The sequence below is a fragment of the Triplophysa dalaica genome, chromosome 18 (genome assembly GCF_015846415.1).
Source record: "Triplophysa dalaica isolate WHDGS20190420 chromosome 18, ASM1584641v1, whole genome shotgun sequence".
Lineage (NCBI taxonomy): Eukaryota > Metazoa > Chordata > Actinopteri > Cypriniformes > Nemacheilidae > Triplophysa > Triplophysa dalaica.
Window position 1 is genome coordinate 11,679,267 of NC_079559.1, and position 112,275 is coordinate 11,791,541.

The 112,275-nt window shown below is 37.8% G+C and overlaps 7 protein-coding genes across 7 annotated transcripts; 4 read left to right on the plus strand and 3 right to left on the minus strand.

The window, feature by feature from the left end:
• Positions 1-879: 879 nt before the first annotated feature.
• On the minus strand, positions 880-4,126 carry fbxo4 (F-box protein 4). Its single transcript, XM_056773198.1, has 7 exons — positions 3,793-4,126; positions 3,311-3,546; positions 2,907-3,130; positions 2,743-2,818; positions 2,444-2,610; positions 1,824-2,011; positions 880-1,696 (listed from the first exon to the last, which is right to left on the minus strand). The coding sequence occupies exons 1-7, from the start codon at positions 3,922-3,924 to the stop codon at positions 1,613-1,615; spliced, it is 1,107 nt and encodes a 368-aa protein (XP_056629176.1). The 5' UTR covers positions 3,925-4,126; the 3' UTR covers positions 880-1,612.
• Positions 4,127-4,924: 798 nt separating this feature from the next.
• Positions 4,925-8,524, minus strand: rimoc1 (rab7a interacting mon1-ccz1 complex subunit 1). Its single transcript, XM_056773477.1, has 6 exons — positions 8,281-8,524; positions 7,326-7,435; positions 6,891-7,037; positions 6,510-6,641; positions 6,311-6,425; positions 4,925-5,776 (listed from the first exon to the last, which is right to left on the minus strand). Exons 1-6 carry the CDS (start codon positions 8,369-8,371, stop codon positions 5,541-5,543), a joined length of 831 nt encoding a protein of 276 aa, XP_056629455.1. The 5' UTR covers positions 8,372-8,524; the 3' UTR covers positions 4,925-5,540.
• Positions 8,525-8,608: 84 nt separating this feature from the next.
• On the plus strand, positions 8,609-47,066 carry oxct1a (3-oxoacid CoA transferase 1a). Its single transcript, XM_056773476.1, has 17 exons — positions 8,609-8,804; positions 10,426-10,534; positions 10,672-10,762; positions 14,623-14,758; positions 15,525-15,674; positions 16,043-16,149; positions 16,836-16,896; positions 25,660-25,767; positions 25,861-25,975; positions 26,115-26,209; positions 28,156-28,204; positions 28,340-28,412; positions 31,846-31,921; positions 39,753-39,842; positions 42,215-42,295; positions 46,253-46,354; positions 46,537-47,066. Exons 1-17 carry the CDS (start codon positions 8,715-8,717, stop codon positions 46,570-46,572), a joined length of 1,569 nt encoding a protein of 522 aa, XP_056629454.1. The 5' UTR covers positions 8,609-8,714; the 3' UTR covers positions 46,573-47,066.
• A 597-nt stretch (positions 47,067-47,663) lies between these two features.
• Positions 47,664-58,366, plus strand: plcxd3 (phosphatidylinositol-specific phospholipase C, X domain containing 3). The gene is made up of 3 exons (XM_056772602.1): positions 47,664-47,835; positions 53,957-54,665; positions 56,689-58,366. The coding sequence occupies exons 1-3, from the start codon at positions 47,733-47,735 to the stop codon at positions 56,843-56,845; spliced, it is 969 nt and encodes a 322-aa protein (XP_056628580.1). The 5' UTR covers positions 47,664-47,732; the 3' UTR covers positions 56,846-58,366.
• Positions 58,367-61,618: 3,252 nt separating this feature from the next.
• On the plus strand, positions 61,619-71,918 carry c7a (complement component 7a). Its single transcript, XM_056772601.1, has 18 exons — positions 61,619-61,755; positions 62,097-62,158; positions 62,961-63,063; positions 63,164-63,305; positions 63,398-63,539; positions 63,735-63,873; positions 64,499-64,642; positions 65,330-65,573; positions 65,686-65,802; positions 65,882-66,048; positions 66,233-66,461; positions 67,137-67,308; positions 67,435-67,522; positions 67,608-67,740; positions 67,854-68,042; positions 68,149-68,242; positions 71,199-71,383; positions 71,478-71,918. Exons 1-18 carry the CDS (start codon positions 61,753-61,755, stop codon positions 71,660-71,662), a joined length of 2,538 nt encoding a protein of 845 aa, XP_056628579.1. The 5' UTR covers positions 61,619-61,752; the 3' UTR covers positions 71,663-71,918.
• An 890-nt stretch (positions 71,919-72,808) lies between these two features.
• On the minus strand, positions 72,809-80,162 carry rgs7bpa (regulator of G protein signaling 7 binding protein a). Its single transcript, XM_056772603.1, has 6 exons — positions 79,561-80,162; positions 78,733-78,899; positions 76,758-76,888; positions 76,407-76,551; positions 76,245-76,315; positions 72,809-73,549 (listed from the first exon to the last, which is right to left on the minus strand). Exons 1-6 carry the CDS (start codon positions 79,690-79,692, stop codon positions 73,458-73,460), a joined length of 738 nt encoding a protein of 245 aa, XP_056628581.1. The 5' UTR covers positions 79,693-80,162; the 3' UTR covers positions 72,809-73,457.
• A 10,164-nt stretch (positions 80,163-90,326) lies between these two features.
• Positions 90,327-91,863, plus strand: htr1aa (5-hydroxytryptamine (serotonin) receptor 1A a). Its single transcript, XM_056729551.1, has one exon. It carries the CDS (start codon positions 90,442-90,444, stop codon positions 91,642-91,644), a length of 1,203 nt encoding a protein of 400 aa, XP_056585529.1. The 5' UTR covers positions 90,327-90,441; the 3' UTR covers positions 91,645-91,863.
• The last annotated feature ends 20,412 nt before the right edge of the window (positions 91,864-112,275 follow it).

Sequence of the window (112,275 nt, forward strand, 5' to 3'; positions counted from 1 at the left end):
TCTATTACGTTCTTTCCACTGTTTCAAGTGTTAGACATAGCACATGCTCAGTCAAATTGTGGCCTTTAGTGCATCTGAATTGTAGGATTAGTTTTATTTGCTTTAGTTTATCGTATTACCTCTGTGAAATGCCACAAGCATAGACTGGTTTTCACTTTAATTAAACAGAGGAAGAGAACATGGCCAAGGGGAGTCGGAAAAAAAGAGAAGACAGAGACAAAACAACACCTATTTCTCTGGAACACTGGCCAGTGAATGACCTCCACCCTGAATAAAACGGGGCAGCAGGATGATGAGGTTATGCTGGGTCATTGTTCTCATTGTTGTCAAAAAAGCTCTTAATAAAGCTGAGGGTGCTGCCTCTCTGTGGACAAAAGAGGTAATACACCCTTCATGGGTCGTTTTTAAAAATGCTGACATGAATGTATTATTAAGACTAGCTTAAATATTAGCATTTTATCAGCATTATGCAATTTTATTTGATGTTATTACATACCAAAAATATTCATGTTGCAAAGCTCTATAATTATAACGCACCTGGTCATAACATAATTTTAAGTAACATACAATTATAAGACACAAAATATGTGGAGTAGGTTATATTACACAAGGTATTAAAAAAAATCAAGTATAAATAAAGCTGCAAGCAGCAAGTATCTGGGTCCAAGCATGTTTGGGGAACAGGGTCTCAACAGGATAATTTTAAAGAAAAGATCCTGTGGATTCAGTTGATAACATACAAATAAAAACTATTTGTGAGATTTTATGTTCAAACGGTTTTGGACGACCTGAATGTAAGACTAAAGCCAATGACTGAATCATAGATCACTTCATCTGGTTCAGCAAGTAATATAACAAATGAAGCTCCATGGTCTCATGTTAACAGTTTAAATGACAATCATTTAATAGCAACATATTTTAGACACCAAACATGTACCATACTGTCTACATACTGCATTGAAATAAATGTAAGACACTATATTTATTAACAGGAGTGTAACGATTCACTCAGCTCATGATGCGATGCGATACTGCCCTTGTATTATTTCTCAAATTCTGCACATTTCCTTGTCAAATAAAATTGATTTGGTAAACAAAACAAATTCATAATCAAATAAAAAAGTCTCTAAAATGCAAAGAGCCAAGACTTGGATCTTTTTTACATTCTAAAAATAACAGCATTTCCACTTTTAACACAGCACCACCTGCTGTTCAAAAAATATAGTGCGATTCAGATAACATCTCAACTGGATCTTCACATATTATAATATATTTTCAACCAGCCCATGGTGAATTGTTACAACCCTATAAGCTTTCCTGTAGCTCAGTGGTAAGAGCATTGCGTTAACAATGCAAGGTCGTGTGTTGGATCCCATGAGATTGCAGATACCTATGTATAAAAATATATAGGATAATGCAATGTAAGTCTCTTTGGATAAAAGTAAATGTATTTCATAACTCAAAATCAGATCCACTGTATTACAGTGGTCCCCACCAATGGTACAAACACCTGTAATGGTGTAAACTGTGTCTTATGTCTTAATATTTGTCTGAAAGCATCAATGATATGCTTTTAATAATAAAGTGCATCCAGCAGGTACAGTCTTATAAATTACAGTTGAACCCCGGAGTTTCTCAGTAGCCAATCAATTCCATCCAGTAGTCCTGTAAGCGTTTCTGCAGCTGTGTTCTGTACCTACAGTGTGACAAAACACATTGTAAGGCACACATTTCTTTGCAATTTACGGTCTTATTGTACAGAGTTTGAAGGAGAACACTGGAAATTTTGAAAGTGTCACTTTCTGCAAAAATGCTATTCTTACCATCCAAGGGTTAGACAGTAAGCTGAGCTGAAGATGATTGGCCACAGTCACGCATGGAATCCTGTGTCTGTCTGCAGCTTCTCTAGATACACAAGAGAGCACTAGGATGGGCCGGGAGACAGAACCCACCACAGGGGCCAACATGATCCTTATCTGAGCGCTCTGCTCCTCCCATGTTCTGTCAGATCCTGATATATGAAAAAAAAAAAAATCCACCATGATGATCTGCTGATATAATAATCAATCTTTTTTTGTACATGCTTATTGAATCTAGAGTACATATCAATGATACATGAGCTCCTAAACAAATCCATTCAAGACATCTCATTCCACTTTCAATGATTCTTAAATGCATAGTTCACCCCAAATAAAATGTGGTCATAATTTATTCACCCTTTATTTGACTCTTTCTTTTGTTTAACACAAAAGAAGATATTGAGAAAATGTCTCTGTCATTTTATGTCCATACTTTGGAAGTCAATTGGGGCAAATGTTGTTTGTTTATCAAAGTGCTCCATAAACATCTCCAACTTTGGGGTGAACTATTCCTTTAAGGTTATGCTAATGTACTGTATATAATATGTTGTGGCTCGTATTTTTGTTCGTAATGTCGATCATACCTTCCGTCTCAACGTTTGCCACAAAGATGAATCCGTTCACAGTCTGACACATTTGATTAAACCCAGGGTTAAGATCTACTGGCATATTGGACTCACTATCCTGCTGATAGACAAAAAGTTTACTGCGCAGACCTCGGTTCTCCAGACGGGCCCTCTCTCTGTCTGTCCTAAATCAAGTCACACAGAAATCCAGACTCTTTAATGACTCATTTTAGAATTGACTCCCATTAAAAACTTTTTAAAGCGACATCTGCATCCAACACAGCTTATGTTTCTGAATGAGTAAAATCAAACCTCACTTGTTAGTTGAATACAGAGTTATAATATTGAATCTGTGTTGATCTTTGTACTTAAAACTGATTCCAGATCCAATGCCTGAGGAAGAACAAACAAATCTACATGAGATCAAGCGCAGAAAGGTTAAATTTACCTGCATTTCTGAAATATAAGTAATAACTGGCACCGTCAATCTGACGTTGAGGTATTCCTGCTATAGGCAGTACATCAGGGGACTGGATCATCTTAGTCAACAGAGAAAACTGTAACTGTTCAAGTCCTGGTCCAAACATGGCGAACTGTGGCTCTGTAACCGGTACAAAGGAGTTGAAGAAACAAGTGACGGATTCAAACGTGGCCTTAGGTAACTGTCTCCATTGGTTGCGACAGGCTGGGCAGACCCGTAGATACCTGTGGGTGCAAAGCAGAATACAAAAGCAGATTTGTTTGTGCTAGGCCTGCAGTAGCAAGACAACGTACACACAGGACTTTCATACGCTTAGGAGACTTTTATCATTCCCTTATCCCAAACCAATTTCCCGCAGTCCTTTATGAGCTCACTGGCATCACTGCCACTGTTAAAACACTTACTCAGCCATATAATCAAACTGCTTCATCTCAGTGTCCCCCAACAATGACACGCCAGTGAGCTTGACCTCAGGCATCGACAAATGGTCAACTGACTGCCACTGTGGCAAATCACGCAGCAGAAAGTACTTCCACAGCACAGGGTCTCTGACCATTGACCGCCAGTATGTACTCGTGCCTCCCAGTCTGCAGAGGTCTTGTGGAGTGAGGAATGTCATTATATGAAACTGCATGTCAACCTGGGTGGATGTAGACAAGGAAGACAAAAAAAGCATATAGGTTAAACACAAGGAAGTTGTCAATTTGCTAAAAAAAACAAAAACATGATAAGAACCAGGCTTTAGCACTTTTAGTATACAGCTGAAGTCTGTATACAGTTTATTGTGTTATGTTAAAGGATTAAGTATGTGGAATGAACACTTGACATATGATACATTTATACCAAAACGAAAGAATTATTAAATGAACAAAAATAAATGTCTTACCGACAAATTGTCGAGAGTGGGGCCGGTGACGTCATGGTCTGGCTCAGACCAACCATCACTTTGTTGTCTTGTATCAAAAAACCTATCTCGTATACTCCTGAGGCTTTGCAAAACTAAATTTCGGCCGAGCATGCTGACAACTGTTTAAAACGATTTATTAACGTGTTATTCCTGTTTCCGACACGTGCACGTTTGACAGCCTAGAAATACAACACGTCGCATTTTTTCATTAGAAGACATAAATCATGTAAATCAGATCCTTTTGTTAAATCTCAGTCTCAAGATAATTCCCGTGTCTTTTCCCGGAACTGTCAAAGTAACACGTCTCTCGTGTTTTCATAGGAGTGTGTGCAACGTCATGTGCGGCTTTGCATTGTGGGGATTGTAGTGGTTTCTGAGAGCGCCGCTGACAAAATAATAAACGAAGGGTTTGTCTAGTATTTGTGGAGGGACATACTGCGAAACGGTCAAGTAATCGTAATATTGTTGCTGTTAGTTCCAGTCACAAACAGTTAATGGCAATTAGCTTTAAATTATTCATTGATTTAACACATTTTTGATCCGTTCGTTTACAGCTGAGACGTTGAAAAAGCCATTGCAAGAGAGAGACGTGTCAACTCCGTTGACTCCAATGGAACAGTTTTTCACAGCAATGGCGGTTCATGGAGGCTCTCAATAGATCCAGGAAGTTACTAGTTACGCATGGAGCTGCGACTAAACAGACCAACTGAGGCAAACTACTAACCAATTTAAAGACGAAAGCCGTTTAGTGAATAACATTTATACGAAATAAAGTATATAAAGAGAAAACATAACTTCCTGGAACTATCTGAAAGCTCCATGAATCACGTGACGCTCCAGCGTTTTGGACTTCCGATGGCCAAACTCTCCAATGGCTTGTTGTTGACGGATATGGATTTAGGCTTTGGCTCAAATAATGTCAACCAGCAATATTGATCAGTTTTTGCATTAATCAAATATTCATATCATTGTATACATTAAATTTTGTTTCTTAATTTAAAGATGAACTACTGTTGCTTACAATTATTGACACGTGTCTGTTTATTAAAAACTTTTCTTTGGTGTACTTCAAACATAACACCTATACACAAACTAAATTATCACAAACACATTTACATTTCTTAACCCAAAATTTATTTTCAATGAAGACATAAAAAACAAAAACTGAACTTCTTTTTTTAAAAGAATATGACCAAAAAGTTTAGCTTTTTAAAAGTACACTATCAAAATATCCAGGTTCCCATCTGTGAACATTACATCTTATCACCAAATGAAATGAAGATGCAACTTTAATAATTGAGCAAAAGGTGTCATACAAACGTGTTATTAAAAGAAAAGTTCCATACTTAAAAATGGTTATGAATACTTAAATATGCAACATATATATGTACTCTCCTTCTCCTTTGTACCATTTCTTTAAACATATAAATGACATATATAAATGTAATTAGAAATAAATAAATACAAATTAAAATAAATAAAAAGTAGCGAGACGTTTCTCAACTGGAATATTGTTTTTCTTAAACAAATAGTTATTCGTGTTTATTTTACATTAGACGTATTATTCCACATTCTTTGCGAAAACAACATCCAGGAAAACAATCTGGATCGGAAGATAAGTGCCCTTTTTTGTTTTCAGCATTTACCTTTTAATTTTTTCCTTGTTTGTTTTGTTTGCTGATTTTGCTTTAAAACAATAACATTATGTGACTCTCCTCTCTCTTGGTTTACTGTAAAATACTAAGGATTTCCTTTGCGTTTTCTGTGTTCCAGCCCTGACCCTGAAGCGGCCCTTCACATGCCAGCACATACTTATGCAGGATTTGTGTGCCGATATCCCGGAAATGAAGCCTGTCCTCTTTTCGCTCTGTGCTATCCATGCTGCAGTCCTCATATTTCACTGCCCAGAAGCACATCTCGCCAATGTACATCATTGTAAGCAAGTGTGTATCAGAAAAGATACCTAAAGGAAATAAAAGGAAAACTGTCATTTTTTACAATTAAAATAAATACACTTATCACTAACATTTCTTGGTTAATAGAACAGTTGTTTTAATAACCAAGAATTAAAATATTTAATTGCATGATGATCTTCAAATATTTCATAACATTTTGGCAGTAAACCTCAAAACCCACAATGATGAAGGTCTAGTGATTTTCATTTCCTCATCCCCATTTCATTTTATTAAAAAAGTATTCACACTTATACATCTCTAAATACAATGCATTTGAAAAAAAGCTTGCTAGCCATTAAGCTGCAAATTTCTCTAGCTTCATTTTCCTCTACATAAAGCAATACTTGTAAAGATGGTATAAATCCTATTTTAAATAAAAATCAGTGTGTGACAAAAGCAGAGATGCAATGAATGATGTGTCACACACATTTTTATTTGGGTGCTGACTTGGATAACATGCACGCAAACTTTGGAATTGAGAAATCAAAGAAATCAATCATTTGACTTCTACTTTTAAAACAGAATGTACACTTGCAATGTACCTTCTGCCAGAAAATTGGCGGTCGCAGAGTCATGAAAAACCACACCATCGTTGAGCTTCACAGAATTCCTCACTTGCAACATTCTCATAAGGTAACGCACACCTTCTTGAAGACACTGTAAGACATGGAGTGTTGTAATACTTACTCATAACATGGCCACTTAAACAGGCACTGTGGAGTGAGAGATTGGAGAAAGAACCTTAAGGAATGTGGCTTTGTTCTTCTTAATCCACTGCTTGCGCTGGTGCAGTGTGTGGCAGTACATATATAATAATGCCCCACGCCTCCAGTATAGGCACTCTAAGAGCTCCAGGCCTAGCACAGACTGCACCTGATCCAAAACAGAGTTTCATACAAAAAGTTGCTTCCAGCAGAGTGTTTAACAAGTCCTTTCAAGGGCTTTAAAAGGGATAAAGGCATTTTTGTCTTATTAACAACAAGTCAGGTCGTAATGCATACAAATTTCCAATAACATGCATGCTTTTTTGCATTCCATTCAAGTACATTACTAAATAAAAAATTTAACAAAGTGGCTCATTTCCAGACGGCACAGAAAAGATTGTTTACAGGCAAATACTACCTCTTGAGCAGGTACCAGTCGTCCTGCTAAAACCTCTGGCTCCGTCAAGTCCTGTAGTAACTGCTGAATTTTAAAAGGAGAAGTGTCTTCTGGAAATTCCTGGTCTACAAGCTTGTTTTCCTCATAAAATGTAATGTCCAAGACAACCTGTGAACACACAGCGGAAAAGAATGCACAATATGATCCACAGTGTCAGAAATGTGTCCAAAAGAACTTTTAGCTTTGTAATGTACAATTGTTTGCTTTGTAATGTACAATTGTTTGCTTTGTAATGTACAATTGTTTGCTTTGTAATGTACAATTGTTTGCTTTGTATAGTAATTGTATTCCTCATTATTCATTCCACATATGCCCGGTCTTAAAAAAAATCATAAGCCTAATAATGCATAGATATATTAGTCAAAATAAGAGTGTGATATGCGTTACGTGCAGTACCTGTGTAAAATCTTGCAGCAGTTTAGGGAGGCTGCTGCTCTCTCCACCGTGTCTGTAAAAAGTTTTCAACTTGTCTAGTATGGAAGCTGCATTCTGTAAATAATCATCATCTAGGAGAAAAACAGATTTCACATTTTAACACCGAGGTCACACTACAGTACCGTTTTATTAGGAAACTGCAAAGCATACAGTGAATATGACCTACACAAATTGTGGCTTGTAGCATTGGGCTTCAAATAATTATCAAATTGTACACTACTACTTAATAATACACAACATATCAACATGCATATTTGTTTCAAATAAAAGCATGTAAAGACAAAAGGCTGGGCCTGAAACATGAAAGTATCCATGCATAATACTATGAAACAAATATCACTTTTGCAGACATAGTAACAAGACTGGAAAATCATGTAATTGGACCTAGTGTTTTTTTGCCTTGGCAATAAACATAACTACTTCTTACATAAAGAGACAGTGGCAGTCTACTGTCTACACCTTCAACGTCACGTTTAAGGCAAGTAACGTGAGTGACTACAATGCAATCGTTAATATTTTGAGCGCATTGTGTTCTCCTGTAGTTCACGCCTGGTCGCTGCATGACTACATGCGACTTCAATTACTTCAAAGTAAACTGCATTTCACAACTGGCTAATCAACAAATAACAAAATACAGCTTATAATAAACGATGTTTACCACGTACTGCAACACAAGGTTTAGTACAAGTAGTAGTTAACCGTTTTAACCTTGGTAATGTAAGATTTTTTTGAATAAATGGGGAAAGAAAGCAGCAGGGAAATGTTTGTTTTGGTTCGCAGTGATGCTAACGCACACCGGCTAAGCTAACTGACTAGCTAGCAATGACAACACAGCGCTGATGCGGTCGCTAAACATGCACTTTCTTTAATAAATATACACAGCATTTATGCCCTCGGCGACACGGTCTCCAGTTACCTGGTTTTTCCGTCCTAAGAGTGGCACACTTGTTATCTAACTCAAAAATCCTCCTCTCCAGCTCGACGCTTCGTCTGTAGTCGTCCGCCATGACTGCAAACGACAGTCACGTGACGACCTCGCGCTTTCACGTGCGGAGGATTACTAAGGTCGCTTTTATGTTTTATTTCGGCCAATATATTTTGTTTATAAACGTAAGGTGTCACAGCTGCGTGAAAAAGCCAGATAACTCCATCACAACTAAACCTACACCCACAAATGCTATGTGTTAATAGCAGCGGATTCAAACGTATGCTGGTGGCGAAAGGGTTAAATGCAAATGAGCAAACCGAGCCCCCTTCACTCCTCTGCTTCCCTACTCCGCCTCTTAGATCATCGTGCTTACTGTCACCCACCATCACTCAAAGACAAAATTGGACCTGTATTTTAGAAACATGGCGACACTTAAATTGCTTTCTAGAGCGGATAATGTGATCTTAAGGGCGACGATCAGATCGAGCATCTCGCGCCACTCTCTCGGCAAGGTCAGTGTTTACAAACAAAAGACGATGCGTCTCAAATATTGTATGATGGGTGAACGTGTCGGTATTCATGTTTTGTCTTTTTGGTTGTGCAAAGTGGACTTTAAAATGAATCATAAAATTCCATGAGTAAAAAGATCAATCACGTGCTTCCACTTTTTTAATATTTTCCACTAACACGTTGATTGGTTATTATTTCCTGTTCAAAAGTTGTATCGCAATGTAGCACAGCGACAGTTATTATTTTGTATCCATGAGTTTGGGCTAGTGTGAGTCATCTAGTGTAAATTGAACCTTGATTAAAATCTTATTAGATTTAGGAACATTATGTTGAATAAAAATATGGAGTCAAGTCTATAGTTGTTTGTCTGTATTATATTTTGACTGATTTGTTCTTTGTTATCTATCTCAGGGCCTTATAGGTCACACAACTAGCAACTAGACTCACAACCTACAGTACTAAATGTATTTCTGTGTTAAAATGTTATTGTTTTATTGTTGCCCTTAGTACCACGTAGTCACAGTATTATTGCTCGAGTCACAGATGCAAGAATGTTACTTTCTTGGGTATGCTTTTAGTTTTTAATCTTTGATAACTATCCCAATTGTAACACAAAACTATTTAATTTCTAACTCTCTTCAGTTAATAAAAACTCTCACTTTTACAGGTTCCAAAACACCAGTGTATTTTCAGTCTCCTTATGTCTGGTTGTACATGTCATTCATAACCTACTAACCCTGAAAAATAACCTTGCATCTACAGCTATAGGTTGTCAAAGCTTGGGCCATTTATATATAAAGATTACTACTGGCACAGTTTCATGTGAGTGTCATGTGGTTGAGATTCATAAAGTCGTCAGTATGCAGACAGAGCAAACCTTTGAATGACTGTTTCAAGGTATAACAACGTGCTAGGTAATGATCTGTTTGTTAAATAAACAATGAAGTTGTTTCCTTGACTAGAGAGATGATTTCAAAGCAGTCAAACCAGGACATTGTTTGTTTTTGTAGGATTAGACTGTAAACTATAAATGTCTTATAGCAGTGACACCCAAGGTTAATGGAAACAGACTTAACTATTGACCCCTGTAGTACAGTGTTTTTCAACTACACCAAAGATATTAATATTAACTAGATGCGTCACCCCCATTGAAGTGAATGTGGAGGAACGCAACGCTCCATATGGCCGCCCTAGCGAAGCTTTGCGCATGCGTAGTATCTTAACCAACATGAAAAATAATGTTTTTTTGTCTATTTGGTCATATGAAACAAACGTTAGGTACAGTTTGTCATTTTTAAATCATGTTTTTTAATATGTTGTTTAATTGGGATTTTAGAATGAGAAATATCAGTATTCCCAATTCACGTCTTGTTTGACTTGCGTAATAACTGCCTAATAAGTGGCACGACTTCCCTGAACAGACTTTGACTACACCCTTTGTCTAAAGCCATATCTTTTATGTTTGGCTACTTCAAAATAGTGTAAACAGTAGACTTCATTCAATGGTAAATTAGCAGGTCAATCAAGCGAACAATTCTGTTTAGTCAAGACTTTAAGAATCTTGCTTGAGTGTCTGATTTTGTTTAACCCAATTCATTCATTCCTAATATCTGATGTTGGCAGACTTGTGGGTGCTACTTTTCCACTTCAAGTCAACGATCTGCACAGTTTTGCTCTGACCCCTTAGATGCTGTCAAAGATATTCCTAATGGTGCTACTATTCTTGTTGGAGGTAAGGATTATTTTATTTTATTATAATATAGTAATTATATTACACAATTCTTGATACGTATAATACTCTACTTGTCAGTGGCCCGAGGGTAATGTCACCAAACACTTAAAAAGTATTTTTTAATCGTGTATTCACAGGCTTTGGTTTGTGTGGCATTCCAGAAAATCTGATCAACAGTTTATTAAAGACAGGAGTGAATTGTCTGACTGCAGTAAGCAATAATGCAGGGTAAGTAGTATATGTAGAATTAAAAATTGTATGCTTGGACCGAAATATACTATAGAACTGAAAATAAAAAAACCAAGCAGTAATGTCTTGCTCAAGTGAGTTTATGAGTGGTACTATAACTGTTTGATTTCCATCTATTGTCATGTTACATACTGTTTGTAATGAAAATAGCAAAAATAAAAGTAATAGATCAACAAACAGGAATAATAACTCCATTTAAACATCTGAGGTACAAATCAACATTATTTGTTTTCCTCGGATGTACCTTCTAGGCTTTATATATATAGGTGGGATCAGATCTGATGGGATAGATTAAGAGATTACCTGTATGAAGCATCACACCCCCCTTTACAAGATACACATGACACAAGTCTAGCCCTACTAGTAAATACAGAAGGGGGTACTCTGTGAAATGAATGATTAGGATTCCTTCTTAGAAAGTGTAAATGTTTTTTCTATGACTGTGGTTGTACAGTCTGTTTAGTGTTTTAAATCATGTAGGACATTGGTGTAGTTCGTTGCTGATGTGTTTCAACTGCTCTGGCTGAGCGTGTAACTTGAGGCTGGTCTATGAATAGGTCTCTCTCTGTTGGCATTGTCCCAGGGTTAGATGTAGGCTGGTTTTCGAGAATGGGGCCATTTTGCACCAGTAAGTAAAACCTGTTTGTGTACCTTCTGAAGACTGTGCGAAAAATTCAGTTCTAATAATCCAGTCAGGCCTAGGCATTTTTGGAGAGTTAATGTTATATTGTACAGTATATAAATATACAAGTTCAGATGTAAATTAAGGCTAAACACAATTAAAAAAGGGATAATGTACAGTCAGCCGGTTGTTATCGCAGAAATAAGGGAAAAAATTGAAGGGGCTGCTTGTTCATTATCCTGCTTATTACACAGCTACATGCCACATGAGAAAAAAAACTGGACATAAAATGTGAATTTGAAATATTTTATTAGCTCATTTTTACTGAATGCAGACCTTCCGCGTGGAAAACCGTTTAGTTTCGGATTTAAAGTAAGAAACGACGTTCAAACGTCACGAATAGGCAAATTGTTTTAATCATTTGTAAATATAATGTCAACTATGTTATTAAAATATATATTTATAATACATTTTTGTGTAATATTAAACTGTCCCTCTCAAAATGATTTTCAGCATCCGGGTAAAGGTGTTATTAGTTTTTAGCAGTTGTTATTTGAAAATAACAACCCTTAGAATGTTGCGACTGGCCAATCAGAATCAAGTATTCAAATGAGCCGTGTAATAATGTGTTTTAACGTTCTGTAGCTTGTTACTAAATGCTAGAGGATGGGCATAATAATAAACTACCTGGAATGGTTTCATCGGACTTAAGTTAACTTCCGGTCCATGTTTGTCGTTCTGGCTTATGGCTAATAATATTGGTATTTATATTTTATTTCAATAATATTCATTTATGTCAATATTTTATTGTATGATTGTTATGGTAAATAAACCGTTTGTTGAATTTTATTGTATATAAATTGTATAAAAAAATAATTTGCTGAATGGGTCGTGTAACTTTCTTGCATTTAAGTTTAGCCAAGTAACGTCTCTTCTACTGGAAACCCCCCAAAATACTGGCTAGATGTACTTTTAACTTGGTAGCTAATGTAATTTTCTTGTTCTTTCTTTTGCTTGTTATCAGAAATAATCTACAGGAAATCACTTCTTTGCAGATGTGTACCAGGCCACAACAGCGCGCATACGCAGTAACGTTTGTTTATGTTGTTGATTTGAAACCGTCTATATTTACATTTAGCAGACACTTTTATCCAAAGCGCTTTTATATGTAAGATCTCAAAATAAAATGAAACATAGTATTTCTATAGAAAGAGGAATTACATATCAATATTTCTCGAATATGAGACTCTCTGTCTGAGACTTGGACTGTTGATTTTCTAGTGGTTTGTTTAAACATTTTCCACGAATAAAAGTCTTCTTAAGCATTTTGAGTTAGTTTTTGGAAAACCTCAAGAGACTATACAACTATAAAATACTCCACATGCAACAATCCCGTACTTGAAGTTTGTCTCTTCCCATCTGACATTTTGAAGCCTATCGTTTGTTGTCAGAAAACCCGCTCTGTGGGTCTTCAGTCTCTGGTGAAGAAATGCCTCTGTCCTACCAAAGAGAAAGAGAGAGAGACTGCTCAGCTGGGAATGTAATGTGAAACCGGCATCACACAGCACTTGGCATTAACATGCATTGCTCGCACAGAAGGACACTGTTTCCTATGCAACATTTTTCCATCAACAGTCCCTGCTGATACTTTTGACGCGCAGCTTGTGACTTCGATAGTGTGACTTTTAGTGTACTTTTATACTTTATGCTTAAAAGGCCTACACGCTTTTGCCAGAGTATTATGTGCATGTAGATTAATATACAAAACATAAAAATACATACTTCTAATAAAAGAATATGCACATTTGAGTAATTGCTTTACAAATTACATTATACTTTAATGAAATTTTAAGTCAGATCTTTTTTGCCTCATTGAATTCTCACCGCATTTGACCTGAATAGGGTCTTCAACAGCATCTTCTATCTTGTCATTTAAAATTAAACTCTAAGCACAAAACGCTATTGTGTTTTATCTGGCAGCAGATACGTAAAGTGAGCAGGACACATTAGGAGAGAGTTAATGAGAACAAAGAATGACACAGCAGGCATCTAATTGCAACCTTTCTCGGTCTGCTGAAGAAATCGTGACAAGAGTTTGTGCTCCCTGTTGAGTGAATGAACCTATTGAAAATGTAACTGTTTGCATTAAGTGCCATCAAACTTTCCCCCTTATGTTTCATCAGAATGCTTTTGGCTTTAAAACATAAACCCCTTATCTAAACAAGTATATAGTTATGATTGACAGAATTAGATAAATCTGTCATAAACCTTTCAGTAGGTCCTGTATGTCTGTCAGAGGAATTAGGGTGCTGACATAAATTGTAATGCTAAATATAGCATTTATTTTAGCATTCATCAGATACTAGATCGCTTTAGCTGCATTTCCTTTATCTAAAAATGTATTTATGTATTAGTTGTTCTATTTTTTATTTTTGTAAGTAGCAATATGTTATTGAAATATAGTCTTTGAGATATACTTTCAATACATGGAGCCGTTACCAAAATGGCAACTATGGTGAACTCACTTTAATGTCAGTTTGTAGTAGATTGTATAGTAAAGTGCTTGCTGTGTGTTTCAAACTAGCCGGCTAAGCTGTAAAACTGTCCAAATCTGTTCTACTGCAGATGTATTGAATAAAATGTAAAAATGGCTACACAGCTGGGTTCAGTTTCACACCTCAATGCATTTCCAGTCTCAGTAAGTCATGCCATTTGTTAATGGATGACAAAATCAGTTTTGAGTCACTGCTTCAATAACCGTATCGAGCCACCGTTCACACTGAACCGGAGAGAACACAGAAAGCTGTAAAATGTTTCCATGTTTCAGGCTGTAAAAATGAGTTGTGTGGCCTTTGGCTCAGTATTTTCTACGTGTTTGGAATTTTAATGACTTGAAACACAGTTGCTTATTTGATACTGAGTTCAGATCCGTTTAAAAAACACATTTCTTTTCCGACAATAGTGAAAATGAGTTTTCTAAACAATGTATACTAGTTTTTCAAGTGATGTGGTATCTGAACAGGTAAATGAATGTTGGTGAGTTTAAACCCTACAAGTGAGAAATGATTGCTCTTTCATAGCTCAGGAGACTTTATAGAGTTGTCCTTTGTTTCATTTAAGGATCGCCTTGTTTCAGATGATCCCTGTATTCTAGATGACATTAATAGACAACACAAACTATTATTTTTGATGTTTTAGTTGTGCTTGTTTTCTGCAGAGTGGATGACTTTGGCCTCGGCCTGCTTCTGAAGACCAAACAGATCAAGCGTATGATCTCGTCGTATGTGGGGGAAAATGTGGAGTTTGAGAGGCAGTATCTGGCCGGTGAGCTTGAGGTGGAGCTGACTCCACAGGTGAGAGGGCACTCCATTCTTTAGGATAAACATCAGATCCATTTATCATAGAAGCACATCTGAGATATCTCAGTTTATTTGCTTTTGTTATGTAGATGGTTTCATCTGACGCACCAGCCTGGCCTGAAGTTAACTTCCGGTCTGTGTTTTGGTTCTGACAATTTATTTGATATTTTATTTATATTATATACAGTTATTGTTTCTTTGCAGAGGACCACCGGAAGTTACCTTTTGGCCACATAAGTTTGTTTATTTTGTTCCCGCTGACACCGTCTAGTTTTATTCTACAAGATACAGGAAGGTCCCAATGTCTGAGAATATATTGACATTCTGTGATTTAAATCTATTTGAAGCCACTAATCTATGTGTGCTTTAAGAACATACTGTCAACATGAATCATTGAGTTTTGCACAAACTTGTAAACTCCATGAGTTAAGGCTAAAATAAAACTACAAGACTTTTTCTCAGATTGTGGCCAGATTTTCAGTCTGGACTTGTTGCAGAAAGTCTGTGTGAGTCTTCAGATTTGATCAATTAGTGTGTTTTTATCTGAAAATTTTTATGATGTCTAGTTAAAAAAAAATCTGTTCTGATTTAAAAGTCTTGTGGTGTATTCCAGCCACTAAATCCTTTTTTGAACTTGAATGAAACAATAGTGGTCTCCGACTTTTGGACCCCACTGTATATGCTATATCATATTTTTTATTTTATTAAAAATGTCATATCAGGTGGGTGTTAATTTTTCATCTGACCCTTCTGATGACAGGGAACATTAGCGGAGAGGATCAGGGCAGGTGGAGCAGGTGTCCCAGCTTTTTTCACGGCCACAGGCTACGGCACGCTGATCCAGGAGGGCGGTTCTCCTATTAAATACAATAAAGACGGCACAATCGCCATCGCCAGTGAACCCAGAGAGGTCAGAGCTGCTACTTATCTCCCATTCCTACTGTGTGCTAGAATAAAACAGCCTGCTGATGATGATGATGTGAAGCTGAAGTGTAATGGGTAAAAAGGCCTTCTGTTAATTTATGGAAGTGTGTTGCACTAGCAATGTTAAGTTCATGGATGTGCCATATATGAAAATTGACATAATGATAAAATCTAAATTTTTTAGCATCTTCTAATGTTCTGTGTGCATTGGAAGATTAAAAGTAATCATAAGATAACAATAATGATGAGCTTTGAATAAATTTGTCTGCCAAATGCATTCATATGTAGAAATTCATACAGGATTCTCTGAGATTTTCAAGTCAATCCATTCTTCCTGAATGTGTTCCATTACAGGTGTGTGAATTTAACGGCAGGTATTTCATCATGGAGAAAGCCATCACGGGTGACTTCGCCCTGATCAAAGCTTGGAAAGCAGACAAAGCAGGAAATGTTATCTTCAGGTACCCAAATAATGTTCTTCACTTTAATCCCCTTCTTAGGTTATTGCACTCCACTTCAGGGAGAAGGAAATTATTTTCTCCAACTGCAAAGTTTTCAATCACATGTTCATTGGGGTGGATGGTGCTTTGCCCATGCCTGAAAATAACTCTGAATTTCTCACCTTGCCGTTTCCATTTAACACATGCCCACAGGCAATACTGAAAGGCAACAGGCGACAGGGAACATAAACCACACTTTTTTTAGACTATATTTATAACACAGTCAAAGAAGCACACAGTAAAAATAACTTGAATTTCTAACATAGGCATTAAACAACCTACATAGAATAATATTTGTTATAAAAGAATGTTGTGTTGGCAGACAATGGTCATGTCTTTTTATATTGGATTGGAAAATAGTGGATGTAAAGATAAGTTAAAAACACCTTAAACCTTTTCAATATAATGACATGATTTTATAAATTCAATTTATCTGCAGGACACGAAGTTATATGCAGTATTTAAGTTTACCACAAGGTTGCACTGTTTCAATAAAAATGAATTACGCATGGAGCTGCTTAAATATGGTTTTAATATTATTAAAAGATTATTTAAGATTTTCATTATTTTACATCAATTTAATTCAGTGCATAAACGTATTTGATGTTAATTAACGCTTTTAACCTTATAATCTTTTTTTAAATCAGAAAAACAGCACGAAACTTCAACCAGCCTATGTGCAAGGCAGCCAAGGTCACAATAGTAGAGGTCAGTAAATATTACATTACAGTACAATTTCTTTATACAATCTACAGGCTTTATACATGTAGTATTACAGCTATATACAATCTGCAGGTTTTAAGTGACATTAGCTTCACATCTCTTGTGGTTTCTTGTGTCTAAACTTTAGATTTTTATTAAACACACATATTTCATTAAAAAGCATAAATGGAAAAAGTTAAATGGAAACATAGAAAGTCATTGTCTACCAACAAATACTGTATTAACTATACATTTAAATGTATACATTTTACAACACATGTAATTGCTTTAATCAACATCTGAAGGATTCCCCTGAATATATGTATACTCTTGTCCCCTTAATGTAAATATGTGACCCTGAACAACAAAACCAGTGTTAAGTAGCACAGGAACATTTTTAGCAATTGCCAAAAATACTAGTTATGGGTAAAAATGACCACATATTTGGTGGTGTTAAAATGTTATATAGGAGAATCAAAATTTAAAACCACGACTCAAAACTTCGTAATTTCCCTTGTGACAACCCTCCCATGTGACAACTAGCTTTAGCTCTGATCATCCCTATATCATGTTATCGTGTCTCTGAATTTAATTCTCCAATATATGTCGTCCTGTGCTTCATTTGATTATTTGTACAAATTGTCGGTTTCATCTGGATCTTTGAGGTTTTTGTTTCACATTCGCTCCTGTTTCATTTCCTTTCTAGCGAGAGCCCTTTTCAAACACTTGTCTGCATATCAAATATGCTTTTATCTAAGCCTTTGTTCAAAATGCGCACGTACGAACAAAAGACTTATCACAAGGCATTTTCAGTTGCCTTGAACGAACTACAGTAATTAATGTGGTCTTTCAGTAGCCTCCTGAATCCTGCAAGCTTGGATCCAAGCGGTTTACAGTAAAATCACTGCTGAATACAGGCAGATATTTCTGGCACTAGTCCCACTCACTTTTTTACTTTATCATACGGAAGAAAGATTTTCGCTTTTCTTTTTTTCAAATCATGTCATATTCTATCAGCATATCATAACTTTTATTTGCCTGGTTTCCAATCTTTATTATAGCTATACAGTAATACAATCATTTTTACAGCCCAACATCATCTCACAATACGGTTATCGCAGACCCACTAAAGATACTGTTAGCTTATCTGTTCATTGAACACACAGTAATTGTTATAGGCCTCATCCCATGTTTGTGCACCCGGTGGTGAAAGTCGCCTTGCTTGGAGAATGCATGAGTTGGTGGAGTGCTGAGCAGTAATGTGTGTCTCGAGTTCTGACTCTGTTTGACTGGTGAAGATGATGTTTGTGGCGGGTATCCTTCAGCATTCACAGCAGGGATTCAGAATGAAAATGAGGTATTTTGTCAAAGGATAAGTTATAGAAAACAGTTGACTGGTTCAATACATGTGATATATTCATCTCATTTGATTTCTGGCACATCTGTTTTTTCCTGACAGTTTTAAAGCAACCACATAAACAAACGCTACCTCTCATGTGTGTTTTAGTGGCCCTCACTTAACTTCTGGTACACATATGCAAAGAATGTCCCTGTATATTATTTCTGATAACAATCAGAACAAATAACAAGTACATTTCAATAGCTAGCAAGTTAAAAGTATGTCTAGCCAGTATTATTTTGGCTTACCAGTAGAAGAACAGTTACTTGGCTAAACCTAAATACGACAAAGTTAAATGACCCATTCAACAAATTGGTTATTTAATACAATTAATATGCAATAAAATTCAACAAATTGTTTATTTTGTTCAATTATTATACTGTAAAATATTTTTATAAATTAATATTAATATATAAAAAATATATAAATAGTTTTATTATTACCCACTAGCCAGACCAACCAACAAACACAGACCGTCTGATGAAACCATCTGTAGGGGGAGTCTATTTCTGGTTTATGTACCAGTTATGTAGTTGTTGGAACAACTAAGTCTCAACTAAAGGTTGAGTCACAATATACTTCAGGTAAAGACAATAATTGTAAAATTAAAAACTATGGTTAATATCCATAGTTATTCCACGTTAATAATTTTGCACTGATTTAAAGTTTTGCCCTTATAGGATCCACATTTTTTTCACAAACTCTATCTCCGTCTCCCTTCAGTCATATTTTGGTTGTGATTCACTGGCCAAAACAAGACTAAATAACCTAAAGATGAATTTATTCTTATACTATTTAATTTTTAAAAACATTTCAGAAAATATTGCGATGATATAATCATTTTAAATCGTTTGGCCACAATAATTTCATGGCTAAAATTGTGACAGCCCTAGTAAAGACTTCAACTTCAAAAAACTTGATTCAAAATTGAGTTTAAACCCCAGAAATTGTAACCGTATGTCTACCCCGCCATGGCGCGATGCGACGCGACACATGTCCTGTTCTAATGTGATTGTCGCGCTACATCATGCCAGGTCCGGTGTGGACAATTTTTTTAATTATAGTCGATTCTTATGCGTTCTATTGTCTCTAAAACAAAGAAACATTATGATCCAAAAATAAACATTATAAACTTAATATAAACTTAATGTCATTTGTTAATGACAATCATTGAGGCACCCAAGATGCTTACACATGCTGCAAGTACATGCTGCCTGCCTAAGCAGACACTTTTTGCTTTTTTTTTAAAGATTTAGTTAGCTGTTTTTTGCCTTTTTACAGTACAGTAACAATGAGAGCACAGGAAACGAAATGGGTGAGAGGGGTTGGGATCGGGAAAGGTCCACGAGCCAGGACTCGAACTCAGGTCCCCCAGAGCGCAACAGCGCCATATGTCGGAGCACTAAACACAAGGCTACCGGCTCCGACACTTTTTACAACATTTTTGTATTGGAATATTTTGAATATGAAGTAAATGCAAAATCGACGTTTGGACCCTTTTGTATTTTCTGTTGGAAGTTCTTTATTTCATAGCTTCATGTAGCATTTCCTTTGCATTCTGGTCAGATTTTCAATCCAAAATAGCTAAAGGCCATATTTAGCATAATAATAAGATCTTATCTGCCAACACCAGCATCCATGTTGAATTATTTCCTCTCAATTAGCTAGCTTATGAGGCTTGCCAGTGGAGAGAAACGTCCCCATTGCCTGTCAGAGTCAGGCGCTGAAAACACTGATGGCTAAAACATGTCACAGCGGGATACAGCACCTTAATCTCATTCTATATAAAAAACACGAGCGCTATGATGTGAACAAGATATTTGACTCGTCTTTAGATAGTTGATGCTTAATGTGTATTCAATTGTAAAAGACAATTATCATTAAGCGAATGAAATTCACATGCACTAACAGAAGTAATATTAATAGAGCAGTTGAAAAATAATCGATTTGGCCCAGCGGTTGCCAGGCAACGAAAGCTTTCACGGCAGATCTGTGGCATATTCCAGTTATCCTGTTATGGCAGGTACACTGAGGGGCCCAAAGCATTGTGGGACAGTGTGAGATCAACAAGGCTATATTTGCTGGTCACATCATATGTATTGAACCAATCTATTTTTCACATTTTGTTGAAGCTACAGGTTGCACAAAATGGGTTTTCCAGGATGAGGCTAATTGGTTATTGATGAAATACGTCTTCAAGGGTATTATCTCTCCTTCCACCACTGTCCAATTTCAAAACGCTGATCATCCTTTAGTTTGTTGCACATAAATTACAAGCGTAACAGCTGTGGCCTTGCGAGGTAGAGCTGGAAAATTATTAAAGGAAAGTAACTAACAGTATTGTAAAATTAGGGATCATTGCAGTCAAATACACCTTGCAAAATATTTGTGTCTATGTAGGGATATTCGTTTGGTTCAGTCATCTCTATATCTTTGTCCTAATGAAAGCTGAATATCATAATGTATAAAATAATGATTTATGTGCCAATATCATCAGCCACTGTCAATAATGTAGTTTGACATTTATTTACCTTAAAGGTCCAGTTTGTCATGTTATGGAGGATCTGTTTACAGAAATGCTATATAATATACAATATATACAACTATGTCTTCAGAGTTTCCTGTATTTTTAGACATCCCCTTTTTCAGATTTCCCCCTCAAGGTCCACTTGAGTGAAGTGGTAATTGTATTAAGCCTCAGGTTGACAGCCCTTCAAGGTGCTCACCGCCGATTGGCAGAGTTTCCTCTCGGTTTAACATGCACACACTGAGCTGAAACCTGCCTCTGAAGAAAACCATCTTGAGAGGAGAAAGTAGAGAAAAGTACAATTTTAGAATGTAGAAATAGACAAGACTGCAACTTATTTCCAGACATACCTTCTGTTATTTTAGAAACTCAATCGTGCGTGCCTTTATTAGATTTGTTTGTTATATCAAGCTTCATATTAATGTTTCCTTGCACGGCATCTGTTGCTCTGTAAATGACACATCTTGTGTCATAACAGAAAATGAATGCATGATCATTTTAGCTACCTGCCTGATTCAGAGCGATATACACTGATTGAAATGCTTCATATCGAGACGGATCTGTTTCGTAACATGCGCCCATCAGCTTCTACAGATTTAACAGGTTTTGACAAGGTCCAAAAAAAGAACAAACCATTGAAAAAATGGTTAATCTTTATCCCTAAGGGATTTTATATCCTTGGTTTCTTTCATTTTTAGACAGCAAGCCTATTTACATTCCCATTTAAGTGCAAATGCTACTGTAGGCAAATTGAAGGGGCTAATATCCAACCTTAACCCTGCTCTGTACATAGTGAATATATGAAATACAGATAATACATTTATGGTGATACATTTGTAACAGTCAATGTCAATGATTTAAAGAGATGGAGAACAGTTTATAAAGCCTTTTTATATGCCATAGAGATCTACTTCTATATCTCTGTCATTTCTCTCTTATAATAACACACTGTAAATATAGCCCAGCAATATCTAATGCATTCATAGTCCAAAAGGTACAACAGTTGAGTTACATTAACCTAGAAATTTGAAAAAATATTATACATATTTGACACAACATTTGGGTTGAAACATGCCAGAATTGGTTCATTTATAACCCAATGGCTGGTTTTGTCCCTTTTTGACCCAAGCTTGAAAATATCCAACCATTTTGTACTGTACATTAGTGGTCAAAATTGATGTCCTACTTACTAGGATATATATATTTTGAGTATATTTTATTGGATTTATTTCAGATAAACTTGTGAATGCTTGGAAACAGAAAACCTTTCCATAAAACATACATTAACTACAATCTGTATATTTGTAGTCACACTTCTGAGCCTTAGCTTAATAAAATTTGCGCATGTGTTATGTGTAATTTAAATTAGCTTAATCTTCTTTGACACAACAAATACATTAATAAAGCAATTTTTAGGTAGTCTAGGGTTTCCAAGAACTGTTTGATTACAAGCATTCTTCAAAATATCTTTCTCTGTAGTTATCAGAACAACAAAATTGATACAGATGCGGAACAACTTGAGGGTTAGGAAATGATGACAGAATTTGGATGAACTGTTCCTTTAAATTCTTAAAGCTGAGATTTAGTTTACACTCTAAGACACCAGTGTTTCCGAAAGTTGGACATCATTTATGGCCGTGACCGTGTCTCTATGTAAAGATACCACTTATGTTTAAAATAATATAATTTAAAAGTAGCAATGTTAAGCAATATTTTTAGCTAAGTATACATCCACCCTGTCACTTTAAAGAAATGTTTTTTCCCCAAAGATGAAAATTGTTATTATTTACTAATTCTACAAATGTACAGATTTACATTATTACATTTCAATGCAACTACAGTATACACCAAATAGGGAACTATTCCTTTAAGAAATGTGGTGTCTGTTTGTATCCTACTGTAAATGGTAGCTGTACACATACAGGGTTAATGGGGTATGGAACTCCCCAGAGAGATTATTGCTAACTCCTGCAGATTTCATCCTGCTTTCTGCTATAGACCCTCAGGCTGTCTAGAAGCTTGAGCGTCTCAATCATTCTTTGCCCTGTGCAGCTCAGCTAATGATAAAAAGCCAAACCCCACCAGCAGTAACCATGACAACAGCTACACTGCTCAATCCAGGGTCATCTTTTTGCCCTCTTTAACAATGCTGCGTGCAAAGGACAACTCAATACACACTCATTTCATGAAACGTCCCTTCATGTATGATATGCAAGCCTATCGAAGCTGACAGTCAAAGTCATGCTGGTGTGCTGCTAGGGTTTGTTGGATGGCATGGCATTCTGCCTTTTGTTCTCTGTTTGTGCACGCCTGAAAGCTTAAAGGCGCTTCGGGTGCATAGATTTGGTTTTCAGCAAACTGCGTTTTCTCCCCGGAGTCTTTATCAGAGCCTCAGATTTTTGTTCAGTATTTTAAGAGCTTATTTTGGTCCTTAAAAGAGCTCTAAGCCGCTCTCTGCGCTCTCCACAGCACAGTCATACACAAGTATGTGGGGATTTGTGCGAGGTACAACATCAAAACTCAATATAGGAGGATATAGATGTAAACAAAGATCGGCAAGAAATATGTGAAGAACATAATCATATACTACATTTACATTTATGCATTTGGCAGTCGCTTTTATCCAGAGCGATTTACATTGCATTATACTATATTTTTTGATACAGAGTGTTGTGCAATCCCTGGGATAGAACCCAATGAACCACTGAGCTACAGGAAAACTATACTGCATGAATTACAGGGTTGAGCGCCGTTCAGAATTGAGTATCAAATTCTTGAATTTGAATAGAATTTAAATTGAGATACCAATCAGGATGAAACATTTGAATATACAAGATTGTAATTGCAATAAGGGAAGTAAAATTTAAAGGGAATAGACTTTTTCTAGAAAACTATTTTTGCGATATTGCAAATACACTTTCAATCGGGCATGACCAGTTTAGTTTAGACAAACTCATACATCGAAAGTGAGCCAGTTCTTCAAATTCAGAGTTTGTCTTTAAAGTGATAGTTCACCAAAAAATTGTCATAATTTACTCACCCTCTTGTCATTTCAAACCTTTATGACTTCTGCAGAACACAAAAGAAAATATTTTGAAGAAAGTTTTGAAACTGAACAAGACTGTTTTCGGGTGAACTATCACTTTAAGTCACCTAAAGTAATGTTGACATAAGGCCGAAATTGCAATGGTGTTTTCTTCTGTACTGTGATATATATCTTTAGTGTTATTACTTCTGGAATAAGACTTTTGTCTTTTGGGAATTTATTGGATTAATAAAAGTTGGAAGCTTGGTCGTTGGACAGTCAATGTAGTCATTCAGGCCAGGACGTACATCATGCAAAGAAGTTTAGATTGGGACCGTCTGATTTTGATTAAAGAGGGCACGTGAATGAAAAAAAAAACATGGACAGATACATTATTTTGAATATTCTAAAAAAGCGATTTGTCATTTTTGATTTCTGACTTTACTCCTCCAAAAGTCAAATGATGAATAGATAAGTTTTGTGTATGTATTTAACTTGACATTTGCGGTTTATAGAAAGTCCATTTATTTGACTTGATGTGCTGTCAGCACTTTATTTCAAATTTTTGCCTTTCTGGTCTCCAAAGAGAGCTGGGTAAACATTTTCCCATTTTCTCGATGAGGCTGCTTATGTGAGATTTTCATTTCATTTCCGTAGGAGCTCCAAAGCCACCCATATGAATGAAGTGTAACAACTCTGAAGGCCAACTCTTTGAATTCTGAAAGCATTTTGAAAGCATTTTCTACAGAGTCTATGTACTTTCGCAGGCCTTTTGACCTCAAATGTAGAATATTTTTTCAACTGTGATTGATAGCAGCCAGACAGAAGCAGAAGAGGGTGGATAATGATACGGGACAGTGAAGAAGCGTTTGACATTGAAATGGCCATTGACCATGAGTCATGGTGACCATCTGTTACTACTGCACTCTCATCAGTTTACTTTGAACATTATTAAAGTTGATTTTACCATTGCTTGCATAGAAACCAAAAAATGAATGTTTTAAATGACTCTTATAGTTTCAAAGCTGACCTTCGTGGAACACATGTAGAGAAATCCAGACTCTTTTTATTGCCATAGCTTGTAAAAAAGCAACATCTTTACAATTTCTCTATTTGTGTTTCATGGAACAAATAAGTCAGACTTGACTTTTTTTTACAAGAAAAAGTTGACAACGGCGCCTTTTTAGTAAAACAAAACGCTTGCAGCGTTTGGTTACAAATTACAGCCAAACGCCATGACTTCGGAGGCAGCCCAGAGAAACAGATAGGCAGCATAACAGAAGTCTATTTGAAGTATAAACAAAGAGTGTCTTTGCAATAACTTATCACACATTTAAAAACTATAATACTAATTTCTCACTAGATATGCTATCAGAAGGTGAAAATTAAACTTACATTTATACAAAACTATGCTCCAATGGACGTTTTGGCCGCCATTTAAATTATCAAGCTTGAGCCTTCTCAACCAATCACGTTCCTCGCATGTTGTTATGGAAACGACAGGTCTCTGTATTGGTTAGCTATTTCTTAACCTCAAAAGACGATCTTAGCTGCAGAAAAAGACACCTATTCAGACTACGCATCTTTTCCACGCCTATATTCGTTATTTTAAATGTAGACGTGCGGGTATATAGGGGGCAACACGGTCAGGGTCATTTGATGTGAGAAGACACTGCTCGCGTTTTCTGCGCAGTTTGTTCAATCCATAGGCTTATGATGTAAAACAGACGTTAGCAGGTGAACATGGCCTAAGGATTTGTAACAAAGTCCTCATCTCATGCCATCCTATATCACATCTAAAGATTTTTGTCTTATCAGGTGGAGGAGATTGTAGACGTGGGTACATTCGCAGCGGAAGACATCCACATACCCAGCGTCTACGTCCACAGAATTGTCAAGGGAGATCATTATGAGAAGCGAATCGAGGTTTGTTTCGGCTTATTTCTATCGGTTTCTCTTTATCCATTTATCCTCCGTCATCTCTCTCTTATTGGTGCCCCTCTATCTGATCTTTTGCAGAGGCGCACGGTAAGGAAAGGCCAGACAGAAAAGCCCAAACCCAAGAAAGATTCTGATATCGTGAGGGAGAGGATTATTCGCAGGGCCGCGCTGGAGTTTGAAGATGGAATGTACGGTAAGTTTATGAATCATTACAAATGTGATATAAGCTTAGACATATTACGTTCTTGCATCATAAATGAAGACTAATTTAAATAATAAAGTGGGATGTTCTCTGATAGTAATTCATTAATGCAGTTTGATAATCTTTTTAGCAAACCTGGGCATTGGAATCCCCATGCTGGCCAGTAATTTCATTAAACCAGATATTAAAGTCCACCTGCAGAGTGAAAATGGCATTCTGGGACTGGTAAGATTTCCTTTTCTAATTGCTTAATACACTTACCAAAGCAATATAATTCCTGTTATGAAATTTGTTTCCTTATTTGGTTCATTTTAATGAGAGATGCAAATGCTTCTTTTGAAATTCATATTATGTTGTAAATATACAGTATCTCACAGAAGTGAGTTCAGCCCTCACATTTTTGTTAATATTTTATTATATCTTTTCATGTGACAACACTGAAGAAATGACACTTTGCAACAATATATATATGCTTGTATAACAGTGTCAATTTGCTATCCCCTTTAAAATAACTCAACACACAGCTTATAATGTCTAAACCGCTGGCAACAAAAGTGAGTACGCCCCTAAATGAAAATGTCGAAATTAGCCCCAAAGTGTCAATATATTGTGTGGCCATCATTATTTTCCAGCACTGCCTTAACCATTAAGTTCACCAGAGCTTCACAGGTTGCCATTGGAGTCCTCTTCCACTCCTCCATGAAGACATCACAGAGCTAGTGGAGGTTAGAGACCTTGCACTCCTTCAGCTTCCGTTTGAGGATGCAAAATAGATGCTCAATAGGATTTAGTTCTGAAGACATGCTTGGCCAGTCCATCACCTTTACCCTCAGCTTCTTTTAGGGTCATTATCATGTTGGAATACTGCCCTATTGCCCAGTCTCTGAAGGGAAGGGATCATGCTCTGCTTCAGTATGTCACAGTACATGTTGGCATTCAATGTTCCCTCAATGAACTGAAGCACCCCAGTGCCGGTAGCACTCATGCAGCCCCAGACCATGACACTCCCACCACCATGTTTGACTGTAGGCAAGACACACTTGTCTTTGTACTCCTCGCCCAGTTGCTGCCACACACGCTTGACACCATCTGAACCAAATAAGTTTTATCTTGGTCTCATCAGACCACAGGACAGGGTTCCAGTAATCCATGTCCTTAGTCTGCTTGTTACCAACAAAGGGCTGGTCTAGTGCATCATCTTTAGAAGAGGCTTCCTTCTGGGACGACAGCCATGCCGACCAATTTGATGTACTATGGTCTGAGCACCGACAAGCTGACTCCCACTTCAACCGCTACAGCAATGCTGACAGCACCCATACGTCTATTTCCCAAAGACAACCACTGGATATGACGCTGAGCATGTGCACTCAACTTCTTTGGTCGACCATGGCGAGGCCTGTTCTGAGTGGAAACTGTCCTGTTAAACGCTGTATGGTCTTGGCCACCGTGCTGGAACTCAGGTTCAAGGTCTTGGCAATCTTATTATAGCCTAGGCCATCTTTATGTAGAGCAACAATTCTTTTTTTCAGATCCTCAGAGAGTTCGTGGCCGTGAGGTGCCATGCTGAACTTCCACTGACCAGTATGAGAGCGTAAGAGTGATAACACCAAATTGAACACACCTGCTCCCAATTCACACCCGAGACCTTGTGACACTAACGAATCACATGACACCGGGGAGGGAAAATGACCCACTTTGGACATTTTCAGTTAGGGATGTACTCACTTTTGTTGCCAGCAGTTAAGACATTAATGGCTGTGTGTGGAGTTATTTTGAGGAGACAGCAAATTTATACTGTTATACAAGCTGTATACTCACAATTTCAATTCTACATTGTTGTCACATGTAAAGATATGATAAAATATTGTTATATCTCACACTTCTGTGAGATACTGTATCTGTGTCTTCTATGTGATGAATATTAATAGCGGCACATATATTTCCAGTATCTAAAATGGCAATCGTTCATGAAAGAAGTAATTGGTACATTGAAAGCATTCTGTATTTGATTTGTATATAATCTACATGAAAGAACAGTCAAACGTTCTGCTCCATTTAACTTTAAACGCTGTTGTTGTTTGTCTTCATTATTTCTCTATTAATATGAGCTGATTGATTTTGCACTCATCATAAAAGCATAAATTCATGAGCGCTGTTTTTGAATAATTCAGGGCCCGTACCCGACTGAGGAAGAGGTTGATGCCGATCTCATCAACGCTGGTAATAATTATCCCTCACTTTCGTACTAAGACCTTTATACAGCATTTGCATTACATAAATTGCTTTTTAATATCCTAATTTGTCCATTCAGAGCACTTAATAAAAGCTCTTCACATTTCAACCTCATTCTCTCAGGTAAAGAAACTGTCACAATTCTTCCTGGAGCCTCGTATTTCTCTAGCGACGATTCCTTTGCCATGATCAGAGGGTAAGAATCACAGTTTAATGTTACACAAACATGTATTCTGGCGGAAAAGGGTTTTGTTTTGTTGAAGGCAAATCAAGAGCTTAAAGAGATCGTTTTACCAAAATTAAAAATCTGTCAATGTTTACTCAGCTTCTGTAGAACACAGAATGAGTATCAGTTTGATTGACAGGCGATTTGACCAATCATAACGCCGATATTATGTGCACCATGACTGACCGCCATTTTGTTTAAACCAGGCGTAGCAGAGCTTTGGTGATTGATATGATAAAATAGCTTTATAATTATTGTAATAGTAAACAGAGTGAGATTAAGACACTGATGGACTGTTAAGTTTTCTGTACTTAACTAATATTTAAAAGTTTACTTTCATTTTCCAAAAAGAAGGATCACAGCCGACCAAAACTCTGTCCGAAGTTATTCTCTCTTTCTCTCTCTAAAATTGTCATTACTACAAAATTCGGAGTAAATAGCACTTGATACACCACTTTTAGGTAAGCTATACATCTATTTGTGTGTACAGCATCGCATGAGTTTATACTTAATGCAATTTTATCGTCTGCTGGTGTGGACGCAAATATAGGTAAAATAGGCAAAAAAGATTGAACTTTTTTATCTTTATTTTATGACATTTTTGGTTTATTTTTATAAAAAAAAACTTTTTTCATTTTTTTTCATTTTTCACGATGCCATAGAAAAACCTTTTTTGTATAAGTGGTTCCAAAAACAATCTTTTAACATCCAGATTATAAAAAGGAAAGAAAGATTTTAGGCTTTAAAAACCATTAACTGAATGGTTCTTTGTGGAACTAAAAATGGTTCTTCAATGCAATCGCTGAGAAGAACCTTTTAATCACTTATATTTTTAAGATTGAAGTAAAGGATGAGATCATTTTTATTTTTGGATGAACCAACAATCCTTTAAGCTGTCCATAAAATACATAAAAAAGACAACATTTTGCCCTCAGTACGCTCAGTGCTTTGACCCAGACACTTTTTAAAAGAAATCAGCTGTGGATGGAAGAACCACTTAAACATTCCTGCAGCAAACAACATGCGCGTAAGAGGCGAACACAGCTCTTGAGGCTGTTTCAGGGCTGAGGTATCGATGGGAAGTGGATGAAGGGTTGTTCACCGAGTGTTAACGGAGGAAGCAAAGAATGGACAGAGGCAGAATATGTAATGAGTCGGCCGTGACGCTGGCTGCCCCTCAGGCCATGTTGGCTGACATTTTCAGCTCTGTCAAAACAGGTGGCTGCTTTAATTGGACACGTCTTGTACTGCTTGGTAGGGTGAGGCGGGCCAGAAGCGGGTTCTTTTTCTTTGCTAGGGCCTTCAGAGGAGAGGCCGTGTGGAGCTGTCGATAAAGCAATTGACTCTTGCTGGTCCTAAGTGCGGGAGTGTGTGATTGTGCATCCGATCAGCGTGTGAGAATATCAATTTTGTGATTTAAACAATTTTGAATGCTGTTTTGCTCAGCATTCTGTATTAATGTTTTTATCAGCTGTAAGGTGTGTGATCGTTCCAGGTGCCATTTACGCTCATCTTTAATAATTCTGCTCATGTGAGAGTAAGCTATTTGCTTTCTGTATGTTAAACATCAGTCCCATGTTGTTCAGAGTCCTTGCTGTCGATATTTTATGGGCCTTATCGATTTTCCACGGATGGCTGACGGCGTCTTCCCACAAGCCGCTGCATTATTTCTGTGTTCACCGTCTGAAAATCCAGCAGCGGTCGTATATTTAAGTCTTAATTGTCTGGTGCTGTAGGGAGCGGGGAGAGTGGTCAAGGGGTCTCTGCTGTATTCAGCACAAGGGGAGTCACGTCAGCACATACATTAACAATAGAGCCCTTCCACCCACTTACTGTCTGTCTTTAGATTCATGAATCAGACTTTATCTGACAAGGCAGTGGTTTACCGGTGCACTATTTCAGTACGTGTTGGCACACAGGTCCTTGCCCACTTAAATCATTTGGGCTGGTTCGTTTCAACTAAGTAAATGTCGACCTTATTTGGACTGTCATTGCTCCTCCACAGCTCATGTTCCATTCGCACTTCAGGACATTTCGATATTGCATGGAAGCAAATTGGATTAGTCAGATGTAGAGATTTGGCTCAAACACTGACTTATATTTCTGCCTAATTCCTCACATAAAACTGTCAAATGATTTGAAAAAGTCAAGTTTTGAAAATAAGAAAACAAGTTGTATTGAATACTTCGCCCTTCTGGAGCCTGGTTGACTCTATCGTACGCTTTTACAACACAGACAAGAGCAGCTTAATTCAGGAAAATAAAATATAATAAATGAAATATAATACATTTTATTATAAAGAAATGTGTATTGTAATCATATTGTATCGTAATTTGGAAGTTATAATAACAATGGTGCTATGTAGCACTAAAAGGGGGTCTTTGCTCGTAATCATAGGGGAACCACTTATGTTGGTTCTTCATTGGGCGATGGGGCAAACAGAATGAGTATATATAGTCCACTGGTTGTGAGAGGATTGCTGACAGGTGTGGGGATTGCAGACGAGACACAGGTGCGGGAGCATGAAGGATCGTGGGAAGTGAAGTCCTCAGGGAAAATATGGGGAGAAACAGAAGACAACAGTGACAGATACAAGTTTTATTTTAGTTATAGTTTATTTTCGATTTAGTTTTAGCTCATCATTTTAGTGACTTTAGTGACATTTCGGTTTATTAATGAAGCAACATTTCTTATTTTTTAAAATAATATTTAGGTAGATATTTTATTTCAATTTAATTAGCAGATTTTTAAATAGTTTGAGTTTCTATTTAAAGGCAACTGTAAAACGATTGCTCCATTGACAGACTAAAACCTGGTCTAAAGTCACAGTATTTAAATACCACGTTAGTAAAATGTGCCAACAGGCGGATGCACAAGTCGCCTTCGCTGCTTATTGCACACAGAGAAAAGCACAGCAGGACACAAACATGGCAAATATAAAAAAATGAAATGATACATAAAGATAAAGAATCTGTCTTGTCCTGTAGATGGTTTGCTCTTGTGCTTCAACCTTGTGCACGAGAAGATTTTTTTCCTTTCTGGAGAAGCGTTCATTCTTTGCTGTTGCAAATTACGCCATGTAAATAGCGAGTTCGCCATGGTGCAAGTGCAACTTGCTTTTAAAGGGAATGGTAGAGGAGACTCATTTAGAGATTAGGTACAAACCTGACCATGGGCCTGGCGGGCCGACCTTTTTATGCGTTGTTAAACTATCAAAAGTGGATTTGGACACACCCTAATGGTGTCATGGGCTTCAGACCATGTGATAGATGGTTAAAATAGGGTCCAGAATCTTCATTTTGTAGCTGAGGTATTCCTTTATATTGTTGGTTAGTATTAACCTCTTGTTCTTATAATTTATTTTAAAACCCGCTGAATTTGTTTCTGTTATATTTCCCTCTAGGGGCCACATCAATCTGACCATGTTAGGAGCCATGCAGGTATCCAAGCACGGAGATCTAGCCAACTGGATGATTCCTGTAAGTTCACAATTTCATTTGGTTGTACATTATAGTATGTGAGACTGACTTGGAGGAGGCAGAGGCGAAGCTAAAGGATTTTACATAACAGAGTTTAAAGAATTATTTAGCCTCCCTTCATCTTCATTTATTTATTAAATTATTAAATGCACCGTTGTTGCCCAGAATGGTTCACAAATTTAAAATCCAATAAAATACACAAACAAACAACATACACGCACGACAGCATTTCTTAGAGTGTTACAAATGCTGTGCTACCACACACATGCAGTTCTTCTAACGCTGCAGCAGGTAGATTCTCAAGCACAGTGTGTATGTTATTGCTTATTGTTGTGTGCTGGTCTTAAGTAAGTAAAAATAAAGACATGCGAAAAAGTTTTGATTCAGCATAGAGACGTTGAAGCGACCTTTAAGAACGCTGTGCTTTTTTCTTTCAGCGTTTATTTTCCTCCTCCTCCTGCTGAAATTAACTTGAGCTTTTCTTTTGTTTTATGGAAATTGCTGAGCAGCTAATGACAGAATGCACAGCGTGAAATCAGAAATGATTTATGTAGATGTTCTCCGAGGAGCTCAAATACCGGTGTGTGGCCGTATTTTACGGCTGTTACGATCTCCTTTCGAGCAGGACTAAGATGATCGCTCAGGTAGCACTTGTACAAGCCCATGAAGTATGCGATTCATAATGCGACGTTGTAGCGCATGAGTGCATAAAATTTTATGTTTTATGAAATCATGCACTACAGATTTTACACTGAATATTAAGTGATCAAACACCAAAATGATTTGCACCAAAAACTGTACAACTTTACAACCAAATTCATACATAATAATAAGTAGTAATAGTAGAGAGTTGGTTCGCACTATAGTAATACATAATAATTTAATTTGTAATATAGTAAGTATATTAAATTATTATGTATATGTAAGTATATGATAGTTGTTCAAATAATTATATAAAAAATAATAGCAGATATGACACAAAACTTCTCAAGGGTACCAGTAGCTCATATTGTCTTGTACCTTGCATAGTTTTGTTCATAGTTTTCAAAGATGTCACGCTGCACACAATCTGTCCATATTGGCATCCGCAGTAGCTAATTTGGCTTCCTTCTGCCACATGACAGAGGAAATGGTGCCAAAATAAGTGGAGTCTTGATTGGACGCATAGCCTTTGACATTATTTTCCTATGATAAATATACACGATTATGTGGTTAGTTGCATTCATCATTGCTGTCTGTAATTCTGTCAAATCAGTTAAACTGCCATTTTGTAAACATAAAAACACAACTGTAGAATAAATAAAACGCTCATTAATTGAGATGTACAAGCAATGAGCAACAACTAAATGCGACACATAGTCAATCAGACCTTCCGCAGGTCAGTACACAACAGTTTTCTCTCTGTCTTATTATTTTTATTTCCGTTCGCATTATTCTGTTTTATTTTTCCCAGCAGTCACTTGGTAGCCAGCCTGCTTATTTCCCTAAACCCAAAGTCATTTCCTCCCGCTAGTTTCAGGTAAAAGTTCCAAGCCCTAATGAGAGTCACTGCCGGCTGTGATTTTGGGAGCCATGCTTCTGTTGGCTGTCGCCTCTGGCGTCTGGTCTTGCTGTCAGTTAAGGGGGCTGTCGATACTCAGCTGCCCTTCATGCAGACACCTCTGTAGGGTTATTTATAGTCCTTCAGGATCCCAGCATGTCACTGACAGATGCTTTCCAGCCTCCTGGCCCTCTACGCGTCTCGCTTATCAAGTTTGGTTGAAGGTTATTTCTTGCAAACTGGCGCATGTGGACCTTAGCTGCACTCTGCTTTCTTTGTCGTATTGCTTCTTTTTTTAAATCCTCTCACTTACACTTTGGGAAACGGTGAAATGTGAATGCTTACGTGAAGGCGATTAGGAAAGCATTCGAAGAACATTCTTTTTGATGAGTAATGTTTGGAAACAGTTTACAATAAGGTTGTATTTGTTAACGTTAGTTAAAGGAACAGTTCACCCTAAAATGAAAATTGTGTCTTCATGTACTCTGTATACATTTCTTTGTTCGGATTAACACAGAGAAAGATATTTGGAAGAATGTCTGTAACCAAACAGTTTGTGGCCACAATTGACTACCATAGTAAAATTGCTTTATACAATTCTTAGAAATTTTGAAGAATGTTTTAAATATTTTAAAGAATGTAGGAGAGCAAACAGGTCTGGGGCACTTTTGAATACCATTGTCATTTTTCCTTTTATGAAGAAGAATAAGTTTTTTTTATATAGCCCCTTTCCACAAGCTCAAGGTCGCTTTACAATGAGCACTTTCGAGCAAATTACATTTTCAAACAAACATACAAATAACTCAACTCAACTTTATTTATATAAGCGCTTTTTACAATTTTCATTGTTACAAAGAGCTGTACATGAGACAGTTTGACAACTAAAGGCATATACCTATAAAAACAAGAAAAAGGTGAAAACAGACGTACAAAAGACAGACATACAAATGCTCCACACACAATATGCATACATACTTACACACATTGACATAGACGCACACACGCAAACACACTCGCACACACGCACATTGAAAGCACACATTTGGAGAGAGGACCACAGGTCAAATATTAAACGGACTATAAATTCTTATATGTAATATTAATTATGTTTAACTTCTAAATTCTAAAGCAGCCCCCCTGCCAGGCAAATAGTGCAAAACAATATGCAAACGGTGGCGAGGAACCCAAAACTCCAATCGAGAAAAAAACCCTCAGGAAAACCCAGGCCCAACCAAGGGATTCCAGTTCCCCTCTGGCAAAAGCTGCTACCTCTGTTCAAGCTCAACAGTGCTTGCACAACAAGGAAATAAACAGGAAAAGAGACAAGATTATCGATAAAACATTTCAAACAGGTATGTTTTCACTTGTGTTTTGAAGATGGATAGAGAAGACTTGTTAAGGAGCGATATGGGTAAAGAATACAAAAACTTGCTAATGTTAAGAAGCCCCAAATCAAATGATCTCAGAGACAGAGTTGGTATATATATAAGTGAATTAGGTCTTTGATATAGCCAGGTGCAAGACTGTGGCAGTTATATAAAACCAAATACATCAGCCTTGTTCCAAAGAAAACTTAAATGCGGGGTGGTTGATTTGGAAACGTGTTAACTTTAGCATGCTAGCACTGAATTTATAGTCCCAACCTCTATGCGAAATCGCCGTCCAAAGCCATACCTCCTCCAAACACAAGTGTATTTTGAAAATTCACGTAACAAATTACAAACGAAATCCATTTAATTCTTCTTGAATCATGTACATACCTGTATAAAAAAAGATAGCAACCATGGTGTCCTCTTTCAGCCCCTAAGCACATATGATGTCTGCGTGAATAGGGTTTGCAGTGGTATGCAAAATACGTTGGCTGAAAATGTACACATGACATGTCACGGCGCTTCTTGGTCCTACGCCTTTCACAGACGTTATATAATTATAAAATAGCTTGATTGCTATCAGAATGTAAAGAGATTTCCAACCAACATGACAAAAAAAAATTTGGGACATGAACACACACCCTGGTTTTAATTCCCCATGTAAGCATACGTTTAAGGCCAGTAGCCATCCGTAGGGACATCAGCCTATATTATCAGATATAAACCGGTTTGTATGTAGCGCTAGAGATTGTTCCAAAATGTCTTTAGCCTTTAAACTCCTAATGAATCAGACGAGCCTGGCAGACTAATTACAATAATCCCTCCAATTACTCTGGGCTCCCCAGTCACCTCTCAACACTGCAGGGGCAACAAACAGCAGGGCCCGGAGCTGCAAGATGTGTCAAGAGATGAACTGGGGCATTACAAGACTCCCTCCCTGCTTGTCCACTGATAGCAGTTCTCTCTCATCAGTATCCCAGATGTTGATGAAGCCACGCTACATCAAACAGATCGTAGCATTATCATTGGGGAGCCAGAAACCGTTAAAGAGGAAAAGTTGCTTCAGGTTGTGCCAGTTTGGAACGAGTTCTGATATTCATTGGAAAATTGAGCAGAAAGAGGGTGCACATTTCATTCTGCGTGTTCCACAGTTGGTAGAAGCATCAGTAATGGGGATTTGTGAATTAGCATTCAGAATGTTCCAGGATGGCTTAATCTAAAAGGAAAAAAAAGCTGAAGGTGCTCATCAGAGCTTTTAGAAGAGCTGGTTGTGGCTGTTTTAACAGGAAAGCTCTGTTATCTTTTTTGGATAGAAGAGGGAAAATAGACCCATTACTCGGTTTACAGTCATGTGGCGTCTTTAATTATAATGTACAAGCCTGATGGAAAAATGGGGTCGAACATACAATGAACTACATGAAATAGTCCCGCTTCCATACAGATCCCAACACCCACACATTCTCTTGTTAAAAATATGTGATTCGTGCATGCAAGCCTGAGTTCGCTCACTAACTCTTGACCTGCGTTCAGAAATTGTGCTTGTAGAGCTTTTCAGGAAGCCCAGACGTGAAATTATAGTCCACTTCAAATTGCACAGAGAAAACTTGTGGCCACTGCCGTTGCTTTACGTCTGCAACGCTTCTGCAGGAATCTTGTTCTCTGTTGTTCCCTTTTTTTGTTATGATTTTGATTATTAAAAACAAAGTAGACACACATAATAGAAACACAAATTCACACAGTCTCTCAGACAGATTTTGGTGCATACGTTCAGGGTTTTTCCTGGGGTATTGGCATCCTGATCTTGTACACACACATGTTTTCTCTGTGTAATTTAAGTGGATTAACAAAACCATTTAACAACATGTTAAATGTTCTAAAACTAGATAAAAAGGACAATCATGACAGACCTGGTCAGCTTCGGAAGGGAGGGACTTTATATAGACCGGAAGAAATCTAGTCGTTTTGTTAGAAGAGGGACAGCGGTGAACGATAGACTTGAAATATAAAGCTTTTTTTTATTAGAAACATGAACATCCATTGACAAACACCCAAAAAACATAATTAAAGCCTCAAAAACAGCAGAAGAATGGCTCCTTTGATTCAACATAACAGAATTTTTCTTTTTTTAATCAAATAAAGCTTTTTATCCTTTTCAACTAACTTTTCAGCCCACAACAAACAAAAGGTCATTCACACCCTGCATTCTATTTCGGTTCACTGATCTCTAATATTTGCTAGTGACTGAACAGTTTCAACAGTTTATGAATCTGTTCAAAAGTGTCGTTCTGATCGCAATGTTACCGGGGAATTCGCTGCGTAAAGTTATCACTGATTCAACAAACCAACTGCACAGCTTAAAACATTACAATGTGGCATTTACAATTTAAGAAACATTTTCAAGAAACTGAACGTACTTGAATGCAAAGGAAACAATATTCACCTTAACATGAAATTTGTCAATTTTTATATGCAAGAACAAACTTGTACTTTGCGTACCGCCATTGTTCGGTTGTTTGGTTACCAACATTCTTCAAAATATCTTCTTTTGTGTTCTGCAGAAGACAGAAAGTCACACAGGTTTGACATGAGAGTGATTGACTGATCACAGAATCTTCAATTTTGGGTGAACTATACCTTTAATGTGTTGAGAAACTAATCTTTTGATATTAATTAGGCAGAGGATAACACGCGTTAATGAAACCCGGCTTGCCAAAGGTTATACTGCCATTTAATTGTTCATTAACAAAGAAAATGAAATGTTATCCCCTAAAGTTCACAGACTCAATTGTTCCGCACTGTTAAAATACACACAGCCTTTTGTCACACTGTTGCCGCCTCAATAGTTGTCTAGGAAACGACATTAATGCTAGTCGCCGTTGAATGCCGTGCATTTAAATGTCCAGCCAGTTTGTGTAGGAGAGAATGAGTTTAAGGGAATGGATAAGGTTGCAACCAGACGAAAGCAAATTGCCAGAAGTGAAGGACATTCTCATCTTCATCAGTAGGAATGAAATGCGTGTATACTGTGGTCTACAGGAAAAATATTTGACATGTTGTCATGGAAACTCTCAGTCTGCTGTCCACTAAAGTTGTGCTTTTTCCATGAGAAATATCCCCTCAACACACACACACCCACACACCACTTCCATGTGCCACTTCCCCGACGCGTAAAGCGTTCTCCTTCCAGAATGTGTGCCGCCTTCAAAGCCTGCACAGTTGAAGGAGTAAAAGGCCCAGATGCTTGCACTTGGACCTTCCACTTTCCTGTTATTTATTTGCACGCTGGTCAACCTTTCTGTGTTAAGAGCACTTTGGAGTGATGATGAGAGCTTGCGGTTGACAGATTGATTTGTTCTGTGGTTTTTCATATAGGCTCTTGGACCGTTCTCAACTGGTTGACGCATTATTATTTATCATCTGGCAGATGACGGTTCAAGTTTCATTACATATGCGTTGTACGCCAGCATGTGAGTGTACATGAGTGTCATTCCTGATAACTTATAACAAGAACGAAAGCTGAAATTAAAGCTGATTGTTTTGTTACATTACTCTTTCTTACCCAAAATTTATTGTTGACCCCCAACAAATGTATGGACACAATTATTTGATATACACTCATCTTCAGAGGTAATGTACCTTAGAACAAGCTATTTCTGTCTACACACACCGCGGGTCCCCTTGAACTACATTGTTTCTACAATAGCCCTAAGCGGACAAACTGCTCTACAGAGTTTGTTTTGTAAATACGTTATCACCTTGGACATATAAGCAAAGACGTGACAACATCTTAGTTCTGTGTCAGCCTTCATAGTCCGTCGAAAAGGGGGGTGCAGCGAGCCGTTGGTTGCAATTCACAACCTCACCTCTAGATGCCGCTAAAATTCACTAACAGAACCTTTACAAATATTTTAATCTCAAGGTGTATGCTTATATGTCTAAAATTACTTTTGTAGACACAAAAATACAATTATGCCAACATATCAGATTCTTTCATTAGAAAACAAAAAATATATTTAAAATATATTTTTGAAATGTTGTTTTCAGCCATGTGTTTAAAACAGCCCAGTATTTTTATAGTTCTGTATTATTTTAACATGCTTCTGGACTGCTTACTTTTATAATCATAGACCTTGATAAATATTTATTTTAGGATTGTGCATATTATTCCTTCTTGACCTTTTACAAAACCTCTATTGCTCTGGGAAGAAAAGCCCCTTGAGAGTTTGGTTATTCCATTCATATACACTCTTTTATTTAAGTAACTACTCGAGCATTCAACTATAAGGATAAGTACTTTCCGCCTCTGTGGAGACATGCTGGTTGAGCTGCAGCCAGCTACTACAAGAAACACTAGAGTGAGACGTTTCCTGAATTAATTTCAAAAATAAGCGTTGAACGTTTTTAAACTACAGGGAATCATCCAGCATGAACGGTCAGGGATATCATATTTTATTTTTACAAAAGAGGTAAATCATGCATTGGTATAACCAGGAACATTATGGCACAAAGTGAAATGTAATTCTCAAAAATTGTGTTAGCGTGTACACTCCACATCGATTTTTCCAGCATTTGTGTTTGTGCATGTGCACACGTGCATGCATGTTAGCGAAAAGACAATAAAATCAGCGTCACTCAGAAAGCCATTTTGTTAAGTGACTCCAGCCACAGGTAATCAGGTTTACCGTTTCCTAGCAACAATGCCTTTTCTGATTCCCTTCCAAAACAAACCTGACCGATCTCTCCTGTCCTTGAATTGCACAATGCAGCCACTGTAGAATCGAGTTTTAATTACTTGATTCTTGTCTCTTTGTTTGGCATTTGCTGAAATATTACGTGTTTACAATGCTCAAAATGTGTGTTTGAATAGAATGTGTGTGTTGCTCATTTCTTGCACCATCTTTATTTGTGTGTTTTCCCTCAGGGTAAGATGGTGAAGGGCATGGGAGGGGCTATGGATCTAGTGGCCAGCGCTGGGACGAAAGTGGTTGTTACAATGGAGCACTCTGCTAAGGTAATCACATGTATATGAGACGACATCATATTGACTTTTAAATTTAAAGGGATAGTTTGCCCCAAGAATAAAATTCTGTTATCATTTACTCCGCTTCGAGTTGTTCCAAATCTGTATACAGCATTTGTTCTGTTGAACACAAAAGAAGATATTTTGAAGAATGTTGGAAAGCAAACAGTTCTGGGGCACTTTTGACCACCATTGTAATTTTTCTTAGTATGGTAGTCTGTGGTGGACCAGAACTGTTTGGTTAGACGAGTTCATCCAAATATCTTTGTCTGTGTTCAACCAAACCAAAAATATAAACTGTTTTGAAACAAAAGAGAGAAATTCATGACATAATTTCATTTTTGGGTGAACTTGTGCAAGGTCACAACTGTGCTGATTTTCAGTAGAACCGTTTCTGTTCCACAGTTATGTGGTATTGATTTTAATACAACATATAGACTACGTTAACCTGTATTTTCATCATATTTATTTATTTATTTATTTATCATGGCACTGCATAAAGAACTATAATGTACGTCTGTAGAAAAGTTTACTTAGTGGCTAGTAACACACCTACTGTATCCAAATTTATGATTTCTGCTGTGCAGTATAGCAAATAATCAGAGTTAACAAAATTGCATGTAAATGGGAGTGAAGAGGTCATGTGAACTGCGGTTAAAGGTGCTATGTGTGATATTTAGGAGGATGCAATATAATATACATAACCATGTCTTCAGATGTGTAAAAAAACCTTACATAATGAAGCATTATGTTTTTATTACCTTAATAAGGAGCTATTTCTATCTACATACAGGGGTGGAGTGAGCCGTTGGTTGCAATTTGCAACCTCACCACTAGATGCCGCAAAAGTTTATACACTTGACCTAAAGTTCCTACTCTGGTTATTGCGAATAATCTCATTACTCGTGCTCATGTAAACGTAATCATAGACACAGCCAGAAGGTGTGCAATGGATTCAAACTAAATCCAGATGTCTGGCTGACTAGTGCTGTAATTGTACTTAATATAGAATTAGTAAGTTACCAAATCATAGTATGCTTAAGATAGTATTCTCAAAGTATCCATACGTGATTTTTTTCTGGTGAAAATTTGAAGTATATATCCAGATGGATTTTAGTGATGCCACACCACATTAAAACTATTAAATGAGTGATGCTTCATGTAATAAAATACATAATGAAGTGTTGAATGCAGCTTCGCTATTGAACCAATTCTTTTTGAGTCACATCGTATGGCTTTGTAGTCACAGCAAGGAAAGCATAATTATTTCTTGTGAGTGACAGAATCTCTCTGCCTTAAGCAGACAGTTGGAGAGATGTCAGAATTTGACGAAGCTTTCAGCTGCGCACACACTGTCTGCAACCTTAAAGAAACGGTTCGCCCAAAAATGACAGTCCTCTTTATTTACTCATCCCTACGTTGTTCCAAACCTGTGCTGTCGCTGTTGTCTTTTCTCCTAAGAAGAAAACACTTGCTCATAACTTAAAACATCACTTTGGCATACAGTTCATGCTGACCAATCAATAGCATTTGCGGGTGAAGTACAGTTTAACTAGTATATATGGGTAAATGTATACAACAGTATATGCAGTCTGACTAATGCTGTCGATTTGTGATTTGTGTCAACATGCTTTCCCCATATACTGTAAAACAGATGACCCAAATCAAATCTCCAGTCTGTTCCAGTAAGGCTTGTTACAAGGAGCAATAAAAATATTCACCTGCTAAAATTTCCACCCTTGAGACATAGATTTAGATATTTTTTGTGTCCATCATTAAAACCCTCTATTAACATAACTGACACCGATCCGTGTCAAAGCTAGTGAAATATGGTATAATTCTCTTGAATCCCTACCCAGCGCTCTGAACTCATTGGTGCATCCAGTGATAGAGTAAAAAGAGAGAGAGTAGGGCATCAAAAGGTTTGCTGCCCTAAAGACTATCATTTTTTGCCCATGGTGTCATCGTGCTGGCATTGGGTACCCTGGGGGAAGGGGCTTGGCGGGGTTCAGTGTTGCACGGCCAGCTGCCTGCCCCTGGTGTGATGAACTCTCTGGACATGGGTAAAAATTATACATTATCAGTTCTCTAATTATCATGCCCTGATCTAGCAGCACATGACATCAGAGGGGCCTTCTCTCCATCACGGCTGGCGATGAATGTAGCTTAGGGTGTTTGTCTTCTGTGACCATGGGCTGAGTGGTTGACTGTGCAACAGAAGGATTCATCAATAAGGAACAGACGGGGGAAATTAATTTGTGTAATATAGTACTTGCAGATGAAACTTATGTGCCTTTCAATCCTTTTTTATTTTTGTTTTGTATCCGCTAAATGACTAAATCTGAATGTGTTGTCTTTCTTAGGGTGGCAAACATAAGATTCTGGACAAATGCGACCTGCCTCTTACCGGAAAACAGTGTGTGGACCGTATAATTACAGAAAAGGTGGGTTTCGGTTTATAAGAATCATTGATTTTACTCTTTTGATGTTAATCAACAGCCCACACAATGTCTTACCTGCCTGCTTGAATATCAATCGTACCTAATTTATTCACCAGCTTATTGCTTCATCAATATTCTGGATCGCAGGATAAAATTGTATTTCTTTTTTTTCTATGGTGCAGTTGCATAAGGGAGCTGATAAATTGTTGCGAGACTGCACATGGGTAGTGGAAATCCAATAATTGGGCTAACCCTAATCAAATCTGCTGATCAGAGAAACATATGGACTATGCCGTCCCTTTTTTCAAACACAGAGCTTCCTAATGTGAATGTTTCTTAATATCATCTCGGCCACATGGCCTGGGTGTAGAGGGCATGAAATCCCAGCTGCCTCTCGGAGACTTTGAAACTGTCACATCGTATTAAAACTACATCACACCCATTATGATCAACAGCGCTGTCTACAATGGAATTGTCATTTCAACACACATTTACTTGCATTGGTTTGTGTCCATACAATAAAAGTAAATGTGTGCCGGCGCTGTTCGGTCATACAGGTTTGAAATGACAAGAGGATGTGTAAACACTGACATACTTTTCATTTTGTGTGAACTATCACTTGAAGTGCAATTGCGTATTTTTTTCCTGAAGATCCGGATGTTTCAGATTTTTCGGGCACTAATTTAGATCACCCTTTGTTTCTACGCTCACAAAAATATGTTTATTCAGCGGTGTGTACTTCATTTTTAGAGATATAAATAAGTATAAATATATATAAGATATAAATAAGTATGCTTTTGTCTATTTTTTATGTAGTTTTAAGAATATATACTTTACAAACTTAAATTAGAAAATGTACACTTAAGTATACTTGACACAATAATATTTGACCTTATACTTTAAGTACTTTAAGCAAAAAGAAGTAGCTTCTAGTTGTGTTTAAACTTTTGTTGCAGTAAAAACAAAAAATGAATTGTAAACTAGTTGTGTACTCAAAGTTTACCACTATTACACGCAAAGAATTCTTAAAAAGTATACTTTTAAAGGACCAGTGTGTTGTTTTTTGGTGGATAGAAATGCATTATAATTTACATAACCATGTGTTCAGAGGTGTATAACGACTTTGCAAAAAGAACCATAATGTTTTTATTACTTTAGAATTTCTATCTACATACAGGGCAGGTTCACTTGCATGGAATGTTGTTGACATGTCACCATGTTGTTTCTACAGTAGCCCGAAACAGAAAGCATTTCGTAAATACATTTCCTTTCGGGATAGAAGTAAAAACGTGACAACATCTTAATCCTCTCTCAGCCTCCCTAGTGCTTCGATAAGGATGGGTGGAGTGAGCGGTTGGTTGCAATTCACAACCTCACCACTAAATGTCGCCAAAAAGATACACACAGCACCTTAAAGTAAAAATTGGGTCAATTTGGTACCAAATAGTATGTAAATGGTACACCTACAGTACACTATTAATTTATATTAATATACATGCTACATTAAGTATACCTAAAAATATACTTGAACTTAGTATTCTTGATAAAATGAACTATGCTACTTTTGTTATTCTAAAAAATATATATTTAAATTGTTTTTGAGTCTGAAGCCTGTGGGTCTGTTGCAAGTGAACATTCTGAGCTGATATGAAACGTTGACACTTCCATTGCAAACAGCCTCAAGCCGTTGCAGTTTCTTCCACTGCAGACGCAGAACAAGGATTTGTTATTCTCTCATCAAAAGCACCACGGTGTGTATACTTGCGCGAGGGCCGCCTTACGACACCGTTCAAGGGCACTTGACTGATACAGGCATTCATGGGCAATCTCAGCACCTCAAAACTGCTGGTTTTGTGGACTGCTGCTGGCACTTGTTGATCCAGCCTCTTGTCTAGTCAGCGGTGCCAATGTCGGACTATATAACAGCACTCTGTTACTCTTTCTTGCCTGCCTTTCTCAATGCTTCCCTCTCAATCTTCTCTTTTCCTGATTCATGCCCCCTCTCTCCCCCCCTTTGCGTGCTTGCCAGCGTTTGCTTTGTAACGGTTACACAACGTGGTTTCCAGTGAAAGGATTCTGTCAACATTTAGAAAGGTTAGATCTCTCCAGCAGCACGGCCACCACCTTCTATTCAACCTGTGTTTGTCATCCCACCCTGCTGTTCAACACAGACCCTGCCTGTCAGCCTTACATGCTGACGTTTAGAAAAAACAGGTCAGTTATTTGACCTCTTATGAACCTCCTATTATTAAATGTTAACAGGAAAGAGGTGCTGTGAGAGCTTAAAGGGATAGTTTACCCGAAAATTCTGTCATTCCAAACCTGTATGACTTCCTTCTGCAGAACACAAAAGAAGATATTTTGAAGAAGGTTGGACTTTCCCATTGACTTCCATAGGATGGACACAAAACCACTGAGATATTTCTCAAAATATCTTATTTTTTGTGCTCCACAGAAGAAAGCATCATATACATGTTTTGAATGACATAAGATGAAGAAATTATGACAGAATTTAAATTTTTGGGTGAATTGTCCATTTAATATTTGTGATTTGTAGAAGGTGTTCAAGTATCCACTGGTAGGATGTCGTCTTAGATTATGGGTTCAATTTCCAGGGTTAGTCCAAGAGAAATGAATTAAAATTATACTCCAAATGCACAGTGAGTTGTTTTGGATAAAAGTGTGTGTGCACCCGTGTAGATTGAACTAATACATTGCAAATAATCCCATTTCATAGAATGCCAGTGAGACTAAAGCTGGTTTACTGATGCCAATTTGCTACTTGTCATCTCAGGACCACAAACGTTTTTATAAAAATATCGCTGGCAAGCTGTTATGTGATTGCGCCATCCATCTTTGCCATATTTGACTGCTCAATTCCTCATTCCTCCTCCACTACCGTGATTTTTGAAAACATAGACAAGCGTGCACAACAATACGGCTGAGGAGGAGGAACATTTTTTGGACTGTCAGAGCTCACGACAAGAACTCTGGCAGGTAGATTAATCCCATCGACTGCATTGTTATGCACATGAGCGACTCTTCCGCCAATTAAGAAACTCGCATTCAGGTGGAGACGAGGAACAGAGGCAGCAGGGTAGAGGCAGACTAACAGTGAGCGTGCTGCCTGTGGCAGGTTGTGCTCCACGGGTCATTCGTGAAATTAGACTACAGGAGGGTTTGATACGTGTCGCGTTGCGTCAGAACATGCAAAACTAGACTGCGGGTTTAATGCAAACATGCATGATTCGGTTAGGTGAAAGCATGTGCTTTGCAAAGCGCTCAGACGCTTGACCTCAGCAAGTCATTGTGACCGGTATTACTGCATGTGCCTCGACATACAAAATACCTCTAGAAGTTTCCTGATTCTCAAATCTGGCTATACTGAATTTTATGTAAGTATTATTGTTTGTGCTGTGCAACACTCCTCATATGGATTGCAAAATGATCCATAAGATATGCAATAACAGAGGGACCCGAATCATAGGTACCATAGTATCATAGGGACTTCAGGATTGGAAATTTTTGATTGTTGCTCAATCCTGAACACCCTTGCAACACTTAACAACCTAGCAACTGCTTACTAGAACAATTTGATTGAAAAAAAATATTGAAAGGGAAATTTCAGCTCTGTGCAAAATTACAATGGATGTATTTTCACATTTTATGAACAATTTTATAGTTTGTTTACTCTCTCTAAACACTGAGATTAGTGTTATTAGACTTAGTTGATGAACCTGTTTAAATGTTCTCTCTGAAAGAAATAGTTTTAATAAGAGTTCTGGGGGAAAACTTTGCACTACTTGGGTGGATTTTGGTTTTAGCGGTCATAATTGTTAAGCCTCAACCGGCTCAATCTCTGTTTTCTTTATTTTCCATTACACTTCATTTCTCCTCAAGGTCCATATGGTTGTATTTTATGGCACTTCTATCATGTTTACATTGCTCTTGTTTTTCCAGGCGGTGTTTGATGTGGACAAGGATAAAGGTCTAACCCTGATTGAGGTTTGGGAGGGTCTGTCACCTGACGACATTAGGAACTGCACAGGGACAAACTTTGAGGTAAAGTTGAATGAATTACTGGAACACTCAATGATTTCGAACACTTTGCACTAAATGTAGTTTCCATGACACAAGATGACATTTAACGACGCTTAAATCCCTTTCATGCTTACTTGAATCAAAGCTAACCGCATCAGAACGTATATTTTTGAGTCTTGCCTGATTTTTATTTCCTCATGCAGGTCTCTCCGAACTTGAAACCGATGCAGCAGATTTAATTAACGAAGAGTTTCGAGGAAAAACTTGCTTGGACTCTTGTTAAATCCTCCACACAAATTCTACAGAGGCTTGCACAAAAGATTTGTGAGGAAATGTGACTGAAATACGCTCAAAACACTGACTATTCAATGAGGTCCTCAAGACACGTTAGTGTCTTAATCTGTAAAAATAACTTCCATGAATGTGTTATTTAAATGACTAATAAAAGCCTTCGGGTTTCTTTAGCGTTGCAATAGTTTGAATGTGAAGGAATTTCAGATTTTTTTGAGATATTATCAATAGATATTGAATGGAGAATATTGTCAACAAAACAGCTTTGTTTAATCAGATAGTGTGTACATTTCACTTTTAATTTAATTCTAATTTTAGTTTAAATGCAAATTGATTGTTCCTGTTTGGTCATGTTTCTAAAGCCTTATTGTTATGCTCACATATGCTTATGTACATATGCTTTGTAGAAAACAATAAACATCTATTTGTCACCCCAGTAAAAGCCTCTTGTTTTTGTGTTCGTTTCAATACTCATGAACTGCAGTGGAGCTAACCACGTGTTAAACAAGTAATATTTGCAGACTTTTGAAAAGAACTGTCAAATATGTTACATTACTTGACAGCTCCATTCAGACGCCTTTTGAATTGTTTTTTGTAAACACTTGGATGCTGTCTAAGAGTTAAATTATACACACAAAAACAACAGTAGATAAAGCAAGAGCACTGAAATGTTGCTGTAAAAGATATCTCTCTTGAGAGATTTGTTTTATTTGTGAGATGTGTTGTACACTTGTTGAGGCCGCCTTTGAAATTCAGCACCACAGTGGTGGACAGCGACCATGTCAATATCCAGAAAAGCTTGAGTTTCTTCTATAAAATCAAATAAAATCATTAAATCCGCGTGCGCCAAAAGCGCGCAACACTGTCTTATTGCGCCCACATCCACATACGACAGTTCTGAAGAATATAGGCTTGTTTCAAGTAACGAGCTTGTTCATACTACTTGTAAAGACGTTGTTTGAATCTAGAGGGTTGGTTGAATTGTGATGTATGCGTTGCGCGCGCCGTCTCGGGGGTGTGGTGACGCTCGCGCTGCGAACTCACGCGCGCGCTGGAGCCGAATAGTAGAGACAGTCAGAGAGACATCGAGCATCGGAGAACCGACGGCATGGCTTCGTCTCATGGGAAGAGCGAACTCCGTAATGCGGACTGGATGTCAAGTTTACCGGAAAGCATGCACAGCATTCCTCTGACTAATCTCGCCATACCGGGTAAGTGCGCTTTTACATGCACATATGAAAGGAAAGTGGTTGTGGGTTTTGAAAACGCATTGATGTTGATTTTATTTTACAGTCCTTTTAAAAAGTTGTTTGAGTGATTTTGCTGGTAATGTATGCATTAGCTATAAACTCTTTATTATAACTCGCATTGCAATAAGAGGTCACACAAGCTTGGATGAAATGGATTCTGCTTATGACATAATATCTACTGCGTGGCTAAAACGTAGTCATATGATGGCAATTGGAAAACGACGGTATAATAAGGTTAAGATGTGTGTCAGAAATTAAATAGGACACCTGTTGCTCGGGGCTCGAAATCTTTTTCAGCGATTCATTAAGCGACAACACGTTACACATTTGTTACAACCATGACCAGTTAAATATAAAAATAACACTCATACAGTTGCATGGTAGAAACAAGCTAAATATTTTATTTTAGCGTTATTCAACAACAAGTTACACAAGACAGTACTCTTCTTTATTATACTTTATATTTGTGCTCATAGTATCCAGATTGTATGTATTCTCTATTGGAACTATGATGAAACTGTAAGTAAATGTATGTTGAAATAGAGTTTCGCACAAACTCTAGGTTAAAGCCATTTCACACATCATTTCACGCACTTTAAGCGGTTCACTCTTTTTTGTTTTGTAGATGTTTTGTACTGTTTTTGTTTACTCCAAATAATAGTAATAATAGACACTTGGCCAGGGTGAAGTGTGAACTGTGTAGACATGGATCAAGATAACCCGGTGTAACAGCGGCCAGCTAATCTCAACGGACCAAGGGTGGAACATCCCTACTAGAGCACCAACTCCCATTCTTGACCGATCACCAGTACGAGTCCCACTTGGGAATGGGTTTGGGTAGGACAGGTTTCACCAGGATAATGAAAACCTATAGCACTTATAGTACCTATTTGTACTTTTACACCTGAATGGTCTAGTTGTAGGTTTTAGCAATGGTTGATTGGATGTTAAGGTACTCTGCCAAAAATGACAAGTTGAACAGCGGCAAAGCTCGGGTAATCAGCCAGTGCAGGCTTTAAGAGTCTCGCCCTATGATTAAACCCCCTGATTAACATCAGTGTCACTGATTTCAACCTATTGCCACAGGGATTAATTAACAGGCCAGCCATCTCCAAATCATCCAGTTAACCATCAATTACAGAATCTGATTTCGTGATCCTACAACAAATGCTTTGAGTGCAACACATGAATGCAAATTAAATCTTACTGATATAGGTCAAGGTCCATGGTTCTGTAGCTGTTCTTCTGGGTTACTTGGCACAGTATCATCCTCTCTCTTTTGTGTAAGTTTTCTAAAACGTGATGTCAACTAGGCTGTGGGTGGGTGATGGAAAGTTGTAGCAGCTATTTATCAAAACGCTCTAAACAAATTAAGTCTCGCAAAGATTTCTGGGACACATCACTCCCACACAGAAATCTTAAACTGAAGCGAGCTGATGAATAGGTCTCATAATGCGAGGTTAAGATCTCGCTCTTCATAGAGAATGAAATGAGATCCATGGAAATGTATGCAGCATGTCCAGGAGCTGGTGTCCTGGTGTGTAGAACAGCGTTTTTAGGTTAGACACAGACGAAAAAAAGGTCATTTCAGCAACTTAAATTGTGAAGTATAGCCAAGGATCAAATCCTAAAACAGCCTAATCGATGATCTCTCGCCTTTGTCTCATGCATATTTTAGTTAGTGCTTTATTTAAGCTTCAGGCTATTCTCATTCTGTCATACATACAGGCTACTGGAGATATTTTTTTAATTCTTTGGATCTAGCATTATACACGTCTATATTAATAGTATTTATGCCAACACAAACTCATATTTGACCCATTTTATTTATTAATGTGTGGATTTCTATTATAATGTTGTCAAATTCCGCAGTTCAAAATATGATTCTGTCATCTCCAGCAGCTTTAAGCTCAGCGATCGAGAATCTAGTGTGCTTTTGATTTTTCTCCTTTTTATCATCATAAAGGCTTAGGTAATTGTCAAACTCAAACCTTTTTATGAGTCCGACTCTCTTACCCATAGGTCACTGACATTGAGGCAAGAGAATTGTGTCCATGCTGAAGGCGGCTGTTCTAAGGTGACACTCACAGAATAAGCAGGGCACCAATGCTTTATATGTCACAGAAGTCTTGGAAATTAGGTAGATGGTTGAAGCTCTTGAGACGTGAATTTAGCCTCATTCGGTTTTATGGAGAACCATTATTGATATTTAAGCAATGGCTGCCCTTTATCCCAAGGGGGTGTTGCTTTTAAGTCATGTAATCTTCTTTTGAGCGCAAGCCAGTGACATACATCCAGAAAAATCGATCTATTCTTTCTTTGAGAGCAAAACATAGGTATTTTGTCCTTGAAATATTTTCATGTAGTAGTGTTTGTAATCCTACCTATTTGCTAATGGCAGAATCAGAGCTTTTGGTTGATGGATTAACAGAAGCTGGCAGAATCTAGCACTCCTGTCAGGTCTAGACATTTGACCTTGAGACAAACAGCCTTGCCAGGAGAAACTCATCGTCTATGCAAAGTGTTTTTTGGCACATTTGTATCTACTCGTATGATTCGCCATGCTCAATTGAAGGCCTTAAAAGAAACTCAGAGCACGTCTTTGTTGCATGGATAATTGCTCTTACTCAGATTTTTTCTTTCTTCCACCTCTGTGTCTTTATTTCATCAAATTGAATTTTCATATCAAAAGGGCCTCTCCAAAATGTTTTTAGAAAGATGTCGAAATTATTTATTTACCTGACAGATACGTACATGCTGCATAGATAATGGTATGGTACATAAATAACTTTAAATTGCACCATTGGCATGAAAAATTGTAATGGCTTCAATCCTGGAGGGCGTGATTGCTCCTGTCTGATTGCTCTTTAAATCTGTCCATCTGTCCAATTGTTCATCCATTAATCCAGCACTTTAGACCCCAAAGAGAGGATTTCCAGCCCACCTTGTCTCAATAAACAAGATAAATGGAAAAGATTAGGTGACCAGACATGAAATTGCACAGTCACCAGTGGGAAAAGGATCTCATTCCTGGAACGATTCATTTTTGCCTGCTAAACTGTAAGGTTGTCCCCTGTGGTTGACAATGACATGTCAATCTATTGAAGTTGGCACTTTCAGTCAGCCCAGGAGTTTATAGTCAACCCTTGAATAAAACTTAAAATACATGTTGCCTGTTGCGGATGATGGATAGCTTTTCATTTGTATATTCTTGTTAAGCAATACTACACAAGAGGCAATGAGAATATAAACAGCCAAAGAGTAGCTAGACACTCTTTAAATATTAAAGGCATAGAACTATTAAAGTCTTAATATTAAATCAAATTTATGTAGTGCTATCTGTTCACAATATGATATCCTGTATGGAAATACTGTCACAATCTGCTATACATTTATGCATTCGTAAGATGCTTTTAAACAAAACGACTTACAGTGCATTCAAGATATACATTTTATGAATGCAAGCATTTCTTGGAGATCAAATTCTTGACCTTGACGTTGCTAGTGCCATGTTCTACCAGTAAAGCTACATGACACAGAGTAGAACTGCTATACACACAGAAATATGGTATTTAGGTCTTCTGTTGTGTATTTATCCACCTCTGGTGCAATTCATCACTTTACAGTAAGATTCCATTCACTGCCCATCATTGAGCAATATATTTTTACAGCATTTATTTGTTGAGGATAGTTAAAAGTCCTGTAATTTTTTTAAATGATCTATTTACAGAAATGCAATAAAATATACGGACAACTGCTCTACAGTGCGCGTTATGTAAACATGTCATCTCATTCGGCAAAGAAACGAAAGAGTGATGACATCTTAGTTCAATGTCAGCCACCCGAGTGCTTCAAATGGGGGGGGCGAGCGGTGAAATGAGCCGTTGGTTGCAGTTCGCAACCTCACCGCTAGATGACACTAAATTTCACACAATGGACCTTTAATGTAAATACAGGTGTTTGCCAATGTTCATTTAATTTGGAATGAATAATGTTAACCTTTGATTATTGATGTATTAGTAAATTAAGATTAATTTATTATCCTTAATAATAAGGTACTGTATATAAATGCTGTAAAAGTATTTGTATATTGCTAGTTCTTGCAAATTTATAGCTAACTATAATAGTTAATTTATATAGTTAACTACTGTACCTTATTGTAAAGTGTTACCGTAATCTTACCACAATTCTTATACTCTTCACTTCTTATCTACTTATACTACTAGATATTCAACACCTTTGATATTAAGTTAAAGACAGAGATGTGTCTAATTGTGACATAATTGTGACAATTGTAGACGTGTGTGACTCTGGTTCACGTGTTTCAAAAACAGAAATGGGCTAAATTGTTAATGTCTTTAATCCGCTCTAATGTTCCTCCTCGCCGAGGTTTAGAGGTGAAACATGAGCCCAATTACTTCCTATCATTTTGTTAAATGGTCCATTTTCCCAAAAATAATTTCCCTCAAATCTACCTCATATCAGTTCAGTGTATCTCAAGGCAGGGATCCCATAACCCTCCTCTGCATTTAGCAGATGAGCTAATAGAACGCATAATAAATGCACTGGGACCTCTCAGAACAGAAATGACTGGGCATCCATATTGTGTTTTAAGTATTTACGTCTTTAATCATCTTCAATCTATTCCTATTTGGGGATGTGAATTGTAGCTATAATAATATGTTTTACAACGCCCTGAAGGCAAGGCTGCTTACTATCAATGAACTACATTTATTGAAAGAGAATGTTTTATAACACTTCGCAGGTTTGTAGATGTTTCCTTATATGAGAGCCAACTAGAATGAGGAAACATGTTGAAATATGAATGTATTCGGCTGTATGATTGATTAAAACACGTAGATCAAGTGTTTGTCAGTTTTAGCAGTTAGCACAGTACCAAGCCTGTGTTTAGACATCTTTAATAAGCAGTCATTCATTCTTTCATTCATTCTTTCATTCATTCATTCATTCATTCATTCATTCATTCATTCATTCCTTTTTCCTTCATTGCTGACCAGTATCTCTATAAGCTGGAGCTCTTTTGCTTGTGAAAAGCACCCTCTAATGTTCCCATGATTTTGACTTGTTTCATTGTGGTGCCGATTGTCGAGATGCATCTGCCGAGCAGACAGCTGTTTGCCTAATGGCCCTTTCCCATGGTGAATGTTGATAGCTGCAGTTCTCCCTTCGGGTGGAGGGACGCATCGTTTATTCATCAAAAATATCATTCGGCGAGTCTCTCTGATACGCACTGTTTATAGGCTGCTTACTGCTTTCATTTCACGAGATTAGCAATGCATAAATAGGTTGTACTTGTTTGTGATTTGTGAGATCAAACACAGCACCTGGCTTTGCTCTGTATTTACATTGAAAGCGTGCTTGTGAACTCGTGCTATTGTGCCGCAGGCCATGGCAACCGTTTTCTCCCTCAGGTTATGTTATGGTGTGGTTTGAATTCAATGGATTGCGGTTGCATTAAACTGCTTTAGCCTTGAAGGAATAGTTCACCCAAAGATGAACATTTTCATTGTCATTTCAGACTTGTATGACTTTGAAAAGAAGATTTTCTGAAGACAATTAGTAACCGAACAGCGGCGTCAATGGGTACCGCCGTTGTTCAGTTACCAACATTCTTCAAAATATCTTCTTTTGTGTTCTTCAGTATAAAGAAAGTCAAACAGGTTTGAAATGATGATAGGGTGAGTTTTTTTCATTTTTGTGTGAACTATCCCTTTAACTGTGAAGGCAGCCATTATATTACATAGTGTATTTAGGTTCCTATATAAGTCAGCCTAAGATCACGATATCATAATTTTATGAGCAGAGGACTGTACTAGTTGTAAAGGAGACACAATAGTTATTGAGAAAACAACCAACTGTGTCCACAAGACAACCTAATTGTCGCCTTTTCTCTATAGTTTAGTGAATGTCATCAATATTATTTCACAGACCACTAACTGTAATTCGTCTAGTTGCATTTATATCTGAGATACAATTATGTTTCCTTTCTTGGGACGATGAAACATTGTCATTGTTGGGTTGTGTTACAAAAACATACTAACTCAGAAACCTTCTCATTCAGGTTCCCACGACTCCTTCAGTTTCTACATCGATGAGGCCTCACCCGTAGGGCCGGAGCAGCCTGAGACGGTGCAGAACTTTGTGTCTGTGTTTGGCACTGTCGCCAAGAAGCTGATGAGAAAATGGTTGGCTACGCAGACCATGAACTTCACCAGCCAGTTGGAAGCAGGCATCCGCTTCTTTGACCTCCGTATATCCACCAAACCCAGAGACCCCGACAACGAGCTCTTCTTTGCACACGGCCTGTTCAGCGCCACCGTGCGCGAAGGCCTCGAGCAGATCACCACCTTCCTGGCCTCGCATGCTCGCGAAGTTGTATTCCTGGACTTCAACCACTTCTACGGAGTACAGAACCTCCACCACGAGAAGCTGGTCCAGATGTTGCGCACCGTCTTCGGGGACCGGCTCTGCCCGGTGGTCTTTGCTCAAGAGGTGAGCCTGAAGTACCTTTGGGAGAAGGAGTATCAGGTGCTGGTCTTCTATCACAATCCCATGGCTCTGGAGGTTCCTTTCCTATGGCCGGGTCAGATGATGCCGGCTCCTTGGGCCAATACCACGGATCCTGAAAAGCTCATTCAGTTCCTCCAAGCCTCAGTGAAGGATCGGAGACGTAAGGGGACCTTTTTTGTGTCCCAGGTGGTTCTCACACCTAAAGCGAGCACTGTCATGAAGGGAGTGACCAGCGGCCTGAGGGAGATCATCACAGAGAGGTGAGCACCAGGGTTGTTATAGGGGTGTCACAATATGCCAGTATCTTCAATAAACCTTGATGCTTAAAACCATGATAATCAATATCGTGCTAATTTGCACATAATATCAAAGTTTTGCTCACAAATACATAATGGTTACAAACTCTGCCTCAATGGCCAGAAAAAGAACAAAAGTAAAGATGAATTTGGCTGATAATTTATTTATTGAATATTTTTTCAGTCACAATAATCGTATAGTGAAAACCTCATGTTGTGACATCCTTAGTCTTTTTGGTTGAAAAATGAGTTTGATGTATTTTTAGAATAAACATTTATAATAAACACAACCATTTAGTTTTAGTTAGTTTTTCTTGCTTTTGAATAGTTTATATTTAATTTGTATCTTTTAAAAATTGTTTGAGTTCATTTATGTATTACTAAGATTTTCAGTTTGCCCTTTGACATCTAATTTTTATTGGAAAGTGCAACAAGCAAATTTGACAGTTTTACATTTTAATCAGATTATTACTTCTTTTGTAAATGGTATTTTCAATACTTATCTTTTTGTAATTGGGTTGTTTTCAATAATAAAATTAGTAATAACATTAAAACACCCATCTGAAAACAATTACAAAAACAGTTCAGCAATGTTCTTCTTTGCAAAAACAGCACCAGGAAGATATCTCACGGTCGCAATATAATCTCATCACAGTTATTAGCCATTGCTCAGAGTCTCTAGGGCTTAACTGATCAGGATTTGTCAGGCTTGGTTAGAAACATGAAACTTTTGGCAGAATGCACATTTTAAAACCGCACTGGATGACAGAAGCAGATATTCGTTCTAAAGTGAAGCAATATTCTGCTCATTCAAAAGACTGAGAGGGTTTCTTTTCTCTTCCCTTTTGGAAATATTGCCATCTGCATCTAAGTTTTTTATGCCAGCATACACAATATAGTATGCCATTGAGCCTGCAATGTAGCCCAGCCGCAATGCATCGTAGCTTGTGGTACCACCTGCATGTGGTTCACGTGGATATCCAAACCAAACCACATAGACGATATGAAGCAGTGTATTATTTCTGCTCATTGTAACTAGAACATTAGCTAAAGGGCAGAGATGACACCAGCGTTAGTCATCCTGGTTACTAGAAGACACATTCTGAAGTCTCAGTCTGTCACAGCATTTGCGGATGTACTTGAAGTTAAACAGGAATATTTTGGGGAATAAGGATATTGAGTACCCGTCAGAGCACAGGCTAAAGTGTATTAGGAAATCCATTATTTCTGTTCACTCAAAATCCAAAATGGGAACAAGCTCAGAAGATAAATTCGTCGGAGTCCTTTCGAAACCTTGTCGGTCTAAATTCGCTGTTTTTCAGGAAATGGAAAAACAATGTATTTTTTCAATGATCACATACTGAGTTGCCAAAGTTGACAAGCACTTTTTAATACTTTTTATTTGTTAGATATTTGCAAAACCCAGTGACAAACATAAAGGGCGATAATAATGATTTATGGCAAAACAAAATATGGAGAGACAAGGATTCAAATGGGGCGATTTGCAAGTCCAATGCAGTTAGCAGCTTTCTTTTACTATAAACATAAAGAATGACAATATTATCATATTGTGACCCAGGTATTGATATGATATCAGAATGGCAGGTCCCTGTTGATTCCCTCCCACACACCGCATTTAATGCACCATCCCAAGCCACAACTCTCTTTGTAGATCTGTTTGATTGTTATTGTTTGTGCAAAGAGAATGTGCATTTTAAGTAAACAATTGTATTAAGAACAAAGCAAATGACATAGTTTGGTGGAGAGTTTCAGATATTTTTGCATTGATTGTGCTGATGGCAGATTATTTATAGAGCATAGGGACACAAAAAGAAATGAAAGGACCTCTGCTACCTCACTACAATCTGAATGATGCGTTGCAGAACAGCTGATTCAGACTGCTAGCCGTAGCCTCATCTCAAATTGAGCTTCAGAGACATAACCCTCACAAATGTCCCCTTTAAATTGAAACTATATGTGTTCTCAGGGCTCTTCCTGGCATGATGCAGTGGATCCGCTCACAGCGACCTGGAGAAAACGGAGTTAACATCATCACGGCCGACTTTGTGGAGCTGGGAGAATTTATCAGCGCCGTCATCACCCTCAACTACTACCTGGATGATGAAGAAGAGAACGCCACCTGAATCTCGAATTTCCCTACTCGCTTGTGGTATCAATTACACTTGCTCTTTTACTATTTGCCTTGTTATGATTTCATTTCATACTTCGAAACAAGCTCTGTTCGTCTCTGACAGTTTAGGGCTGTTAAACCTGCGAGGATGAGAGTAGAGCGCAGACGGGTGGTCGGGCGGAATAATTTCAGGTTTTGTTTGAGGATAAATCGAACAGTGATTTCACTTCTTTCTGGACCAAAAGATGGCTGGCTTTTCCCCATATTTCTCTATTTCACTAATTCACACGCTTAAAACCTAAATTTCTGACTTCTGCTTCTGATCGAGTAACAGTAACTCACTTCATGGGAAATAAATATCGTTTGTACAGTGAATGTGACTCTATAGTAGCTTTATTTCTAGTGGTAGTAGTAACTAGTATGATTGTCACGTTGTAAATACTTATAAACCTGAATTGTTTCTCGGCTTACTATTTGTCATACATTACGAGTTGAGGTTCCCTTGAGGGCCTCAGTCTGGTCTTACGATGTTGAAGAAGTGAACTATTAGATGTTTGTATTCACAACCAAAAATCGCAGATGTATGTTAATAAGAGTTTTGCCATCATTAATACTAACAGGTTAGGCTTTGTATCAACATTTTTGTAGTATAGTCCAGAATACTGCAACAAATCTTTTTGTATCCGTGAAGAATACTATATATATTTGTTTGCGTGTGACTGAGGACTGTTAAAAAGCAGACATTGACGTTTACTGACCAGTTAGATCCAAATGCAGTACAGAAAAAAACAATAGTTGTCTTTTAGTGCGATGAAATATCCCATTGAAATTCATTACATAAAGGGGTAGTTTCATATTAAATTCATCATCCTGTTTGACTTTCTTTCTCCTGCAGAACACAAAAGAAGATATTGTGAAGAATGTTGGTAACCCAACAACGGTGGTACCCATTGACTTGAAGTAAAATGGGACCGCTATTGTTCGGTTACCAACATTCTTCAAAATATTTTCTTTTGTGTTCTGCAGAAGAAAGAAAGTCATACAGGTTAATGTCAATGGTAATGTAAAAATACAAATAATTTGTACAATAGTGTACAGTTGGCATTTTAATATAATTTACTGTTATTTAATAGTAAGGTTATTTATTTTCAGATTAAGCTAACTAATTGGCTAAATCGCCATCCAAATGAATTAATTATTAGATTATAAAAGATACAAAATAATTTAATTACCCAGATGCCAATTCATTCAATTTGTTCGGTATGACATCATTAAACAAAGTGACTAGTTCACCTACGAACATAAGAGTGGCTCAATGATTTGCGGGATCATTTATTTATTAAAGCGTTTGACTCATGTTGATTAAAATGACAATCCCACACAATCCCACAGGCAATCTCCAGCATGGACCGGAGTGTAAATGCATTAATCATGCATCTTTGTACAGTATGAAACTGCATGTAGTTGTCAAGGTCGATGAGCTGTATGTTTAGCATTCCATGACAAATCTGGTGTACAATAAATGTAAATACTGCATAAATACTGCGTAGTGTCTTTCTTTCACTAAATACCTTGAATCGTGTACCTTCAGTATTTCAATTGTATGATTTTATTGTGTATATGACTCATGACTGTTCTGTTGCAATCCAGATGAGAAACTAATCTGAATTAAAAACAATAGAAGATGTAACATTTGCGGTTTGCCAATTCTGTCTCATTCTGAAGCATAGAGTAGAGTCCATGGCCTCATTACATGCTTTCTCAATTACAGCTATTCATTGCTGGCAGAGGTCCCCTCAGCTTGTTTTGACAATGGCACTACGCAGCTGTGAAAAACTCTCCTTCATTTATTTCCAGCACTTCACGCTCACGTATCATTGTGAATTTATTAGTAGATTTTCAGCGGTGTATTTTTTAAGCTGCAGTGATGTGTGTTGTTTTTCTCAAAGTGCGACACCTCTAGCTCTATGCTCTATGCAGTTAAGCGGTGTCATGGCCAATAAGTGACGCTTTGAAAAGCACGTGGACTTGAGTGAAGGTGACTCAAAATGCATTATTTAAATGTCATGCTAAGTCATATTGTATAGAAGAGAGAGGAACATACATCTGTTGTGGGTGGTAATCATGATTGAATCATTCTGCAGTTTCAATTTATGCCTGTTTTGGAGTGGACATTGTCTGGCATGGCTCTCTCTTCTGCCAACACAATCTCTTCTATGCTGTACATGACAGTTGCCAGCAGTGTTATTACAAACGCTAATCAGAAATTGACCAAATAAGGCTGGGCATAAACCTCATATTTTCTGTCGGGGGTGTAATTACAAGCAGCGTGCAAGCATTTTGAAAGCATTACTAATGCAAGATAAGAGATTCCCTAATGCGAACACGCTTTCAGACAGACAGCTGAACAATGTTAGTCAGTTAGAGCATCTCGGTTTGACAGCATCCTTATACAAATTATAATGAGTCGGCAGCTGGATAAATGATTGAGTATCGAAAATGTCAATGTGGTTAACATTTTCAAAAATAATAATTATTGCTTTTTGCACCACAATGCAGGGCAGTTTAAGATTTCAAGGCATAAAGACTTGCTCATGTATATCTGTTCAAATATCATGTTTATGTTGAACATATACATACTGAACAATTAAGAGACCATTTCAAATATCCATTTTATCAGAATTTGTTGATGTATTGTGAGTCATGTGTTTGTTCAATTTCAACAAAATCAAACCTCAGGAGTGACCAACAGAAATGTGAAAGAATAACAACATGACAAGACACATGCAAAATCGAGGTTATCACATAAAAAATAGTTTTTAACTTTGCCTATACATGTACAAATATTACTGTTGTATTGCTTAAAAGTGAATATGAACTTGTTTTCTTTGCAGTATTTGGAGGATCTTTTCTGTTATTTTGATCAAATAATATTTTTGCAGATAAGTGCAAATAGAAACAAAATTGAAATTGAATTGAAATTTGGTGAAACATTGTTAAAAATGAACAGGATAAAAAACATACCGATCAATAGTAAATTCAGAAAATAATTTTGAAATGGCCTTAAATTTGTTTCCACAGCTGTATATCATTGATGTGCTTCCGAAACCTAATATAAATATTATTAAAAAAATAAAACATAAATAAATATGATATGTGACCCTGGATCACAAAACCAGCCTTAAGTAGCACGGGAACATTTTTAGTAAAAGACAAAAATACATTGTATGGGTCAAAATTATTTATTTTATTTTTATACCAAAAGTCATTAGGATATTAAGTAAATATCATGTTCCATGAAGATGAAGATGAAAACTGGATGGCCAGCCACATCACCTCTGATTAACAACTTCAAAGGCAATTTTCTCAATATTTTTTTTTGCTGCCTCAGATTCCAGAGTTTTAAACTATTGTATCTCAGCCAGATATTGTCCTATTCTAAAATCTAATACATCAATAGAAAGCTTATTTATGCATCTTTCAGATTATGTACTCATCTCATAAAACTGGTTTTGTTGTCCAGGGTCACATATGTTCAAAATAGTCAAAGCTGACAAGCACTTTTAAAATATTTTTTATTTTTTAAATATTTGCAAAACCCAGAGACAAACATAAGGGCTGACAATAAATAATGATTCATGAGAAAATCACGACATATGGAGGTGACCTCTGGGTGAGTTTATTGATTCATGCAAAAATGTACCCCAACAGCTTTAATTGCATTTGAAATATTACATTTTTAAGTTCTAGTTTTCTTAAACTCCCTTTCGTTTGCCCTTTTTATATTATTAGGGGATTTACATTACATAAAAAAATTTGCAACAATTAATGTGTTCTCAATACACATGAACAATTACACTTACAGTACAAACTCTCTGATATGAGAGGCCATGTGAATCTGACTGGATTTATGATGTATTAACTGTAAGCTGAATACATTACTCATAAAAGCATGCCAATGAGCGGCTCACTGAGAAACTCAATTACCTTTTAATTATGCAAATGAGATCCTGTGAGCAACTCTCTGAGTTCTGAGGTCTAGGAAGCCGAAAAAGCGATCAGATTAACCCCCATGACCCAGAGACAATATCCAGTGATGAGGGTAGATGGGGAAGTGATCCTTCGAGTAAATAAACATCTCAATAAGTTGAACTGACTGTATATAGTGCATTAAATTACACATTTGCAGATGGCAATAGTTTAGCAATGTGTGCATCTGTGATTGTTAACTCCCTCTTTTGTGTCCCTTTTATATGCGGAGAACAAAGGGAATTATTTTGATTTGCGAACAACTCAAACAATGAAAAGTGAATATTGACCAAATTAAAGTTAAGTGAGATTTTCCTGAATTGTCTGTCTTTTCCCGAGTCTGAAGCAAGATCTACCTTGTTGCTTCAGATGACTTTTACACAAGTCATGTGGATGCTTTTCGTGTTTGTTCATTCTAATGAAATTCAACCAAAAAAAATAAGGTTTGAACGTGATTTGGAAAGACTTGTGGCTGAGTAAATATCAACGGAATTTCTCTTTAAACTCAGTGACTGAAGAGAAAATTGGAGCTTTGTCTCCATCAAGTGTTTATGCATATCTCTACAGGGTGGATGTCTTGCTCTCTATAGATGCCAAACTGGTCGAATCTGTCTATTTACGCAAATTTACATGCACATCTAACCGTGTAATTCTCAGCAATGTTCCACAAATGTACTCCATTAGAAAGATTGATGTCCTCCAGGCCTCTCCCACATTCCCTTGACATGAGGAATGCGTTGTTGCACACATTCTTTGGCAGAGAAAGGAACATTTCCCGCTCATGTTGTTTTACTCAGAAAAGAAATGGACTAAGGGTGTATCCATAACGTTTTGTTACAGTTGCACACAGTAAAGAAAAGCTGTTTTGGATTGAATGCATGCTTCTTCACAATGGTAAGCAAACATTTCAAAATCTAAACAAACGCACTGCAAACACATTGGAAAATAAAACGGGCCATTAAAAAGGTTTTAGTTCTTTTGCAAGCCTGATTTTTCTGCAGAAACTGATGTTTCTTAACATGCAAATTCAACTTTGTTATTATAACTGTAAACCTGCAATTTCCCAAATTGAAATTATGTTTAATGGAAATGTGCAGAATCTTGTCTTTCGAAAACCAAACTTTTTGGTCAGCTCAGGCATTCTACATTTCGTATTTAATATTCTACTTCTAGGTAGGCTAAATAAATACGGGGTTTCCTATTTTGGTTAACTGTGTCTTTAACTGTGTTCTCAGCGTGTGCTCGTGCATGGAGTTGCATTTCTCTTCTGTCTGTTGTCTTCAGCAGCTCTTAAACAGTAAGCAATTGAAAACATATGTGTCATTATCAGAAACTTCGGTTACACTTACCAATTATGTTCATATTAACGATAATATGTGACCCTGGATCACAAAACCAGTCTTAAGTAGCACGGTAACATTTTAGGTAAAAACCGAAAATGCATTGAATGGGTCAAAAAATTTTTTTTTCTTTTATGCCAAAAATCATTAAGATATTAAGCAAAGATCATGTTACATGAAGATATTTTGTTAATTTCCTACTCTAAATATATAAAAACTTTATTTTTGTGAGTGGATGGCCTGCTACAGTGCCTCTGACTAACAACTTCAAAGGCCATTTTCTCATATTTTGATTTTTTCACATTCTCAGATTCCAGAGTTTTAAACACTTGTATCTCAGCCATTTATTGTCGTATCGTAACAACCCATACATAGTAGAAAGCTAATTTTTTCAGCTTTCAGATTATGTAACAATCTCAATTTCGGGAAATTGACCCATAAAACTGGTTTTGTTGTCCAGGGTCACATATAGCTTTCCACCATTTATTGATCTTTGTTAGTAACGTTTAATTTGAAAAATAGATTAGTGAATGCCGACAATAATATGAACTAAGATTAATAACTAATGCAAAATATGCTAAATATTGATCATGCAAATTCAATTTGAACAAACAACCTTATTGTAACGTGTTCCCGACAGTCCTGTTTTAAGCACATTTGCTGTATTGTATTTACTTTATCAATGTTTTAATATATCATCAACATCGATACATCAAAGTGGCTTGTTTTTATAAATCATATTGCTCACTCCTGAATCAGCGGTGCGTTGGTGAGGAACTCTCGATCTGTTCTTGAACCCGTGCACTGCCAGTGGGGAACTTATGGAAGCTGGTCAGCCTGTGATGGCTGCTCCAAGACACAAGTGAGACTATTTTTTTCCCAGAATGATATAAACCGGTTCCACAATTGCTTAACGTTCATTTGCATGTTGTTCCTTATTTAACTGCATTTTTGTCTTACAGACGCAGATTCGATCCATTGCAGTCTATCCTCAGTTTGGTGGTAACCCCTGTGCTGGAAGCCCGGTCCGCACACAGCCGTGTTCCTCGGCTCAGGTCTGCCCCCTAGAAGAGGGCTGTGGAGGAAGATTTCGTTGTCAATCTGGTTTGTGCTAAGATGGTTTTTTCAAAATGCTGGACTAAATAGTTATTTTTTCAGTTGTTCCTGTCTATCAAGTTCCCTGATTTTGTTTGAAGGAAAATGCATCAGCCAGTCGCTAGTATGTAATGGAGATCAGGACTGTGAAGAAGATGGTTTGGATGAGCAACAGAAATGTAACAGTATAAACGTTTGTGACCTGGAGCAGCCTCCACCGAATGTAGAGCTAACTGGTCAAGGGTAATTATTTTAAACTTATTATATATACTCCTTTCCCAATTTTTTTTACATGTACTGTAAACACACACATTTAATAGGAACTTTTTCACATAAGCAATCTATACAGTACAAACTGTTCTAGCCTCACCCTAACACACACGCATGCCAGGTTCATTAAAGCATGCAGCACTTCAATTAAGTGTGTTTGCACCGAAGGTTTGATGCAGTGAGCAGACAGCCGAGAGGAACCGTTATCAACACTAAAAGCTTTGGTGGTTTGTGTAGAAAGACCTTCAGCGGAGACCACTCGGAAATGTTCAGAATTCCTCAAAATGTGGTCAGATACACCTTCCAGGCAGGTGGACTTTACTGTAACAGTGTAGGAAATAAAAATAAAAGATGATTGATTAGACATAACTGCATATAATAAATGTAAATGCAAATGTAGAATTTGGAAAAATGTAAGTGCAGAAGACTTAACAAAAACAGGGCTGATGACAAATTTAATTTATTGATCATGTTTATATTTAAATATGTGTTTGAATATATTTATGCTAGCTACCTATAATATATATTAAATATGTGTCTAAAGTATACCATCAAGTTGGCTTTCACAAGTCATTTCAAGTGGTTTAGTTGAAGCGGAAATTCCTTAACTTATTTTGATGAGATGAAATAATGTAAAGCCATTTAAAAAGATGTCAAGTTGAAATGACTTGTAAAGTCAAGTTGACTGCACTTACAAACGTAAAGGGATATTTCACCCAAAATGTATGTTCTGCCCAAAATCTATCCTATCAAGGCAGCCAAAAAAATGTACAGTTGCTTGAAATGTGTTTAAGCAGCTTCATCAGCTGTCTAGCAGGACCAAACCATCATCTGACCAGCACTTAAACATTCTATTGGTCTAAATTAATCTCTACAGAAGTCTACAAACTGTCCTTTTTAATGTTTAATTTGTTGTTGTCTATTTTTGCCAGGTAACAGCAAAAAGTGACTTTTCAGAGGAATCTTTTCAAAGCTCTTGGCACTACCTTCATCACATTGAACGACATAGTAAAACAACAGGAACAGATTATGGGCACGAAGATTACACCTTCCATGAGGAACTGCGACAAACAAAGGTATGATCTTGTCTTAGAACTAGATATATGTGATGTTGAATGTACACTCACCTAAAGGATTATTAGGAACACCTGTTCAATTTCTCCTTAATGCAATTATGGTGGTGGTGTAATGGTGTGGGGGATGTTTTCTTGGCACACTTTAGGCCCCTTAGTGCCAATTGGGCATCGTATAAATGCCACGGCCTACCTGAGCATTGTTTCTGACCATGTCCATCCCTTTATGACCACCATGTACCCATCCTCTGATGGCTTCTTCCAGCAGGATAATGCACCATGTCACAAAGCTCCAATCATTTCAAATTGGTTTCCTGAACATGACAATGAGTTCACTGTACTAAAATGGCCCCCACAGTCACCAGATCTCAACCCAATAGAGCATCTTTGGGATGTGGTGGAACGGGAGCTTCGTGCATCCCACAAATCTCCATCAATTGCAAGAAGCTGTCCTATCAATATGGCCAACATTTCTAAAGAATGCTTTCAGCACCTTGTTGAATCAATGCCACGTAGAATTAAGGCAGTTCTGAAGGTGAAAGGGGGTCAAACACAGTATTAGTATGGTGCTCCTAATATACCTTAGTTGAGTGTATATTGAATTATATTGTTCAGTTCGATTTTCTAGAACCCAATTCCTGAACGTACACTTTTTTCTAAGAAACAAACTTTGTTTGTTTAACCCTTCAGTCTGAACAACTGATCATCATTAAGAGTGATCTGGAGGTTGGCCAGTTCCAGAATCAAGCTCCAGAATACCTTTCACTTTCAGAGGAATTCTGGAAGGCTTTGCTTTCTCTGCCGGTCGCGTACAATTACGCCGCCTACCGTAATGTGCTGGAGAGATTTGGGACACATTACATTTCAGAGGGCACGCTTGGAGCGCATATGACAGTATTTCTGGCAATGAATGAAGAAATTACCAAAAGACTGAGTATGTGACTTCTGTGGAATGTGTTTATTTCAATGCCTTACTGTATAATGCATATCACTGATGAGTTTTTATTCAAAGTCATTGAACTGATCTCTTCTGTCTGTTTATGTAGAATCGGAGAAGAGAGACTATGAACATTGCGTTGTAACAACGCATTCAATATTGTTTTTCATCTCGTGGTCTACTACAAGATGTCAGACAGACAAATATGAAAAAAATGATCATTTTTGTAAGTCAGCAAAAGCAATATCATATTTATTTATGTTTTATTTTTTCTGACCTTAACGTCTCAAATGTCTATCAAACAGACAGAAAGATACAAGGAAGTGTGAAAAAAACAGATATCATTGGTGGTCATCCTGGACAAATCGCAAAACTGTTAATGTTAAATACAAACACACCAGAGGAGAATGGGAATGCTTTCTCTCAGTGGTCTGGATCGGTGAAGCAACATCCAGTGGTCATCAAACAGAAGGTTTGATTAAATACCTCTGTACTCATGTAAGATTCATGTGTGCAAATGAAAACCTTGGAAATCATAATCATAACGTAGTATAAGCTGTGTTAACTATAGTGTTCTTGAACTGAATTCAACTAAGACACTGTATTGCATAAACTAATCTACACATGAATTGTTTTTCTTTTTGTCTTATGAGCAGCTTAGGCCTCTGAATGAGCTGGTGAAAGAGGTGCCATGCGCAGGAGTGAAAAAGTATTACTTAAAGCGTGCCATTGAGACATATCTCAATGAGAAAAACCCGTGTCAATGCAGAGAATGCCAGAACAACGGGCTTCGGTTGATTCTGGATAACGTCTGTCAGTGTGTGTGCAAACCGGGCACTGAAGGGAAAGCATGCGAGCTTGGGACACCACTAGGTGAACAGCCAGGTAACACAAACTATTACTTTTTTATGGCTATATCAAACGATTAATTGCAAAGTTTGTTTATTGAATATGTGTGTGTACTTAATATAAAATATAAACATTTATATATTATTTAAATTATTGCTAAATATAAATAAATACATGTAAATATTTCCTAAATATGTACATGCATACATGTATAAATATAAAATTAATATGCACAGTAGATATATTATATAAACACAAACTTTTATTCTAAATGCGATTAATAAATTATCACTAAATATGACTGTAAAATATTATGACCTCTGAATGTGACCTCTATATAATGCTTGTGTAATTGTAATTGACAGAGCACTGTGTTAGCAACACATATTGATCCCAGGAAACACAAACTGATAAAAAATATACAGTATAGATCGAATGCAGTGTAAGTCATTTACAAATGCATAAACGTAATTTTTTTAATCTGCAATATTTATAGATTACTGGGTAGTTTAGATATTGGACATTGTCCAGAAATTATTTGGACACTGTGTTTACATCTTATTTTATCTTCTGACAAAAAAGTTTATTTATAAATATATATTTCAAGGTACAGTATATCTGTCATTTTCATTTTAAACCCATCATGTGTGATTTCGTAACATGCTTGTGCATGAAACTTGTGCTTAAAAGAAAGTTAAATTTGCATGGTAGGAGTGATCAATGGAGACTGGGCTTGTTGGTCATCATGGAGCTCCTGCAGGGAAGGTCAGAAAAGCCGGACACGCTCATGCAGTCGACCCGCCCCTCGAGGGGGTAAGGACTGTATCGGCAAAGCTCAAGAGACCACGGCTTGTGAGGATGAGCAGTACCTGGATTACTTACGGTGAGAAGGACACCTCCAGGTTAAACAGCATAAACTCCACTGGCCCAGAGAATGTGTTTGTGCCACACAACTGCCGCTGTGTGGGAAATGTGGGTGACTTATTGGTGTCAACCTGTTGATTTCCAGCACAATGGAGCCTCACTGCTTTGATGAATCATTGACACCCAAGGAAAGTTGTAAAACGCCCCCCGCCCTTGCCAATGGGTTTGTGCTGGTAAATTCTGCTTGCATACAATATTCTCCATTCAAGTGTGATGTTTGTTATGTGTTATAATGCTACTGTCATCTTACAATTCCAGTACCCCAAAGATGAATATCTAGTGGGCAGTAAGATCGAATACACTTGCATTGCGGGTTATCACTTAATTGGGTCCGCCATTGCAGAATGTCAAGAAAATCTAAAATGGCTGCAACTTTCAAAAGAGTGCAAGAGTAAGAACTTTTTTGCTGGTGTTTTTGATGAGATCAGAAGTGAGAAGTTGTACTTTAAGTTGTAGTTAAGCGTTTCATAATAATAAATATCAGTTTTGGTTTTATGCTGACAGGAACATTATGTGATCCACCTAAGCTTCCTCAAGATGTCACAGGAAGACCATGGAAGGTAGACTATAACATCGGTGAGGCCATCACACTCTCATGCCCAGATGGGAAGGAAATGGAAGGTCCACCTGAGATTCAGTGCAACGCTGGCCTTGCCTGGTCGCCTCAACCCAAAAACACCAGGTGCCTCACAGGTACCAAACTAAACTACAAGCTATTGTGAATTCAACTATACTATTAAGGGACCACTCTTACTGGGTGGTTTTACAGAATATAATTATGTGACCTGTTCTTTACTAGTGTCCGTGAAGCCGACCCCTGAAACGACGAAATGCAAGCCATGGGAGAACTTATCCAAGGACAAATGTGTTTGCAAAATACCTCATGAGTGCAAGTATGATCCATAACCAGACTCCACATAACAAAAAATCCAATAAACCATTTTAAAACTGTACTTTACATTACTGTACCATGTTAGAATTATATATACATTTATACGCAAATACACAGTGAATTTTAGAATATACACTGCCAATACTAAATTATGTTTTAGCTTTTTTTGCATTGTCATCAGAAGCAAAATGACTTAAAGGAATAGTTCACCTTTGAAATGAAAATTCTGTCATATATTAATTCTCGTAATTTCAAACCTATATGACTTTCTTCCTTCTGCAGAACACAAAATAAGATATTTTGAAGAAGGTGGATAACAAGAAACTGTGGCTCCCAATGAATTGCATTGCTTTTTCGTCCATTCAATGCAGGTCAAAGGCAACCAATGTTTTTTGGTTACCATCAATTTTCAAAACAAATTATTTTGTGGTAGAAATACAGCCATCATTTCGAGGCAGTTGATGTGCCAATCGAGAAGATGACCTCTCCAGATCCCTTGGGCTGGACAGTCATTTAAGACCTCATCCCAACCCATAAGGGATGCGTCTGTCGTTAGCAATTTGCGACGACAACACGGACCGAGAGTGGGACCTAACGTCAGAAACCGAGGTCTGTACCACATAATAAGGGTGAGAAGCCCCTTGCGCGTCACCCTTGTCTGCCTCTGGGGGTTGGCCCTTGAATTGAATGAAACCCCTGGCTTTGAGCCACAACTGGAAGCCGCCGCCATGAGACCTAGAACTCTTTGAAAGTGATGAGTAGCTTTTTAGCCTAGCCTGATGCTTCTCAGTGTGCTCAGGATGGATTCGACACATGCAGGAGATAGTTGTGCCTGCATCGTGGTCGAGGCCCATATTATCCCTAAATACATTGTATTTTACGTAGGGGAGAGAACGGTCTTTGTGGCGTTGGGTCTTAACCCAAGAGCTATGAGATGAGATAGCACGACATCCCGATGTCGAAGCGCTATCATGCAAGACTGATCTAAAATTCACCCAGTTGTCTATGTAATTCAAATGCGGATTCCCTGGAGTCGCAGGGTGCATTTTGTGTATGTGCGGGGTGACAAGGCAAGGCCGAATGGAAGAACCCGATACTGGTAAGCTTCGCCCCCGAAAGCGAACCTCAGGAATTTCCTGTGTTGTGGCAGGATCTCTATATGAAAGTATGCATCTTTCAGATCGTTCGTCACCAACCAGTCGCGGGACTGAATGTAAGACATAATCATCTTGATTGTCAACATTTTGAACATGTGCGTCTCCGGACACAATCCCCCATCCCTTTTGGGAACTAAAATATACCGGCTTTAGTAGCCTTATTCTCTGTCTGGTAGGGGAACACATTCTGTGGCCCCTTTAACCAGCAGAGCTTTTAATTCTTGTGCCAACAGATTTGCTCGCTCCGGTTGCATGGACGTGAAGACCACGCTGTTCGCGGAGGGCGATATGCAAATGTTATCCTGTAGCCCTGGTCTACGGTTCTTTAAACCCATGGAGAGATACCTGGCAGTAGTTTTTTTAACGCTGCCAGCATTTCTCCAAAAGGAGAATCAATTTTGGCACTTCTCGTTGGGGGGATGCCAGATGTCTGGCGGTCTGAGATATGGCAGGAGACAACCAAACATGTAGCATTCTTTTTGAGCCACTAATCCCCGAAACGCCCGGTGGCGGCAGAGATTGCAAAGTGAGCCTTTGACGGTGCCGAAGGGGAGCCTCCAATTTCTCTTGGAATTTTAAGAACCCCTCCTCGGGGGGCACACCCCTACAGTCCCAGGCACACATATCTTAGGATCTCTTCTTAGAAGAGATGAGGCGCCTCAGGTCCGGCCCTCCTGTCTCCCATGCCTCAGCAAAAACAAACCGCGAACCACAGGGTGAGGAAGAGGTGGCTCGGTCTCTTTTAAAAAAGGCGAGCCGAGCACGCAGAACTCTGAATTAAAAAACATCACAGAGTTCACACTCTCCCTCAAGTCCCAGGTCAGCCCCCAAGCATTCAAAGCAAAACTCATGCTTATCGAAATTGGAGAGGATCCTCTCACAGGGAGGAGCACATCTCCGATCCGAGTCAGTCATGGTTTTATTTTCCTTAGTGCTTGGTCACTAGTGTAAGAATCTTGGTAATAACTTTTTTTAAATTAAAGATTTTGAAAACAACAAAGAGGGAGATTTCTCACTCACAACACACGCACACTCAAAGCGGTCCTTGAAGACAAAAGAACCTAAAGACGTGTAATGGAGGCAAGCTAGTGAAGTGCTGTGCAGTAAGTAAACCTCACTCCCCGGCGTCAAGAACTCTCTAGCGACAGGCTCTAGAGTCTGCGGTCTTTAGCCTCCTCGCTAGAGTGCCCGACTCCCATGCCGGACCGACCCGGTTCGAGGCCCGCTGAGAGTGGTGCGGAGCGTTCCGGTTACAGACGCGTCCGCATTCACGCGTATTTATAACCGGCAGGTGCGGGTGTAATTAGCCACATCACCTGCCGAGGTTATTTAAAGCCAAAATAATTTTTGCCGGGTTTTACACACGTACTTCACAAACGGTCGAAAAAAAAGACTGTTCTCCCATAGCGTTTGAAACGCAGCATCGAGTGTAGCTTTTGAAAGGGAGCTAGATAGATTTTCTGCCAAATATTTGCCAATAGGGTAGAAATAGACTTGAATTGAGTTTTACCCCTTGACTAATTTACACTTAATTTAAGTGTAGTTTTATTAGTCTTAGTGTTTTTTCCCCTGCATTTGACCTCTTTTAAGGCATAAACTAAATTAAACTAGAGTTAATATCTAAGGAAACTTTCCTTGTTAGGTAAATGTATCCTGATTTAAGAATGCTTAGATATTTGTTCTGGAAAAATCCTAAATATTAAGAAATTCAGTTTTTGCAGCATACCGTCCATCTGCTACACACATATTTCTATTATTTCTCAATCTGTGTGTTGCATGTTTTTTTGTTGTTTCTTGCAGGTCTTCTTTGGATGTATGTGCCACAAATGTCAAGCGTGGTCAGACACAGAGATTGAGCGTGTGTAAGGTAAAGGCTATGGGCTGTCTGGGACACCAGTTCACTCTTGCCAACGACAGCGCCTGCCAGTGGCCAGATCGCTCCTCCACCGACTGCCCACACTGCATCCCTTGGGAAAATTGTGATGGTGAATAATTTTCACAGCGACCATTATTTTTAATTTCTAATTGTCTTTAGTTTATATTCAAGAATGTAACGCTGTAAAAACTGTGTGGTTTTAGAGCAAACCAACACCTGTCGCTGTAAGACGAAAGATGAATGCTCAACCCTAGGTCCCTGGATCCACGTGTGTGTGCAGCTGGAGGGAGAATCTGCACCCGAGACTATGACAGAATGTGAGGCGGGAGTGAGAAAGTGTAGAGGAGAGATGGTCCGCGTTGTCAGTGTTCAACCCTGTCAGTCATGAGTCTCAATCATATTCTTTTACTTGTAGTATTCTATCACATATAAGCACAATTTGTTTATGGCAAATACCTCTGAGATTGTTTGCTTTTTGAAAAGTTTAATGAATAGTCGAACGCAAAATGGAAATTATGCCAGGCAGCATTTACCTTGAGCACAAAACCTAAACCCACATGACTTTCTTCTGTGAAATACAAAAGAGTTGTGAAGTATATACTTCTGTGTCCTAATAAAAAGAAAACAAATTTTAAATTACAAAATTGTATTTGTGGGTGAACTATTCCTTTGAAACAGTATTATTACCTAATATTTAACTTCCATTTACTTACTACTACATAACTGCAATAATTTACATCAACCAACATTGCTCTTCATTTCTGCCAAACTTCTGACAGCCTGTCCAGTTACAGCGTTACAGCCCAATGATGAACCTGAAAACCATGTCTGTCCTTGTGAACGATTTCTTTGCGTCCTCCATTACAGCTTCACTATTGTTGTGAGAAAGTAAAGGCTAGGAACCGCTGCCAGGTGCAAGCGTCCTATTAATGTGCAAACATATCCAATTACCCACAGCTGACTGAGATCCAAATGTGATGTTTATTCTGAGAGGCTGTTTTTGCTCTTTCAATGAAGAAGGACATATTAAAGCTCTGATAGAGGATTTTCAAATGGTTTATATGTTAATACGTTGATAAAATGTTATTGTCAAACCTCTGATAAATGATACAAACATAACAGCTATATTTGTAGCACTTGAGAACAGAATAGAAGCCAGATTTCCTGTAACTAGTATTTTCGATACGTTTTCCAAAATATACGTTCTGCTATTTACTGCTTTTTTGTGCATTAAATAAAACACAAGACGCAAACTGGCCGTTTTGTTAAATCATTAAAAAAAGGTTTATTACCAATGTAAAACGACACTGCGCCTTTTCATACACACTACAGTATCTGCACCATGCCTGACACAATTAGAACCGTTATTAATAAGCAAGACCCATGCTGAGCCCCTCCAATCTGGACTTATATAACACCAGATGGATAGACATGCCACACTTCACTGACAATCTCTTTAAAAGAATCACAGTTTTGAAAAATAATTCAGAGCGCTAGGTTTACATTGTATATATACATCTCTACAATTTCCATGTATAGATATATTCTTTATTTACAAAGGCTTCTTCAGGTATTTTATACTCCTAAAGACTCAAAAGAAAAGAATTACAGGATTTTCGGTTTATGGAAGACTAAATAATACTGTAGTAAAAACATGGTAACAGATCCCACATTCGCTAATGTTGTGCGGTCTTGTTTTGCCTCTGTGATAATTTAATAAAAAATAAGCATTATACATGTTCAGCAGTTAAACTACATAGTGTAACCTCAGCTGGAATTTGCAGTCTTGAACTCCTCATAACAACATCTGTCTTGACAAAAAGCACAGCATATGTATTGTGCAATAACATAACAGAGCCTTGTGACATTCTCAGCTATGGTAACAATTGAATAGAACAGACATAGTAGTTACTTGTACTATGAGCCATTATCTTTGCTAAGCGTAATGTGGACGAACATACATTTACTTAAAAAAGAAAATCTGTTGAATAGGTGATTTTTTTATTATCTTTTTTATGACTCTTCAAGGTATCTCTTCTATTTATTCTCATAGCAGTGGGAAACTTGACAGCACTCACCAAATGAAAGCACTGGTTTAGGAAATGGCAGTAGTACTGTTGATTGGTGAGTGTCACACATTGTGAAGAAATGCAGTCATTCGTGACTGGACACAAGAAGATCTCTTAACTGGACACAAGACAGCAGAGGCCAAAGAAACGCCTCTTTCTTTGTCTGACCAATGGGTATGGCGTTAGATTCAACAAGCTGCTGTCATCTATATAGACAATAGGAAAAAGAAATAAATGAATTCACAGATGTTGGCTAACAAGAGACTCTGATTTTTTTTTTTTATTATGTTCAGTTTTTCCAGAATTGACTATTTATGCGTTTCAGTTAAATTATAGTTATCACACATTTCAAATGAAAAGTTTGTTTCTGTTTGCATTTATTTGTAGAAAATGAAGAAGAAAAAAATGGAGAACAGGTGAAAATAACAGAAAAGATGCTCTATTTTTTTCAGAACTCAAATACTGCAAAGAAAACAAGTTCATATTCACTTTTAAGCAAAACAACAGTAATATTTGTACACGTATTTAGGAAAATCCAAAGAAATATTATTTGTGTCTTGTCATGCTTTCAAGTCTTTCACATTGCTGTTTGATGATGACTTTATGCCACTCCTGAGGTTTTGTTTTGTTAAAATTCAACAGACACTGGTAGAGAATGGCCACATACCTACCTTCACAAAATCTAGAAATGCTGATAAAATGAAAATTTGTAACAATCTCTTAATTTTTTCCGTGGCTCGTGTATAATTAATGGGAACTCATTTCCAATTCTTAAACATTCTAATGTTTATCAAAAATGTAAGATCCTTAGAACAATGTCAAGGTCCTCATTCCTCTCTTATATCAGTATAGAGGGAATGCACGTGTCGATAGTTTACCATGTGAACACGTGCCCTCCTGGGTGGCAGTGAAGCCGTAAGCGTAAGCGACCGTAACCGTCGAGTCCAGCTGCTTGTAATTTCAACAATAATTGCGTGTTTTAGTCCCGGTTTCTGTCTTTCTCCTCGTGTCTTTTGCCGCGTGTTTTACCACTCAGGGGAACGTGCCCTGCGCTCAAGGGGGCCTGTCCCGGCGTGTTCACATGGGAAAGTGACTTTCCCACGTAGACATGTCGGGACACGCTCCCCCGGGTGGCTAAACACCCAGCAAAATGGCTGAGGAGAATAGGAGAAAAAAGAAACCAGGGCCTCCTTTTATAAAAGGTTGCTAGAAACCTTCCAAAATTTTATTTTACGACCATTATTGAAGGTGATTACGTGTGATAAATAAGGCTCTCTATCAGATGTGAAATCTAAATTGAAATGAGCGTGTAATTTGCGTGCAGCGCAAAAGTGCGTAACATTACGTCTGCTCAGACCCTTACGTGGCACAAACTAAGCACCTTTCAACATCAGAGACCAGTTTTGTCAATATGAACGTTGCCGGGGATTAATGCGTCATAAATCCAGATTTTCAATGTGCCCTAAGACTTTTGGACCACAGCCTATAAACATCGGTGTAGAAATTTAGTGTAAAGAAAGTCTTCTATACAGATTCAGCATAGCATATACTGTAACGCTGCTGTCCTTCTGAAACCTTGTACCTCCATATTTCGTGATTTTGTCATGAATCATTATTAATTGTCAGCACTCATGTTTGTCTCTGGGTTTTGCAAATATTTAAACCATAAAAAATGTTTTGAAAGTGCTTGTCAGCTTTAGCAAATTTGAACATATGTGACCCTTATAATAACACTTACTTTCTGCTCCCCATTGGTATCTCCAAAATGTCCGTACGCATGGGTCTGAGTTTGCGTGCAGGTGCCCAAGTTTTTCAGTCAAGTTTTTATAAATCCCATCTTTTGCGTAGGAATTGGCGTACGCCTCTTTCAGGGCATGTTTTGTATGTACGCATCGGTTATAAATGAGGCCCCTGGACTCGACGGTGATCGTTACGACTTTCTTACGACCTAAAAATGAATCAGGTGTTCCCGGAATTGCGTTTCCTGATATTGTAAGCAGTCATTTTGCCTAGTGTTTTACCACGTGGTAAAGTGACGACAAGTCCATACCCTCTTTAATGTAAAGCATCCCTAATGTAAAGCTTCTCTGAGCAATTCCAGCATCATAGATGTGACATTTTCAGTCAAAAATTTGAATAAAAACTCTCAGAGAAAGTATTTATTGCCAATATATTAAATTATCGGTTTATATGATGAGTCCAGACATCAAAATTATTGGGCAATTCACATGTTTTTAGATAACAAATAAAATGCGTTATGGATGTGACTAAAAAGAGGCATGTTTAAAACAATAAATTTGTGAGACAATTATAACCAACAACATGGAGAGGAGATGGCTCTACTTACTCTCAATAAATGTCTAAAATATTTAATCTGCACAAAATGAATTCTTACTAAGCATTTTTGTCTTGTTTTCTAGTACACAAATTCTTAAATCAACATACATTTACTGGAGGAGGAAAGAGAATTAATTTCTTTCTTTATGAAAGAAAATATGAGAATTAAAAATATACGTTTATGTTTAAAACAAGAAACAAATCTGCCAATGGGGTAAGAAAAATAAACATAAATTACCCAAAGAAATTTTTTTTTAAGTAAATTTACAGAAAGAATTTAAGTAGATACACAGGAAAGGGTAAAACTGACTCAAGTTCATTTTTTACCTCATTAGCAGATTTTTTCCCTTGCTTTTAACATAAGTTTAATTAACTCTTGTATGTTTTTCGATATTTGCACTATGAAACAAGACTTCCGAGTCAATCAGTATGCTAAAAAGTTTTGTAAAATCTTTATTTTTTCACAGTAATATTGAAGGTAACCCTCCTCTTCAAACAAACTATTCTGTAATATTTGCCCAAAATATTCAGGGCGCAATTTCTTTTTAAATGCACAAATCTCACCTTGATTCTTCAGCGGTAAAGGCATCGTCTCCCTGAGTTTGCTTAACAGATTTTTCATTTCCGTCATATCCCTACAAAAAGTGTAGAACAATATCTAAATTTGCGTGACAGGAGAAGGCAAACAAACAAGGAGTAAGTTTATGTTTAAGGAGCACAGACTACCTCTCGATGTTCTCGATGTCTGTAACCACCAGGAAGTAGGTCTGCGAACAGTCTGGTGGAGTGGAGGAAGTGTCTTCGAGTATGGGAACATCAGAGCTGTCTTCTTTCTTACTGTCTACTTTTGTTGCTCCTGAATGATGTCTCCCTGGAACACACACACACAGCAACCGACCTTAGCCTGATGGAGTCAAGAAACAGCTAAAAGACCAAAAGTATTTTTATCAAGGTTTGGGCAACAACCAACTGCTGTTTATATGCTAAATTAGATGCTGAAAATATTAAAAGCTATGGACAAGCCGGGCTTCCTTAACGTCCTTCGAGTTGATGTTTCCTTCCAAAAGCCTGCATTACCTTTCCTGTGGAGCTGCAGGGATCCCAGTAGATACACAGATTTAAGCATCTCCGTCAGGTACATCTCCAGACAACACTGCAGCTGGATGAATAGACGGCAGATCTCTGGATGTATTTCTCCATCCTCCGGGCTGTAGGCATTAAAAATGCATCTTAGAACAGGATTCTAAAGAGTTCTGGCCCTGAGCCTCAACCAGTCTAATTTCTAGACACCACAAGTCATAAATTGTAGCATTCCTACACCTTGAGAGTCCATAACAATAAACGGGAACAAAAGACCTTTGACAGCGATCATGAGTATTAAATCAAGTATTATTGATGAAAGTTTCCAGGTAGCATTGACAGCTGAAGAGATAAACAGGAGCTCTATGCACATCGTGGAAGTGTGGATTCTCAGTAAATCATATTTCTCAGAATCCTGTGCCCGTAATTACTGCCCTGTTATTCCCATGTGAATTGCTTTGTCACAGTGGATACTTTGTTTTCCTTCTCTTGAATTCTCAGAAATGGAGAGATGCATCAAAGCTGTGTAAGCCAACGCAGCTTGTAAAGTGTCTATAAAGCCCCATGTCCCTTTGTTCAAGAGATTGTTTCTTCATAGAAACAATAACACGGATTTCGTGTCTGACAATATAAGGGCTTTAGAAAAACCTGCCCATAAGCAAGCAAATGGACACACAAACCCAAATGTTTAACATTCAGTAAAGACCAAAGTATAACAATTCATGCTAATAGATAAAAAAAGACAGCCCATAAAATTATAATGAATTATAAATATGACATATTTAGAAAATCAATTTTTTTGTTGAATTCTGAATTTCCATTTCTAGCATGGAAATAGTCCTAATACTTAATCTTATTTGACTATCTGAATGATGTTTCCATTATCTCTGTTAAATTATTCACTGATGAGAGCAAAATCTGACAGTCCATTCACAATGTCCTGCTATAATTGACATGAGAGATGCTGAACATTTTCCGGTAAAGAACCCATTGTGAAGAACTACATTTGCAAGCAGCGTTTTAAAGCCTTTTAATGTCACAGAATAAATCGAGGATGTCACTAATGATGGATATGTTTTAGCTAATTAGGAGCGGTGGTAGACTAAGTTTATTGTGTTAATGGCTTCCATTTGCAAGAATACAACATCATGTTACACGCCTGGGATCAATGGAACAGCACAGCAGGCACAGCAGGAAACAACATTTCCAGCTTAATCAGCATTTATTCTGCTCTCTGAATGTACTGACTAGCACGCGATAAGACCGTTATTAAAAAGAATGTAAAGCACTGTGTGCGATAGGCCTATGTGTTAAGTGATGTGATTATAGCCATACAAATGCTAGTCTATGAAGCGTGTTGAAACATTCAGAATTTATCTCCAAATATGTCACACAAGACAATAAACATATATTTCATGCCTATGCATTGTTCAATAAGGATTGAAGCAAAATATCTCTTAACTCAATTAAACTTTAAGAAAACGGATCGGTGAGCACATTACAAGACAGCAATCTAGTTGGTTGAAATGTAAATGCCGTCATGCATCACACAGCTCAGTTATCTGTGACTACAAACAGTCAACTCCTCCAGAAAGTGAGATAAAAGATGATAACGTGGCCAACTTATTGAATATGTTGCATGAATCTTACAGTACTAAATTTAGAGTCGTCGTTGATTATCTTTGTTCTTCAACAGTATGAAAAGTCACAACATGACGGTAATCTCTAACTCACACTGGTGTTCTTTGAAATATGACTTTTAATGCACAACTGCCATAGTGGATCTAAAATATTTTAAATAAAGCTTAAACCTTGAGTTTAATAAATACAGTGAACAAAAAAAGAGTTCAGAATATGATGAGATAGATTTATGGTTAAATAGCTTTTCAAATCCACTCAGTTTTGAACCCTGTAAGGTGGTGTTTACTATTACTGTAATAAACACGACTCACTGAAACAACATCAGTTTTACCCTGATATTGCAGAAAGGTTTTGATGTGCAGTCCGCGCCATTTCACAGCCTTTTGTGCGTGTTTTGTGCATCTCCGCGCGAAGAGAGGGACAGTCTGCAGAAATCTCTCCAATAGAGATAACCAGCTCCCTATAGAGGGCCACAAGTGTATTGAAATCCTGGACAACCTGATGGAAGAGAAAAACAAAAGCGAACAAGCTGAGAAAGCATAGGACTTATAGTTAAAGATATGATCCATAAACACCCTGAATGAGAAAATCCCTTTAACCTTGAAAATGCATGAAGCAGCATCTGTAGACGGCCATGAAGAGAGATTGTCAATCAAAGAAGTCTTTTTTCTGAACATGCACGGAGTTTCCCAAGAAATAACGGGTAATCATTCACATAAAAGCACTGTTATGAAGGTAAAACATGCAATTTGTTTGAGAAAGTAGCGCCACGGGCGACAGTTGCTTGTGCCATTATCTGCCATATACATTTTTGCTAGAAAAGAAGCTTTCTGATAATGATGCTCGACCACAACGTGACCGTTTGCTTTGCAAATCTTCCCCAAATACAGCAGTAGTTATTATTTATTGATAGACGCCATATCAATATGCAACAGTGATATGCGTGCCGACCGCGAAAAAGGATGCGAACTAACGGCGCACTACAGGACAAGTCACAAACCCTCTGATCTTCACGTTTTATTGAATGTCCCCAGTGTCGCATTATACATTTAGGATGTTGTCAGCTCCATAAACACGACTAAATCTCCTATAGAGGTTGAACAACGATAACAATTCAGAGCGGAATAATAATGAACGATCATGACGCAGGCGTACCCACCATTCTGCAGTCCGCTACAGCTGCGCCGCTCTCCGTGCGCTCCGAGTCTCTGGACGGGGGCTTATTGCCTATCTGGAAAACGGTCCCGGTAGTTCTGGGGCGGCTTTTGCGCCCATTCGGTGCAGAACTCATGCATACACATCAAGTGGATAAACTGCCCTGATATAAAATGCCGATCAACTGATATACTCCCACTCGATTTTTTATTTCTTACTCTCTTACTAATTGATCGATCCGCTCCTGGATTCTCTCCGCATTGCAACGATCCCCAAGGCGGGTCACCTTCATTCACACCAGCGGAGAGCCGAATCTTCCTGAAGTGTCCTTGCAGGTTTTCGTCTTTATGAGAGAGAAATGCGATAACAAAGAAGAAGATGCAAACATGTCTCAGGGCAAAGACGCGCCGTGCAGTCCTCAGAAATAATAGCGGATTTAAAAAAAAGACGTCTTGATAAATGCACCTCCCCAGTCCCAAGGCAGCGATCGCCACTAGAAATAGAGCAAGATGTATGACAAGTTGAAGTGAAACACTCTATAAGGTGTTTATTGAGAGTAAGTAGCAGAAGGGGATCTAATAGCGCTATTCTAACCTTGATAGGTGCAGTTGCTTGAGGCGTGACGTGGTTGAACACACTGCACTCTCATAGGAGGAGAATACTAATGCAATCACATACATCTCTGTTTATTTCGTAATGTTGGTATTGTATCATATTTGAGATTTACAGGCTATTTGCTGATCGTGTTTCTATAATATTCTGTAGTAAATAATATTCAAAAAAATAACACAAATTCCTTTAATCAGATTTACAAAAAAGTGTGTTTACAGCTTTATCAATTGTGGCACTATCACAAAACAGAAGCATATAATCTACTAGTGAAACATAAAAAATATAATAAACTGGTTAAATGTAGATAAAATGTTATGTCTTTGAATAAGCCATACAATCGCATTTTAATTCTGTATATCTTTTTTTACCCGTATTTTGTCAGAATATTTAGCAAAACTTGCATCTGTAAATTATTAACTTTTTTAATTATTAACAATTCAAAAAACAGCATGGACAATGTTGCTATGGCAACGGTCATTTCAAACTGATGGCTTGAAACATGGTTGAGCAGGCACCTTTACAGATCGACCAATAAGAACAGCTTGTAGGATTAATTTATTATTGTGTTATTATAAATTTTACTTAAAAATAACTTACGGGCAAAAAAAGTAAAATTTACTTTTTAAAACTTGTGCAAAACTTGACCAAATTCACTCAAAAAAATGAGTAAATCCTACTGTAAAATACAGGCCACAGCAAACTGACTGTTCAACATTTTAACAATGCATAAAAATAGAAATAAAGACATCAACTAATGAGCCGGATGGTTGAGCAACTGCCCTTTCTGACAGCTAAAGCTTGATCCATTTATGTTTTAATATAGCCTAATAGACCCCCTTAAAACATGCTTTTCAAACATTTAGTCAGTTGAATCCTTTTGTGTCTTTTATTGGAGTGACTTTACAGAGTGTCTACGGTAAATACAGTAAGAGTTATTGGAGGAAAGCATATGGTTGACAGAGATTATCTACAGCTAATCTTCTTAAAAAGAAAGTGAGGTGGAACTGATCATAAGGCTCACTCACATGAGATGGCACAAGGACATAAGAAATGGCAAAATAATCGAAAGATGTCGACCTTATCCTCTGTGGTCATGACCATAAGCATGATGTTATGAATTTAATCATCAAAAGTGAATGTTGTAAATAGCATGGCATTGAAGTATGCAGTGCAACAAAATTTATATATTCAAAAAATAAGGAAGATAAATGCATTAAGGAGAATGTAGATGAATAATCAAATACTGTTCAGGTAAATGTGAAATTTTGAATGTGGTCCTGTTTTTGTCATTAAAGATAAAGATCAAGAGATATTATTGGACTGCATACAGTATATTTTACTTTTAATAATTTAGCTTATTTATTTATATAAATATTTATGATAATAATATAAAGAACAAATATAAAATGATTAAAGTAACTGAAGAAAATAAATAATGCAATAATTTTCATTTTTGGGACCTACTCCTCTAATAAGTTTCATCTTTTGAAACAACTTTTTTACTGGAACAGGCCAAAGCTAATTACCATTAATACTTTTTGTAATCGTACATGCTCAGGCAAGTTCTCTGCCATACCAATGTGGAATTGGATAGGCAAGCGGTTAGTAACAGTGTGTCGGGCTGAACGCTGTTTGAGAAATCTAATCACAAAAACCATGCTGGTGGCCATTCATGCTGAGGTTGCAGTTCTGAACTTTTCCAGGGCTTTTCTCACAACCATGTCACCCTATGCTGTGTTGTCTGTGTTGTCACCAAACACAACTTTTCACAAGAATATTCTTTCCCAGTTTGCTTACATTTTAAATGCGGTCATGTCAACCAAAGTGGCTTCGATCTGAAAGTTCCAAGGAAAATAATACAAGACCAAAATTTAGTACATATTTTGTTGCCATCAAGGAATTCCCAACACTTTGTGAGTCATAATGTGTTTATAAATTTCACTTTTCTTCGAAAGTTATTTAATATTGAGTATGCTGAGATACAGTCCACGATTCTTATAAACTATTTTGAATCATAGTCATAGACGCAATGGCCTGAAAACATGCAAGTCAGGCCATAAAATAAACTTTGCAAAAACAGCTTCTTCGTCTGGTAAATTTCCTATGGAAATATCTCATTGGCATTATTAAAATTCATAACGTCTAGCATCTACTTAAGGAAATGTACCAGCGGTTGAACCAAACGTTTTATTCTAATGATTCCTAATTGTAAAAAAGAAAGAAATGAGAGTAGAACTAATATTAGACAGCTTTAATAGCAGCCATAAGCTTGTGTTGAAAGAGCATGTCAAACCGCTATAAAGAAATCCCTGTATTTGTGAATGTAATAATGTATCTCTGTGTATGTGTTGTGCAGATGTTGAAATGACTAAATGTTATATGATGGAGATGTTGGTAACCGTGGTGCCTGCAGTGAAGAAAAGGATAATGTGGACTCATACCTAGACACGGCCAATAAATGAACACTTACATAAAACAGTGTTTTGTCACATTTGCTTTAGATTAAGATTCAAGCTTTGACAGTGCCTTGACGGCAAAAGCCTGGAAAAAGTCTGTTCTGTTAACAGAAGGATGTTAAACATCAAATATAAGCTCAATTTTATAAAGAATTCTTTCTCATAATGTCACTATCACAATTTTTCCAGAAATCTTTGAAAGAACAAATGCTTGCGTTGAGACAAAAAGAGGCAAACACAACCATTGGGTTGTGATTTGTCAACCCAAGATGCTAGCTCAACAAACGTTTTCATGGTTAATTTTACCCAACAGCTGGGTTTGTCCCTTTTTAATACAGCATTGGGTTGAAAATAACACAGCTTTTTTTATGTAAGACAAATAAATTATAATTCATTTGAGACTTTTTCATTAAAATGTACATCATGGGGTTTTCCTAAACAGTCCCACTTAACGAATATTACGAATTTAACCAGCATATCATGACATGTTGTAAAATATTCGATATGATTTTAAAAGTAATTTCTTATTGCAAATGACAGTTCTTTAAATAAGATTATTTACAAAGGACTTAAATAATAAACAAATTCACAGATAACAAATTGAGCATATGACAACAGAATAAACCGTCATGGCCATTTGAGCAAAAAAATGAAACAAATTATATCAAAGTTCTTGTTCAAAATTCTTTGAGTATTCCATAGAAAGTCTAGATGTCCTTTTTAACCTTAGCTCAACTGTGAAAGTTCTTTCATGAAACTTTAACATGTTTAAAATGAATATGACCCCACCATCTAGACTGACTCGTGAGCCCATATACTATTTAAGGTCACTGTGAATACAACACTCGACAAAGCCAGCCAAAGTTTGCCAAAATCCTGTTAAAGCAAACATATTACTCAATCCATAAACTCACAACTTCACTTCAATTTAGAGGCAGTTTCAACTTCTAAAATATTTCATTCTGTGATTGATGACTGGCTTCTTAAATAGGATACTGCAGTCCATAGCTTGTGATATTTGTCTGTTTATAAGATCTTACACACTGCTGCCTTCATACACGTCCTTTTCAAAAGGAAGAGAAGAAGAAGTAGCAGAAGAGGCAGAAGATAATGAAGGCAATGACCCAGTTGGCAGAGTATATATAAATGATCACCATGTCCATGTCAAATCGCCAGCCATGTGAATCATCCTCGAAGTTGAAGGCATCAAGCCTGTAGCCCCCGTGAGGGACATGCCGTCTGCCGGTTGGACTTTCCTGTCTTCGAAAGCCTAAGGAAGAAAAATAGAGAGAAAAAAATAAAAATAAAGAGGGAGATAGCAAGATACATTACATTGTATTAATAACACCCATAAAAGAATACCTCAAAAATCGGCCTGCTTTTCCTATTTTAGTCATTTTTCATCCTATTCAACATTTTATCCTCCAAAAAATAAAAATGTACCTCCAAATATTCGAAACAGTTTACGGCAGCTCGGAAGGGGCCATTTTGCGCAGCTTGCTTTCTGGAAAGCCTGCTTCCGAGACAGGTATTCCTTTGGGAAGAACGTACGGGCTGTGCGGTTCAATTCTGTGAAGAGTGGGATGTGTGAATTTATTTGTCTATGAATCATCTGTTCGCTCAGCTCTATTACTAATAATTGGTCAATGTGCATTAAAAAGCCTCATGTTATGTGATTTGATTTACATAGCTTATGCAGTACATCATGTTTTTCCCGTTCAGTCTGTCCCATATGCCTATATTTTGTCCATGTCACCTTTTTAGCCATTGATGTACAGTAAGTGCCTCATTTCTGTTCAATTTCTAGGGCAGTTACTTTTCGACCAGAATCTTTTGGATTTTCTCAGTCTAGATATCAGAATGATAGATTGTCTTCTAAAACAAACCTTTCTGGAAGAAAACATGTGTAATGGTGGTCCTGCACAATGGACAGGGTGTGTTGCTGGGGCAGTTTTTGGCCAGCATCCGCAGACAAGGTTCACAGAAGATATGACTGCATGGGTGGCACTTATATGGACTGAAGTAGACGTCTAGACATACAGCACAAATGTAGCCTTCACGATCCCGGCCTGAGAGCTCCTCGTCCTCACTGCAGCTAGATGGGTTCCCTGTAGAGCTCTTCGACAGATGGAGAAATAACTATTAAACTGAACAATCTGGTGAGATTCACCTTTACTTGAGTAGGGTTCCTGTGGTAGAGTTTAGAGGTTTCCTGATGGTTTGTATAAACAGCGTTTTCTTTTGATCTTCTGGATAATCATGACCATATGGGCCACGATCTTAATGTTCCAATTCGCTTGTTGATTATCACATAGAACAAAAAAGTTTAGAATGTTCCTTTTCTGGACTATTTTGATACAGAAAGTCTCACAAGGATTCAAGCAGGGGTTGTGTGTCCCACATATGGCACCTCTGGAGCTCAGGGCCCGTCTGCATAATTACAACAATCACACCCTCAGGAGACTCCAGGGACCATCCCGTTCCCTAGGTGTGTCATTATCACCAAATGTACTTCTCATAACGTCTTCACATGCCCCTTGACAAGCCAGTAACGCATCCTGAGATCACCAAGATCACTCTCACAAGATTTCCCCTGTTAACACCAGCAAGAAAGTCTGAACACAGACAGCAAAAATAGACAACATCAATTATAACCTGTGTGTGTTGGGAATGTGACAGAACTTTATCTTCAAGAGTAGAATGTAGTTCATCTAAAACTATTTAAAAACAATCATATGAATTTATAGTATTTGAGAGACCAAATTAGCCTACTGTAAACATTTTGAACATTTAAAAAGTAATATGTCACACTGCAAGTAATATATTAGTAATGATATATTCTTTGTTTAATGTTCCTTAAAATGAACATGCACAACATGGCCACCACAGTACAAAAATATGTCGCTCTCATGCAGACGCAGGGAAGAGATTGTGCAGTTATTAGAAGTATAAATGACATAAAATAAAAGGTCTTTGGATTTTAAGTATAAAAGAAGGATAAAAGTCAGGCAGGAGCCAGGACCTGCGCTAATATTATAAAGTATTTCCAGCAGAGATGTGTTAGGACCCGTGGTACTAAGGCTTTTAGCAGAGATACTCACAGATATCTATGGAGATACTTTCCAGCAGAGAGTCGTTGTAGAGAAAGATCTTCTTAAAATCCCCACCGAGGAGGTTGCTTTGATTCGGATCAGTATGTGAGTAACATAATTTTTTTCTGTTTGTTAGAACCAAGATGTGTTGTTGTTATTATTGTAATATTAGCTATGACGGAGCAATTTTGAGCATCATTGTTTAACTGGAACCGCTTTAATATTGTACTCGTCCAGATACCGGAGAGAGAGAAAGAGAGCGAGAGCGCGTTGGAGCTAAAACTGTAGAGAGAGCGCGTTTTACTCTCTTACTCAATGATGAATAACCTTACATTTAATCCACTGGTCACATGCGTTCTGAACGGTAGCAGTACAATCCGTTTAACCACTATACCGCAGTGGAGTGAGAGAGGAAAGGCGTGTTGTAGAGTTGTTTGTCCATTTAGGGCTGCTGTACAAAACATGGCGGCGAATTCAATGTATGTAGGGCCGCTCTGTATGTAGATATAAACGGCTTATTCTATGGAATTACAAACATAAAGGTTCATTACGCAAGGTCTTTAAACACCTCTGAAGAAATACTGTGGTTTTGTATAATATATTGCAATTCTGTGAATAGATCCTCCTAAAAACCCAGTATTGTTCCTTTAAGGATTCTCTCCACTGTGTTTTATTAAGGGTCCTTACCTCCTCCTGCAAAATCACAACACATCCTCCTGAAACCCAAGAGACCATAACAAAATGAGTGGGCAGTATGACATCTTTACCCTTGAGCACTGATTATACTCGAAACACACACACACACAAACTTTCAGAGAGGTCACCTCTGCTTTGTAACATCTTTGGAGCCTTTTTCTATAAGCATTCAATGCTGTACTGCCATTCGCTAGCATTACTTCTCAAAACTACTGAAGATTTTAATGAGATCACAAAAAAAATTCTGTTATCATTTATTCACCCTCATCTGATTCAATCCTTGCATTACTTTTTTCTTCTGTTGAACACAAAAGAAGATATATTGAGAATGTATTTTTGTCCATACAAGTCAAGGGGTTCGATGTTATCAACTTTCTTCCAAATATCTTCTTTTGTTCTCTGCAGTCATGCAGGTTTGGAATAACATGGGGCTGAGCAAATGTTTATTTTACCACTAGATTGACAAAAGCTGCCCTCTGCTGGAAAATTATCTATTTTGAGCAAATCATTCATTCTTTAGTTGAGCTTGACAACACAGCAACAGATGGTGTTTCTACATTGTACTTTATTCAGTTAATACACCTATACAGTATTGGCACTGATGCTGAAACATTACAATGAAAAATATAGAATTAATATATCTCACATACTTAATTATAAAGTATAACAATCTCTCTCTCTCTCTGTGTAACTATCTCTCTCTCACTCTTTCTCTCTCACTATCTCTCTCTCTCTGTGTGCGTGCATGGCTTTGTTTTTATAATACACACCAACTCATGGGGACTTGTGTCGTTCAGTACAATTTATAAGGGTATGATTGGTACTGGACTATGTTTTAAAAATCAAAAATCAAACCTCAGGAGTGACAAATGCATTCAACAGCAATGTGAAACACTGACAGCATGGCAAGACACATAAAAACTGATAAAAATCCAAGGTAATCACATAAAATATTTTAAATACATCCACAAATATGACTGCGACCGGTTGCATAAAGGAATTTATGTGTAATTTCCCCTTCAGTGTGCCCTTAAATATACCTTAAATTTGACTTAAGGTATTCTCCTATTGTCTATAGTAAAGTGAAATCACCCCTTAAGTGTCACACTTAAGGAAAACACTTAAGGTGCTTTATGGAACCATGCCCTGGTGCATTGCATAAAAGTGAATATGAACTTGTTTTCTTTGCAGTATTCGATGTTTGGAAAAATATTTTCTGTTATTTTGACCTGTTTCTCCTGTTTTTGTTTTCAGCAAATAAATGCAAAAACTGTTTTCATTTGAAATTTTGGAAAAATATTGTTAGTAGTTCACAGAATGATCAAAAATTATGATTATACCGAAACCAATACATACTGTATATATATATATATGTACATATATAAATAGTGAATTCAGAAAAATAATTTTCCACGGCTAAATATGTTAAAATGCATTATTACAATTCATTTCAAATGAATTTCAATTCAATGATTCATCCATCCTTGTGAATCTGGATTCCTTTTCTTATTAGTTATACTATTAATTTAAATATATACAATCACAGCAATTTCTCTTTGTTACATAAATACAACTTATCTTTCCCCCTTTCACTGTTTGTACAAGACTGTGTTATGTCTGTGTTAATGTGTCACCTGCTCATTCTCGTGCAGCTGACTCTGTCTGCTACGTTCTCTTCTCTTCTGTCTTCTCCTCAGACTCATAAGTCGTCTTCTCTCTCTCTTACTCAGCCTGCGTTCCCTGGTGGGAGTGGGCGTAAGCAGGGATGAAGCCACGCTGAGCTGTGATGTAGCTCCGCCAGTCTGCTCTCCAACCTCGTGTTCCTCTTCAGAGCTGCTCAGAAACATCAGATGAGCTCTGCGGTTGAAAGGCCGATCCTCTGGAGAAATCTGAGAGCCTCTAATAATATTTGACTCGAGAGGTTCTGGTCTGGTTCTACTAGAAAGCGTGTTGGTTCTGTCATGGGGAGTCTGAGCAGGTGGGCTAGTCCTTCGGCGTGGGGAAGATTGGTGTCTGGACCTAAGCATATGCTCTACTATGATACGACGCTCTGGATCAAGTAGATTACAGTCCAAGCTAAGAGCCTTCCTGTGGGCTAGTCTGACACCAAGCGTGGCCTTGTGCAGGGGTCTGACCTCTAAGCACAGAGCTTCAGCCGTATATTCAAGATTCCCTCGGCCATGTGAGTCCATCTCCAAGAATGAACAACTCAGTGTTGAAGATATCCCCCACCTCACCCAACAAGTCTACATTCACTCCGCACCAGAACAGAGAACATTTAGGCTGACAACTGAGGCCCAGATGAGCAGGAACATACTGGCCCCCGAGGCATTTGCTCTGATGACAATGGCAAAGCCCCCTAAATAATGGCAGTTCAGCGGCACAATTGTTCACAGGACCTACAGAATTTAAATAAGCAACAAAGAATGCATTGTGTTATAAGACTGAAAACATTTGGAGAAATAACTAGACCAACCTTTTCAACAGACAAGGTCAGCTCTTTTTCTCTGAACAGCACATGAGCGACATGCTGAAAGATCGTATAAGACACTGGTATTAATTTTGTAATTCATTTATGCCTACATTTTTTTGTACAGTAACAAATGTTATTTTTTGCGTTGTACATGTTTGTAAGAATAGTTTAGAATAACTGAATGGTGAATCATTTCAAATTTTCCCTTTTTTTAATCTGTTTGTGTTTTATGTGTGTTTAATATTGTGCCCTTGTGTATAGCTGTTTTGCGATAGTGTAAACAGTGTAAAGCACTATACAAATAAACGTGAATTGAATTGAATAATGTAAACAGCTTCAAGTCTCACTCAACCCACGTGCTATATAGGTGGCACTGCAATCTTTAAGAACAGTACTACGATTTAGTACTATAAGAATTTAATTAATTGTCATAATGCGCAAAATAATTGTGAAATATGGACATATACGATTAACGACATTGTTGATAAATGGAAGCTTAATGGGTTACACAGTAATATCATTTTAATGTAATTTCTCATTAATTATCATTCAAATGAATGTACTGTAAGCTTTTATAAGAACTATTCACTAATGATCAATTATATAATGTTGTAATGTTTGCGAACGTGATCAATGTCAGTATTATTAGAACCACATTTCCGTGGTTCGCTTTCATAAAGCAAAAGTTGTAAAATGAACGACAAAAACTAGATGAGTATTTATGTCACATTGCCAGCAGTAAACGAGGTGAAAGAGGTAAACATATATGTTGCGAGTGATTTGAATCGGGTCCCGTTATCACGCTGTCATATGTTCTTTCATCTTTATTGCCATATTCTCACCAGATGGCAGCAAATTTCCGTTCTGGTAACACGGGAGCTGTCCGTGGTGCTGAACGTGCAGTTTCTGACGTATTCGACAAACAAAAAGTTCTGCATTTTTGCAATTATTTAATGAATCATTAAAACAGCGACAATATTTAAAGCAGTGTCATAATTGACATCAGATAACACTTGGTACAATTTTTGTAAAGAACAAAAACAACATTAATACTTTTTTTTCACTTAATATTTGTTCACCAGAATAAAATGAGGAACATATGTGTGCATCTAATGTGGAAAAGCAAACCTATGTTAGCATTTTAAACGTAGCACAACTAATAAAAATAATTTGCCCTTAACAGAAACAGACAGGCGTGTGCTTCCACAACTTGTGTGCAAAGCAACTGTTGAACATTTGGTTTATCTCAGAACAAGTTTCAAGGGAAAAGCTCATACGTGAAGAACAACCTACTTTAAATCTTTGCACACAGACGTATAGCTGCTCGACAAACCGCTGTGCAGAAGTGCGCGCGCCAACCTCTCAGCCATCTCTGACGCAGTCAGCAGGACTCGTATAAATGAATTCACTTCGTCACCGGGCGCCAATGATAGCAGCTCTAGTGTGCAGCAGTTCCTGAGCCCACAGACCGCCATGCGTCTTCAGAGCAGCGAGGTGACGCTGGACAGACACACTGGCGTAAGACACTGTCTCTGAATACTGTGACCGCTCTCACCATGGAGAGTTTCAACAACACCACAGAAACCCACGAGTCGAATGAGAACGCGACGATAGTTAGTGAAGTTACACTGAGTTACCAAATAGTCGCCTCGCTTTTTCTGGGTGCGTTAATTCTGTTTGCCATATTAGGAAACGCGTGCGTAATTGCTGCCATCGCCTTGGAGAGATCGCTTCAGAATGTGGCCAACTATCTCATCGGTTCCTTGGCTGTCACAGACCTCATGGTGTCGGTGCTGGTACTACCCATGGCGGCCCTGTATCAGGTTTTGAACATATGGACACTTGGACAAGAAATATGCGACCTGTTCATATCTCTAGACGTCTTGTGCTGCACATCTTCCATTCTGCACTTGTGCGCAATTGCTTTGGACAGGTACTGGGCGATCACTGATCCCATAGACTACGTGAATAAAAGGACACCCAGAAGAGCGGCTATCTTGATCAGCCTCACCTGGCTTATAGGATTTTCCATTTCAATTCCGCCAATGTTGGGTTGGAGGAAGCCGGAGGACCGGGCAGATCCCAACGCGTGCACTATCAGCCAAGACCACGGGTACACCATCTATTCAACTTTTGGAGCTTTTTACATCCCGCTCATTCTTATGTTGGTACTCTACGGCAGGATATTCAAAGCGGCGAGGTTTCGAATAAGGAAAACGGTCAAGAAAACTGAGAAAGTATCGGATAAATGCCTCAGCGTGTCTCCGGCGTTGTTTCCGAGGAGGGCGAACGGCGAGGTGAGCAAAACCTGGAGACGAAGCGTGGAGCCCCAGCCATGCGTGTGCGTAAACGGAGCGCTGAGACACGCGGAGGACGCAGAATCGGTCGAGATCACAGAAGTCCAAAGCGTCTCCAGAAACCACCTTGCACTGCCAAACAACCCACAGCCGTGCTTCGAGAAAAGACACGAAAAAAACACAGAAGCGAAGCGCAAAGTGGCTCTGGCAAGAGAGCGCAAAACGGTCAAGACTTTGGGAATCATTATGGGTACGTTCATTTTCTGCTGGCTGCCTTTTTTTATAGTGGCGCTTGTTTTGCCTTTCTGTAAAGACTGTTTTATGCCGGAGTGGTTGGGGGCAGTCATTAACTGGCTCGGATACTCCAACTCACTGTTGAATCCCATCATATACGCGTACTTCAATAAAGACTTTCAAAATGCATTTAAGAAGATTTTGAAATGCAAATGTATTAGACAGTGAACTCTGAGGATCTGCTTCATCTCATCAAAAATGCTATTTAATGGATGCTGATACTGTTAAATGACTAATCAGTTCCAGGGACATAAAAGGACAGAACCGCACAAGAAGAGGTAGAGCTCTGTCCTTGTGTATATGTTTATCTGTGAAGTTTTTTTGCTTCCTCAACAAACTGTGCATATAGCCTAACACTGGATGGATTCAGATGAAAGACAAGGACTGTCAGACCACAATTATAAATTAAATCTTAAAATCTTAAATGTTGCATTCAACAATAAAGTCCTTAATAAAACCAGTCTGGTTTCTCTATATTATTATGGAAGCCCAGAGTAAGGCACCTTTCTCAAAATGAGCAGTGTGTGGGATTTTAAGTGCACACATATCAAGGTTCAGCACATAATTTGTGTAGACAATGTGATGCAATTATTCCTGTTCCTTCTGTTTTCTTGGCAGTTTTATTCTATTTAAGTGTCCTTGAAATACAAAATAAATATATTGATCACACAAAACGGATTGTATCTGAATCACTTTAATTATGGACAGAAAAAGGTACGGCTCACAGTGTCATTGCTCGGAAATGTGTTTCTATGATGATTTCTAAACCACACCGATTCAGTTGTCATAGTTAAAATGGCACAAAACGATTATAGTTTGAATCAAACTTGCGGACATGTGTGGTTAGCTTTTTACAGACAAATCTAATTTACATCAACTAATTAAAATAAAAACAAGATTTCAAAGTAAAGCAATATAAAGTTAAAGTTTTGCACTTGGTGACAGTTGGTATCAGAGCTTTGGAGAGCACACAATGATTAGTTTGCCTCAGGCACAGCTAGACCAATACCCATGGGCCTTCTGTACCTCTGATAGTGCAGTCATGCCACGCTCCATCACACCAGCATCTTAAGACCCTTAAATCTGTAAATCCAAAAGCAAAGCAATTGTGATTAAAAATGAAAACTCCTCAGTGGATTCTGAAATGGTTTGAAGTCTAATACCCTCGATCAATTCTGTGATAAATAACAGCTATCGATACAGAATTCCTTGCTAATATCTCGGTTGGAATCTCTTCATTCCAACTCCTTCTCCAGTGACATTTCGTGTTCAGTGGTCACATGCACAGCGTGATAGAAAATGCAACAATGGAAAAAATGTTACTATTACTGTACATCATGTAGCTCTGCCCACACAGAACCTTGGCAAAATGTTAAAAAAAAACGATAAATGGAAGAGTTAGTACTGAATGTAATGTTATTTATCCTACATTTGAAAATGTGCCTTTTCACTAGCATAACGCCATTTGCTAATTGGATATTGGGTATGACCACAATGCACTCTGGGTAATATCTGCTGTGGGAGTGAAAACATTTGCTGACTCACTCCTTTAATCCGCCATCGTTGGTTAAAGGGACCATGAACTCATTTCACTTATTTTCATTTGTGTATTTTTTTTAAATGGTCCATCATCGCTACGACAGTAGTCTTGCCCCCTTGTCAGAGTTATACATTTTCAGCGACTAACTTTGGCATGATGGGACCATAAGGAACAGGCACAGTATGAATACCTTCTCTCCCTCATGCAATGGAGTAAATGGAAACGGCCGTGAGGGACGGTCACAAGGTCACTTTAACCTTGATACTGTGTAACAATTTGTGAGTCGAAATAATGAGAGAAAAGAACAGTCTGATCACTCTCCAGACAGCTAGCATTTTAAAATTTCTGTTAGTCACACTTGACCTTTGCTTTAGAATAGTGAGACAAGTTTAAACCAAAAGGTTCTGTCAGAACAAAGTGATACATTGCATCTTGCTGGAATGCATGAGATCAAAAGCATGTGGGAAATTCATTCAGCATCAAAGACAGAGCCGGTGCGGCCTTAAACGTACACATTGCACAACAGAATATAATTTATTGTAAATGCAGTGCTTAACAAACTTATTAGACCATCTGTCATAATAAAAACATAAATATCTAAAGATCAAGTCTTTACACTTTTGAACGTGCTGGCTTCTCGTGCTTAACTTGGTCAACTTGATAAAAATTGAACGTTTTTTATTGGGCACTTCTCCCGGAAGAGCATGGCAAGGGGAAAGAAAGAGCACTCCCACGTGTCAGCCGACGAGCATAGGATGATCCGCTTATCAAGATTGATAAGCTGCACTTCGTCAAGATTGGCCGCACTGTGGGCCTGCAGATGCAGCTCGTTACTCTTGCGATAGTGAGAGAAGTTGTGGTCTGTTTGTTTGTTCAAGGCATTTCAGTGATGGATGAACAAACACTGTTTATATGTTAAATAAACGGTGGATATAACTGGATTTGGAGATCGTTTGATGGCGCAGTCCCAGTGCTAAAAGATGCTGGACATGAACTGCATGCCAGCATGCCAGCATGTAAGGCAAACTTAGTCACATGTCTGTTTTTTGCCTATAATGTTGGGGTTGCCCTTTATTTTACAGTACGTGTACCTATAGTGATCTGATAGTGTACGTACCTAAGAAAGTACTGAGTAGTATAAGGTAACTACATGGTAGTTAAAAAAAAAACTTAACCCCACTAACCCTTTCTGTCAACAGGTAGTGGTCTAGCTTTTGTTGAAACCAGTAACTTTGTATAGGCACCTAATGTATTTTGGCTCCTGTATGACATATCGCTTGTTGCTCCTAACTCTTTTTTTAAGTCGCTTTGGATAAAAGTGTCTGCTAAATGACTAAATGTAAAGTTTAGGTTTCGGGGTAGGTTCAGGGTTAGTACCTAGTTATTACCCATGGGTACATAGAATGAACATGGGAAACAGGAATGTAAAATAAAGTGCTACCATTGTCGGCCTATAATGTAAAAAAAACACAAAGGGATTAATGAGATGATGTGCTCTTGCTGTAGTTCCATCCATCTTGTCTTTTTTCCGGAAATAATCGAACAGTTGTATCTCTTTTTTTATTTCATCTAACTAAATACTCTTTGAAGATACGACATAGGGAATACTGTAGGTACTCAAGATTAATATAAGATTGGCAGAAACTGTGTGTGTTGCCCGATCTTTAAGGAATTTGAAAAAAAAAAGTAAAACAAAAATTTGTAATAGATTGTGTATTAGCCAAATAGAAAAGTGAAACATCTAAATAGTCTTTATTCATGTTTCATACCCAAATTTGAACAAGGACATTTAAATTCTCTGACAAATCAGAAATTAATCGAGTTTAACATTCAACCATTAAATCGTTTTTCCGATTAAGGACTGCAAGTAAATAAATGTAATAGGGCATTTGAATAAAATAATTGGAGTTCTTGTAAAACTGTAAATTCATGGATGACAACAATAATTGTATTTTTGCATTAGAAATACATTTTTGATTTAAAAGTATTACGCATACTGGTGGATTACCCATCACAGAAACATACAATTTTTTTATGGTAATCACCAATATTGTTAGTTTAGAGCAGATTTTGCACAAACATTACATTGGCTGGTGGTCTTATGAATTTGCAAGTATTTTCAAATAGGAGTAGGAAAAGGTCAATTGTAAAAACATCTTTTTGGGACTGTTATTCTGTGATTTATTTTGTCTGGATTATTTCATCTGGAATTAATACAGACTTTTTAAAGGGATGAAGCGGTATAGCTTTATTAATAGGAACTATAATATCCTTTACGGAATTAAAACGAAAGCAATACATAGTCTGCACAGAAACATAATTCTAGTTCATGCTGGTTAGTTATATATATAAAATGATGTCTTGCAGTTGCCATAAGTGGGCATTACATGGTTGTCTGTTTTACTCCAGATACAGCAGCAAAGAGGGTTTAGGGGCAACTCACAAGCCAATGACTAAGTAATGTGGTGACAGAAGTTAAAAGACGCCAGCTAAAATAACCCATCCACCTCATTTTAGTTTCACATCCATCACTCAGTTTAAATCAATGGCTGGTCCTGACAAATGATTTGACAGTATTTGCATACTGTCTCCAGTATATTGGTGAGTGAATATCTCCTTCGTCTTCTTCAAAAGTCTTTGGCAATAGCAAAATAATAGCAATTTAACATCTTTTTTGCATCTTTAAAGAGACAGTCGGATGGACACAATACATTCACTGTGTTATTGGTTATGAGTCATCTCTTAAGCCCCCACTGAAATGTTAGTGAAGTCAAACAGCACAGTCTGATTCCCGCTGACTGACCACAGGGCTTTTGTTTATTTCATAGTTTGATATAGCGTGACTCTCACATCACCCTTATCTTAAATGAGTGTGTACTGACATAGCTGTGACATGTAATTAAAGTTTTAACAATGTTTGAATACAGCCTGACTTCAATATAATGCGAGACGGATTTTCTCAACTGTTCTCTCTCTCTATCTCTCTCTCTCCCTCTCCATCTCAGCACTGTTAGGGTCGTACAACTTCCCGTACTACAGCTGTCTACATTCAATTCCATTAGCTTCCTTTCACACACTTGACCCATCCATTTGATTCTACAGAAGGTCTTAGATGATGCTCATGCTGCTACTGTCACATTCGCAACAAATTTCCTTAAATGCATTGGGATTGCTCAAAGCTGGTGCAACTTAATGTTAAAAGAGGGAAAATGTAAGACACGGAGGATTAAGCTGATTAATAGTCATGACATGAAGATAGTTTATGTTTGTTAGCTTGGGCTGTTATTGAGAGGTTAATGTAGTTAAGATTAGACAGAATTTGCAAGAAAGATTGACAGAGAGAAATGGATATAGAGAGAGAGAGAGACGGTGTATGCTTGATCACCTGTGTCTGCTGTGACATGTCCTATAATGGAATCGATAACTTTGTCATTGTATTGTTTCAGCGGTAACTGTGACGGAGAGTTACAATGCTAATCTGGACCTGTATCAGCATTCTTGAATGCTTTTGTCTAATCAGATAAGAGAGCCGGAATGGATGTTGTTTAAAATGTGTTTATAACTGTATTTTCTATGGAATGCAAAATAAATGTCTCGGTGGGTTTGTATCTATACAATGGAATTAAATGGGGACCAGTGTTTTGAACAGTTCTTTAAAATATCCTCTTTGTGTTGCACAGAAGAAAAAGGTCATACTGGTTTTAGTTTCATTTATATGTGAACAATCAGTTTGAAGATTGAATATATGGCATAATAATCAAATCTAAAACAGTAGTAATAATTATAATTGGATGAGTATTTGTATAGGTATAAAACATTTAAAACATCCTTGTTAAATGATAATTTTTTTTGAAAAAACAATGAAACGCCTCATGAAACATAAATGAACACATTAGGTTTTACAAATGAGGAAGAGTCAGAAGAGAGGTAAAGCAACAAGCCATGAGGGCAATGAATTCAATAAATTCTCCTCGGGCCTCTGGTTGCAGTGCACCGCATTGCCTTTCCCACAGCACTTACGGCTGGATTCTTGGTAGCAGGATACGGAGCGTGGTAACAACCCTGATACCTTTTATCCCGAAAGTGCAAAGGGAGCTTGCTATGACTGGGAACGTCCCCTTTTCGGCGTGTTCACGGGAAACGAGCTCAGTCGCTCTGATTTACCTTGACACCAGAGGAACTAAGGGCCTCCGCACTTCATGCCATGTCCATCCTGCATGCTAAGTCATTGAAGCTGCTGAATGCTGGAACTGTGCACCATGCTGGGTGGAACGATGTCTACTCTGGTCTACTCTCTACCTTTCTAATTCTTTTTCAGTTTTCGGTGGTGAAGCAGACTGTCCCCGCCTTGACCCGGCCCCCTTCAGAGCGTCGAGGTCCTGGCCAGCGTCTGCTCCCCAGCAGCCCCGCCCCTTCGCACCTCCTTCTCCCCCTTCCCAGGTGGCTCCCCGTGGATGTAGGTCATCGCGAAGGAGAACATCGACTCCCTGTCGACAACCGACCAAGAAGTGCCCTTGACTCGGACAGCCCAGGGAGAACCAGGACATCGGGCGTGGCTTCAGCCATACTATCACTGTTGGACAGCATGCATGATGAGCGTATCGAGAAAACAATGTTCCTCGGCGTCTCGCATCTGCGCAAGGTTGGACCAAAGGTAGACTGGCACCCACTCTGTCTCTCACTCTGTCTCTTAAAGAACTTCCTTTCCAGCATGCAGCAGCCTCAACTCGATGGTGCGTCATGCGAATCCGGGACTCCTCAGCACTCGATGGTGCGTCATATGAATCCGGGAGTCCTCAGCACTCAATGGCGCGTCGTGCAGCGAAGACTTAAGGCAGGTTGTGCAAGCCACAGAACCTCGCCCCACAGGAAAGATGTTGCAGATCTCCCCAAGTGAAGACGATCTCGGCTACGCGATCCAGTTTGCCAGGCAACCGTCCAAGTTTGAGGCGTTCTGTTCACTTCAGTGCAAGGCCAGAATAGTCCCAGACTTCGGTTGGAGGTTTGCCACTCTTCTGGCGAAGGTCGCTATTTAGGCCTTCTTCGTCCCTCTGGATGAGATGTCTTCTGGGTTTTACAGACCCTACTTCAACCTCCCATTGTCCACTTTGGCATGGATGACTTTGCGCACAGCTAGACAAGGGACAAGCGGAAGTGCGCCCTCCTTCCCAGTGAGACACAGGACCTGTACAAGGTCAGGAAGAGGAGCATCACGTTCTATTGGTTGCGCCCCGCTGGCCCAATCAGACTTGTTTCTCAGAGCTGATGCTTCTGACAGCAACTCCCCCCTGGCTGATTCCCCTGATGAAGGATCATCTTTCTCGGGGAAGGGCATGGTCTGGCACTGAGATCAGACCTCTAGAACCTCTAAATATGGCTTCTGGGTGGGATGAGGAGATCCTTAGTGACCTGCCTCCCAGAGTCGTACGATCACTCCGGTAAGAACCTCAGCCACTAGGCGACTGTACGCCTGCAAGTGGCGCCTCTTCTCATCTTGGTGTTCTTCTCGCAGGGAAGACCCACAGGGCTTTGCGATCAGAGTCATGCTGTCCTTCCTTCAATAAAGGTTAGAGAGCAATCTCTCTCTCTTTCCACTCTCAAGGTCTATGTCGCCGCCATCACAATCTCGTAGCAGGTAAGTCTCTCAGTAGCACGACCTGGTCATCAGATTCGTGAGGGTTGCAAGGAGGATGAATCTCCCCGACCGTGCTCCCTCTTGGGACCTTGATGTGGTCCTTGTGGGCTTAGCAATGACCCCTTTGGAGCCCCTAGGAGAGGCCGCTCTATTTCATCTCCATCATGGGTAGGGGATCTGCATGCACATTCTGGAAGACCCAACCCCTACTGTGTTGTGTCAAGTGTGACCCAACCCCTACTGTGTTGTGTCCAGTATGTCAGTTCGACACAACGTCGAGAGACTGACAGAAAGGGATTTCCTGCTGCAGCGACTGGAAATGCCACTCAGGTTCCTCAGCCCAAAGGTGAATGAATGGGCACGTCATCTTCCTTTTATACCCGCATGTACGGGGCAGGGACTGGCATGCCATGCCAATTGCCAAGTTCATTGGCTTTTTAAAAGTACAATCAGAGATGACAGGTTCTCAAGGTCAAACCCCATTCTGTCGCTTCGACACAACATCTTGTTTAGTTCCCTCCATCAAGGAACTGAGATTACACACGTAACAAAGATGTTTTATCACATTTTCCATGTGTCTTGTCATTCTGTCAGTCTCTCACATTGCTGTTGGATGACTTTATGTCACTCCTGAGGTTTCATTTAGTTGAAATTCAACAGACACTGGACTGGAATGACCCAACACATCTAGAAATGGCGATTAAATGAAAATTAGGAATGGTCTATTTTTCCATGGCTTTAACACTCTGTTAATCTCAATGTGTACGTTAAAATTTTACAAATCAACTGTAGACAAAAATGTAATTATGCCAACATAAGCATTTTTTCATATATATATTACATGTATAACTCTTTTACTTTTATACAAATAAAGTTGTATTTATTGTATCTACATAGTAAGAACAACATCACAACCTACACTGAGTTTGTTTTAATAATTACTGTCGCAGCAGATTGTCTTGTGCTATAATTATATGATAATCTATTTAAATTGTCCACATGCAGCGTACAATGCCTTTAATTCAGACGTGTAGCATAAAAAGCCGTTCTCTGGCCAAAGCTGTCAGATCAACATTCAAAGTGCATTCAATGAGTATTTCACCGTATTAGCCCTCTTCTGTGGCACTGGACCTCTCATGCTGCACAGAAATGTCTGTAGCTTAAGCTGTGTCCTTTTCCTCCATTCATAAGAAATAATACACAACTATTCCGATACTTGTAGGCAGTCTGAGCAGCGCTGGTCACCATGGAGATGCTCTAAAGCCGAACGTCCGCAGTTCTAAGGGAGCAATTACCTGATGACATCAAAGCCCTTCAGCAGCACAATAGAAGCATGCAGGGCACACGGGCTTCAAACAAATTAGTGTGAAGATTCCCCTCATTTGCATGAAATTTCCACTGGATGTCCAATGAGCAGAGAGCAGCATCAGGATGAAATTAAAACGTTAAGAGTAAACAATATTTGATGTAGTGGAAAGCACCCTTACGATCCGAAGAATGAAGGGAAATTTGCAAGATTTTCCTCATTAACACATTCCAAGAAAGCTGACAATGCAGTTAATTTGCGGATACTTAAATTCTTGGTAAGGGAACGCTCTGATTTCACATGGAGTTGCGCACATGCGCAAACTTAGCCTATTGCCTGTGAAAAACAGCATTGTGTATCTCACATTGCAAGACTATTATTGGTAAAACGATGACTACACATACACTAAAATGTATAAATTGCTTTTTTGACAATGTGTGAACAGCTTTTAGTCCAATATAACTTTAAAAAGAGATCTCCCCCGACTTCATGGGCCCTATAGTACACTCGACTCAATGCGGTGAAAGGCGCAGCAAGTGTTTTTGCTAGTTTCAGCTATTTTCCCCTTCCTATGCCGCGTTGCGTCCAGTCTTAGCCGTGTTAATAGCGAATCCTCCATGGCAAGCGCCACTGGCTCTTAAAGGGAATGAGAGATGAGATATGGTTGGTTTATTGCACATTATGTCCGAAAAACCACCCATTACTCATTAAGAGAATCGGGACAACCCGTTTAGGCCATGCGGGCAGACCGTTTTCCCATCGTTAAACGAGCAAAAGCGGATTCGGACACGCCTGGGCCTGGCACTTTAGACCACGTGCTTAGAACGTTAAAATAGGGCCCCATAGGACAGTAAACAGAATAGCATGAAACACAATAGTTTTGACTACTTTCTTAAAGCACATGTCAGCATATTTTGACAAGCAACGAAAAAAATGTACATGTCGACTTTTGCCAACATAACTCCCAGCATAATAGAACGTTGAAAATTAAAATAACTCCCATCTTCTTCTCTTTGTAAAATAACACCTACATTAATATACACATTTACTTACTCCATGCAGTGCCACGCATAACATGCTGGGAACTGAAAATCCCCTCCCTAGTTGCAGTAATTTGTTACAAATATATTAAATTAGTGCAGCGCTAAATCTAATAAACAACATAATTAAATGGATGGGTAATGTGATTTAAACATTACATCCACAAGGTCATTTTCGTTGATGTACAGTACATCTGAACAAAAACAGCAGTCCCAATGCAGGGAGATTGAGTGCACTTATTTTCAAGAAATTTGAATGGATTGAGCACAATGAGTTTGTTGAAAAATGCAAACTTTTGAAATGGGTTTTGAAGTGCAAAACTATGACATGCATGATATTGTTTTTTGCTCTATTTAAATTGGACAAAATTGATGTGTGAACGTAAAGCTTTTTGAAAATGCGATCAAAAAAAGTTAATGTTTTAGACTCCTTTGTTATCTTGTAAACATACTCAAAAGTTAGAAACAAGGTTGTAAGTTTGAGATCTACACACATGTGTCCAAACTCTGCTCTCACACATTTCTATCCCTGGGCAAAGCACTTAACACAATGTAACTCCTAGGGGACTTGCTCTAGCAATTAGTGAAGGCTACTAAAAGTCACTTACAAATTTACTTTGCAAACTGATGCAAATTGCCTCCCTAACAAACTATGAATGACTTTAAAGTTCATTGTTATTTATTGCAATACAGCACTAATGATTTCGTTTACCTTGTATGAGGTGAAAACTGCATTCAGAGTAATCTTCTGCATAAATCACATTTCTGTGGTGCAATGTTCTGTACCGAGGCATACTGTGATGTTCTCTTAAAGGAAACCCTTCAAGTCAATGAACATCAGGGATGTCAGGGAAAGGACTGAGAAAGCGTATTGAGAACTCACTGCTTTTAATAAGATAGTTTGCATGCCTGTGAGTGTCATCATGGAGCATTGGCGGTCCATTAGTTGTTTGAACAGTGAAAGGAACGGTTCCCAAAAGGAAAAAAATCTGTATTTACTGGACAAACCTTCTTGTTGCTTCAAACTTCTTTTATATTTTTATCGATCTGTGGAACACAAAAAAGAGATGTTGAAAAATGTACTAGCCACTCTGTGTTTCATATGGTAATGCAATGATTACCACTGTAGTTTATATGCACTTAAAGGGACAGTTCACATAAAAATAAAAATCATCATCGTCATTTACTCACCCTCGACTTGTTCCAAATCTGTATGTTGTGTCTCTTAAGCAGTCATCCAGTGCTTTAAGAGTATGCATTTCTTTCTTCTGATAAACACAAAGAACGTTATTTAGAAGAATGATTACAACCAAACAGTTCTTGACATGTTTGCTTTCATACATTCTTCAAAATATCTTATTTTTTGTACTAGTCAATTGTGGCCAAGAATTGTTTGGTTACATTCCTTCTTCAAAATGTCTTCTTTTCTGTTTATCAGAACAAAGACATTTATATAGTTTTGGATTAATTTGAAGGTGATTAAATGACAGAATGCATTTGTTGGGTGAATTGTTCCTTTAAAGGGACATTACTCACCCAAAAAGGAAGATTCGGTCATCATTTATTTTCCCTCAAGTTGTTCCAAAACTAGATACATTTCTTTTTTCTGAAGAACACAAAAGAAGACATAAAGGAAACTAAACAATTTTGGGGAACCATTGAGTACCATATTACTTTTTTCCTACTATGGAGGTCAATAGTGTCCCAGAGCTGTTTGGATACAAACATTCTTCTACATATAATTTTTTGTGTTCAGTACGATGCAGACTTAAATGCTTAATGCTCAAAGGATCATATCATTACCAATGCATATAAAGCAGAACCCTAAACAAATTAAATAAAAGTGAATTTTAGTTTCTGTACAATAGAAACCGTGGGTGAAAAACATTACATTCTTAATGGCATTATGAACACAACTGATAATATATCGTCAGATTTGATTTAAGATATGGTATGATATTTTATTCATAACTTTTATCTTCCATTAGTCACCATTAAAGAACACAGACGATCTCATAGGTATTTCCTTGCATGAATTACTTACTGAACCAATTAATCACACCGTAAATCACACAACTTACAATTAACAGATTTAAAACAGACAATGCTTGCCTCCAATTATGCTATGATTATTTAGATTATTTAGATTGATGTACCATGTAAAAACCACTAGAGGAGGCCATCAAAAGACAGGCTTTCTCATTTCAACTCTATTCAGAGTGTATTGCACAGGACACAACCACTTCATCACTGAACCTGATTTTCAGAACGAGTGTACTTGTTTCCAGGAGAGCTCTTACATACACTCAATAGTGTGCTGTCATGATGGGTGGAATTAAAGGTAAAGAGTGTCATTTTATGTTTTCCCAGTTTACTAGCAAAAATGACAAGCATGCTTGCTCTGTGGTGCTTTTAAAACATTGCCCTGCGAGCAATCTGACATGTCACAGTATGAACAGAATAACTGTCTGTTTTGGGTTGGAGTATGTTCCTGTTTGACTTAAGTGTTTGGTAAACATTTCATGTTTTGAAATTTCATTTGATAAGGTTAGAGGTGCAAAAATGAAACACTTCATCTTTATAGACAAGATCATACTTAAATGCAATGGGCAAACAGTCAATGGTGAAGGAACAATGTTGGGGACGCATTAAAAATCAGAGGAGTACTTATAATATAGATTACTTATATGACATTCACCCCATAGTCCTTGCTTAAAGTCAGATAAATGAGGGCTCTCAATAGACCTCAAACTATTAAAACAATATATAGAAATATTGGTAAACTAACCTGATCTCATTAGAATTCTGGAGACTATTTTACAAAGTTGCTTTTTTGGATAAATTTGTAAAAATATTAAAACATTTCAAGTGAGGAAGGATTTTGTCCGCAAAAACTTTCTCACAAAATAAGTAGGCCTACAAAATTGGGACCCAATGGCTCCTCAGTTACACAATAATGCTTGCTATTCGCCCCCAGTAACAATGTCGCTAAAGATACGCTTGAGCTTCATTCGTCTCCGGTTCAAAGCAAACCCTCAACGCAATTGCTCATTTCCCTTCCTTTTTGTTCTCATTAGACTTTCGTCCTGCCATTTTCTGTTTGAAGCTGTGGAGTAGTTTCACCACCCAGTCAATCCCATGATCCCATCATTACAGGATTCCGCCCGTATACGTTGAATCCCTTCCCTGCTCCGCTCAGAGTCACTGGGCCTCGTGTCTGTGCTCTTTGTAGTCTATCCTTTTAAGAGGTATGAGTCCCCCATGCGCGTTCCTCTTCCTGAAGTTCAAAAAGAATGGAGCCTCATGTGTGCAGACAGTGAGGAACTCAGTGTAAAGAGAAATCTTGAGGAGGGCAAGAGACTGAAAGAGAAAAAAAAAGTAGGAAGAGTAGGTGTACATGAAGAACCAAACTCATATGAGGATGAAAATCCTTTATGTAAATGCAAATCATCCAGAGATATTGACATTTCACTGTGTAGAGAATAAATGTTAGTCTATATGAGTCAAAGCGAGTTTGTAGCGAAGAGTTTTTATTACTTGCTCAACAATATCAATGCCCTTAAGAATCATTTAAAGGTCGATATATTTTCACACATTCCTAAACTTTTCAGGTAAATTTAACACATTAAGTGTGTTAACATAATTATTTTTAAAAGGAAATAATAATATGCAATAACAGGAATAAATTATTTACATTTAAGTATATGTTTTTCATTGGTGTTACTTAGTTCTTATGTAATTACACTCTATCATGAGCACTTAATGTAGAGCATGACCACATTTAATAAAAGAAGGAATTGTGGGAGGACAATGTGGGTGTGACAAAAGAAAGAATAAAGAACTCAGTACTTTACCCAGCACTGTAAGAGCACTGCATAGATCAATTTCGAAATCCGTCAAAATTGGACCAGAAAAGAATGAAATGGGCTTTAAAAAGAGCAAAGAATCCGAGCACTCAGAGACTTTGAAAAAACACACAATGAAGGGCTTTGCAGTCAGTCATTTAATGAAATAACATCCTTCAGCAGCAAGAACATTTTGCTTCCCTTGAGGTATTTTAGAGCTGTAATTACTGCTTTAATGGTACAGACATCATTTGAAATGAAGTCTGTCTTTAAAGGCGCAAAATAAATAGCTATACAATTTTATACAGTATATAAGATGATTAGATGTAGCTCTGTTTGGGCTTGTAAAGAAATAGGGAACTGCAGTGATTTTAACAAAGTTCACTGGTGGTAAAGGAATAAAGGATTTTTTTATAATCTGTCAACCTGTTTGACTTTCTTTCGTCTGTGGAACGCAAAAGATATTTTGAAGAAAGTTGTTAACAAAACAGCACCGGCATCCATTCAATGACAGAGAAAGTTCTGGCATGAAACTCTAGACGGCGCAGTCATATAGTCTAACCCAATCTGATATAATGACTTTAACACACGGCACAGCTGATTGGTTCTTTCTGTGTCAGCAGCCAATGAGCTTGCTGCTCAACTCTTAAATCTTGGCTAGTGATTTTGTCGTAGCAGTTCAGAACGCTTCAGAAACCCTCCTCCTTCCCCAGCTCCACCTGTATAGATCTGGTACAAGGTGGTCATGTACGCTATACGGGGGTTATTCATATATATATATATGTGCAGCAGCAGGATGTTGCGGATGTGTTGGTAGTAGCCAGTCTCTGAACTTGCTCCGCCGCAGCAGCAAGAGAGTACCAGATCTATTCCGCCAAGACAAAATACATTTATATATCATGTACAATATCATGATAAACCTTCTGAGAATTGTCACAACAGAGCTTCTATTGTATAAACACAAAGCCAGTGCCACTCAATGGGTGAAAAAAAGGATCTTCTTTTGTGTTCTGCAGAAGAAAGAAAGTCGTACAGGTTTGAAATGACAAGAGGGAGATAAAATGAAGACAGAATTAAAACTTTAACTGTGAGGGGAAAATGTAGAAAACTGTTTGTATTCATATAAACAGACCTGTTAGTTCTATTTTATTTTTTGCGAACTAAGTCTTGTCTAAATTGCTTTCTGCAATCAGATGAATCCAATGTTTCCCCAGATAAAACATACTGTGTCCAAAAAAGGGGTGTATAAACTTCCTGTGCAACAATATCAAATTGTTTTATCTGTCTGTCTGTTCTCTGGAGACGTTCAGACCATCCTGTTCAGAATCTTATGACCATAAAGTCAGTGAAAAGTGCTACACTTGAAAATCTTCTATTTGTTATTTATATTTTTATGTCTTTATTATTTCCTTTTGTGTACAAAAAAGGAGTACTTAAATCCACAATGTGGAGTCAAGAATCCGCAGTGAACTTCAGTTCTGGCACTTACAGTATCTTATTTTTTACTGGTATTGCACTTATCTTAATGTATTATGTATTTCATATTATGTCACCACCATAATTTGATCAAAACCTAGAAATGAAACTTGAATTTACGTATTTGCAATGCCATACTTTGACTTTATTAAAATTAAACATGCGCTTGAGTTGACATGAATATATCATTTAATTTTAGTAAATTTTAGTAAATATAAAGAAATCCATCTAAATATGTCCTAAATATACGTATATGTGTTTACAAATACAAAATTAATATGCACAGTACACAGACATATATTATGTAAACACAAACCTTTATTCTGGATTCGATTAATCATTATTAATCATCACATTCCACAATTTTACAATGGACCACATTAAATGTATTTTTTTTCTAAACTGCACTTCTAGATATAATTTCCCAGTGAAGTTTCCGTGCAGTACTAAGATCAATGCTTCCATCTCTTCATTGTTTCATTAGCTTCATTATTATAAGAAGAACGATCCGATAATTATCACTAATCCGAGTAATAATAGAAGTCTGCCTGGAGATGTGCAATGCACAATGAAAAATGGTTGTTTTCTCAGTGGCACTTGTACCTAGACTAGTTATAATCTCTGATGTGCCGTTATTTTTCCTCCAATGAGAAACTCATTTCACAATAAATCTCGAGCTCCTCCAGGACATCGTGAACTGCTATTGACGTCACTGCATTGAAGAGCAAAATCCCTCTCAATCCTTCTTTAAAGTCTGCAAAAGTATAATGCGAAACGTTCTTTCTTTCCCACATAAACAGAAATGACAACCAAGGTCTTGCCTATCCAAACCCAAACTTGAACTTTGTCTGGTATATCCATTTATTTGAACAAAACACATCTATCTTTAGTTTTCATGCTCACAAGTAAACACATGCTGGCTTCAAAACCGCATGAGTCAACTTTGTCTCAGAGTATATCAGAGAAACTCAAAGTAATTGTTTTGTCCAGAAAGACACAATGTTTTCCTGTTAAATCTTCTGAAGACTTGAGTCATTTTCAGAAAGGGCCAACTGGTAATTTTATCCTGAGCTCTGTAATAAGAAGGGCCCCATTAACAATCTCTAGTGTTCAGCCGTATCACTGGATAACCGTGGATGATGTGGATTTTGATCTTTAAGAGATAGTTCACCCAAAGTCGAAAATTCTTATATCATTCACTCACCCTTACTGTATGTTCTAGACATTTCTTTCTTCTGTGGAACATCACAGAAGATATTTGGGTATCCAAACAACTTTGGCTCCCATTGATTCCCATTGTCCCATTTCTCAAATGATGATTTTTTTGTGTTCCACAGAAGTAATTTATACAGGTTTGAAATGACATGATGGGGTATAAATGATGCAAGAATGTTAACTTAAGGATGAGCTACCCCGTCGTGAATCATCTAGTGAACTGCCTTAAAAATAAATTATTTCTTGGTAACTTCTTGTTTAAATTATGCTGATTTACCGATTCATTATCAAAGTATCAGGTACTGAGGGATTAAATCAATGAACATCGATTAATTCATTCCTCTCAGATGAAAAGTTGCTAACCTTCCAACAATGGCATACAGACAACTCCACCAGACATCATCTCCAGGCATGGACATGACAAACAGGCATATGTTAAAGTGCAGTTCATTATGTCAAGGTCCTCCATACAATGCCCTCCATAATCTAGTAGCTGATCGATCAGGACCACGTGATCAGGATAAAGCAGGTGAGGCTGCAGACCATCAAAGAAACTGCACATGCAGAGGAAAGAAACATGATGCTGTAAAGTAATCGATATGTTCTCTACACTGCAAAAGAGAATTCAGTGCTTTTAATAACTCAACCGGTTGAGCATTCACAATCTTAAATCTTTAAAAAAAACGGCTTGTAGTTCTATGACCTTGGCGGGTATAGACCGAAGTCAACACAAAATATATTTGGCAGGTGACTCTTATTAATATTTGATCCGAGGGCCGCGTACTGCTCAGGTTGTGGCGTACAGGCTTTCCACGCATCTGTCAGAATTCAATGTTTCATGCTGAACATTAGTTGTTGGTATGAAGGCGATGATGCAGTGTAAACCGGGAGGGGAGTTGACCTTGAACGTGATTTGCTGTGGCCAATCCATGCCTTCAATTAATATGTTTCAGTCGTAAAGATTAGAAAAATGAAAAGAAAGGATTTAAGAGACGTGTGAATTAATCAGAAAAATATTGCTTAAAGGAATAAATGTTGAGAAAGTCCTAAGAATTATTAATATTATGCTGACAAAATGTTGAGATTTATTAATATTTATATGTGCTGATTTGACAAAATCTACAAAATGTAGATAAAGGAAAACCTTAGAAAACTTATATATGGTTTAATGAAATGCTTTTGCCCATGACTTTTACACCTGAGGTCACAGCTGACTTTCATTTACAGTTGTTGTCAGGAGTTAACATCAGCCAAGAGTAATGAAACATAAACATCTTTGAAATATGTCACATCTGTTCTTCACCAACTCAATGACAACATTTGTTTTAACTCGCAAAGCAATTTGTCTTGTAACTGGCCTTGATGTTCTTTTTCCTTTATGTTGCTTCATGTAAGAGCTATGAGACTCCTGACAGACAATTTTCTAGCTCACAAGCACGTCAAAAGAAGAGAAATAGAACCTCAGACCTTAAAAATGAATTATGAAATATTGTTTATCATACCTGCTTTGTCAAAGACATTCAACGTATTCGGCCTAAAGTGAATGCGATAACAAAATCTTGCAATTATGTTTTGAACATATCACATAACAAATCATTCACCTGCTCTTGTGGTCTAAGAACTTCAATATACATGATATGATTTTTGCATCCATGTAACAGAAAATTTAAATATTAGTGTATACAGTGTGTGGAATAAATGTGTCAGATGTCAAATCTAAAAACAAGCAGTGTGACTACTTTTTAATGCATTGACACCTTCAGGTTAAATTACAGGTTACACCAGCCCAGAACCAGATTTTTTTCATTTGTCTTTTCTTGTACTTCCATTCATTTAGACTCACAACTGCCTGTTACATTCACACCGTCACAGATGTGGCAAAGCAGATAATTTCACTTTTTTGTACTATCAGGTGCTACCATTCTAATTTCAAAAGGCACAGGAAAATAATAGGAGGATAAATAACAGCAAAATTAAGCCACAGTTCAAAGCACTGGATGTAATTTTCCATTCGAATGGATTTACGGTCCATGCGTACAATGAACAGACAGAGGAAGCAGGTAATGTATAGAATGAATGAAGGTCCCAGAATAGCATATACATTTGTGGCAAACAAGTGATTTTTAACAGCTTGGTACTACAACAACCAGACTTGCAAGTTGAAGCAATCTGTTCTAAAATATAACCAGAAGTGCTATCTTAAAAACTGTCCCTGAATGTACTGGGAATACACATGAAAACGCACAATCCAAACTAAAATGGATGTTATCAAAAATGCTTTGAAATACAGACCACAAGTCTGTCTCTTGTGAAAAGACACTTGACTAAAAAATCACTTAAAAGGGATACTTCGCCCAAAAATGAAAATGTTGCCATCATTTATTCACCTTCTTGTCATTTTAAACCTGTATGACTTGTCTTCTACAGAAGATCAACAGCAGTACCCATTGACTTGCATTGGTTTTTTGTCTGTACAATAGAAGTCAATGGGAACCACTGTGATTTGGTTACCAGCGTTCTTCAAAGTATCTTCTTTTGTGTTCTGCAGTAAAATTAAAGTCAGAATGGTTTGAAGTGACAAAAGGGCCAGTAAATTATGACAGAAATTCAAGAAAGAAGCAGTGATATTTCAAAGGTTAAAAACATAAGTATCGAGACAAAATATATTTTCACAAAATCCAATAACAGAGAAAACATGCTTTAAAATTGCCAAGCTTACTGTACATTATTTAATGCTAATTTGAAATCTCACCTCAAACAAAAACAAGCGCTAACTGCATTTTCAATTTCCAATACAATTTAAAACTCACAATCAGAAACTAATAACACGTGAATTGCCTAACAGCAGAGGTTTCAAGCAGGCAAAATTCAGAAGCAGAAGCAGATCCGGGCATTTGAACTAGGCTTACTTAATCCATCTAAATTTGTAATCTATCCCGCAAGGAGTCAAAAATATTTGCTTCCAAATCTGAACCTAAACTTTGGAAAGCAAGCGAAGAACTTGGAATTAAAGGTTTATCTGTCTGAGGGGTTCACGGTAAAAGAAAAACCGAGCTCAATTTAATTAAAGTTTTCACACTTTTACTTTAGCTTCCTTAACACAACAGGGTAGCTTATGAGCTCACGGTATCTCATCCCACAGCAGAAGCGCAGAATGATATAGAGGAGTTAAAGTGCTGGGTGGAAATGTGTTTTTTTCTTTAATTCTAGCAGCTAATTTAAATAAAGCAATAATAACAGGTGGCTTAGAAGGTTGTAGCGCTGCGGACAGCGCCTCAAGTCAGCACTTTGAGTTGATCTCAGAAATTGGAAAACAATTATTTAGAACCCTAAAGAGCAACCTGTTCAAAAGGGGCTCACCATCTGCTGAAACTTTCTTTAATGAGTCTTCTCAGCATTACGCAATACCCCAAAATCCATAGCAGCAGGTCTCAATGGCCTTTACCTTTGTCAGGTTTGGTAGTTCCTATGACACAATGTATAATGTGGGAAAACTAAGAAAAAAGTTATTCATGTTGTTGAGTACGATAAAAAAAATGTGGTGATTTTAATGGCATCTAGCGGTGAGGCTGGGAATTGCAACCAATGGCTCATTCCACCCCTCCCTTTCAAAGCACTATAGCAATTCCCAAAGGACTAAGTTGTCGTCACGTTTTCATTTCTTTGTTGAAGGAGTTAATGTATTTACAAAATGCGCTCTGCACAGCAGTTTGTCCATTTAGGACTACTGTACATTATTTGTAATATAATTTGTAACCTCCCCTTAAACAAAAAACAAGTGTGAACGGCTTTTCACATTTCCGTTATGAATGAGAAATACATAACAAGTGAATTGTAATTCATTTCAGTGAGCCTAACAACAGATTTTCCAGGCAAGCTGAATTCAGAAGGGGCATGCGATACTGGCATTTGAACTTGGATTGCTTAATCCATCTAAATTTGTAATCTATCCCACAAGGAGACAAAAATATTGCTTCTGAAGCTAAACTTTGGAAGGCTTGTTAAGCCCCCCCCAACCAAAGAATTTGGAATTAAAGGTTTATCTGTCTGAGGGGTTAGCGTTAAAAAAGAAACATGATGGCGAATCCCATGTAAGCAGACCCGCGGTGTATAAAGATAGAAATAGCTCATTCAGTCGGTGCAAATAGCCTGGTGACTAGTGCGCTATATAGCGCTAATACGCTCCCGGGTTCGATTCCTGTCACGTGCGGACGTTTGCCAATCCTGCTCCTCTGTCTCTTTCCTGTCACCTATCCACTGTTCTATCATAATAAAAAGGCAAAAAGGAAAGGGGTCATATGTCAAAGCTAAAGTTTTAGATGTTACGCAATGTGTGTACACGATATAAGGTAAAAGACGCTGTATTTTCCACATACCGTGCATGTTTGTTTCTCTTCTTTGCCCCGCCTCTCTGAAACGTGCAGATTTTTTACAAAGCTCATCGCTCTGAAAAGCGAGGTTATTGGCCAGTTAACCAGTGTGTACTGATTAGCATACTGAAAGCATGTGACGGAAATGTAACGCCTCTTACCATATTTGGAACATCAGCTTATGTCTAATACATGCATGGGCAACACACCAATGACAGAAAAACAGCACCATATGACCGGTTAAAAAAATGTTCATTCCAAGGTGATAAAAACATAACACTTCATTATTTAAGGTCTTTATACACCTCTGAAGACATAGTTATGTATATTATATTACATTTCTTTCAATAGATCCTTCTCAAAAATTACACA

Bases quoted from the DNA above. Each gene is read 5' to 3' on its own strand.
- c7a (XM_056772601.1), top strand. The intron at 63,306-63,397 runs GTTTGTGCTAAG...TTTTGTTTGAAG, and splicing joins AAGATTTCGTTGTCAATCTG to GAAAATGCATCAGCCAGTCG. The intron at 68,043-68,148 runs GTACCAAACTAA...GTTCTTTACTAG, and splicing joins AAACACCAGGTGCCTCACAG to TGTCCGTGAAGCCGACCCCT.
- oxct1a (XM_056773476.1), top strand. From the start codon at position 8,715: ATGGCGACACTTAAATTGCTTTCTAGAGCGGATAATGTGATCTTAAGG. The intron at 8,805-10,425 runs GTCAGTGTTTAC...TGATGTTGGCAG, and splicing joins CGCGCCACTCTCTCGGCAAG to ACTTGTGGGTGCTACTTTTC. The intron at 26,210-28,155 runs GTAAGATTTCCT...TGAATAATTCAG, and splicing joins AAAATGGCATTCTGGGACTG to GGCCCGTACCCGACTGAGGA.
- plcxd3 (XM_056772602.1), top strand. From the start codon at position 47,733: ATGGCTTCGTCTCATGGGAAGAGCGAACTCCGTAATGCGGACTGGATG. The intron at 47,836-53,956 runs GTAAGTGCGCTT...CTTCTCATTCAG, and splicing joins GACTAATCTCGCCATACCGG to GTTCCCACGACTCCTTCAGT. The intron at 54,666-56,688 runs GTGAGCACCAGG...ATGTGTTCTCAG, and splicing joins AGGGAGATCATCACAGAGAG to GGCTCTTCCTGGCATGATGC.
- fbxo4 (XM_056773198.1), bottom strand. From the start codon at position 3,924: ATGCTCGGCCGAAATTTAGTTTTGCAAAGCCTCAGGAGTATACGAGAT. The intron at 2,819-2,906 runs GTGCCAGTTATT...GTTCTTCCTCAG, and splicing joins ACCTCAACGTCAGATTGACG to GCATTGGATCTGGAATCAGT. The intron at 2,012-2,443 runs GTATGATCGACA...TTCATATATCAG, and splicing joins GGCAAACGTTGAGACGGAAG to GATCTGACAGAACATGGGAG.
- rgs7bpa (XM_056772603.1), bottom strand. From the start codon at position 79,692: ATGAGTTCTGCACCGAATGGGCGCAAAAGCCGCCCCAGAACTACCGGG. The intron at 78,900-79,560 runs GTGGGTACGCCT...CTCTTCCATCAG, and splicing joins CTGTAGCGGACTGCAGAATG to GTTGTCCAGGATTTCAATAC. The intron at 76,889-78,732 runs GTAAAACTGATG...TAATGCCTACAG, and splicing joins AACCTTTCTGCAATATCAGG to CCCGGAGGATGGAGAAATAC.
- rimoc1 (XM_056773477.1), bottom strand. From the start codon at position 8,371: ATGGCGGACGACTACAGACGAAGCGTCGAGCTGGAGAGGAGGATTTTT. The intron at 7,038-7,325 runs GTACTGCACGTA...GTGTGTTCACAG, and splicing joins TGCTGCAAGATTTTACACAG to GTTGTCTTGGACATTACATT. The intron at 6,426-6,509 runs GTTCTTTCTCCA...CATGTCTTACAG, and splicing joins ACAAAGCCACATTCCTTAAG to TGTCTTCAAGAAGGTGTGCG.
- htr1aa (XM_056729551.1), top strand. From the start codon at position 90,442: ATGGAGAGTTTCAACAACACCACAGAAACCCACGAGTCGAATGAGAAC.